This window comes from Triturus cristatus, chromosome 5_2 (assembly GCF_964204655.1).
Source record: "Triturus cristatus chromosome 5_2, aTriCri1.1, whole genome shotgun sequence".
Classification (NCBI taxonomy): domain Eukaryota; kingdom Metazoa; phylum Chordata; class Amphibia; order Caudata; family Salamandridae; genus Triturus; species Triturus cristatus.
In genome coordinates, this window is record NC_140588.1 from 296,561,000 (window position 1) to 296,705,178 (window position 144,179).

The window sequence follows — 144,179 nt, forward strand, 5'->3', positions numbered from 1 at the left end:
TACGTGCTTTTTATTCACACCCCACTCTGCTCACACTTACAGGGGGGACGTAACAGGCAACATTTGCGTGAACTGTCCACTAAACTCCATACACCAGAGGTGTATGTCGCCATGGATATGGGTGTGTTCTGCATACTGTGGACTGTCCAGCACATCTCCGCCACTCTTGGCATTGTGTGCTTTCCCAGTCATACTTCTCCTGCCTCCTTCACACATGCCTGGTTGCCACCTCTCCCGACATTGGGCTAGTGCGTGGCTGAGGTGCCATGCCGTTGATGGCTAATGTTCACGGCTTGCCTAGGTTACCACTGTGAGTTGTTCTGTCGTGTCTGGTGGGTGGGCATGTTGTTTGGCATGTTGGTTTTGATTTTGTGACGTGTGCATTGCCAGAGTTGTGAGTTGCATGGTTGTGGAGTTGAGGTGAGTGGGGTGTTGATTTGGGTCTTGCCAAGGGGATGTGCATTTCCTTTGGTGCCATCCTGGGGACGCTGGTTGCTGATGGACTGTCGGAGGATGGAGGAATCGTGCACAGTGGCTGGGTATTTGGAGGCGAGATTGGTGGAGGTTCCACGGTGTTCGGTTGTTGCCTGCTCATTAATGTGAGACCGTGTGCTTTCTGTTGCGGTGATTGTGTGCTGTGTTGGCAGGGGGCACAGGTGTGGCATGTGTGCTGTGGATTGCCCCCGACACGTGCGTGCATCCAGCTATGGCGTATGGTCTTTGCTTGGTGTCCAGCGGATCCTGCGCATTGTATTGGACGTATAGGGACTGGGGTGACAGGTTGATGGTGTTGTCCAGGTCAGGTGTGAGGGACTTGGATGTGGCTGGCTGTGTGACGCCTCCGACAGTGGCGGGTGTTGGTTGGGGGGTACCAGGGGCCAACAAGTGCAGCACAGCCAGCAGCTTTGTGTGGGGTGGGATGCTGGTTGTCCGCTGTGTTGGTGCCGTCGGCCTGTTGGGCGTTGTTGGTCAGGATGTGTAGGATGGTTGTCCTTTTGAGCCTGTAGTGGGCAATGACATTTGTCAGGTGTTGGGTATGTGTGGCTGGTGCGTTTCCTGGGGGTCCGCTGTCTTTGTCTGCGCTGCCTCTGTGGTGGTCCGGGGGGTTCCGGGTGGGTGTTGGGACCCTGGGGTGGTGGCGGTGGGTGTTGTGGCCTTCTTTGGTGTCCGGCGGACATGACAGGTGGCTCCATGGCATCTGTTGCCCTTCCGATGTGGCTGTGGGCTGGTCTCCCTTTTGTGGTGCAGGCTGTGGTCCGACTTTGCACCAGGTCAGAGCAGGTGTTATTTTCATGCTGCTAGCGCGCCTTATTGCCTGTTTTGTGTTCTTATCGCAGTTCTGGCTGGTCGTTGTGAATGTTGTGGAGTGGTGTTTAAGGGTGGGCGTAGTTCGCGAAGTAGCACTTCGCGAAGCTACGCAAAGTGAAGTTCGCACTATGCGAGCTACGCGTAGCACTTCGCGAACTGCGTAGTAACATGTTCGCACTGTGCAAGATGTTGTTTTCAATGATTGCACAGTGCGGACACGCAACCGGCACTGTGCAATCATTGAAAATGTCATCTTGCACAGTGCGAGCTGTAGTTTTCTGCTGCTCGAGTAGATTTTTACTCGAGCGGCAGCTTTCTCAACGCGAACTGGTAGTTTCTCATCGCGAGCGGTCGGAGCATACGCGACCCCTCGCAATGAGAAATCTGACCTCCTCGCGTTGGGAATCTCGCCGGGAGGTTTATTTTCCATGCTCGCGATCGCGAACAAGGAAAAAGTCTCGCCGGGATGTCATTTTGCTTGCTCGCGGTCGCCAACTTGACGTTGAGGACCGCGAGCAAGCAAAAAATGACCGCAGCACTACGCAACACTACGCTACGCGTGTTCGCACTGTGCTACGTGCAGTTCACGTAGTGCGAAGTAGCGCGAACTTCGCAAACTACGCGAGCGTAGCGTAGTGCTTCGCCCAGGCCTAGTGGTGTTATCGCGGCTTTGGGCACGGGAACGCCTACTCTGCATCTCATTAGCGATAGTTGAGGGGGTCTTCTGTGGCGATGTTTTTTGTGGCTGCTATCGCGGGTAAACTGGTGCTGTGGGCTGTTCTCCCCAGCTTGTGAATGGGGCGATCGATTTATCGCTACTGCGATAAAGTGCCGTTAACTCGACGATAGCTCATTGTGAATATCCCCCTATATTTACTATTTCAACTGCAATAAGTGCAACAGTAGTGAAAGTGTTGGATAGCAGAGCGGTAAAAATTATTATTCCCACTCCAAACAGTGCAACAGTAGGGAAAGTGTTGGATAGTAGAAGAATTACATTTACTATTCCAACTCCAGTGATTGCAACAGTAGGGAGAGTATTGGATAGCGTAGGGGTAAAAAGTACTTTTCCCACTCCAGTTAGTGCAACACTAGGGAAAGCATTGGATAGCGGAGGGGTAAACATTACTATTCCCATTCCAGTTAGTGCAACAGTAGGGAAAGTGCATTCCCATTCCAGTTAGTGCAACAGTGGGGAAAGTGCTGGATAGCGGAGGGGTAAAAATTACTATTCCCACTCCACTGAGTGTAACAGTAGGGAAAGTGCTGGATAGTGGAGGGGTAAAAATTAGTATTCCCACTCCAGTGAGTGCAATAGAAGTGAAAGTATTGGATAGTGGAGGGGAAACAATTACTATTCCCACACTAGTGAGTGCAACAGTAGGGAAAGTGCTGGATAGCGGAAGGGTAAAAATTACTATTCCCACTCCAGTGAGTAGAACAGTAGGGAAAGTATTGGATAGCGGGGGGGTAAAAATTACTAATCCCACTTCAATGAGTGCAACAGTAGTGAAATTTTTGGCTAGCGGAGGGGTAAACATTACTATTCCTACTCCAGTGAGTGCAACAGTAGGGTAAGTATTGGATAGCAGAAATACAAAAATTACTAATAACATTTAAACAATTGAAAAAAATAATCTTTAAAATAAATAAACAATATTTTAAAAATATACAATTAGATATATAAAATATATTAAAAGAACACATTATATTGTTAATTACATATAACAACAACCTACAAATATGATATAAAAAAGAATAAATACATTTATAAACAATATTTATTTAAAATGAACAATTATTCGCAAACAAATACATTATTTAAAACATAAATGTATTTATTTTATTTCCCACCACATAACACCACACCAATAAAAAAATACATCAACATTTTTCTTTAAATGTATTCCCATAATTAACATAATTAATAATTAATTGAAAATATATGATTAATAAAAAATATAATAAACATTCATTGAGTACACATACTTTAACACTATAATATCCACAATACACACCTAAAATTATTTACACAAATACGATTATTAATTACTAATTAATTAATTTAAATTAATTAACAACTAATTAATAAGTCATCAATAAAAAATAAATTACTTCCCACCCTTCACACCATTTACACCTATAAACACCACAAAACACCTAAAATTCATTAAACAATGACCCTAATTAATTACTTATTAAATAATTTAAATTAATTAACTAATTATTAAACAAGTATTAATAAATTGATTTACACATTTAACACTATAACATCACAATTAAACAAATATTTATTACTAAAAATGATTCAATACTTTTGATATAATTAAATTACTTCCCACCCTATTCCCCTATAAACCCACAACCCGCTACGGAACTAAAAACGCAAAGATCAAATAAAAAATGAATAACTAATATAAAAAAATCAATCACATTTATATAATTAAATTACTTCCCACCCAATTCCCTTATAAACCACAACCCGCTACAGAACTAAAAACGCAAAATTAAATACATTTTTTTTTAATTACTACTAAAATTTTAACACATAAATATAAAAATACAAACAATTTTTATACAAAAAAACAAACATCACACAAATTTAAAATATATACTAAAATACATAACATTAATAAAAATCGATACTTTTAACAACTATACTATTACAAATATATTAAACACTTCGATATTTTTTAAATCGATATTACTTTCCTAAAATCGCAAGTTTATGCTACTTTATGTTGCCCAGAGGGACCATATTTTCCTACGTTTCTGTGGGAAGCCACGTGCCTGATATACCGGGATTTCTGCCCCCATGCATCCGTCCATAGCCGCCCTCCACCCACCCATTGTTGGCGTGGAAGGCCCCTTCCATGTTTGGACAATGTCCTGTTTGGAAAGTTTGAGGCTCAAAAACAGTAAGTACTGTTTGTAGCGGTTCCCGCCTATCCCCTCTGTACTATGGAGCAAGACAAGCTTAGGACCGAACGGGAGACTCCAGGACAAGACCCGACCCAGGCATGACAAAATTTTATGGCAAATTGGCTGCAATGCCCCACAGCTCCAAACCACATGAAAGAAGGTTCCCTCCGCCTCACCGCATCTGAGGCACGTAGGGGACTAAATGACTCCTCCAGAGGCGGGAGTGGGTGAAGTATGCTCGATGGAGATATTTAAAATGGATAAGGTGATATCATGTGGTAATAGTCGCTCCACAGGGACTAGTGAGGGTAAATCTGCTGAATCTTATGTGCCCCAAGATCACCCATTAGTAAGTGACCCTCAAGGGGGTGAAATTCCAGTAGGCCACTCAGCGAGTGAATTAGTGGGAGTCAGGGCTTTTCTCAGCTGCAAATATTTATAAAACTGTGTCCAGTGCAACTGAAATTCTTTTTACAGTTGCTGAAATGATTTGAGGTTGGATCCCTGCATAATGTCACCCAAGGTAGAGATTCTGAGGAGGTCCCATGTATGGAAGCCTGGAAGTTCAGTTACGGATCGCAGGTACATGGCCTGCCACCGAGGGGTCATCCGTTTCAGGCACCCATCCCAGCCCATTTTCTTAACGGTATAGTACCAGAGCTAAATGAGAGATTTGCTGGCGGGGGAAAAAGTTTAGGTTTAAGTGGCTGTAGAGGAGATTCAGGAAGCAGATACCTTCCATCCCCAGACGCTTCACTGCATTCACTGGATCTGCGTGTAAGCTGTACCACCACTCAATGATGTTCAACAGGTGGGTTGCTGCATAGTAAGCATATATATCGGCTGCTGCAATCCCGCCACAGTACGTCAACTGCGTGCAAGTTCACAGCGCTACTTGGAAGCTGGTCAGGCCTGGGTGAATTAAGTCGTGAATACATGTGCGGAGACGATCTGCAAGGACCTTGCCCAAGAGTTTGGGTTCAAAGTTGAGACGGGAGATAGGGCGGTAAGAAGAGGCTTCTTCTGGAGGGTGGCCAGGTTTGAAGAACATGGCGATCTCGGCGTGGCGCCAATCAGAAGGTAAGATGAGTTGCTCCAAAGCCTCGTGAAGTGCTTTCAACAAGTATGGGCCGAGCTGTGCCATGTGTGGCCGTAGAAGTTACTGAGGAAGCTGTTGGGGCCAGGCGCCCGGCCGGGGTGTATATTAGGTAACGTGGTACCGAGGTCTTCTACGTTTATGGGGGCATCTAGCTGGTCCCGTATGTTGTCTGGGAGCCTTTTGAGAAGTATGTCTGTTAAGAATTCCCCTATCAAAGCACTCGATATGAGTTCTTTCTGCTCATATAGGGAGGCACAGTAGGCCGCAAACGCTTGAACCACAGCATCCGGGGTAGTACAGAGGACTCCGTCTGCATTATGAAGCGGCAGAACAGATGTGGGGGACATCGCAGCCTGGCACAGCCGATGGAGCATTTTACTTGATTTGTCGCCCCATTGGTAGATCCTGGGATGGGTCGCTAGACAGATCTTGTGCACCTTGTTAGTGAGATGTTGGTGGATTTGTTGTTGTATTTGGAAAAGATTTCGCGGCGGTATTGGATCAGTGGACATAGCTGTTTTGGCTTTGAGGGACCTCTGACGGTTTTCAAATTCTACTATTTGGGCGAAACATTTACGCTTTTCGCCTGCATGAAAGCTGATGTCTACGCTGCAGATTGTGGGCTTGAGAGCTTCCCAGAAGATGACACTGGAGGTGGCAGAGGCCACATTGGATGTAAGGTAGTCTGAAATGGCCTGTCGAAGGACGTCATGGTGGTTCTAATCATATAGGTGCAAAGGTGACATACGCCACCTGAAGGGGGGTTTTTGTGGTCCTATGTGCAGCCTGAGTAAGACTGGGAAGTGGTGCGACAGACCCCTGGCAGGATAAGACATGTGAGACCCTATGTACGTATCTACGTGGTAAAAAGAAATAGTCTATTCTGGATGGAGAGCCATGCATGGCTGAGAGGAACGTAAAACTCAACTCAGAGGTGTGATAAGCCTGCCATGCATCCAACCACCCCAGTGTGGTGGCCAGCTGATGGAGTTTGGATCCCCCGACAGGGGGTCGGTACACAATAGTGACGGGTACTTTACATGGTGAATGTGTAATCATAAGAAGCATTTACGTCCCCCCCTTTGGGACATGCATTCATTGGCAGAATCACATGACTCTGGGGAGAACTCCCGGACGGTCTGACACTACTGGGCGGGGACTGGAATGACGTCATGTCACCCTTGGATTGTCGGCAAGAGTCCAACCAGAGTTTAGACAAGGTGAAAGGAACCCGGCGATGCACTAGCATAGCCGTGAGCACAGGAGCCACACGCTAATCCCGAGATGTTTACTGTGTCGTACCCAAATCGGGTAAGACATGGGGTTTTGTTGCCTAATAGATGGGTCTCTTGCAAGTGAAGGATATCAGCCTCACAGCGTTTGGCTTGCTGAAGAACGGCGCCTCTTTTTATTTTATTAAGCATCCCTCTGACGTTCCATGTTACAATGATCAGACCCCCAAGCTGGGAATTATGTGCATGTGAGGACATCTGTCATCTAGGGAGGCTGCCAACTCGAGTGCGCTCGAGAAACTGTGGTAAGTTCCCTGTGCCTGTGTAGGAACTGAAATAATTCTAACCCAGCAAGTCCGAACTTTCCCCCCGCCCTTCTCCCACCCCAATACCTTCACCAACAAGGAGTATCTGACGCGGAGGAGTGATGCCCAGGACCCCAACAGGGAGTCCTAGTTTACCTCCGCCAATAGTACTTCCCACAAAACTTAAACATAATTGTTCAGGGGCATAGTAGTTCTTGTAATTGGCCCCCCAAGCGGTGTTTGGTCTCCAAGTGGTCCTGCATCTTTGAGGAGATCTCTCACACCGGCCGAGGCCATGGGCTGAAGAGAAGGGGACGATCGGTATATATTCATGACTCATTGCCCTGAGTCTGGCAGTGCCAGTTGGACCTGGGCCTGTGCCTCCTTTTGGAATTACCCCTCTTCTGTCGATTCCTCTGTGATCCCTGTTAGGAGTCGGATTCCAGCAGTGGCGGAGTGTGTGGTTTTAGATGTACTGTCTCCGCAGCCCAGGTAAAGAAAGCTTCCGGCGTGCCAAAGAAGTGTGATTTAGAGTTATATGTGACTCTGATTCGGGCTGGGTACAGCAACATATACTGCACATTAAGTTCTCTTAGTCTGCGTTTTGTGGCTGTAACTGACAGGCGCTGTAGCTGCATAAGGCAGGTGTAGTCCGGGAAGATCATTATGGGCTGTGAATCGAAGAGCAGTTTAATCCTGTGGTTTCTTGCATACTGAAGGATGGTATCTCGGTCAGCATAGTTCAACAGCCTGGCGATCACTGGTCTTGGGCGTTCCCTGGGGTAGTGGGGGGCTTCCTTGTCAATGCCCTGTCGGCTCTCTCCACTACGAAACAGGAGGATAAGGAGTCCGCCGGCAGGAGGGCTCTCAACCACTGCGTGAGAAACCGATCCATGGTGGAACCATCGCACCCTTCCGGAAAGCTGATGAAGAGCAGGTTATTGCGTTTAGAGCGTCCCCTGGCATCTTCAACACGGGACTCCAACTCTTGCGCAACGACGGTAAGCTTGTTCACCTTTCTTTGTAGAGATGCCACTGTATCCTCCACTGTCGAGAGGTGGTTCCCCGCCTCTGTGATGCGATCCACCGCCTTCCCGAGATCCTGGGCCAAAAGGAGACCTCTGAACCTACAGAGCCAATCTTTGCATCGAGGGTGTCATGGGCCTGAGTGATCGTGGCCAGCAAGGCTGCACTGTTGGGAACAGGGCCCCTAGTGTCTGCACCGCTCGCACCACTAGAGGCCATAGCAAACTGTTCCAGAGTACTTTGCTTAGGGCCGGAACCCGCCGGTTTATCTTTAGACATGTTGAAGAAAGTGGACGAGGAGGGGTGGGTGATGGCGAGGATGGCGAGGAGCCCCCCAAGTGGAGTCCACCTTGTTCTTGAGTGTATTTCTTTACTTGATGATTTTAGCAGGTGTCTCTGCTTGACGCCCACCACCCAAGCGTCATGATAGGAACACCCGGTAACAGCACTGCAGGCTGGGCCTCACGGAATCTGGCCCCCTCCAGCCACAAGCTGCACCAAGCCTAGCTTGGCTGCTTCTGCAGCCCAAGGAAGCCAGCCAAGTAGACCCGCTAACAGGATCAGACTCACCGGACCCCCAGTCCGTAGGTCAAATTGATTTAACCCAGTCTCATGGGCCTCAGGGCCACCGCCCCTCCAAGATGTATCAAAGCAAATTGGACAGGGTCTACTGCCTCCAGGTATGGGTGAACCACTCCATCCACCACTAGGCAGCTCGCCATAAGCGTCGTGGGGGATCCCCAATAGACCCAGCTCCTCTGACGGGGATAACACCAGCAGTTCCGCACAGTGGGCTCACCCACTATAGTAAGTGAGATCAGAGGACATCAGATCGGCACCACTGTAGGTCCTCTACATGGAGCTCCATCCTCTCAGCTTGGGCCCCAGGGACATCCTCTCATCGCTGCAGTATCATCCACCAGGCGGCACGGTCACAGTCAAATGGGCCCTCAACACGGCCCCCGCAGCACTGTTGCGGACTACCCAGTCCTCATGGCCACCCCTTAGCAGGAAAATGAGCTCAGGCCGGCCCTATGCCATCCAGCCGACATGTCCACGGCCATGAGTAGGCCCTCTCCTCAGGCCCTAAGGCCCCGCCAGTCACACAGATAGGACAGGGCAGGAAGCCACGGCACGAACAGCACCGCCACGTGCTCCTCGCTCCCGGAATTACTGGACTCCCCCGGGGCGGCACACGGCCCGGCACAGCACACCCTCGGCTCCAGGCCCCAGCCGCAGCCAAACCCCCACAGATCCGTCCGGGGACTGCCCCAGGCACCTCATGTGCTGCCCCACCGTCCAGGTCCTCCAAGGCGAGCAGGTCGGCCGCGCTGGGACCCGTGGGCCGACTGTAGGAGAGTAGGGTCTGCAATCCTATGATCACCCAGTTTTTTTGCTTTTGCTTCATTGGTTTATGACTTTCCCCGGCTGTGGGCCTGCCAATCAGACCCACAGCCTAGCTGTTCTCTCTCGAAATTAAACACATGTACATTAGGTGCATCCACCAATTGGAACTGGGCCGCCTTGTCAGTCCCTGTCTCAGCATACCACAGGTATCCAGGGCATCGGTGTACCCAGGGCCTACCAGGGGCTGCAGCATGTATTATGCCACCCCAGGAATGGCCGCCCAAATCTGACACAACTGGCTGCACGACAGCTGGGGCAACGTGGTGTAATCACCCGTTGCTGTAGGTGTAGTATTCCTACACCTAACCCTAAAATGGACACATGGATTCCTATCAGTCACTCCTATGGCAGGCCTTATCAATCCTGAAGGCAGAGTGCAGGGAACCATGTGGGACGGTGCTCTGGCGCGAGCTGAGCCCGTCGACGGCTTGCGGAACCAAGTCCTAATAGCCGTTCCATGGTGACGCGGGCCAACTACTTTTAAATGCATTATAATCCTCGCGGTTATTTGCTAACTTTGGCATTGCATCACCTACACATGTTGAGTAAGGTGTCATACGAATTGGAATACGAACCCCTCGCCAGTTCTGGCGACGGGTTTAGCATTCCCCCCTTTTAGAGGGGCACGACATGGAAGTAACCTTGAACCCCGGTTAAAGTTGACTCAAGCCTCAGCATCACAAAATGGATGCTGCCACCAGACACAAGTCTGACCTCCTGCTGCTGGGAGACCTTCCAGCGAGGGGAGCTTGGACAAAGGGTTTCCTGTCGAGGGCGGTGTTAGCACCATCCCAGACAGGGTTTGTGTATCCCAGGTAGGCAGGGCTGAAAGGAAGGTGATTGCCAGTGGCACCCCGGTGCTCACTGTGCATAGCCCGGCTCAAACCAGTTTCGGGGGCACACCAGCCCCTGAGCTGGGGCGAAGCCGGACAAAGGATAGGGGTGTAACCACCCCCCTCCTGGCTCCACCCATAGGTAGAACCTAGTCACGGGCCAGCCCCTTTTCTTAGAATAAAGGTAGGAGCGAGTCCCCTTCCCAAATTGGATAATCAGATAATCGGATAATTCTGAATCTTGAACTACTTTCCACGAAAGGAACTCTCGACTATTTCTGAAGACTCTCCCTTGTGGCTAAGGAGTAGCCACCCTGCACCAGCAGGCACCACCTAAGCGCTTGCGGTTTGCTGTAAGTCTCTCCTGCGGATCAAGACTGCCCAGCTCGACGAGACCCGAGTTCCCTGCCATCTCTGACCTTTTACCTACCTCATCAGCCCAGCTGAGAGTCGTAGGTGCGACGAGACCTGCGGGACCGGCTATCTTCAGAACCTGCACGACGCTTATCTAGCACGCCCACCGAGGGACCCTCGAGTGAGTGCACCTAGGGTTTGAGAAGCCCTAACCCTGAGCAGCTCCAGCATCGAAGTCTGCCTCCCCAGCATCCACGAGATCTGCGTGGGGGCCCTTCCGCTCCTTGCTGTTCACCGCGTTGTCCGACCACTTGCCGACCGGCTTGTGGCCCTCTTCACGACGCACCAAGATTTTCATCACCGGTCTGGTTGCTCCAGACTGGCTCTTGCTCTCCTTCAACAGAGGAGTACCACGGACCCTCCTGGTCCACTCCAGACGCCATCGTGACTCCCCCGCTTGGGTTGCCACTGCCAAGATCCGCTGCCCCATTCCTGGGCCCAGCATCATCGACAGCAGACACCTTCGTGGGACAGCTCGCCCTCCATCCTGGTCGCCGCCGCGCCTCCTGGTCCGAGGAACAGCCGAGTCCGACGTCATCCACTCACCTGGTCGAGGTGACTTCAGCCGGTACCCTCCTGGTACCCACACGATCACTGGCTAGCGGTTGAGAACTGAGTCCCCTCTGCTTTCAGGTTTCCTTCATCACCGATCCAGGCTTGGATCTTGCTGAACATCGTCACTGGTCGCCTGCCAGCAACTTCTTCTTTCAGGCTCCTGAGACTACAACGAGGACTCCCGACATCTTGCCGAACTTCACGCAGCCGCAGCCTCTGGGCTAGGTAACCCGAGCATTTCGGTGCTCCATCGCAGGTTCGCTCTACAAGTGTCCAGCTCCTTTTTCGTTTAAGTCCCACTGATCGGATCACTCCGGAATCAGTACCTCCAGACTCTAACCATTCGCATTTCACTGTTAGTGTAGATGGTTTCTCGTGCCCCTCGGGCGTTTGTGTAAATTGTGCAACTGAAGTATTCTCCTAAGAGTTTTGTAGTGTGCTTAGCTCCCTGACTCATAAAGAGCCAGGGTAGTCTTGTTATAAATAAATATCCTTTTATTTTCATAACAACTTGTGTGGTGTCCTTTCACTTGGTGTTCAAGGGGTATATGTGATGGTAAACAGCTGGCTTAACACGCCCTCTAGAGTTTAGCCTAAGACTGCTCGTATCCACGCTACTAGGATAGCTGGTCTATAAGGTTGACTTACAACCAATCATCAATAAGGGTCGTTTGGAATGATACACAGTGATCACTATAATAGTGAGCACTACATATCAGGCCAACTTCTCACACCGACCGCCAGGGGCGTCGCTGCATAAGACACCTGAGGGCCCCTGCCAGGCCCACTGGCCCCCAAGCACCCGCGACCCGGCCCCGGATCCAGCCCCAGCTGCACTGGCATGCCGCGGCACCCACCTTACCTCAGCAGTGGGATCTGCGGGGCGGCTCTCAGTCTTTCTTTGGAGCCGCGCACCCCTCACTGGGCACCCGCAGCAGGGTGACACCTCCTCCAGTGTTGGCCCGGGCATTGGGCCAGGACGTCCTCGTCATCAGTTATGGCTGCGTGCAGCCTCCAGTCTGACGCCACATCGAAATCGAGGGCACCACTTGGCGCCGAGTGCTGGCGCGATAAATGTGGCCCACTTGGGAGAGGACACTTGACTCATCTTAGTAGATTGTAAACTTGGGTGGTTGGAGCTTTGTTAGGCTGCGTCCACCATGATAATAATAAAATAATAAAAGTATTTTATTAAGCGCACAGCTACCGCAACAGGGTGTCCCGGCGCTGTAGCAGACACAGAACAGCAGAAGTGAAAGCACGACTAGTCGATTCGGCTAAATAGCCAGGTTTTAAGAGATTTGCGGAACTCAAGATCTGACTGAATCAGGCGTAGGTGAAAAGGTACATTATTCCAGCATTGAGTGGTGCCCACCTCAAAGGATTTGCCTCCCATTCTAACTTTTAAGAACCGAGGGGTGACAAGAAGGTGTTTGTTATTCGACCTTAAGTATCTGGCTTGATGAGACGGGCGGAGTCTCCTCCTTAAGTAGAGTGACCCTTTGCCTTTACCTGCCCGGAAAGCTATGATGGATGTCCAAGCCACGCTCCTTGGGTTCCATTTTGTGACTATTTGTTGTGTGCAGGCTGTTACACCCAGTGAGCATGTTCATTCCTATCTTAGGTGTAAATTTCTGTTGCATGTTAATCTATCAATGTATTGTGTTCACAATTGCTAATACTGCTTTCTCTGTTCTCCTCTCACTTTTTGTCACCTGTTTCTGGCAGGAGAGGAATAGCCAACATGGTGGTGGGAAATCCAAAAGACTGGCTAAAAAAGGTCGACTAGCTTTTCAATCAAATGTCCAAAGCCAAAAACATCTATCCACAAAGTACACCACCATATACAATATTTAGCACTTAGTCACTCTCCCTACTCCGGAATGGTACCATTCTGGCTGTCCATGGTTGGAGAGCTCTGAGCAATATTTATAAATGGAGTTCCATTGCTCTAGCAGCACACAATGTGGTGTAAGAGTAACACAAATGCAAAATGCGATTTATGAAGCGACACAAGGCCACCTTGCGTGGACCTGAGTGCCTTCATAAATCTGGAAAAACGCAATGCTGAGCAAATCGCTGCATTGGATTCCTCTGCCCTGGAAAGACTTTCCATGGGCGATGCATGGGTGTTCCCACTCAACTCCTATAGTTTTTGATGCATTGCCTTATTTACCAAAAATACACCATCCCAGGGGTGGAATGACAAGGAGAAATATCTTTATTTCTCCTCGTTACTGCCTCTTTCTATGTGTGCTGCATTTTACAGCACATATAGAAAAAGCAATATGCCTCTCAGGATTGTGCTGCATGCAACACAGGCACCTTTGAACCATGGTGCAAGGGTGTCTGCATTGGCGCTAGGCAGCCAAAATTGTGCCACATCAGGGACAAAGGCAGGAATGTGCCATATTCTTTTAAATACAGTGCATTCCTGCCGTTTCTCTGTAATGCAGCACAGAAAGGTGATTTGCTGCGCTGCATTGCCTTACTTTACCATAAATATGACCCTAGGTTCCTGGTCATCCTCTTCTTGATCTAAGGAGCAGTCACCAGCAACATATCCTCCTGTATGTACATGTCAATAGGGTGACCCGGCCTAGGCACTGAAGGGGATCATGCACAGGGACAAAGGTGATAGAGTGGGAGAGACTACCTACCTCAACAGGTGGAGAAGAAAGAAAGGGATTGGAAATAACATAGAAGCAGTTAAGAGGAGGCGGCTGTTGGTCAATCTTTGCATCCTGCAAGGCAGTAAAGCCTTTCTCAACGATCTGCAGGATGCCGTCTGTACCGTCCTACCCCAGCCAGGGACCTTTTTAATGATCACGCCACACACAAGATTGGTATTACACATCTTTATTGATTGGCATGTAATCGTGAACTGAACATTCTACATCATGAATTCTATGACCTACAACCATGCACTTACATCACTGTTCTACAGAGTCCGTCAGGAACCAAAAGGGTCTCGTCATCTCTAACTCACAAGACACTACGGGGCATATTTACAAGGAGGCGATAATAAATTATCGCCGCTTTAGCGGCCGTTTTCGGCCAAAAAGCGGCGAAAATTTTATCGCCTAATTAGCAAGGTCAAGCTTACGCGTGAAACCTTGCTTTAGCGTGGGGATTCCTAACGCCCAGCTTTGCATCTCTAATGAGATGCAAAGTGGGCGTTCCTGACCTGACATGATAGGAAAAATGTCGCTAAGCGACATTTCTCCTATCATCAAGCCCCACGCTATGAAGCATAGCGGCAGGAAAAGTAGCGATAACCCCTGTTATCGCTTCTTTCCTGACGCCTGCTTCAGGACTGACTTAGCCATGATATCCTATGGAAGGTGGATATCATGGCTAAGTTTGTGAGTCCCTATCAACAAGCTAACGTGAGATTATCACTGGGTTTCCAGCGATAATCTCACGTTAGGCAGTTAGCGTGAGGATTTTTATCGCTTTTGAGACAAGCGTTGCTAATAGCACGCTATCTCAGCGATAAAAATACACGCTAGCCGGCGATGATTATCCTAGCGCTAAGTGCACTTAGCGATAATTATCGCCGGTTGTTGTTGATATGCCCCCACATCTCTCCCTGTTAAATAAAACGTATTAATAATACATACATTACAACTCTTCAATAAGTCGTTTTGGTGCTCAAATCAATTGGCCAGATCTGGTCATGTGAGGCTGAGGAGATATCAGCGAAGGGTCCATGACTGGCATAGGTGACAGAGACTTAAGTACAGTCATTGGGCTGTGTGAACTCTCAGGTGGATAAGTCTCACTTCTGACATCTGGAGTTGGTCAAGGCAGGTGCTTGAAATGTGAACAATCTCGCATAATGGACTTCCAGGACGATGTGCAATCACCATGTGCCCTGCACTGGTCATAACCCTCAGTGGGTCAGCATCAAAAGGAGCATCAGACTTGTGCTTCTGTTTTCGCCTTGTGATTACTTGGTCCCTCTGTTGAATACAGTGTTCCGCACACAGCAGGGTCTGTCCGCACAGGTCTTCATGGGACGTTTGTGAGAACAGCCAGTATTGCAAAGCTTATTAATGTCAGTAGATCTCTCATTGGTCCATTGTAGCACCTTGGTGCCAATGGCTCTCCCAAACACTATGATGGTAGGGATTTCACCTGTGGTAAAATGCTGAGTTGACCTGTAGGCACGAAGTGTAGACTGAAGAACTGATTTGAGTTCAAGCTTTTCCAACGTAGCACGATGAACAGTCTTCATGAGAGTACTCATAAATCTCTTGAACACACCATTTACCTGTGGCCAGAGAGGTGTGCTTTTGTGATGCTTGATATTTAAATGAGTGAAAAAGTCTTTAAATTCCTGACTATTGAAAGGTGGGTCATTGTCAGATTCCAAAATCGAAGGAACACCCCAAGCTGCAAAACTACTTTCCAGTCTTTCAATGGCTCTGTCATGAGTTGTTGACGACATATCTTCTAGCAGAGGAAATGGGGATATTCATCAACAATTACTAGTAGATGATGTCTATTGTCAAGGGGTCCTAAGAAATCAATTGCAATCTTCTACCATGCATGCTTTGGGAGATCAGACATGTTTAACAGATGTGGGGTCGTCTTAGATGACTAACAGTTGCGCAATTGACATGCCTTTAACTCTTTTTCAACTCTTTCATCAAGACTGGAGAACCACACTCGGCCCCGTAAAGCTTGATTCGTAGCAACAATCCCAAGGTGTCCCTCATGGGCCAGTTCAATAACTTGTTTTCTCAGACTCTTGGACGAATTTTGGTCCTCGTAAGATGATGCCTCCTGGAGTAATTGAAAGTTCCTCTTGCATATTTTTGAGTTTTTGGTATTCAAGGTCATCATGAAGAGGTCGAGTATGTGTTTGCCACAATTGGTGTGTAATAATTTCTCTGAGTGTTAGCAAAAACACTCATGCAGCAATGACTTGTTCTACCAATCTGACATTAGGGGTCCTGGATTTCACAATGAAATTAACATAGAAATCAGCCGTTTTAGAAGTAGTGCCATGACACTGTATTGGCACATGTGAGAAGTAGTCAGCAGGGTTTTGATCTTTTCCTGGACGATGCAATATCTTATAATTATACTCATGCAATTAAAACCCCCACCTCTAAATGCGAGGGGGCATCTTGGCTTTAGGATTGTCGATAATGGTGAGAATGTAAAATGTTTTCCATAAAGGAACACATAAAAATGTTCACAAGCCCACACTACAGCTAGGCTTTCTGTTTAAGCTGGGAATCAGCACATCATGTTGTTGACAAGCTTCGGCTGGCTTAAGCCACAATGTGTCTCAGGGCATTGGGATGTCCAGAGTGCTAGGCAAAGATGACACCCAACCCCACTGGGCTCATATCAACAACAACCTCCATCTGCAGTTTCAAATCAGAGAAGGGCATTTCAGAGGCATTCTCAATTGCATGCTTATTTTTTTTTAAACTTTGTTTATATATATATATATATATATATATATATTATCTACTGGCGGTCGCCAGTAGATAGTTATAGTTAGGACCGTGTTTCCATAGGAAATCTGAAAATTCTTTTTTGAATAACTTTGGCGCCGGTTGACGAATCTTCGCGAAATTTTCAAAACTAATGGGGCGCACCACTCAGCTCCTACCCTGAAAGTCTAGGGGTGATTCGTCAAGCGGGGGCCGAGAAAAAAGGGGGGACCCAAAACACGTTTTCCCCATGCATTTTTCCGTAGGACCTTTAGTCGAAGGTACAGCCCGAACGGCTGAACAGAATTACTTGAAATTTGGCAGAGAAGTAGTCCTCAGGTCAGGCATGTGCCTTTTGCATATATGGTGTCAATCTGTTCAGTAGTTCCTGAGAAAATTGCATTTGAAAGCACATACATATCTATAGCAGCGCACTGTGCGCGCACAGTGCACGCACGGTGCGCGCACCCTAACGTGCGCGAGCGTAATTCTGATTGGTGGATACATGTCAGTCAACGTTCGAATCGGTCGAAATCAGGAAGTGTCGGCCGCCATTTTGTTTGTTATCAGTGCGAGAGTGGAAAAGGAAGGTGGCGAACGTGAAAAGGGAGCAGGGTAGAGAGTTCCTGACCCCCTAGCCTTTGTCAGGGGGTCCCTGAAGGACCCCGAAGGCAGAAAAAAAATGTAATTTTTTTTTTTTTTTAATTCGCGGGGGTGCGCGCACCGTGCGCGCACGGTGAAAAACCATACAAAAAAAAAACCTTGCAAATTCACTTAAAAAACCATAGGTTTCACACATGTTATAGTTAGGTGGATATTTCACTCGTAAAAAACCAATGAAATTCCCCCGTTATAGTTACTTCAGATAGCTATAACTCGCGCGACCGCCACTCTATCACAAGGATGATGTCATCAGTGATGTCAAGAGTGATGCCACTGACCATGTCATGAGTGATGTACTATGTGACGTCATGAGCACAGGATTGCGGGCGTGCGAGTTATAGTTATCTGAAGTAACTATAACGGGGGAATTTCATTGGTTTTATAGTGAATGTATATATATATATTACCTACTGGCGGTCGCCAGTAGGTAGTTATAGTTAGGACCCTGTTTCCATAGGAAATCCGCAACATTCTATTTGGAATAACTTTTGCGCCGGTCGACGAATCCTCGCGAAATTTTCAAAATAGGTGGGGCGCTCCGCTCCGCTCCTACCCTGAAAGTCTCGGGGTGATTCGTCAAGCGGGGGCTGAGAAAAAAGGGGGGTCCCAAAACGCGTTTTTCCCATGCATTTTTCCATAGGACCTTTAGACACAGCTACAGCCCGAACGGCTGAACAGAGTTACTTGAAATTTGGCAGAGAGGTAGTCCTCAGGTCAAGGAAGTGCCTTTTGTAGGTGTGGTGTAAATCTGTTCAGTAGTTCCTGAGAAAATAGCATTTAAATCAATATATATATCTGTGGCAGCTTACGGTGCGCTTACCGTAAGCTTACCGTACGCGTACGGTGACGTGCGCGAGCGCGATTCTGATTGGCTGTTAGATCTTAGTAAACATTCGAATCGGTCGAAACCAGGAAGCGGCGGCCGCCATTTCGTGTGTTTCACTCAGAAAAAAAAAGGGTGAAAACTTGAAAAGGGGGCAAGGAAGAGAGTTACAGACCCCCTAACATTTGAAAGGGGGTCAAAGAAGGACAGAAAAGTACAAAAAAAACATTAATTAATTTTTAAAAAAAATCGCGGGGAACGCGTACGGTAAGCTTACGGTGAGCTTACCGTACGCGTACGGTAGAAAAAAAAAATAAAAAAAGAAATAAAATTCAGATTTAAGTGTTTAGATATTAGGGGGCTCTAAAAAGAGCCGTTGTGTTTATGAAGTGATTTGATTTTTTAGTGGTACCTACAAGTAAGTACCGATGCAGAGTCTAAGGTTCAAGAGGAAGACTCTGTTCCCTTCATCAGTGAAGTGTACACCATCTCCTCTATAAATGTCTTGCATGTCGTAACGCAAGTTGTTGTGGTAAATGGAACCCATACCCTAGTCTCGGAGGAAAGCAGAAACAGATTTGTTGACGTGCTTTCTTGCTTTGTCAATCTGCGGGCAAAAATGATTGGACCAGTTCCATTTTTGCCTTTGGCATATGTTAGAGTATACAAAGGCAGTTTTAGGGAAAAGTGAAAACAGTTGTGCAAAGGTCTCCTTCATAAGCATTTCCAGACCTACCCCAGTCAAAGTGCCTAGGTCATTGCCACCACAGTGCACTATTATGAGGTCAGGGTGTTGGATTTGCATGAAGGATTTCACCAATGGCATCAATTGGTGCCACTTTAACCCTCTTTGACCAATCCATTTAATGTCTACATTTGGCAAAGCAAGGTCTCTCACCATACCTGTTTTCTCTGCATACTTTTCACTCCAGAAGACATACCCTACAATCCACACTGTGAACATCTTCCAAGGAGAACTGGATGCACTCAGGAGGTGTCTTTCAGTAGAATGGGAAAAAAAATGAAAGACAGTTTGGAAATGGAGGCATACATATTTTTTTAAAACAAAAAGAACTCATTGGCTGTTTCATACCATTCTACACTAAAAACTAGGCTGTATGTGTCAATATATAGAAGCATGTTTTGTATTGGTACAGAAAAATGTGTTACCAAAGAACAGTACTATGGATTTGCTGTTAGGTTTGAAAAGTCAAGCACTCCTGCTCTTTGGAAATGAAACATTGTGTGGTGAACTTCTGACCTAACTCTACACAGCAGTGTTTCAAGAGCTGTTGCTATGGTAGCAGGCAGAAGTCAAGTTGGGGGAAGGGTACAAGGCTGAAGTCAAGTTGGGGGAAGGGTACTTTTGGAAAAGGGTTGGTTTTCAACCAATAAAAATGTGTGATTACATTTGAAAAAAAGGGGGAAGCACTGAGATTTGAAATTAACATGTATATGTGTGGAAAACGAGAGGGAAACATTGCCATTATCTGGTTCTGCTGAGAGGAGAGAGGTGTACAGAACAGAGATCCTGGCTCTGATAATCTGCTCTTTGAGTGCCACATTTCTTTCACAACTAACTAATTTTAAAGGTGAGTTATGAGTTTGAGAGGGGATGTATATGGTAAAATAAGAAATGAATAATAGAATTGGAATTCCTTTTGTTGAAGTTGTGTTTATCGTTTTGTGTTTTGGGAGAAATTTAAATGTGAGGAACATGTAAAATAATATGGACTATGTTTTCACCATAAAATAAGGTGTATTGTTATAAATGAGGAATACTTTTAGGGTTTGAGGTTCCAGTCAGTAATGCAAATACATTCAGCATCACTAAGGCTGGTTGCCCTTGCTGGAGTGTAGTCAGTCACCCAGGTTACACATGTTGCTGGTCTGAAAAAGCGGTTTGGACATGTGCTTTTTTAAGAATCTGAAAAGTGGATTAAAAATGTGTCAGATTGTAAAAGTACTTATCACTTGCAAAAAAAAAGAGTAGTAAGTGTGCTTTCAAATTGGCGAAGAAATTTCGTTTTCTGACTAATATGAAACCATGACTCTGTGTGCAAAGAGGAATTATAGACAGAGATTTATTGCGTATTACTCTGGTAATTTTACATTTGCATTAGATGGAAAGGGGGAGCTATTTTTTCTGCAGAAGCAGACTCTTAGCACACACCCAGCTGCTTATCCTGTGGAATCATACACAGTATTCACAAGCGAGTGGGGTTTGAGGTTCCAGTCAGTAATGCGAATACATTCAGCATCACTAAGGCTGGTTGCCTTTGCTGGAGTGTAGTCAGTCACCCAGGTTACACATGTTTCTGGTCTGAAAAAGCTGTTTGGACATGTGCTTTTTTAAGAATCTGAAAAGTGGATTAAAAATGTGTCAGATTGTAAAAGTACTTATCACTTGCAAAAAAAAAGAGTAGTAAGTGTGCTTTCAAATTGGCAAAGAAATTTCGTTTTCTGACTAATATGAAACCATGACTCTGTGTGCAAAGAGGAATTATAGACAGAGATTTATTGCGTATTACTCTGGGAATTTTATATTTGCATTAGATGGAAAGGGGGAGCTATTTTTTCTGCAGAAGCAGACTCTTAGCACACACCCAGCTGCTTATCCTGTGGAATCATGCACAGTATTCACAACCGAGTGGGGTTTGAGGTTCCAGTCAGTAATGCGAATACATTCAGCATAATTAAGGCTGGTTGCCCTTGCTGGAGTGTAGTCAGTCACACAGGTTACACATGTTTCTGGTCTGAAAAAGCTGTTTGGACATGTGCTTTTTTAAGAATCTGAAAAGTGGATTCAAAATGTGACAGACTGTAAAAGTAGTTATCACTTGCAAAAAAAAAAGAGTAGTAAGTGTGCTTTCAAATTGGCAAAGAAATTTCGTTTTCTGACTAATATGAAACCATGACTCTGTGTGCAAAGAGGAATTACAGACAGAGATTTATTGCATATTGCTCTGGTAATTTTACATTTGCATTAGTTGGAAAGGGGGAGCTATTTTTTCTGCAGAAGCAGACTCTTAGCACACACCCAGCTGTTTATCCTGTGGAATCATGCACAGTATTCACAACCGAGTGGGGTTTGAGGTTGCAGTCAGTAATGCAAATACATTCAGCATCATTAAGGCTGGTTGCCCTTGCTGGAGTGTAGTCAGTCACACAGGTTACACATGTTTCTGGTCTGAAAAAGCTGTTTGGACATGTGCTTTTTTAAGAATCTGAAAAGTGGATTCAAAATGTGACAGACTGTAAAAGTACTTATCACTTGCCAAAAAAAAGAGTAGTAAGTGTGCTTTCAAATTGGCAAAGAAATTTCGTTTTCTGCCTAATTTCAAACCATGACTCTGTGTGCAAAGAGGAATTACAGACAGAGATTTATTGCGTATTGCTCTGGTAATTTTACAGTTGCATTAGTAGGAAAGGGGGAGCTATTTTTTTCTGCAGAAGCAGACTCTTAGCAAACACCCAGCTGTTTATCCTGTGGAATCATGCACAGTATTCACAACCGAGTGGCGTTTGAGGTTGCAGTCAGTAATGCAAATACATTCAGCATCATTAAGGCTGGTTGCCCTTGCTGGAGTGTAGTCAGTCACACAGGTTACACATGTTTCTGGTCTGAAAAAGCTGTTTGGACATGTGCTTTTTTAAGAATCTGAAAAGTGGATTCAAAATGTGACAGACTGTAAAAGTACTTATCACTTGCCAAAAAAAAGAGTAGTAAGTGTGCTTTCAAATTGGCAAAGAAATTTCGTTTTCTGCCTAATTTCAAATCATGACTCTGTGTGCAAAGAGGAATTACAGACAGAGATTTATTGCGTATTGCTCTGGTAATTTTACATTTGCATTAGATGGAAAGGGGGAGCTATTTTTTTCTGCAGAAGCAGACTCTTAGAAAACACCCAGTTGCTTATCCTGTGGAATCATGCACAGTATTCACAACTGAGTGGGGTTTGAGGTTGCAGTCAGTAATGCAAATACATTCAGCATCACTAAGGCTGGTTGCCCTTGCTGGAGTGTAGTCAGTCACCCAGGTTACACATGTTTCTGGTCTGAAAAAGCTGTTTGGACATGTGCTTTTTTAAGAATCTGAAAAGTGGATTCAAAATGTGACAGACTGTAAAAGTACTTATCACTTGCCAAAAAAAAGAGTAGTAAGTGTGCTTTCAAATTGGCAAAGAAATTTCGTTTTCTGCCTAATTTCAAACCATGACTCTGTGTGCAAAGAGGAATTACAGACAGAGATTTATTGCGTATTGCTCTGGTAATTTTACAGTTGCATTAGTAGGAAAGGGGGAGCTATTTTTTTCTGCAGAAGCAGACTCTTAGCAAACACCCAGCTGTTTATCCTGTGGAATCATGCACAGTATTCACAACTGAGTGGGGTTTGAGGTTGCAGTCAGTAATGCAAATACATTCAGCATCACTAAGGCTGGTAGCCCTTGCTGGAGTGTAGTCAGTCACCCAGGTTACACATGTTGCTGGTCTGAAAAAGCTGTTTGGACATGTGCTTTTTTAAGAATCTGAAAAGTGGATTCAAAATGTGACAGACTGTAAAAGTACTTATCACTTGCCAAAAAAATGAGTAGTAAGTGTGCTTTCAAATTGGCAAAGAAATTTCGTTTTCTGCCTAATTTCAAATCATTACTCTGTGTGCAAAGAGGAATTACAGACAGAGATTTATTGCGTATTGCTCTGGTAATTTTACATTTGCATTAAATGGAAAGGGGGAGCTATTTTTTTCTGCAGAAGCAGACCCTTAGCACACACCCAGCTGCTTATCCTGTGGAATCATGCACAGTATTCACAACTGAGTGGGGTTTGAGGTTGCAGTCAGTAATGCAAATACATTCAGCATCACTAAGGCTGGTTGCCCTTGCTGGAGTGTAGTCAGTCACCCAGGTTACACATGTTTCTGGTCTGAAAAAGCTGTTTGGACATGTGCTTTTTTAAGAATCTGAAAAGTGGATTCAAAATGTGACAGACTGTAAAAGTACTTATCACTTGCCAAAAAAATGAGTAGTAAGTGTGCTTTCAAATTGGCAAAGAAATTTCGTTTTCTGCCTAATTTCAAATCATTACTCTGTGTGCAAAGAGGAATTACAGACAGAGATTTATTGCGTATTGCTCTGGTAATTTTACATTTGCATTAAATGGAAAGGGGGAGCTATTTTTTTCTGCAGAAGCAGACCCTTAGCACACACCCAGCTGCTTATCCTGTGGAATCATGCACAGTATTCACAACTGAGTGGGGTTTGAGGTTGCAGTCAGTAATGCAAATACATTCAGCATCACTAAGGCTGGTTGCCCTTGCTGGAGTGTAGTCAGTCACCCAGGTTACACATGTTTCTGGTCTGAAAAAGCTGTTTGGACATGTGCTTTTTTAAGAATCTGAAAAGTGGATTCAAAATGTGACAGACTGTAAAAGTACTTATCACTTGCCAAAAAAAAGAGTAGTAAGTGTGCTTTCAAATTGGCAAAGAAATTTCGTTTTCTGCCTAATTTCAAACCATGACTCTGTGTGCAAAGACGAATTACAGACAGAGATTTATTGCGTATTGCTCTGGTAATTTTACAGTTGCATTAGTAGGAAAGGGGGAGCTATTTTTTCTGCAGAAGCAGACTCTTAGCACACACCCAGCTGCTTATCCTTTGGAATCATGCACAGTATTCACAACCGAGTGGGGTTTGAGGTTGCAGTCAGTAATGCAAATACATTCAGCATCATTAAGGCTGGTTGCCCTTGCTGGAGTGTAGTCAGTCACACAGGTTACACATGTTTCTGGTCTGAAAAAGCTGTTTGGACATGTGCTTTTTTAAGAATCTGAAAAGTGGATTCAAAATGTGACAGACTGTAAAAGTACTTATCACTTGCCAAAAAAAAGAGTAGTAAGTGTGCTTTCAAATTGGCAAAGAAATTTCGTTTTCTGCCTAATTTCAAACCATGACTCTGTGTGCAAAGACGAATTACAGACAGAGATTTATTGCGTATTGCTCTGGTAATTTTACAGTTGCATTAGTAGGAAAGGGGGAGCTATTTTTTTCTGCAGAAGCAGACTCTTAGCAAACACCCAGCTGTTTATCCTGTGGAATCATGCACAGTATTCACAACCGAGTGGGGTTTGAGGTTGCAGTCAGTAATGCAAATACATTCAGCATCATTAAGGCTGGTTGCCCTTGCTGGAGTGTAGTCAGTCACACAGGTTACACATGTTTCTGGTCTGAAAAAGCTGTTTGGACATGTGCTTTTTTAAGAATCTGAAAAGTGGATTCAAAATGTGACAGACTGTAAAAGTACTTATCACTTGCCAAAAAAAAGAGTAGTAAGTGTGCTTTCAAATTGGCAAAGAAATTTCGTTTTCTGCCTAATTTCAAATCATGACTCTGTGTGCAAAGAGGAATTACAGACAGAGATTTATTGCGTATTGCTCTGGTAATTTTACATTTGCATTAGATGGAAAGGGGGAGCTATTTTTTTCTGCAGAAGCAGACTCTTAGCAAACACCCAGTTGCTTATTCTGTGGAATCATGCACAGTATTCACAACTGAGTGGGGTTTGAGGTTGCAGTCAGTAATGCAAATACATTCAGCATCACTAAGGCTGGTTGCCCTTGCTGGAGTGTAGTCAGTCACCCAGGTTACACATGTTTCTGGTCTGAAAAAGCTGTTTGGACATGTGCTTTTTTAAGAATCTGAAAAGTGGATTCAAAATGTGACAGACTGTAAAAGTACTTATCACTTGCCAAAAAAAAGAGTAGTAAGTGTGCTTTCAAATTGGCAAAGAAATTTCGTTTTCTGCCTAATTTCAAATCATGACTCTGTGTGCAAAGAGGAATTACAGACAGAGATTTATTGCGTATTGCTCTGGTAATTTTACATTTGCATTAGATGGAAAGGGGGAGCTATTTTTTTCTGCAGAAGCAGACTCTTAGCACACACCCAGCTGCTTATCCTGTGGAATCATGCACAGTATTCACAACTGAGTGGGGTTTGAGGTTGCAGTCAGTAATGCAAATACATTCAGCATCACTAAGGCTGGTAGCCCTTGCTGGAGTGTAGTCAGTCACCCAGGTTACACATGTTGCTGGTCTGAAAAAGCTGTTTGGACATGTGCTTTTTTAAGAATCTGAAAAGTGGATTCAAAATGTGACAGACTGTAAAAGTACTTATCACTTGCCAAAAAAATGAGTAGTAAGTGTGCTTTCAAATTGGCAAAGAAATTTCGTTTTCTGCCTAATTTCAAATCATTACTCTGTGTGCAAAGAGGAATTACAGACAGAGATTTATTGCGTATTGCTCTGGTAATTTTACATTTGCATTAAATGGAAAGGGGGAGCTATTTTTTTCTGCAGAAGCAGACCCTTAGCACACACCCAGCTGCTTATCCTGTGGAATCATGCACAGTATTCACAACTGAGTGGGGTTTGAGGTTGCAGTCAGTAATGCAAATACATTCAGCATCACTAAGGCTGGTTGCCCTTGCTGGAGTGTAGTCAGTCACCCAGGTTACACATGTTTCTGGTCTGAAAAAGCTGTTTGGACATGTGCTTTTTTAAGAATCTGAAAAGTGGATTCAAAATGTGACAGACTGTAAAAGTACTTATCACTTGCCAAAAAAAAGAGTAGTAAGTGTGCTTTCAAATTGGCAAAGAAATTTCGTTTTCTGCCTAATTTCAAACCATGACTCTGTGTGCAAAGACGAATTACAGACAGAGATTTATTGCGTATTGCTCTGGTAATTTTACAGTTGCATTAGTAGGAAAGGGGGAGCTATTTTTTCTGCAGAAGCAGACTCTTAGCACACACCCAGCTGCTTATCCTTTGGAATCATGCACAGTATTCACAACCGAGTGGGGTTTGAGGTTGCAGTCAGTAATGCAAATACATTCAGCATCATTAAGGCTGGTTGCCCTTGCTGGAGTGTAGTCAGTCACACAGGTTACACATGTTTCTGGTCTGAAAAAGCTGTTTGGACATGTGCTTTTTTAAGAATCTGAAAAGTGGATTCAAAATGTGACAGACTGTAAAAGTACTTATCACTTGCCAAAAAAAAGAGTAGTAAGTGTGCTTTCAAATTGGCAAAGAAATTTCGTTTTCTGCCTAATTTCAAACCATGACTCTGTGTGCAAAGACGAATTACAGACAGAGATTTATTGCGTATTGCTCTGGTAATTTTACAGTTGCATTAGTAGGAAAGGGGGAGCTATTTTTTTCTGCAGAAGCAGACTCTTAGCAAACACCCAGCTGTTTATCCTGTGGAATCATGCACAGTATTCACAACCGAGTGGGGTTTGAGGTTGCAGTCAGTAATGCAAATACATTCAGCATCATTAAGGCTGGTTGCCCTTGCTGGAGTGTAGTCAGTCACACAGGTTACACATGTTTCTGGTCTGAAAAAGCTGTTTGGACATGTGCTTTTTTAAGAATCTGAAAAGTGGATTCAAAATGTGACAGACTGTAAAAGTACTTATCACTTGCCAAAAAAAAGAGTAGTAAGTGTGCTTTCAAATTGGCAAAGAAATTTTGTTTTCTGCCTAATTTCAAATCATGACTCTGTGTGCAAAGAGGAATTACAGACAGAGATTTATTGCGTATTGCTCTGGTAATTTTACATTTGCATTAGATGGAAAGGGGGAGCTATTTTTTTCTGCAGAAGCAGACTCTTAGCAAACACCCAGTTGCTTATCCTGTGGAATCATGCACAGTATTCACAACTGAGTGGGGTTTGAGGTTGCAGTCAGTAATGCAAATACATTCAGCATCACTAAGGCTGGTTGCCCTTGCTGGAGTGTAGTCAGTCACCCAGGTTACACATGTTTCTGGTCTGAAAAAGCTGTTTGGACATGTGCTTTTTTAAGAATCTGAAAAGTGGATTCAAAATGTGACAGACTGTAAAAGTACTTATCACTTGCCAAAAAAAGAGTAGTAAGTGTGCTTTCAAATTGGCAAAGAAATTTCGTTTTCTGCCTAATTTCAAATCATGACTCTGTGTGCAAAGAGGAATTACAGACAGAGATTTATTGCGTATTGCTCTGGTAATTTTACATTTGCATTAGATGGAAAGGGGGAGCTATTTTTTTCTGCAGAAGCAGACTCTTAGCACACACCCAGCTGCTTATCCTGTGGAATCATGCACAGTATTCACAACTGAGTGGGGTTTGAGGTTGCAGTCAGTAATGCAAATACATTCAGCATCACTAAGGCTGGTAGCCCTTGCTGGAGTGTAGTCAGTCACCCAGGTTACACATGTTGCTGGTCTGAAAAAGCTGTTTGGACATGTGCTTTTTTAAGAATCTGAAAAGTGGATTCAAAATGTGACAGACTGTAAAAGTACTTATCACTTGCCAAAAAAATGAGTAGTAAGTGTGCTTTCAAATTGGCAAAGAAATTTCGTTTTCTGCCTAATTTCAAATCATTACTCTGTGTGCAAAGAGGAATTACAGACAGAGATTTATTGCGTATTGCTCTGGTAATTTTACATTTGCATTAAATGGAAAGGGGGAGCTATTTTTTTCTGCAGAAGCAGACCCTTAGCACACACCCAGCTGCTTATCCTGTGGAATCATGCACAGTATTCACAACTGAGTGGGGTTTGAGGTTGCAGTCAGTAATGCAAATACATTCAGCATCACTAAGGCTGGTTGCCCTTGCTGGAGTGTAGTCAGTCACCCAGGTTACACATGTTTCTGGTCTGAAAAAGCTGTTTGGACATGTGCTTTTTTAAGAATCTGAAAAGTGGATTCAAAATGTGACAGACTGTAAAAGTACTTATCACTTGCCAAAAAAAAGAGTAGTAAGTGTGCTTTCAAATTGGCAAAGAAATTTCGTTTTCTGCCTAATTTCAAACCATGACTCTGTGTGCAAAGACGAATTACAGACAGAGATTTATTGCGTATTGCTCTGGTAATTTTACAGTTGCATTAGTAGGAAAGGGGGAGCTATTTTTTCTGCAGAAGCAGACTCTTAGCACACACCCAGCTGCTTATCCTTTGGAATCATGCACAGTATTCACAACCGAGTGGGGTTTGAGGTTGCAGTCAGTAATGCAAATACATTCAGCATCATTAAGGCTGGTTGCCCTTGCTGGAGTGTAGTCAGTCACACAGGTTACACATGTTTCTGGTCTGAAAAAGCTGTTTGGACATGTGCTTTTTTAAGAATCTGAAAAGTGGATTCAAAATGTGACAGACTGTAAAAGTACTTATCACTTGCCAAAAAAAAGAGTAGTAAGTGTGCTTTCAAATTGGCAAAGAAATTTCGTTTTCTGCCTAATTTCAAACCATGACTCTGTGTGCAAAGACGAATTACAGACAGAGATTTATTGCGTATTGCTCTGGTAATTTTACAGTTGCATTAGTAGGAAAGGGGGAGCTATTTTTTTCTGCAGAAGCAGACTCTTAGCAAACACCCAGCTGTTTATCCTGTGGAATCATGCACAGTATTCACAACCGAGTGGGGTTTGAGGTTGCAGTCAGTAATGCAAATACATTCAGCATCATTAAGGCTGGTTGCCCTTGCTGGAGTGTAGTCAGTCACACAGGTTACACATGTTTCTGGTCTGAAAAAGCTGTTTGGACATGTGCTTTTTTAAGAATCTGAAAAGTGGATTCAAAATGTGACAGACTGTAAAAGTACTTATCACTTGCCAAAAAAAAGAGTAGTAAGTGTGCTTTCAAATTGGCAAAGAAATTTCGTTTTCTGCCTAATTTCAAATCATGACTCTGTGTGCAAAGAGGAATTACAGACAGAGATTTATTGCGTATTGCTCTGGTAATTTTACATTTGCATTAGATGGAAAGGGGGAGCTATTTTTTTCTGCAGAAGCAGACTCTTAGCAAACACCCAGTTGCTTATCCTGTGGAATCATGCACAGTATTCACAACTGAGTGGGGTTTGAGGTTGCAGTCAGTAATGCAAATACATTCAGCATCACTAAGGCTGGTTGCCCTTGCTGGAGTGTAGTCAGTCACCCAGGTTACACATGTTTCTGGTCTGAAAAAGCTGTTTGGACATGTGCTTTTTTAAGAATCTGAAAAGTGGATTCAAAATGTGACAGACTGTAAAAGTACTTATCACTTGCCAAAAAAAAGAGTAGTAAGTGTGCTTTCAAATTGGCAAAGAAATTTCGTTTTCTGCCTAATTTCAAATCATGACTCTGTGTGCAAAGAGGAATTACAGACAGAGGTTTATTGCGTATTGCTCTGGTAATTTTACATTTGCATTAGATGGAAAGGGGGAGCTATTTTTTTCTGCAGAAGCAGACTCTTAGCACACACCCAGCTGCTTATCCTGTGGAATCATGCACAGTATTCACAACTGAGTGGGGTTTGAGGTTGCAGTCAGTAATGCAAATACATTCAGCATCACTAAGGCTGGTAGCCCTTGCTGGAGTGTAGTCAGTCACCCAGGTTACACATGTTGCTGGTCTGAAAAAGCTGTTTGGACATGTGCTTTTTTAAGAATCTGAAAAGTGGATTCAAAATGTGACAGACTGTAAAAGTACTTATCACTTGCCAAAAAAATGAGTAGTAAGTGTGCTTTCAAATTGGCAAAGAAATTTCGTTTTCTGCCTAATTTCAAATCATTACCCTGTGTGCAAAGAGGAATTACAGACAGAGATTTATTGCGTATTGCTCTGGTAATTTTACATTTGCATTAAATGGAAAGGGGGAGCTATTTTTTTCTGCAGAAGCAGACCCTTAGCACACACCCAGCTGCTTATCCTGTGGAATCATGCACAGTATTCACAACTGAGTGGGGTTTGAGGTTGCAGTCAGTAATGCAAATACATTCAGCATCACTAAGGCTGGTTGCCCTTGCTGGAGTGTAGTCAGTCACCCAGGTTACACATGTTTCTGGTCTGAAAAAGCTGTTTGGACATGTGCTTTTTTAAGAATCTGAAAAGTGGATTCAAAATGTGACAGACTGTAAAAGTACTTATCACTTGCCAAAAAAAAGAGTAGTAAGTGTGCTTTCAAATTGGCAAAGAAATTTCGTTTTCTGCCTAATTTCAAATCATGACTCTGTGTGCAAAGAGGAATTACAGACAGAGATTTATTGCGTATTGCTCTGGTAATTTTACATTTGCATTAGATGGAAAGGGGGAGCTATTTGTTTCTGCAGAAGCAGACCCTTAGCACACACCCAGCTGCTTATCCTGTGGAATCATGCACAGTATTCACAACTGAGTGGGGTTTGAGGTTGCAGTCAGTAATGCAAATACATTCAGCATCACTAAGGCTGGTAGCCCTTGCTGGAGTGTAGTCAGTCACCCAGGTTACACATGTTGCTGGTCTGAAAAAGCTGTTTGGACATGTGCTTTTTTAAGAATCTGAAAAGTGGATTCAAAATGTGACAGACTGTAAAAGTACTTATCACTTGCCAAAAAAAGAGTAGTAAGTGTGCTTTCAAATTGGCAAAGAAATTTCGTTTTCTGCCTAATTTCAAACCATGACTCTGTGTGCAAAGACGAATTACAGACAGAGATTTATTGCGTATTGCTCTGGTAATTTTACAGTTGCATTAGTAGGAAAGGGGGAGCTATTTTTTCTGCAGAAGCAGACTCTTAGCACACACCCAGCTGCTTATCCTTTGGAATCATGCACAGTATTCACAACCGAGTGGGGTTTGAGGTTGCAGTCAGTAATGCAAATACATTCAGCATCATTAAGGCTGGTTGCCCTTGCTGGAGTGTAGTCAGTCACACAGGTTACACATGTTTCTGGTCTGAAAAAGCTGTTTGGACATGTGCTTTTTTAAGAATCTGAAAAGTGGATTCAAAATGTGACAGACTGTAAAAGTACTTATCACTTGCCAAAAAAAAGAGTAGTAAGTGTGCTTTCAAATTGGCAAAGAAATTTCGTTTTCTGCCTAATTTCAAACCATGACTCTGTGTGCAAAGAGGAATTACAGACAGAGATTTATTGCGTATTGCTCTGGTAATTTTACAGTTGCATTAGTAGGAAAGGGGGAGCTATTTTTTTCTGCAGAAGCAGACTCTTAGCAAACACCCAGCTGTTTATCCTGTGGAATCATGCACAGTATTCACAACCGAGTGGGGTTTGAGGTTGCAGTCAGTAATGCAAATACATTCAGCATCATTAAGGCTGGTTGCCCTTGCTGGAGTGTAGTCAGTCACACAGGTTACACATGTTTCTGGTCTGAAAAAGCTGTTTGGACATGTGCTTTTTTAAGAATCTGAAAAGTGGATTCAAAATGTGACAGACTGTAAAAGTACTTATCACTTGCCAAAAAAAAGATTAGTAAGTGTGCTTTCAAATTGGCAAAGAAATTTCGTTTTCTGCCTAATTTCAAATCATGACTCTGTGTGCAAAGAGGAATTACAGACAGAGATTTATTGCGTATTGCTCTGGTAATTTTACATTTGCATTAGATGGAAAGGGGGAGCTATTTTTTTCTGCAGAAGCAGACTCTTAGCAAACACCCAGTTGCTTATCCTGTGGAATCATGCACAGTATTCACAACTGAGTGGGGTTTGAGGTTGCAGTCAGTAATGCAAATACATTCAGCATCACTAAGGCTGGTTGCCCTTGCTGGAGTGTAGTCAGTCACCCAGGTTACACATGTTTCTGGTCTGAAAAAGCTGTTTGGACATGTGCTTTTTTAAGAATCTGAAAAGTGGATTCAAAATGTGACAGACTGTAAAAGTACTTATCACTTGCCAAAAAAAAGAGTAGTAAGTGTGCTTTCAAATTGGCAAAGAAATTTCGTTTTCTGCCTAATTTCAAATCATGACTCTGTGTGCAAAGAGGAATTACAGACAGAGATTTATTGCGTATTGCTCTGGTAATTTTACATTTGCATTAGATGGAAAGGGGGAGCTATTTTTTTCTGCAGAAGCAGACTCTTAGCACACACCCAGCTGCTTATCCTGTGGAATCATGCACAGTATTCACAACTGAGTGGGGTTTGAGGTTGCAGTCAGTAATGCAAATACATTCAGCATCACTAAGGCTGGTAGCCCTTGCTGGAGTGTAGTCAGTCACCCAGGTTACACATGTTGCTGGTCTGAAAAAGCTGTTTGGACATGTGCTTTTTTAAGAATCTGAAAAGTGGATTCAAAATGTGACAGACTGTAAAAGTACTTATCACTTGCCAAAAAAATGAGTAGTAAGTGTGCTTTCAAATTGGCAAAGAAATTTCGTTTTCTGCCTAATTTCAAATCATTACTCTGTGTGCAAAGAGGAATTACAGACAGAGATTTATTGCGTATTGCTCTGGTAATTTTACATTTGCATTAAATGGAAAGGGGGAGCTATTTTTTTCTGCAGAAGCAGACCCTTAGCACACACCCAGCTGCTTATCCTGTGGAATCATGCACAGTATTCACAACTGAGTGGGGTTTGAGGTTGCAGTCAGTAATGCAAATACATTCAGCATCACTAAGGCTGGTTGCCCTTGCTGGAGTGTAGTCAGTCACCCAGGTTACACATGTTTCTGGTCTGAAAAAGCTGTTTGGACATGTGCTTTTTTAAGAATCTGAAAAGTGGATTCAAAATGTGACAGACTGTAAAAGTACTTATCACTTGCCAAAAAAAAGAGTAGTAAGTGTGCTTTCAAATTGGCAAAGAAATTTCGTTTTCTGCCTAATTTCAAACCATGACTCTGTGTGCAAAGACGAATTACAGACAGAGATTTATTGCGTATTGCTCTGGTAATTTTACAGTTGCATTAGTATGAAAGGGGGAGCTATTTTTTCTGCAGAAGCAGACTCTTAGCACACACCCAGCTGCTTATCCTTTGGAATCATGCACAGTATTCACAACCGAGTGGGGTTTGAGGTTGCAGTCAGTAATGCAAATACATTCAGCATCATTAAGGCTGGTTGCCCTTGCTGGAGTGTAGTCAGTCACACAGGTTACACATGTTTCTGGTCTGAAAAAGCTGTTTGGACATGTGCTTTTTTAAGAATCTGAAAAGTGGATTCAAAATGTGACAGACTGTAAAAGTACTTATCACTTGCCAAAAAAAAGAGTAGTAAGTGTGCTTTCAAATTGGCAAAGAAATTTCGTTTTCTGCCTAATTTCAAACCATGACTCTGTGTGCAAAGACGAATTACAGACAGAGATTTATTGCGTATTGCTCTGGTAATTTTACAGTTGCATTAGTAGGAAAGGGGGAGCTATTTTTTTCTGCAGAAGCAGACTCTTAGCAAACACCCAGTTGCTTATCCTGTGGAATCATGCACAGTATTCACAACTGAGTGGGGTTTGAGGTTGCAGTCAGTAATGCAAATACATTCAGCATCACTAAGGCTGGTTGCCCTTGCTGGAGTGTAGTCAGTCACCCAGGTTACACATGTTTCTGGTCTGAAAAAGCTGTTTGGACATGTGCTTTTTTAAGAATCTGAAAAGTGGATTCAAAATGTGACAGACTGTAAAAGTACTTATCACTTGCCAAAAAAAAGAGTAGTAAGTGTGCTTTCAAATTGGCAAAGAAATTTCGTTTTCTGCCTAATTTCAAATCATGACTCTGTGTGCAAAGAGGAATTACAGACAGAGATTTATTGCGTATTGCTCTGGTAATTTTACATTTGCATTAGATGGAAAGGGGGAGCTATTTTTTTCTGCAGAAGCAGACTCTTAGCACACACCCAGCTGCTTATCCTGTGGAATCATGCACAGTATTCACAACTGAGTGGGGTTTGAGGTTGCAGTCAGTAATGCAAATACATTCAGCATCACTAAGGCTGGTAGCCCTTGCTGGAGTGTAGTCAGTCACCCAGGTTACACATGTTGCTGGTCTGAAAAAGCTGTTTGGACATGTGCTTTTTTAAGAATCTGAAAAGTGGATTCAAAATGTGACAGACTGTAAAAGTACTTATCACTTGCCAAAAAAATGAGTAGTAAGTGTGCTTTCAAATTGGCAAAGAAATTTCGTTTTCTGCCTAATTTCAAATCATTACTCTGTGTGCAAAGAGGAATTACAGACAGAGATTTATTGCGTATTGCTCTGGTAATTTTACATTTGCATTAAATGGAAAGGGGGAGCTATTTTTTTCTGCAGAAGCAGACCCTTAGCACACACCCAGCTGCTTATCCTGTGGAATCATGCACAGTATTCACAACTGAGTGGGGTTTGAGGTTGCAGTCAGTAATGCAAATACATTCAGCATCACTAAGGCTGGTTGCCCTTGCTGGAGTGTAGTCAGTCACCCAGGTTACACATGTTTCTGGTCTGAAAAAGCTGTTTGGACATGTGCTTTTTTAAGAATCTGAAAAGTGGATTCAAAATGTGACAGACTGTAAAAGTACTTATCACTTGCCAAAAAAAAGAGTAGTAAGTGTGCTTTCAAATTGGCAAAGAAATTTCGTTTTCTGCCTAATTTCAAACCATGACTCTGTGTGCAAAGAGGAATTACAGACAGAGATTTATTGCGTATTGCTCTGGTAATTTTACAGTTGCATTAGTAGGAAAGGGGGAGCTATTTTTTTCTGCAGAAGCAGACTCTTAGCAAACACCCAGCTGTTTATCCTGTGGAATCATGCACAGTATTCACAACTGAGTGGGGTTTGAGGTTGCAGTCAGTAATGCAAATACATTCAGCATCACTAAGGCTGGTAGCCCTTGCTGGAGTGTAGTCAGTCACCCAGGTTACACATGTTGCTGGTCTGAAAAAGCTGTTTGGACATGTGCTTTTTTAAGAATCTGAAAAGTGGATTCAAAATGTGACAGACTGTAAAAGTACTTATCACTTGCCAAAAAAATGAGTAGTAAGTGTGCTTTCAAATTGGCAAAGAAATTTCGTTTTCTGCCTAATTTCAAATCATTACTCTGTGTGCAAAGAGGAATTACAGACAGAGATTTATTGCGTATTGCTCTGGTAATTTTACATTTGCATTAAATGGAAAGGGGGAGCTATTTTTTTCTGCAGAAGCAGACCCTTAGCACACACCCAGCTGCTTATCCTGTGGAATCATGCACAGTATTCACAACTGAGTGGGGTTTGAGGTTGGAGTCAGTAATGCAAATACATTCAGCATCACTAAGGCTGGTTGCCCTTGCTGGAGTGTAGTCAGTCACCCAGGTTACACATGTTTCTGGTCTGAAAAAGCTGTTTGGACATGTGCTTTTTTAAGAATCTGAAAAGTGGATTCAAAATGTGACAGACTGTAAAAGTACTTATCACTTGCCAAAAAAAAGAGTAGTAAGTGTGCTTTCAAATTGGCAAAGAAATTTCGTTTTCTGCCTAATTTCAAATCATGACTCTGTGTGCAAAGAGGAATTACAGACAGAGATTTATTGCGTATTGCTCTGGTAATTTTACATTTGCATTAGATGGAAAGGGGGAGCTATTTGTTTCTGCAGAAGCAGACTCTTAGCACACACCCAGCTGCTTATCCTGTGGAATCATGCACAGTATTCACAACTGAGTGGGATTTGAGGTTGCAGTCAGTAATGCAAATACATTCAGCATCACTAAGGCTGGTAGCCCTTGCTGGAGTGTAGTCAGTCACCCAGGTTACCCATGTTGCTGGTCTGAAAAAGCTGTTTGGACATGTGCTTTTTTAAGAATCTGAAAAGTGGATTCAAAATGTGACAGACTGTAAAAGTACTTATCACTTGCCAAAAAAATGAGTAGTAAGTGTGCTTTCAAATTGGCAAAGAAATTTCGTTTTCTGCCTAATTTCAAATCATTACTCTGTGTGCAAAGAGGAATTACAGACAGAGATTTATTGCGTATTGCTCTGGTAATTTTACATTTGCATTAAATGGAAAGGGGGAGCTATTTTTTTCTGCAGAAGCAGACCCTTAGCACACACCCAGCTGCTTATCCTGTGGAATCATGCACAGTATTCACAACTGAGTGGGGTTTGAGGTTGCAGTCAGTAATGCAAATACATTCAGCATCACTAAGGCTGGTAGCCCTTGCTGGAGTGTAGTCAGTCACCCAGGTTACACATGTTGCTGGTCTGAAAAAGCTGTTTGGACATGTGCTTTTTTAAGAATCTGAAAAGTGGATTCAAAATGTGACAGACTGTAAAAGTACTTATCACTTGCCAAAAAAAAGAGTAGTAAGTGTGCTTTCAAATTGGCAAAGAAATTTCGTTTTCTGCCTAATTTCAAACCATGACTCTGTGTGCAAAGACGAATTACAGACAGAGATTTATTGCGTATTGCTCTGGTAATTTTACAGTTGCATTAGTAGGAAAGGGGGAGCTATTTTTTCTGCAGAAGCAGACTCTTAGCACACACCCAGCTGCTTATCCTTTGGAATCATGCACAGTATTCACAACCGAGTGGGGTTTGAGGTTGCAGTCAGTAATGCAAATACATTCAGCATCATTAAGGCTGGTTGCCCTTGCTGGAGTGTAGTCAGTCACACAGGTTACACATGTTTCTGGTCTGAAAAAGCTGTTTGGACATGTGCTTTTTTAAGAATCTGAAAAGTGGATTCAAAATGTGACAGACTGTAAAAGTACTTATCACTTGCCAAAAAAAAAGAGTAGTAAGTGTGCTTTCAAATTGGCAAAGAAATTTCGTTTTCTGCCTAATTTCAAACCATGACTCTGTGTGCAAAGAGGAATTACAGACAGAGATTTATTGCGTATTGCTCTGGTAATTTTACAGTTGCATTAGTAGGAAAGGGGGAGCTATTTTTTTCTGCAGAAGCAAACTCTTAGCAAACACCCAGCTGTTTATCCTGTGGAATCATGCACAGTATTCACAACCGAGTGGGGTTTGAGGTTGCAGTCAGTAATGCAAATACATTCAGCATCATTAAGGCTGGTTGCCCTTGCTGGAGTGTAGTCAGTCACACAGGTTACACATGTTTCTGGTGTGAAAAAGCTGTTTGGACATGTGCTTTTTTAAGAATCTGAAAAGTGGATTCAAAATGTGACAGACTGTAAAAGTACTTATCACTTGCCAAAAAAAAGAGTAGTAAGTGTGCTTTCAAATTGGCAAAGAAATTTCGTTTTCTGCCTAATTTCAAATCATGACTCTGTGTGCAAAGAGGAATTACAGACAGAGATTTATTGCGTATTGCTCTGGTAATTTTACATTTGCATTAGATGGAAAGGGGGAGCTATTTTTTTCTGCAGAAGCAGACTCTTAGCAAACACCCAGTTGCTTATCCTGTGGAATCATGCACAGTATTCACAACTGAGTGGGGTTTGAGGTTGCAGTCAGTAATGCAAATACATTCAGCATCACTAAGGCTGGTTGCCCTTGCTGGAGTGTAGTCAGTCACCCAGGTTACACATGTTTCTGGTCTGAAAAAGCTGTTTGGACATGTGCTTTTTTAAGAATCTGAAAAGTGGATTCAAAATGTGACAGACTGTAAAAGTACTTATCACTTGCCAAAAAAAAGAGTAGTAAGTGTGCTTTCAAATTGGCAAAGAAATTTCGTTTTCTGCCTAATTTCAAATCATGACTCTGTGTGCAAAGAGGAATTACAGACAGAGATTTATTGCGTATTGCTCTGGTAATTTTACATTTGCATTAGATGGAAAGGGGGAGCTATTTTTTTCTGCAGAAGCAGACTCTTAGCACACACCCAGCTGCTTATCCTGTGGAATCATGCACAGTATTCACAACTGAGTGGGGTTTGAGGTTGCAGTCAGTAATGCAAATACATTCAGCATCACTAAGGCTGGTAGCCCTTGCTGGAGTGTAGTCAGTCACCCAGGTTACACATGTTGCTGGTCTGAAAAAGCTGTTTGGACATGTGCTTTTTTAAGAATCTGAAAAGTGGATTCAAAATGTGACAGACTGTAAAAGTACTTATCACTTGCCAAAAAAATGAGTAGTAAGTGTGCTTTCAAATTGGCAAAGAAATTTCGTTTTCTGCCTAATTTCAAATCATTACTCTGTGTGCAAAGAGGAATTACAGACAGAGATTTATTGCGTATTGCTCTGGTAATTTTACATTTGCATTAAATGGAAAGGGGGAGCTATTTTTTTCTGCAGAAGCAGACCCTTAGCACACACCCAGCTGCTTATCCTGTGGAATCATGCACAGTATTCACAACTGAGTGGGGTTTGAGGTTGCAGTCAGTAATGCAAATACATTCAGCATCACTAAGGCTGGTTGCCCTTGCTGGAGTGTAGTCAGTCACCCAGGTTACACATGTTTCTGGTCTGAAAAAGCTGTTTGGACATGTGCTTTTTTAAGAATCTGAAAAGTGGATTCAAAATGTGACAGACTGTAAAAGTACTTATCACTTGCCAAAAAAAAGAGTAGTAAGTGTGCTTTCAAATTGGCAAAGAAATTTCGTTTTCTGCCTAATTTCAAACCATGACTCTGTGTGCAAAGACGAATTACAGACAGAGATTTATTGCGTATTGCTCTGGTAATTTTACAGTTGCATTAGTATGAAAGGGGGAGCTATTTTTTCTGCAGAAGCAGACTCTTAGCACACACCCAGCTGCTTATCCTTTGGAATCATGCACAGTATTCACAACCGAGTGGGGTTTGAGGTTGCAGTCAGTAATGCAAATACATTCAGCATCATTAAGGCTGGTTGCCCTTGCTGGAGTGTAGTCAGTCACACAGGTTACACATGTTTCTGGTCTGAAAAAGCTGTTTGGACATGTGCTTTTTTAAGAATCTGAAAAGTGGATTCAAAATGTGACAGACTGTAAAAGTACTTATCACTTGCCAAAAAAAAGAGTAGTAAGTGTGCTTTCAAATTGGCAAAGAAATTTCGTTTTCTGCCTAATTTCAAACCATGACTCTGTGTGCAAAGACGAATTACAGACAGAGATTTATTGCGTATTGCTCTGGTAATTTTACAGTTGCATTAGTAGGAAAGGGGGAGCTATTTTTTTCTGCAGAAGCAGACTCTTAGCAAACACCCAGCTGTTTATCCTGTGGAATCATGCACAGTATTCACAACCGAGTGGGGTTTGAGGTTGCAGTCAGTAATGCAAATACATTCAGCATCATTAAGGCTGGTTGCCCTTGCTGGAGTGTAGTCAGTCACACAGGTTACACATGTTTCTGGTCTGAAAAAGCTGTTTGGACATGTGCTTTTTTAAGAATCTGAAAAGTGGATTCAAAATGTGACAGACTGTAAAAGTACTTATCACTTGCCAAAAAAAAGAGTAGTAAGTGTGCTTTCAAATTGGCAAAGAAATTTCGTTTTCTGCCTAATTTCAAATCATGACTCTGTGTGCAAAGAGGAATTACAGACAGAGATTTATTGCGTATTGCTCTGGTAATTTTACATTTGCATTAGATGGAAAGGGGGAGCTATTTTTTTCTGCAGAAGCAGACTCTTAGCAAACACCCAGTTGCTTATCCTGTGGAATCATGCACAGTATTCACAACTGAGTGGGGTTTGAGGTTGCAGTCAGTAATGCAAATACATTCAGCATCACTAAGGCTGGTTGCCCTTGCTGGAGTGTAGTCAGTCACCCAGGTTACACATGTTTCTGGTCTGAAAAAGCTGTTTGGACATGTGCTTTTTTAAGAATCTGAAAAGTGGATTCAAAATGTGACAGACTGTAAAAGTACTTATCACTTGCCAAAAAAAAGAGTAGTAAGTGTGCTTTCAAATTGGCAAAGAAATTTCGTTTTCTGCCTAATTTCAAATCATGACTCTGTGTGCAAAGAGGAATTACAGACAGAGATTTATTGCGTATTGCTCTGGTAATTTTACATTTGCATTAGATGGAAAGGGGGAGCTATTTGTTTCTGCAGAAGCAGACTCTTAGCACACACCCAGCTGCTTATCCTGTGGAATCATGCACAGTATTCACAACTGAGTGGGATTTGAGGTTGCAGTCAGTAATGCAAATACATTCAGCATCACTAAGGCTGGTAGCCCTTGCTGGAGTGTAGTCAGTCACCCAGGTTACCCATGTTGCTGGTCTGAAAAAGCTGTTTGGACATGTGCTTTTTTAAGAATCTGAAAAGTGGATTCAAAATGTGACAGACTGTAAAAGTACTTATCACTTGCCAAAAAAATGAGTAGTAAGTGTGCTTTCAAATTGGCAAAGAAATTTCGTTTTCTGCCTAATTTCAAATCATTACTCTGTGTGCAAAGAGGAATTACAGACAGAGATTTATTGCGTATTGCTCTGGTAATTTTACATTTGCATTAAATGGAAAGGGGGAGCTATTTTTTTCTGCAGAAGCAGACCCTTAGCACACACCCAGCTGCTTATCCTGTGGAATCATGCACAGTATTCACAACTGAGTGGGGTTTGAGGTTGCAGTCAGTAATGCAAATACATTCAGCATCACTAAGGCTGGTAGCCCTTGCTGGAGTGTAGTCAGTCACCCAGGTTACACATGTTGCTGGTCTGAAAAAGCTGTTTGGACATGTGCTTTTTTAAGAATCTGAAAAGTGGATTCAAAATGTGACAGACTGTAAAAGTACTTATCACTTGCCAAAAAAAAGAGTAGTAAGTGTGCTTTCAAATTGGCAAAGAAATTTCGTTTTCTGCCTAATTTCAAACCATGACTCTGTGTGCAAAGACGAATTACAGACAGAGATTTATTGCGTATTGCTCTGGTAATTTTACAGTTGCATTAGTAGGAAAGGGGGAGCTATTTTTTCTGCAGAAGCAGACTCTTAGCACACACCCAGCTGCTTATCCTTTGGAATCATGCACAGTATTCACAACCGAGTGGGGTTTGAGGTTGCAGTCAGTAATGCAAATACATTCAGCATCATTAAGGCTGGTTGCCCTTGCTGGAGTGTAGTCAGTCACACAGGTTACACATGTTTCTGGTCTGAAAAAGCTGTTTGGACATGTGCTTTTTTAAGAATCTGAAAAGTGGATTCAAAATGTGACAGACTGTAAAAGTACTTATCACTTGCCAAAAAAAAGAGTAGTAAGTGTGCTTTCAAATTGGCAAAGAAATTTCGTTTTCTGCCTAATTTCAAACCATGACTCTGTGTGCAAAGAGGAATTACAGACAGAGATTTATTGCGTATTGCTCTGGTAATTTTACAGTTGCATTAGTAGGAAAGGGGGAGCTATTTTTTTCTGCAGAAGCAAACTCTTAGCAAACACCCAGCTGTTTATCCTGTGGAATCATGCACAGTATTCACAACCGAGTGGGGTTTGAGGTTGCAGTCAGTAATGCAAATACATTCAGCATCATTAAGGCTGGTTGCCCTTGCTGGAGTGTAGTCAGTCACACAGGTTACACATGTTTCTGGTGTGAAAAAGCTGTTTGGACATGTGCTTTTTTAAGAATCTGAAAAGTGGATTCAAAATGTGACAGACTGTAAAAGTACTTATCACTTGCCAAAAAAAAGAGTAGTAAGTGTGCTTTCAAATTGGCAAAGAAATTTCGTTTTCTGCCTAATTTCAAATCATGACTCTGTGTGCAAAGAGGAATTACAGACAGAGATTTATTGCGTATTGCTCTGGTAATTTTACATTTGCATTAGATGGAAAGGGGGAGCTATTTTTTTCTGCAGAAGCAGACTCTTAGCAAACACCCAGTTGCTTATCCTGTGGAATCATGCACAGTATTCACAACTGAGTGGGGTTTGAGGTTGCAGTCAGTAATGCAAATACATTCAGCATCACTAAGGCTGGTTGCCCTTGCTGGAGTGTAGTCAGTCACCCAGGTTACACATGTTTCTGGTCTGAAAAAGCTGTTTGGACATGTGCTTTTTTAAGAATCTGAAAAGTGGATTCAAAATGTGACAGACTGTAAAAGTACTTATCACTTGCCAAAAAAAAGAGTAGTAAGTGTGCTTTCAAATTGGCAAAGAAATTTCGTTTTCTGCCTAATTTCAAATCATGACTCTGTGTGCAAAGAGGAATTACAGACAGAGATTTATTGCGTATTGCTCTGGTAATTTTACATTTGCATTAGATGGAAAGGGGGAGCTATTTTTTTCTGCAGAAGCAGACTCTTAGCACACACCCAGCTGCTTATCCTTTGGAATCATGCACAGTATTCACAACCGAGTGCGGTTTGAGGTTGCAGTCAGTAATGCAAATACATTCAGCATCATTAAGGCTGGTTGCCCTTGCTGGAGTGTAGTCAGTCACACAGGTTACACATGTTTCTGGTCTGAAAAAGCTGTTTGGACATGTGCTTTTTTAAGAATCTGAAAAGTGGATTCAAAATGTGACAGACTGTAAAAGTACTTATCACTTGCCAAAAAAAAGAGTAGTAAGTGTGCTTTCAAATTGGCAAAGAAATTTCGTTTTCTGCCTAATTTCAAATCATTACTCTGTGTGCAAAGAGGAATTACAGACAGAGATTTATTGCGTATTGCTCTGGTAATTTTACAGTTGCATTAGTAGGAAAGGGGGAGCTATTTTTTTCTGCAGAAGCAGACTCTTAGCAAACACCCAGCTGTTTATCCTGTGGAATCATGCACAGTATTCACAACCGAGTGGGGTTTGAGGTTGCAGTCAGTAATGCAAATACATTCAGCATCATTAAGGCTGGTTGCCCTTGCTGGAGTGTAGTCAGTCACACAGGTTACACATGTTTCTGGTCTGAAAAAGCTGTTTGGACATGTGCTTTTTTAAGAATCTGAAAAGTGGATTCAAAATGTGACAGACTGTAAAAGTACTTATCACTTGCCAAAAAAAAGAGTAGTAAGTGTGCTTTCAAATTGGCAAAGAAATTTCGTTTTCTGCCTAATTTCAAATCATGACTCTGTGTGCAAAGAGGAATTACAGACAGAGATTTATTGCGTATTGCTCTGGTAATTTTACATTTGCATTAGATGGAAAGGGGGAGCTATTTTTTTCTGCAGAAGCAGACTCTTAGCAAACACCCAGTTGCTTATCCTGTGGAATCATGCACAGTATTCACAACTGAGTGGGGTTTGAGGTTGCAGTCAGTAATGCAAATACATTCAGCATCACTAAGGCTGGTAGCCCTTGCTGGAGTGTAGTCAGTCACCCAGGTTACACATGTTGCTGGTCTGAAAAAGCTGTTTGGACATGTGCTTTTTTAAGAATCTGAAAAGTGGATTCAAAATGTGACAGACTGTAAAAGTACTTATCACTTGCCAAAAAAATGAGTAGTAAGTGTGCTTTCAAATTGGCAAAGAAATTTCGTTTTCTGCCTAATTTCAAATCATTACTCTGTGTGCAAAGAGGAATTACAGACAGAGATTTATTGCGTATTGCTCTGGTAATTTTACATTTGCATTAAATGGAAAGGGGGAGCTATTTTTTTCTGCAGAAGCAGACCCTTAGCACACACCCAGCTGCTTATCCTGTGGAATCATGCACAGTATTCACAACTGAGTGGGGTTTGAGGTTGCAGTCAGTAATGCAAATACATTCAGCATCACTAAGGCTGGTTGCCCTTGCTGGAGTGTAGTCAGTCACCCAGGTTACACATGTTTCTGGTCTGAAAAAGCTGTTTGGACATGTGCTTTTTTAAGAATCTGAAAAGTGGATTCAAAATGTGACAGACTGTAAAAGTACTTATCACTTGCCAAAAAAAAGAGTAGTAAGTGTGCTTTCAAATTGGCAAAGAAATTTCGTTTTCTGCCTAATTTCAAATCATGACTCTGTGTGCAAAGAGGAATTACAGACAGAGATTTATTGCGTATTGCTCTGGTAATTTTACATTTGCATTAGATGGAAAGGGGGAGCTATTTGTTTCTGCAGAAGCAGACTCTTAGCACACACCCAGCTGCTTATCCTGTGGAATCATGCACAGTATTCACAACTGAGTGGGATTTGAGGTTGCAGTCAGTAATGCAAATACATTCAGCATCACTAAGGCTGGTAGCCCTTGCTGGAGTGTAGTCAGTCACCCAGGTTACCCATGTTGCTGGTCTGAAAAAGCTGTTTGGACATGTGCTTTTTTAAGAATCTGAAAAGTGGATTCAAAATGTGACAGACTGTAAAAGTACTTATCACTTGCCAAAAAAATGAGTAGTAAGTGTGCTTTCAAATTGGCAAAGAAATTTCGTTTTCTGCCTAATTTCAAATCATTACTCTGTGTGCAAAGAGGAATTACAGACAGAGATTTATTGCGTATTGCTCTGGTAATTTTACATTTGCATTAAATGGAAAGGGGGAGCTATTTTTTTCTGCAGAAGCAGACCCTTAGCACACACCCAGCTGCTTATCCTGTGGAATCATGCACAGTATTCACAACTGAGTGGGGTTTGAGGTTGCAGTCAGTAATGCAAATACATTCAGCATCACTAAGGCTGGTAGCCCTTGCTGGAGTGTAGTCAGTCACCCAGGTTACACATGTTGCTGGTCTGAAAAAGCTGTTTGGACATGTGCTTTTTTAAGAATCTGAAAAGTGGATTCAAAATGTGACAGACTGTAAAAGTACTTATCACTTGCCAAAAAAAAGAGTAGTAAGTGTGCTTTCAAATTGGCAAAGAAATTTCGTTTTCTGCCTAATTTCAAATCATGACTCTGTGTGCAAAGAGGAATTACAGACAGAGATTTATTGCGTATTGCTCTGGTAATTTTACATTTGCATTAGATGTAAAGGGGGAGCTATTTTTTTCTGCAGAAGCAGACTCTTAGCACACACCCAGCTGCTTATCCTGTGGAATCATGCACAGTATTCACAACTGAGTGGGGTTTGAGGTTGCAGTCAGTAATGCAAATACATTCAGCATCACTAAGGCTGGTTGCCCTTGCTGGAGTGTAGTCAGTCACCAAGGTTACACATGTTGCTGGTCTGAAAAAGCTGTTTGGACATGTGCTTTTTTAAGAATCTGAAAAGTGGATTCAAAATGTGACAGACTGTAAAAGTACTTATCACTTGCCAAAAAAAGAGTAGAAAGTGTGCTCTCAAATTGGAAAAGAAATTTCGTTTCGTGCCTAATTTCAAACCATGACTCTGTGTGCAAAGAGGAATTGTTTTGAGATATTTAATTTGTGAAGGTGTTATTGTGATTTTCACTTGTAGGAAAGGGGTACATAGTATTTTAAGATTTGAAAAGATCATAAAAAATGTAGTAATATATTTAAATAAAATAAAGGAATTTTTTTTCAGTTTTTTTCAGGTATTGCTGAAGAGCAGTGAACAAAATTTAAGATGCCTACAAAATCCAGACTAAGGAAAAACCACACAAAAAACTATATTTGAAGACAACTGGAGGACCTAAGATAGTTGGAGATGCTCATGTTGGGAAAAAGAGAAAGTCTTCTGGTAAGCAGACAAAAGATTTTTTAAAGAACATCTTCAAAAAAAGGAAAAATGTACAAAATGTCTGTACTAGAAAGAATGTTTTAAATAGTAAACAACAGGAAAAAATTGAGCATTTAGTTAATGCAAATATACCTTCGGAAACAAAAAAGATTAACTTAAAAAGAAAAACAGCATTTAAAGAGATACGTAGAAAAATGTTTCAGAGAAGAGTTATGTCCAATTTGATAAAGGATGTGAAGAAATATAAGCAAAAGGCAAAATTTTATAAGAGAAAAAAAGAAATTGAAGCCATTGCAGCAAAGGCATTAGAATTAAAAAGGAAACTATTCATTTTAATTTTGAATAGGATGCGTACATTAGATAAAATGGTTAATGTACTGAAATCACAAAGCAAAAGGAAAAGAGTAGTGAAAAGAACAAACTTTTGTAAAGTGTTTTTAGGAGAATGGATGCATAGTTCAAGTAGTGAACCTTTTTTTAATGAAGAGAGTTATTTTCAAAGTAATAGTTTGCTGCATGCAGTTGACACCAGAGGTCGTGCTTATGAAGTGAAAAATGGTTGTATGATGGAGAAGGAGAAAATGGTTCCAAGAGATGAGGTACAAGTGATGGCGGATGAGGCTATGGGGAGACGTCCTAAAGCCCCAGTGTACACTTGGAATTGTAGTAGTATTTGCACTGTGCGTCAGGAATCTATTGATAAATTTCATGAGTTTCTAAGAGAATATAGTAAAAAGAGTGTAAAACAGAAGATTAAGGTGCTTCAAGGACTAGATCCATGCAGAGTGAGAGAGAATACTGGTTTGCAGGGTCATTCTCTGGCTTGTCTATCTAGAAAAGTGTGTAAAAGTGTATTTCATCATTTTAGGATGCTGGCTGTTCATCATACTGAAATGAGAAAGTTTGTGAGACGGTTGTATTTTGCTAAAAGTCCAGCAATAAAGTTAGATGAATTGAATAGGGCTCTGTTCCGTGGATCGGTATCAGATGTAGAGAAGGTTACTGATGAAATTCAGTTTTGTTACTTTGGTCCTGAAAAAGACAGTGCAGAAAAGGAGACAGTAAATGAGGAAGAAGTGGAAGAGAATGTAGAATCCTCTGTAAGTAAGACATTTAATGATCACATAACAAAATTTGCAATAATCTCTAATGAAAGACCAAATATTACTTGTATTTGTTGCCGCAGAACTCATTATAGAAAACAAACCAGGAATGTTGATCTCTACAGAAAAAGTGAAAATGAAGATAATTATAAGTGGAAGGATTTTGCCACATATATATTTCTTGAAAATTGTTTTGAATTGGGTGAAGATCAGCGTATTTGTAAATACTGTTACAACAAGTTAGAGGAAAATAGAATGCCGACCAGAGCTGTACATAATAATTTAGAATTGGATGTTATTCCTGCCGAACTTTCTGAATTAAATACATATGAGTCTATACTTATTCAATGTGTTCATCCGTTCCAGACCATAGTACGTATGGAGCCCAAAACTGGTAAATTACCTCCTTCAGATTTACTGAGAGGTTTAAAAGGTAGAGTGGTGTATTTGCCCTTGGATTTGAAAAAAAATATGGAAACTATTGATGCAGATACTTTGGAAACTGAACCATTAGTTATTCTGGTTAATGGTGTACCGACAAAGAATAAGAAGATTTGGCAGGAGCTGGTAGATGTACGGAAAGTACAAAGAGCAAATTTGTATTTGAAAAGAAATAACAAATGGTATGAATCAATTTATATAGAAGAAGAAGAAGAAGATTTACAAGAAGACACAGAAACACCAACTGGACAAATTGAAAAAGTGGACAAGTCAAAGGAAGAAGAAATTTATGAACATTTTAGCATACATCCTCTTCATTCAAAAGAAGTTATGGGAGACAATATTGATCTGTTTCAGATGAAGAAAGCAAAAGGAACTCCCGTGAGTGTATGGGAGGAGAGCTTGGAAGCTCGATGTTTTCCCCAGCTGTTTCCTACAGGAAAAGGAGGACGATACGATGAACGTCCAGAACAGATTCCAGCTTCTGAGTATTGAACTACAAGACTATATGCAGAAGATCCCAGATTTCGACAAAGTATTCCTTATTTGTTCCATCTTTTATTTGAAAGCGACTTGTCTGCATTATCATATGCAGTAAATCACATTTTACAAAGTGGAGTACATTTACAAAATGTGTCTGCTAAGGATTTTATGGAGAAAGTGCAGCACCGAGATGATCATTTGGAAACACAACTGATCAATCTGATGGCTTGTCAGCGTGGGACAAATGAATATTGGTACCGACGCCATGGTGAATTAAAATGCATGTTACGGAATTTAGGAACACCAACATGGTTCCTTACTCTAAGCTGTGCTGAGTACGCTTGGGATGATTTACTGGATTTTCTACGAGAGGCAAATTCAAACATTAAAAACATCGAATACAAGACAGCAGGAGAACTGTGCTCATTGAATCCGGTTAATGTTTGCAGATATTTCAATCATAGATTTGAGGCTATGATGTCCTTCATCTGCAATAAAAAAAATCCACCTCTTGGAGAAGTAGAGGATTTCTTTTGGAGAAAAGAGTACCAGGCAAGAGGTGCTCCTCATATTCATATGCTGTTGTGGATCAAGGATGCCCCAAAGTTTGGAACAGATACTGATGAAGCAGTGTTATCTTTCATTGAAGAATATGCAACATGTGCTATACCAAAAAGCACAGAAGAGAAAAAGTTAAAGGAGCAAGGTTTACGTTTTCAAAGTCATCGGTGTGGAAAATACTGTCGACGGAAATACAAGAGCAAAGATAAATACTACACTAAATGTCGATTTGGATTTCCTAGACCTGTTCTTTCAAATGGAAGAGTAAACAGTTTTATGTCATCTGTGAGACATACTATTACAAGAAAATCACCAAAGAATACCTACAACCTTAAAAGAAAAGAAGAATCAAAAAATATAAATGACTACAACCCAGTCATTTTATCCATGTGGAATGCTAACATGGATATACAGTATGTAGCTGACAATTCCATTGCTGTTGCTCGATATGTAACGTCTTACATTACTAAATCAGAAAAAACTGAATTGAAAGAAATGTGGGAAGAGATTTCTCACGAGAAGACTGTCAGTAAGAAGCTGTACAGTTTCAGTTTAAAGATGTTATCGCATCGAGAAATTGGATCCTACGAATGTTCAGATAGGTTATCTTATGCAAGTCTCTACTCGAAATCAAGAAGAGTAATTTGGGCAAGTTTAGGTCTTGCAGCAATGAGAAATCGGGTACTGAAATCTGTTGGAGAAATTGAATATTTGGCCGAGAATGACCCAGAAAGTACAGATATTTTGAAATCAAACATGTTGGACACATATTATCCCAAGAGAAGTCATCATCTAGAGAACATGTGTCTCTATGAAGTGCTGCAGATCTACATTTATTCACGGAAAGCCACAGAAGACATCAACAATGGAAAATATAAAGTCATTGGTGAGGAAGGATGTTTGGTGAAGCAAACAAAAGGAAGTTTGATAAATCACAGGAAGCTGAGTTGCGACACTACTGACAAAAAGGAATTTTACTACTTGGCTCTTTTACAGCTGTTTAAACCATGGCGTACAGAGGATGAACTACTGGGAGAATTTCAAAGCTATGAAGATTCATTTAATGCTTGCAATGACACCATACAATGCAGTACATTCACAAATTATGTGCAAATGTTAAATGAAGAAATTGAACAGGAAACTACAATTGCAGCTGAAGTAGCTAGAGACAGTTCTCAAGACAGCCAAAGTTCTGGAACACTCAGTCAAGATCCCCTAGGACAACCAATCGTTGAAAATGAAGCTGCAATAGCCATGAATGAAGTGGAAACGGCTATGAATCAAGCTCAAGAAGAATTTATAGACTTACAAAATTTGGAAAGACAACTGAATGAAGAGCAGCAACAAATTTATGAAGAGATCAGAAACAAAATTGATCACGGATTACTACATGAAAAAAAAGAGTGCTCATGCACATCATTTCATCCAATCAGGATGTATGTAAGCGGACAAGCTGGAACTGGAAAAAGTTTCTTAATAAAAGTCATCAGAAGCTACCTACAGCAAAAAACGGACTCAACTTTGTCTTGTGTGGTTACTGCTCCAACTGGGTTAGCAGCATATAACATAAAAGGAATCACCTTACATCGTTTGCTAATGTTACCAGTGGAGCATGAGAACAAAATACAATACCACAAGCTAACTGGAGAAGCATGCTTGGAAGTTTCAAGAGTGTTGAAGAAGATGCAAGTTCTCATTATTGATGAGGTAAGCATGGTATCAAACTTAATGCTTGCCTTTGTGCATTTAAGAATGCAGCAAATTCTAAGGACAGACTATGACGTGTTATTTGGTGGAAAACATGTCATAGTTTTTGGGGATCTTCTACAGCTTACTCCAGTTAAAGGACAACCAGTGTTTAATACTGTGACACATGAAGACACAAAGAAGTCATTGGGAAGCATTGGTAATGCAAATATTTGGTCCTTCTTTGAGTACAAGGAACTTACTACTAATATGAGGCAAGCAAACGATGAAGAATATGGAAGTATTCTGAAAGATATCAGAATTGGACTACTCACTGAAGCTGGCACAAAAGCATTACAGAGTCGGTTGCTACATAATTTATTTCCAAAGGAAGAAATAGTTGCAGAGAAGATATACAAGAACATTGCAGAAAAGAAAAGTGTCATCTGCTTAATGCCAACTCTATGTGAATGCTCAATATTCAATGAGGAGCTTTTGAAATTGGAAAAGGAAGATATCAGAAAATTGGAAGCAGTGGACAAAATTCAGGATGGAAGAATTACTATCACATTAACAGGCAAACTGAAAAATAAATTGGATTCACTAGAGAAGAACATTTCCAAAACTGCTGGATTAGAAAAAAATCTATATGTTTGCATGAATTGTAGAGTATTTTTAAGGAGAAATTTGGATGTTGAAAAAGGTTTAGTTAATGGAGCTATGGGAAGAGTTGTGGGTTTTATTAATTATCAGAAAAAAGATGGAATTGAATGTTTAAAAATAAAATTTGATCAGATAGAAGAAGTTATAGACATTTGTCGTTGTACAGTTCGTTTCATGCTTGTGAAAGACTTATATGTACAAAGGAAACAGTTTCCGTTTTCTCTAGCATATGCTGTAACTATTCACAAATCTCAAGGATTAACTGTAGATTGTGCATTTGTAAACATTGGTTCAACTGTGTTCAAAGAAGGTATGGCTTATGTAGCTTTGTCACGAGTGAAAACATTATCTGGTTTATTCATGATAGACTTTGATGATTCAAAAGTTAGTGCTGATACAAACTGTGTAAAGGAGTATAATAGATTAAGAAGAACCTATGCTCCTCATTTAGGTCAGTATCCTGTGTTAGAGAAACGTGTAGTTTCTCGTAAAAGGAGAATTGAGAATATCTGTAATGAGGATGTAGAGAGGAGGAAAAAAAAGAGGAGTGATGTAATTGCAAGCAAAAAGAAAAAGGAAAATGAAAAAGAGGTTGTAGGATGTCATTTTGAAAATAGCTCTGGTGTCAACTGCTACGCTAATGTAGTGCTGAATGTTGCATTTTATCTGGAAAGTTTGCAAGAGCAGATAATAGTAAATCAGACAAAAAGATTCTGTTCTGAGTTGAGTCTCCTTTTTCAAAAGCTGAGTAATGATAAAACTCAAATAGAAAGTGCAACTGAAATTAGAAAACTTTTAGATGTATGTTCAGGACGAACACAGTTTTCTCAAAATGTACAGCAAGACGCACAGGAATTCTTGATGTATTTTCTTCAGGTACTGGAAGAAGAAGGGGTGCCAATTGAAAATATGTTTGGTGTCTCTTATAAATGGGAACATAGTTGTGAAAACTGTTACAATACATGTGGCTCTAATGTTGATTCTGAAAGGTTTATTTATTTAACATTGCCAGACAGTAAAACAGTCACTTTTGCTAAATTAGTTAAAGATGCAAATCATAGCATGGAATGCGGTGAGTGTAAATCTGACATGTTTTCAACGTTAATTTTAAAGGAATATGGACAGTATGTAATTTTAATGATGCAACGATGTAAAGCTGATGGTTCAAAATTGGATACTTTAATAAAGACGTTTATAGGACAGCAATTATCAATTTCAGGAAAAACTTTTGTAACAGTTGCAATAATTTTCCATGAAGGACCTACTGTTACTTCTGGACATTACACAGTTTATCTTAAATGTGAAAAAGGCTGGACACTGTGTAATGATTCCCAATTGATTTTCAAGCAACGTTTGCCTTTTGATTTAGCAAATTCCTATCTAATCTTCCTGAAACCAAAATTTTTGAGAGACTTGGCAAGATCTGTACAAAACAATTTTACCATTTTATTGGATTACCATTGGAATTTTCATCAAAAAAGATTTTTAAAATTACTATTTGGCCATAAGGAAAGGTAACCAATTGTATTGTGGACTTATTTAATTATTAATTAATCTTTCGGAAACCAAAACGTTAGAGAGAATCGGTAACATCTGTACAATTTAAATTTTGGAATTTAATTGGATTACCATTGGAAATTTAATCAAAAAAGAATTTTAAAATTAATATTTGGCCTAAAGGGAATGTAACCAGATGTATTGTGGAGTTATTTGAGATATATTATTTTTGAGATTATGCTTTTGTAACAAAATTGTCAGACGGTATTTTAAAGAAATAGTTATTGTTATTAGATGATATTTTTTTAGAATATTATGCATTTCTATAATGTTATGTTTAAGTAAAAAGAGATTCTGGGCTTTTTTAAAACAATCTTTGAGATTGTTATTTTTTTTTTGCCCGCTGTTAAGTGATGAATGCAATTGCTTTCACGATTTATAGTGAAATGCAATATATTCTGAAAACAGCAAAAAAAAGGCAAACATTTTTTTTAGGAAAATATGTAAATACGTGTACTGTGTAATATAATGATTTTTAAAATATTAATATTTTTTTCTTTTTTTTCAGATTGTGAAAGAAAATTTTCGAAAAAAACCAACCATTTTTTCAAGTAATTTCAATTAAATTTTAATTAAAAATTAAATTGTTGGGTGGGTCAGGTAAGTCAGAAATTAGATGGTCCCTTTCTTCCACTTCTCCTCAAACAGATTTTTAGTATTTAGTTAATAATTCTTCAAGGATCTTGAGATGTGGTAATTGATTTTTAATGTTTTAAAAAAATAAAAAAAAATTACGCTTACCGTACGCGTACGGTAAAAAAAAAAAAGTTGAGAGGTAAGGTTGGCTCTTAAAAGAGCCGTTGTGTTCATGCAGGGACAAAGGAAAGGAAGAATGGGAACATTAGCTGGTAGGACAAATGTGCTGGTCTATTTTGTTGTTAATAAGGGGAAGACTGGTCTCCCTATGAACAATTAGACCATGGCAAAATGAACACCGCATAGTAACCCTCGCAAACCGATGGTTCGTTTCCACAGGATCAGAAAAAGGTGAATCTGCCCCCACAGATGAAGGGCTCTGCTGAGCTTCCGAAGAAGGACTCGGCTGAGCTGCTGTGGATGTGCTTGCTCGACTTACTGAAGGGTTGCCTCTAGTATGTCGTGCATGTGTCCTAGGATGCACATCCTCAAGGTGTCTCAACATAGTGTGATTCCCGAAGGAATTCTTCTTGTTGGGATTTCCTCTCGAAAGTACACGCTGGCACAGCTTACAAGTCACCAAAGCAGCATTGACTTTTTTCTCACCCTCTGGAAAACTAAAATACTCCCATATAAAAGAGGTCTTCTGTTTCCTCTTTCTCTGACTGATGGTGGTGCTGCTAGCCTCACTCTCAGCAGAAGAGTGCTGGTCTGCCATCGTATCACAAAGACAAGTCAGCTCCTTCTCCTAAGGGATCACAAGCAGAAATGAGGGGAATGGGTGTGGTGTAGGAGAGTTCTAGAAATGCTTTGTTTCATGATCACATGACCCACCGTGCGCGTACGTTACGCTTACGTTACGCTTACGGAGCGCTTACGATGCGCTTACGGTAAAAGTACGCATGCGCGTAAAAAAGACACGCGCTCACGCGCATGCGCATAAGAGGCACTCCCCAACACTTCCGCGTAACGTACGCGTGTAGCGTACACGCTTACGCGCCCATACGCAGTACGCACGGCTACGCAAATTGCGTAACTATACGCAAAAAGAGTAGAAAAATTACGTACATTACGGAAACCATACGCTTACCGTAAGCTTACCGTACGCGCACTTAAAAAAAAAATAATAAATAAAAAAAAAGGAAAAAAAGAATTTCTATGTTATACTAATATATCTTAACTGTTTGGTAAAAAAAAAAAAAAAAAAAAATTAATATATTGCAGATTTTTATTTTTAAAAAAACAGTGTTTTTAGAGAATAAAAAGTTTTAAAAAAAACAAAACTTTCTTTTTTATTAAAAAAAAAACATATTTAATATAAGAATTAATATTAAAAAGAATCATACAAAAACAATGAAAAAACCATGTATATCACACACATTATAGTTAGGAATTAGAATTTAAAAAACCTTGCAAATTCACTGAAAAAACCATAGGTTTCACACACGTTATAGTTAGGAATTACCATTTAAAAAACCTTGCAAATTCACTGAAAAAGCCATAGGTTTCACACACGTTATAGTTAGGATTTAGCATTTTAAAAACCTTGCAAATTCAGTGAAAAAACCATAGGTTTCACACACGTTATAGTTAGCGGACATTTCACTCATAAAAAACCATTGAAATTCCCCCGTTATAGTTAGTTAAGCTAACTATAACTCGCGCACCCGCAATCCACTGCTGATGACGTAACATATTACATCACTCATGACATGGTCAGTGACATCACTCATGACATCACTGATGACATCTCAAATGACATCACTGATGACATCATCCTTGTGACAGAGTGGTAGACCTCCTCTCACCCTAATATAACCTTTGATACACACATTCAAAAATAGAAACTAACATTTTCAAAACAATGGACATACCAATACCAGTTACAATAACCTATTCAGTAATTCTTAGATCCACATACACATCCACTCATTCAACAACAGTCCTGTACAGTCACTCATACATGTACTCACTCATCATATGTACTCATACACCTATACATCCTGTTACACATTGCCACTCATCCATAGAGTTACTCACACACATAGTCACTCATGCTAATAAAGAATCAAACATCCATTTACTTGCATATTCAGTTATACACACACCTCAACACGTACTTCTACAGAAATTTAAACATACTTACTCTTTTAAATAATCACTAATAAAAACACATACTTATTCATACAGGAACTATTTCAATCTCTCACTCTCACATATACTCACTTTTATACAACAATAGTCAAATATACTTCTTTAAAACATTAAGTAACTCATAAAGACACTATTGAGACAGTCATTCACTCACTAACACACCCATACACACACTCATCAAACCATACAGTCATGCACACATGCTGTCTTAAAAACATACAACCAGACAGACAATCATTCATGCACCTATGCACTACGTTAAACCCCCCACCAAACCATGCAGACACTCAGACTGATACTCAAAAAACAACCTAAAATCCAATATAAACACCCATATAGCTACTCACCAACCCATGCAGACACTTATACACAAAGTGAGAGACTGATACAGAAAATTACATATTTAAACATTACTCATTAAGCCATGTATTCACTAAGATACACTTAATCAGTCAGTTACACAATCAATTTTTCAAAAACAAATCATCCTTTTAGACACTTATATACCCATTTATTCTTCCATCGACCTTGAGATATACATATATAAAACATATTTAATTTTCAGAAAAACACACATTCACTGGATGATGTCATCAGTGATGTCATTTGAGATGTCATCAGTGATGTCATGAGTGATGTCACTGACCATGTCATGAGTGATGTAATATGTTACATCATCAGCAGTGGATTGCGGGTGCGCGAGTTATAGTTAGCTTAACTAACTATAACGGGGGAATTTCAATGGTTTTTTATGAGTGAAATGTCCGCTAACTATAACGTGTGTGAAACCTATGGTTTTTTCACTGAATATATATATATATATATATATATATATATATATATATATATATATATACTGAACAGTAATTGGCCTTACCGAGGAAGGATCTCAGCATAGTTACATACTGTAGGGGAAAAATGGATGGCAAGGCTTGTACATGGTCAAAGAACTTGAGTTTGTTTGATAAAATTCACATTTTTTCGCATTTAAAGTGACACCAACATCAGCAAGTATAGACCAAACTTGTGTCAGAGCTTTATCATGTTCCTTTCGTGTGGCCCCAAAAACTAGTATGTCATCATTATAATTGTAATTGAAAGTATTTGTGACTGGCTGTATTATGCAACGAATGACATCCTGAAACAGTTTGTCAGCTGATGACACTCCAAAATGTAGCCTTTTATATTGAAACAAACCAACATGAGTTGAAAAGGTTGTAATGTACCTGCAATTCTCTTTGAGTTCGAGCTGCTGATACCCTTTGTTCAAACCAAGGAGGGAAAAGACTTTAGCTCCATTCAGCTGTGTAATCATGTTGGCAATGTGCGGACCTGGATGTCGTTCTTTTTCAATTGCCTTGTTTGCTTGGCGCATATCAATGCAGATGTGCACGGCTTCTGCACTGTCCTTTTTCCGCACTACCACTAAGGGTGATACCCACAGTGTCGGAATATTTCAATGATTTAATGCTTTAATAAGATATCAAGTTCTTTCTCAACAGCCTCTTGTAAATGGAATGCAATTTGCAGATGTAGTTGAGCAACAAGACGGATGTCCTCATTTATGTGAAGTTCCTCTTTCATGGTCTTAAGTCTTCCTAATCCATAAAACAAAGACGGAAATTGATTCACTATCTCATTATAGGCATTGACATTGTAGTTCATAAAATCTTCCCCATGACAGCAGCAGTACTATGGCTGAGTAAACAAGTCGATGAAGTGCCTTGCAAGACAGGAATTGGCGCTTGCACTTTCATCAAAGCTGCCCACATATAAACTTTGGTTATTTGAGGGAGTTAAACAGGGCACTGGAGACAGTTCACTGTACTTCTCCACCGGCATGTTTATCGATGCTCAACTGTCTATAATAAAAGGTATCTGTAGGAAAGTAGGATCTGCTTTTATGGTTGCTCCCACTTTTTGCTTGATGTAATGCTGTTTCTGACTAGTCTGACTGGGATCGTGCTATTCAGGACCCCAGTCTCTGTGCTTTCTCCCCTAAATTGGTTTGGTAGGTACTTAGGCACATCCCAGATTGGACACTGGTGCAACTTTATCAGTCCCTGGTATATGGTACTAAGGTACCCAGGGCATAGGTACACCAAGGGTCCCCCATGGGCTGAAGCATGTATGCCACCCATGGGAGACCACTCGATTTGTAACTACAGGCCTGCCATTGCAGCCTGTGTAAGCTGATGCTAGCACCACTTACGAAAGATATAGGTTTTCCTATATTTATGGTCACTGCACTTAAAACCTATAAGTCACCCCTATAGCAGGCCGAAAAATCCTGAAGGCAGGTTGCTTTGTTCTAAGTGTGAGGGTGCCCCTGCATTAGCAGGACACAGACCTACAGACCATGGAGTCCATTCTCCTAGGTTCTAAGTGAAACAGGCATAGGACATATAGAGGGGCACAGCGTCATTAAGCTGGCTGTAACGAACTCTGTTGTGTTTGGTATCAAACATGTTGCAATCATACCCCCACAGGGGAGCTATGATTCCATGCACCGTAAAGCTCCTGTGGGAGGCTCTTGGTGCTCTCCGTACCAGTCTCCCAGACCCAGACAGCAAGCCAGGATTGCTGCCAGCCAGAGACACGTTTCTGCCCTACTGCTTCTGAGACAAGCTCGGGCAGGGGAAGGCAGAACAATAGGTTTCCTGTCACAGAGAGGTGTGACCCCCTCCCAGACACGATTTAGTGTATTGGGGCAGGGTGGGAGCACTTGCCAGTGCCACATAGTCTGTGTGCAGGGCACAATTGGTGCCCTCCATGCATAGTCCAGTTCAACCAAGTTCCTTCTCTGGCACGAAACTGGACAAAGGACAGGGGAGTATCTTCCCCCTTGTCCAGCCCCTCCGTTGGGAGGGACCCCTGAATCGTCCCAACCCTTTCCTTAGGGTATTTAAGGGCTTACCTGTGGGTGGGTCCCTAGATTCGTTGTGGGACAAGACTCATTTCAGACACCACTTCTTCTTTGACCGTCTGGGAACTCTGGACTTCGCTGGACTTCGCTCTGGGCAGCAAGGCTGCAACCGGGAAGACTCCTGCTGCTCCTGATCTCCTCGCCCTGCTCGTCTGCTGCAACGTCCATGCCTGTGCACCATACAGGAACCTTCCAAGGCCTGTGGGCAACGAAGACACCTGAAGGAATCTCCCTTGAAGTGAAGGAGTCACTTTCCTGCATCTGCAGGCACTGCAACTAAGCTGAACGGTCTTCTGATCCTGAGCTGCCATGGATTCTGAAAAGCTAAGCAGCACAGGTGGGGGTTCTTCAAATCCCTCGAGGCCTGACCTGTCCTCTCACCAAGTTTGAGGCCAGTATCCCTCATCGGAGCCACAGGAACTGAACCCCTGTGCGCCGCATCGACTTGCAGTTGCAAAGGCTTATTGGCTTCCTTCCACCAAGATCTTCAGGCTCCTAATAGCCCCAACTTCAAGCATCTCATGTGACCAAGATCTTCATCCTCACCGCAACGCTTGCAACGTGGGCCTGTGTTGTAATCTGATGATGTCATGGAATTCTGCCCAAGTCATGGAATGTAGTGATGCATGGCATGTCATGAATCATACATTCCAGAGCTGGGCGTCCTGCTGTACAGTTGGTGCTGTGCTGTTGTCTTGAATAAACTATCTCTGCCAAACCAGTGTCTGGAAGATGCATATTTAACACTGACGACGAGTATCTTTTTGCCTGATTGGGGACAGGCACCTTCAGCACCGACTCCCCTGTTTGCCGACTCTACCCTACCCTGAGGTCTGCGCTCACAACCAACTTCAAGGACTGCACATTGGACTTCTAGTCTGACTTCACTTTTAAAAGGGAATCATAAGCCTGCTACACTGGTGAAATCCGACGAAAACCGTGAGTTTACCCTTTAAGGCTTTAACTTAACGAGCGCGAGGCTGCTGCGAGACATGCACGAGCCTTACCTTCTCAACGGTCACGCCGCGTGCTTCCATTGAAGCGTTTCTTCTCGCGCTGTCTCAGTCGCGCGCACCCTACATGCTGAAACACACGCCTCACTCCAACGTCTACGTAATCGCGTTGTGACTACGCGGCGTGCCACCATTTTGCTAGTATTTCTGAACTGTGACCCATTTCACCTCGTCAAGCCGAAATAGCGTTTTTCTGCACACAGAGCTACAAAGAAGTCCTCCTGTTTCTTTCCTTTCTGATCACGGTGAGAGTTGGCAATGTGGCAGTGACAATATGTGCTACGATTATCTCAAGTACAGGAGTAACATTGTTTTGTATTGGAATCGCTTACGAAATGACTTACAGGGAAGGGAACATAAAACCACCTTTGAATTTAAACAGTTTGCACTTCAAGTGGTTTCTCTTTTTGATGTTTTCAATTCACTAGGTAACCTCACAGTAGCTTACTTTTTGCACAAGTCGGTTTGTTGCCTGTGCACATTAGAAGTGAAACTTTTTTTTTCTAAAGTCACCAGTACTTCATATTGAATCACAACCATGGCTTCTATGACAAGCATGTCCCAGCCCCCTGCCTTCCTGTCAGAAAAGGGCGATCCGATTCTTCCGAAGAGATGGAGGAATCGTTTCGATTCCTACATAGTAGCAATTGGAGGAGAAAAGTTTTCAGCCTTCAGAAAACAAGCTATTCTCCTGCACAATTTAGGCATAGAGGGGAGGAACATTTACGATAGCATGGACCTGATTCCAGTTGGCAATGGTGATGGAGAGCCAGATGATGTTTACGAGATGTCAATGACTATGTTGGAGAGATATTTTGGTCTCCGCATCAATGTGGTCCTAGAACGACACAGATTCTTTACCAGGGTTCAAGGTCCAGTTGAGCGGGTGGGAAGTTATGTTGCCTCCCTGAAGACCTTGGCACTTACTTGCGAATTTGGAGAACTGTCTGACTCCCTAGTTAGAGATAAGTTGGTGAGGTGCACCAACAGTAACCGTGTTCAGGAAAAACTATTATCTAAGAACCCGTCCTTGTCTGAGGCTGTTGCCATTGTGGAAGATATGGAGAATACTTCTACATGGGTGAAGGAGATAAGAAAGAACCGAGAGGATAAGAATGATGGACAACGAGACATTCATGTTTTATTAGATTCTGATTGCTTGGAATCTTTTGGCAGTGTGGCCAAGGTTTCATCTAGTGACAAGAATAAAGCTACGGAGAAGGAGACACGCATGCGTAGTTCTGCCAAGGAATTTCCGGCGAGAACTGAGCGAGAGGCTCGTTTTCCCAATGCTGATGGCAACACTAATTACAGAGTTGTATGGGAATTTCCTAAACCGAAGTGTTTTAGGTGTGGAAGTTTCTCACACTTTTCCAACTATCCCAATTGTTATGCCAGGGGGTCAGTGTGCAACAAATGTGGTATCAAGGGGCACTATGCTCGGGTTTGCAAGTGTTCTGGGAAGGCTCGCAACCCAGAGAAGAGTTCTGAAATAGTGCACACTGTTATTTTAAATGTCAAAGAAGGTGAGAGTAAGATTGATGCAGGGAAGATAACAATGCCGGAGTGCAGCATCGGGGTGGACGGTCATGATTTCGTGGTGTTGACTGACTCAGGTTCGCCTTTCACCACGATTGGCAACAAACAATGAGATGAGTGTGTGGGATTGAACAGTATGACACTCTTGCCTCCCGACATTAATCCTGTCAGTTATGGTGGTGTGAGGATTAATTTCCTTGGGTATGTTGAAGCCAAAATCCATTTCAAAAGCCGACATATGGTTGGCAAGGTCTACATGGCTGAGAGGGGTGATAACTTACTGGGATGGAGGCACCAGCGTGATTTGGGTATCATACTTAATCCGAGTGCAAGAGACCCAAGGGATCAGATCATGTTAGTAGACTGTGAGAATCAGGGTAGTACATATTTTGATAAATTTCCTGAAGTCTTCACAGGTTGCCTCAAAGGTTTTGGACACCGCATTGTTCTCAAGGAGAGCACGGTACCCTGTGTGCATAAGGTGAGAAGAGTGCCCAACATGATGATGGGGCCCTTGAAAGCTGAGCTCGATAGGTTATTGGATTTGGGAGTCATTGAGGAAATAGAGGCTTCAGAATGGCTGGCCCCCATTGCTTTGGCCCCTAAGGATGGTGGTGCCAGCATCAGAATGTGTGTGGACTTGAGAGGGCTAAACAAATGGATTTAGGTGGATCGCCAACCTCTACCTAATATTTCGGAGTCCATTAACATGCTCAAGGGAGCCCAAATTTTCAGTGTGTTAGATCTGTCATCAGCTTACCACCAGATTGTTCTACACAAAGATTCCAGGCATCTCACATCTTTTGTCACACCTCTGAGGGCCTACCGTTTCCTGAGAATGCCCTTCGGCTTGGCGTCAACCGCGGCATGCTTCCAAGAGTCATAAATATGGTCCTAGGAGGGATTCCTGACATCCTGTTCTTCCAGGACGATATTCTAGTTTATGGAAAGAATGAAACAGAACATTGTGCGACTCTGATATGTGTGTTGGAGAAATTGAAGGAGAGGGGGCTCACTGTGAAAAGACAGAAGTGTCGCATTGGGTTGAGGTCTGTTACGTATCTAGGACACGTCATCTCGGGGGAAGGGATTCAACCCAAAATGGAACTTACAGAGAGTGTCGTGAAGGCTCCCACACCCAAAGACAAGGAACAAGTGAGATTGTTCTTGGGTCTCACTGAGTTCTATTCTAAGTTTGTGCAGGGGTTTGCGAGTGTGACTGAGCCCATCAGGGTTTTGCTTAAGAAAGGTGTACATTTCGAATGGCCTGATGAGTGCCAAAAAGCTTTTGACAGCATCAAGTGTGAAATTGGAAAGATGCCCACCTTGGGACATTTTGATGTCAACCACAAAACCATCCTGGCCACCAACGCCAGCCTCAAAGGGTTGGGGGCTGTGCTCTCCCAAGTTGTGGATGGTGAAGAAATAATGGTTGCCTTTGCTTCCAGGGCACTTAGGGATGCGGAAGCCAATTACTCCTGAAAGAGAGGCCTTGAGTGTGTTTTGGGCTGTCTGTGCAACACTTTAAATTTTATCCTTGGGGAGTCTCATTTCTGTTCAGGACTGATCATTGCCCCTTAGTGCAAGTTTTCTCGTGCCGCCACGGTGAGCACATCACACCTAGGCTCAAGCGCTGGAGTGAAGGTCTCCACGAATTTGATTTTCGTGTGCAATACATACCTGGTCAAAGCAACAAGTCTGCTGATTGCCTCTCCCTGCTGCCAATTGAGTGTAATCAGAATGAAGCTGAAATTGAGAGTGTTAGTTGGGTTGCAGAACCGGCGCTGTCCAGTGGAGAATGGTTGGACAGCGTGAGGAAGGACAAGGTGCTTTCTTCCCTCAAGATGTGAACAACTCATGGGTGGCCTAACTACAAGACTTTGGATCAGGAAATGAAATCATATTGGTCTGTGAGAGATGATTTGTCGTTCTATTGTAATAATCTCATGAGAGGGAACAGAATAATTCCTCAAATTGATTTCAGGGACAAGATGATTAACCTTGCCCATGAGGGTCATTTGGGAAGAAGCCTCACAAAAGCTTGTGTGAGGGAGAGATACTGGTGGCCTGGCATGGACCGCATGACGGAAGATGTTGTGAAGGATTGTGTGTCCTGTGCCTCCAATGACAAGTCTCACGTCTCCAACCATACGCCCCTATCTCCTGTTGATTTCCCAGAAGCTGTGTGGACAAAATTGGGTCTGGACATTATTGGTCCTTTTGAACTCTTGCCCTCCTATGAAAGGTTTGTCCTTCTATTCGTGGATTATACCTCCAAGTGGGTGGTAACAAAATGTGTGTCTGTTGCCAACACTAAAACTGTCATTGACTTTCTCAGGGACGTATTTGTGTCTGAAGGAGTGCCCGAATTCTTAGTCACGGACAATGGGGTACAATTTGTGTACCAAGAAATGTGTAGGTGGAGAAGTGTGGCTCACTGGTTAGAGCAGGCAGACCCTGAAGCAGAGGTCAGACCCGGGACCAGGGTTCAATTCCCGACGCGGCAGGGTCTTGAGCTCAAATGTCCATGGACTCGATAATTCTCGCTTCGGTGCCTGACCTAATCATGGGTTCACACTCTGCAACTCTGGGCATTAAGCTTGCTTAATCTCCACAACGGCCCCCCGCGGCGGGATGCCTGGCTTTCACCTTGGGGATGCCCTGTAGGGGCTATCTCACAGGGAAAAGCCAGGACGGGTTCCCAAGGCAAGCGCGGAGATACCCCTTCGGGGGTCGATTCAGGCGCTATATAAGAAACATAATAATAATAATAATAATAGGTTCCTTAAAGATCTTGACATAGTCCACCAGAAGACGGCCATATATACACCACAGGTCAACGGTTTGAGCAAAAGAATGAATAGAGTGGTCAGAACTTGTGCACAACATGCTCTTGAGTTAAGGTTGTCTCTCAGCAGTGTCTTAAGAGATACATGGTGGGCTCAGTGCACTGCTCCCAATGTAATCACGCAGAGGTCTCCTTTTGAAGCGTTGAGAGGAAGGAAGGCTTCTTCCAAACTAAACCCGTCTTGTTTGCCTGCATGTAGTAATGTGGTTATTTCTGCTGAGGCGAGGGGCTCCAGAATTGCTGATTATCAGCAAAAATACTAATTGAGTTATGACTCTAGGATGCATGTGAGAAGTAAAAAATCGTGTCTTGGTGTTCAAGTTCTGGTGAAAAATCCAAGACACACCTGTAAAGGGTATTCAAGCTTCATGGGTCCGTGTACCATCGTTGCCATCAGGAAAAATGCAGTGAAGGTTGACACTGGTTGCATGTGGAGCATGTCCAGGCTTGTCAGATATATACTGGTAAACCTCAAAATGCTCATGCTCTCTTCTTTCCTGATGGTTGCGACCCCTTGGGTAAAAATACTTGCGACACAGAAATTAGTAGTTTTACTGGCAGGTGCAGAAACCTGCCTACAAAACTGAAGGATTATGTCTTATACTAAATGCAATGTTTTTCTTCCTGCAGGATTTTACAACTGTTATCCTGTTTTTCTTTTTCTTGCTAACCTTACATGTTCTCTTTATCCTATGTTCATTTTTAGCCAGTTTGTTTTTCCCCTTTATTGTGAGGGGGATGTGTTGTAATCTGATGATGTCATGGAATTCTGCCCATGACATGGAATGTACTGATGCATGGCATGTCATGAATCATACATTCCAGAGCAGGGCATCCTGCTGTACAGTTGGTGCTGTTGTCTTGAATAAACTATCTCTGCCAAACCAGTGTCTGGAAGATACATATTTAACACCCTGCTTCTTTGGTGAGCTGCTTGAGGTCCTCTCATGACTCCAGTGCCTCCAGGCAAGTGGGTCCTCTTGAGGGTCATCTTCATATTCTTTGGGCTCCCCTGATTGCTCAGTGCCTGCCCTGACTCCCCTCCTCCAGGTGAGTCACCTGAACCTTGCTGGTCCCGACATTGCACCTTCTTCTCTTTCCACATTGTTTGCATTTGCCAAGGCTTGTTGATGCTCCCGACGGACACCGACCCCTCAACTCTCGACATCCCACATGGGGCAGCTCATGAATGGCTCCTGGTCCTCACAGCTGCAGTTCCAAGTTCACCATCAACTCTCCTGCAGCACCCGACATTAGTGGGCATTCGTCTTCTGTGCCTCCTGGTCACTTCCAAGTGGCATAGACTCTGTTACTTCTCAACTTCAATCCACCTTTGGGTTTCACTGGACACTTTCTCCTTCTCCAGCAGCAGCATCTTCCTGAAGTCCTTCATTGGGTTTAACAGGGATTTCCGACGCCACTTCACACCTATGCACCCAGCTCCCCTGGGGCAAGTATCCTGGTTCCTAAGTTATCCACGGGTGAGGTGGCTCTCCAACCTTCTGTCTTCCACTGGATTTCTTTAGGGCCCACTGGACTAAGCCTGAAGGCTGCTCTCCACATCTACCACTTAGAGAGCTTTCTAACGTTGTCTAAGACCACTAAAATCACCATAAGGGTTGTCTGGATTGGTGCAGGGTGCCCACTTACATAAGTGTACACCATATACCAAGCCAGCTTCTCACAGTATCTAACACCCTTTCACTTTCAGTGTGATCTTGGGACAGTGTCCAAATGAATTTCGCAATTTTACTTGTCGGCTTGGTGTTGACCGGCATTCATCCTTGCAAGAAACTAAACCTATATGTGCAAGTCATCTGGCAGTCAACATTGACATTGCACACCCATCTTCCTTACTGTTGCTCGACAATGACAATCTTTTAGATGAAGAATTTTACGACAATCGACATCTTCAGTGTCTACTTGCCTTAACTGATTTTGTTCCTTGGCCTTGTGGGCGTGTGTAGAATGTCATGTTTGGAACTTTCTGGCATCTATTTTGTTTTCTTGACGTGACACACTTGTTCTTGCCTTCATTTTGTTTTCTTGACATGCATATCTGTCCAATGGCGGGACATCTACCCTCGTGAAAAGGAAAATCCACATCGACAACTCAACTTCTTTTTCTTTGAAGACATTACTTCATGGCTTCGGTCTTTTGTTTCCACTTACTCTTTATACTCAGCACTGATTCATTTTGGCCCATTCTGGCCTCCATGTTAGCTGCCTGTCTGTCAGCATTCTCCTCCACTCCGGCAGCCATGAGTACTCGCTTCAAGCTGAGTGTCTCTTTCAGCATTCTTCGCCTGAAGGAATCGGTGAGTCAAACATCTATTACTCTGAGACGCTTAGCCTCTTTGTCGTCAAGCTCATTAAACTTGCAATGCTTTATGAGCAAATCAATTCTTTCTACAAACTCATCCATCGTTTCACCAGCTCTCTGCCTTTCTTGACTGAAAACGTACCTTTCATAGTCGACATTCGGCATTGGATTGAACTTGGTGTTTAACCCTTCTTTGATTTGATGGTATTTTCTTTATCACTTCTTTTACTCCGTCACCCACCAAATCCTTCAACTATTTAATTAACTTTTTGTCATTTACTTTTTTCAGTGCATCAATGAAATTATCAAACATCTTGATCCAAGCAGTCCATCTGTCACCAATACTTTGCCTTTTGGCAGTGTCGAAGGGAAGCGGTAGTTTTAGAAATGCAGCAGCATTATAACCTGTGGAACTTTCTGCTACCGAAAGCGGAGCTTGCTCTGGTGACATCTGCTGCCCACTTGTACCGGCACCCTCGTTGGGCACTAGCCGCATGCTGACATTTTGGGTCATCACACCTGCTTTCCGGCTGTAAGGGGGCTCTCTTCTTTCTTTGACGGTGAGTAGCAGATTTGTTTCTTGCATGGGCTCTTCACTCTTCTCCCCTCTTTGCATTGTGTTGTGTTTCTACTGCCTTTAGCGCTTCCTTGCGAGCGCCTGCTTTTCTTCACAGCATTTTCTTGCATCTGGCTGCACTTTCCATACCTGTTTGTCACTACCTTTAGAGTCTCTTGACGTTAGAAATGTCTCTGCTTTCACCGCTTTTTCGCACTCGGCTAGCCCAGCCTCTAGCATTTCTCTGTACCTGGTTGTCGCTGCCTTTAGCGTTATCATACTGTATGAATGAGGATTCAGCGTACCTCTTGTCTCGACTTTATCATCAAATTTCTAGCCGATGACAAATCCACTTTCTGTAAGGCCTTCACTTTCTTCGCATGCATGGCACTGGCCGGAGTGGCGCTTAAACTCCACATAAGCCATACGAATTTCACTTCGTCTGAGGCACACGTTGCACCCAATAGTAATTTGCTGGACCACTGCAAACTCTCTACGAGAGCACTCTTGGTTGTTCAGGTCACAGGATTTATGTAATGGTCCTACCCCAGCCCGGGTACTTTTAAATAATCACTTCTCACACAGACCTCGGTATTACACATCTTTATTGATTAGCATGTAACCATAAACTGAACTTTCTACATCTTAAATCCTATGACCCACGCACTTACGTCACTTTTTAGGAACCAAAAGGGTCCCGTCATCTCTAACTCACAAGACACTACACTATCCTACCAAACCATCAACTGTGTCAACAAATCTTATACTGACTCTGTGGAAATGAGAGGCCAAGCTAGGGCAGGGAGGATATGAGAGGGCTCAGAAAAGTCTAGGGCAAAATGTAACCCCAGCAATGATGGTTACCTACAGGCAAAGGAGGTTCTCTCCCCCACTACCAGAAATTTGCTTCTGCTAGTGGATAAAGCATCACACTCTGGCTGATCTTTACCAGGTGCTGTAAATGAGGGATGTTTTTAACCCCTTGCATGTGTTGGACGGCCCCCATCCGTCCGATGTCACGGTGGGTGTGTGCGTCGGACAGCCAGGAGCCGTCTGATCTGCACACGTGGAATTTTCCCGCACCGCGGGGAAATTCCGGTCGCACCCAAGGGTTTAATGCTCACTCAGCTTCTTTGCAGCTAGATTTGGCACATACCAGATTCTGATTTCACCAACAAACGTTATGCAGTTGATGTTTGGATGTTTCTGTTTTACCTGGTGCAGTTGAAGCAGGTTCTCCTATGATCCTAATGCCTCTTTTATACTATAATTGTTCTATTTTTATAGGGAGTATTTTAATGCACAGATAACTGATTCAGATATAGCCATAGGCTCAGACTATCCTAATGCCAGCATGGAGGCATATATAATGGTCTGAGAAAAGGCTAACAAAGAGAATGGATGATCTATATGAACCATCCCAGGCATGAAAGAGTCTTTATAGTGAGATTAAGTGTACCTGGGCAAATATTAAATCTAAAGCTAATACTATAATGTAAATGATATTCGGTTGTTCAGGCAGAACATTTTCAAATTTAGTAACTGCCAGCTTTACTTTTGGGGTAGTCCAACTAAGGTGCTGATTCTGATCCTGTAAAACCCGGGTACGAATGTTCGTACGGAGCGTATTCTCCGTACGACTCATACCCGGTAAATCCACCTTACAAACCAGCAAGTATGATTCGTACAGAAATACCATTTCCGTACGAATCGTAAAAAACACCATACAGCTAAAAAATACCTACTATTCTGATCCTGGACAGCGCATACGCGACGTCCGCACGGAGTCAGGCAGCGTTTTACGGACCAGCAAGTACGATTCGTACCTACACCACTCCGCACGGCTATTTTTTTACGGGTGCCAAAAAGTGCCGGAAAAGCTAATTGCACTGCGATGCATGACGAAAAGGGGGCCCGGTACGCGACGTACACGCCATCAACCACATCGTACGTGTCATCATGTACGGTGCGTACCCCGACATTGCATATGTACGGTGCGTACATACGCACTGTTGGGGTACGCACCGTACATAGGCCAACAGTGCGTATGTACGGTGCGTATGTCTGCACCGTACCCCCCCACCCACTTATGCCCGCACCGTACCACCCCACCTGCGTATGTCTGCACCGTACCCCCACCCGCGTATGTCCGCACTGTACCCCCCCACCCGCGTATGTCCGCACCGTACCCCGGGCGTACCCCAATCCTCGCATATGTACGGACCGTACATACGGTGGGGGGGTACGGTGCGGACATACGCGGGTGGGGGGAGGCTGGGGGTCCGTACGACTCGTACCCCGGGCACAAGTGTACCTGCACATATCTTTAGCAGGTCTATCATTGAGTACATTTGAGTGCATATGAAATTTAACAAATGAAGTTTTGCATTGGGGTTGTGCCAAAAATGTAACGCAACCCCAACCCAAAATCTGCTCTTCAATTTATACATTTAGGGGCCTATTGAGGACTCAGTTTGGGTTGCTCCTCCACCATGCAACGTGGTGCAAGAGTGACGCAAACCTTAAGTGGGATTTTGAAGCCACGCAAAGCCACTTTGCGTGGGTCTGAGTGACTTAAAAAATCTAGAGTAACCTAACGCACTGCAAATCATTGAGTTATGTTACTTTGACCTGGGAAGGCGTTCCATGGGTATTGTGCAGGTGTTTTTTTAATGTGTAACTATTTCTTATATTTGTTTAAAATAACGTACATTAATTATGTAGTAATCACAATGCAGGGCACAGGTCCAAAAACAAGAAGTAGGAGGACTAACCAAGATAGACAGTATGCAAGTGACATCATGGTGCATGACATCGCAGTGCTTGACATCACAGCGCATGACATTAGAGGAAGTGACATCACAGTCCATGACCTGACAGGAAGTGACACCACAAAAAGTGACATCGGATCTTAACACCTCACACGTGTTTAGCAGGTCTATCATTAAGTACATTTGAGTGCATTATGAAATTTAACAAATTACATTTTGCGTTGGGTTGTGCCAAAAAAGTGACCCCAACCAAAAATCTAGGCCTCAATTTATACATCTAGGGACCTATTTAGGACCCAGTATGGGTCGCTGTTGCACCATGCAATGTGGTGCAAGAGCGATGCAAACCTTAAGTAGGATTTTTTAAGCCACGCAAAGCCACTTTGCTCCGGTCTGAGTCACTTCAAAACTCTAGAGTAACCTAATGCATCGTAAATCACTGCGTTGTGTTACTCTGACCTGGGAAGGCGTTCCATTGGCATTTTGTGGATATTCCCATGCAACTTCCATGGATTTTGATGCATCCCCAGATTTGCAAATTGTAAACCTGGGGATGCGGCAAAATCTTACACCTTCCCAGGGGAGGCACATCTTTTTATGCATGCTGCATTCTGCAGTACACATAGAAAGAGGAATATGCCAGCCCAGGATTGTTTTTGTGCAGGAAGGTGTCCCTTCCTGCACAAAAACAATCCTGCATGCAACGCAGGAACCCTTGCACCATGGTGCAAGGGTGCCTGGGTTGGTGCTAGCCAGCACCTGGGAAAGGGCATGAATGCGCCATTTTCTATTAAATACAGCACATTCCTGCTCTTTCCCTGTCACGCAGTGCAATGCAGCAAGGTGACTTGCTGTGCTGCTTTGCAACACAAACCTCATAAATGAGCACCTCACTTTTATGACCTCTGCCACAAAATAGTTGGCAACATGGAGAAAGGTGGCAGTAAATCTGTTCTGCTAGTAGGTTGCAAGGTCTGCATTTTAAAATATCCTATGGGGTTAAGTTACATGCTGCAGTGATCTTTGTGTGCCCAGTAAATCTCAGGGAATAATAATAATGGAAAGATAATTCTGGAGGTTAATGCATTTGCTGAAGAGATCTGAGATTTGTCTAGTCCCAATTTTGAATTAAAGTAGCATAGAGTGGTAATGTGTCTCCTGTAAAGCACATCATGTAACATGCAGATGGAAGATTTTTATTTTATGTTGATAGGTAAGTGGGTTGCTGTTTTTAACACAGATCCTTTTGTTACTTGCATTTCATGAATTGTAACCCTTCTAATATAGCACAGTGAGCTGTGAAGGACATGTGACTCCTGCACCTTGTAACTTGCACTGTCTTATATAATACATCCTGTACATTGATTTACACACATATGATTTATTGCCAATTTATAATGTCAAGATGGGATATAAAGCACTCTGACACCATGCATTGGGATGAGTTGTGAAATAAAATAAATAAAACAAAACAGTGGTATTTAAATTGTTATTTGTGCAAATACTGGGACAGACCAACACATCTGACATTCTTACAGTGCATGCATATCTCTTATATACAGGGCCTGAAATAAATGAAAAGCATGCCTCTCTTAAGTACCTGTGAAGTGATAAGCTATGTGCCTTTGTTTCCCCTTCATTGAATTTGCATCTAGGTGTGAGGCTCCAGATATCTCCCAGCCAGAATCCAACAAAGGAGGCCTAATGGCTTCTTAACTTCGGGCTTTGTTTTGTGCCAAAATTGAATTTTAAATACCAAAGCCTCCCCTCGCTGCCTGCACATTATTGATTGGAAGGACAGCAGACAACGTGCATGCACTACCAAATCATTTCCGTATCTGAAAATTACACCAGGACGAGTTCTGCATATTTTAGTGGAGTCGAACTTCTTGGCAGGGTGGACGACATCCACCCTGTGAAAAAAGTGAGTGGATGTCGTCTACCCGTGTGTACACACGACTTGTGCCCTGCCACAATGTAATTATCATTGAAATAGAGGGTTTTGCAATGTACTTGGAACAATTGTTACTCAATGTAGTGCTCTCAATGTTTTGGGGGAGCACCAGGGGCAGGACACCATGAGAGACAGAAAGGCCCAGGCAATCCTTTATTATACGGTCATGAACTAGGAGAGCACTCTTTCCCAGTGAACATGTTTCAATAAGAATGACACTGTGTTTTTTGTTTTCTTTAGGTTTATATAGTGCGAACTAGACACGAGACATCGGGTATCAGAGCGCTTTACATGAGCACCAGTTTCGTTGCAGATGGACACATTCATTTGTGTTAGCCACTGGGAGATTAAGTGATTTGCCCAGAATCACAGGAGGTTGAGCATCATTGCCGAGACTCAAACCCAGTTCCCCAGCTTCGAGGTCGACCACTCTAACCGTAAGGCTCCATCCTCTCCCATTTTCAATATCCAAATTTAATGAGAGTGTTAATCTTAGCACAGGTTACAATAGAATTTATAGAAATATTAAGGGATTACATTTTGTCGAAAACCACCATCCATGGCAGTATTCACACAGTTCCCTCACTTAAGGTAATCAGTCTTTTCCACCCACAGAACAAACTTTGCATGCAAGAAATTAAATAGGTATGCTTTTGTATGCTACATGAGTGCTCACACAGCAGAATTGAGAAGCCAGAATAGATGGGCGTACGAGAAGGTACCCATTCCTTGCATTTTGTGGGGACTAAAATAAACAAAAGATATCAGAAAATATTGCAGATGGCAGGTAATTCCTTGGCAGCGGGGGAGGGGAGGTGCCTCACTAGAAAAAAGCAAGAAAGCTCAAAGAAATAAAGCAAATCAAATAAATAAAACAAAAAACGAAATAAAAGAAGAAATTGCCTTGCTAAAAATCTTTGTCTAAAGCAATCAGCTACCATAAATCAAGGAAAGAAGGAAAATAAGCATTGGTAAATCCAATAGGTCTTTCCTATGCAAGAGCTATTGGCCTTGCCAATGTGTTTAGCCATGTTATACATCGGCGTGGATACTGTTCAGCATGGCTAAAAGTTACCAGCATAAAAGAGTGAGGGGTGAAGAAGAGCCGAGTAGAGTGGAGTTACATAGAGTGTTGTGGAGTGGAGTGGCGCAGAGTGTTGTGAAGTTTCATGGAATAAAGTGGATGGAGTAGAGTGTTGTAGAGTGGAAGGGCTTAGAGTGGAGTAGAGTGTCATAGATGTGAGTGTCGTGCAGTGGAGTAGAGTGGCATGGAGTCTGGTAGAGGGGAGTGGCATCCAGTGTCTTACAGTGGAGTGGCATAGAGCAGAGTGGAGTAGCATAGAGTGGAGTAAAGTAATGTGTAAAGTAACGTGAAGTGGCATACAGTAGAGTGGCATCGAGCGCAGTAGATTGTCATAGAGTGGAATGGAATGGAATTGAGTGGAGTAGAGTGTTTTAGAGTGCTGTAAAGTGGTGTGGCATACAGTGGCATAGAGTGGAGTTGTGAAGTGGAGTAGAGTGGCATGGAGTGGCATATTGTGGAATAGAGTGTAGTAAAGTGGAGTGGCATTGAGTGGAGGAGCGTAGAGTGGCATTAAGTGTTGTAGAGTGCCAAAGAGTGAGGAGTGGAGTGATGTAGAGTGGAATGCGTATAGTGAAGTGGCCTAGAGTAAAGTGTCGTAGAACATGGTGGCATAGGGTGGCGTGGATGGGCGTAGAGTGGGGGCATAGAGTGGAGTAGAGTGTCATAAATGTGAGTGTCGTACAGTGGAGTTGAGCGGCATGGAGTCTGGTAGACAGGAGTGGCATGCAGCGTCTTACAGTGGAGTGGCATATAGCAGAGTGGAGTGGCATAGAGTGGAGTAGAGTAATGTGTAAAGTAAAGTGAGGTGGCGTAGAGTAGAGTGGCATCGAGCGGAGTAGATTGTCATAGAGTGGATTATAATGGCATTGAGTGGAGTAGAGTGGAGTGGTGTAGAGTGGTGTAGTGGAGTGGAGTAGAGTAGCATGGAGTGGCATATAGTGGAGTAGAGTGTTATAAAGTGGAGTGGCGTTGACTGGAGGGCGTAGAGTGGCATACAGTGTTGTAGAGTGCCATAGAGTGAGGAGTGGGGTGATGTAGAGTGGAATGGCAAAGGGTACAGTGAAGTGGCCTAGAGTAAAGTGTCATAGAGCTTAGTGGCATAGGGTGGAGTGGAGTGGAGTGGCGTGGAGTGGGGGCACAGAGTGGAGGGGCATAGAGTGGTGAGACATAGACTGGAGTCGAGTTTAATGTTGTTGAGTGCCAGAGTGGAGTATCATGGAGTGGAGTGTCGCATAGTGGAGTGTCGTAGAGTCGAGTAGGGTGGCCTCTAGTGAATTGTCATAGAGTGCAGTGGCATAGATTGTTTCAGAGTAGAATATAGAGGCATAGAGTGGAGTGGTGGTGAGTAGACTCACGCAGAGTGCATTGTCGTAGAGTGCAGTGATGTAGAGTGCAGTGACATAGAGTACAGAGACGTACAGTGGAGTGGCGCAGTGTAGATTGTAGTGGAGTAGAGTGCAGTCGCATTAGTGTGGAGTGGCTTAGAGAGGAGTGATGAAGAGTGGAGTGGAGTAGCATAGAATGCAGTGGCATAGAGAAGATTTGTTCAGAATAAAGTGAAATGATGTGGAGTGATGTAGGGTAGAGTGGAGTGGTGCAGGGTAGAGTTGAGTTGTGCAGGTTAGAGTGCAGTGGTGTAGAGTGTAGTCGCATAGAGTAGAATTGCATTGGGTGCAGTGGTGTACAGTGAAGTGGTGCAGAGTAGATTAAAGTGGTGTAGAGTCGATTGGCATGTAGTGCAGTGGTGTAGAGTGTAGTGGTGAAGTGTGTATTGGTGTAGCATGCAGTAGAGTGGTGTAGAGTAGAGTGATGCAGAGTAGAGTTCAGTGGCATAGAGTGAAGTGGTGCAGACTAGAGTGGCAGCGAGTTCAGTGGCAGAGAGTGCAGTGTTGCAGAGTAAAGTGTTGTAGAGAACAGAGGTGTAGAATAGATTTGCATAGAATGCAGTGGTATAGAGTAGCATGGCATAGAGTAGAGTGTTGTAGAGAGCAGTAGTGTAGAGTACAGTGGTGAAGGGTAGAATAGAGTGCAGTGATGTAGATTGCAATGGTGTAAAGTACAGTGGTGTAGAGTGCTGTGGAATAGAGTAAAGCATGTCAGAGTAGCATATAGTGGTGCAGAGTAGATTTGCATAGAGTGCCATGGAGTAGAGTGCTTTAGTTTTGAGTATATTGAGTGCATTGGCAATAAAGTGCATTGGCATAGAGTGCAGTGGTGTAGAGTGGTGCAGAGTAGAGTTGCGTAGCGTGGAGTGGCGCAACCTAGATTGCAGTGGTGTAGCGCAGAGTGGAGTGGCGAAGAGTGCAGTGGTGCAGAGTAGATTATTTCAGAGTGGAGTGAAGTGTTGTAGAGTGGTGTAGAGTGGAGTGGTGCAGGGTAAGGTGCAGTGCCATATAGTAGAGTTGCGTAGAATAGAGTACAGTGGCATAGAGTTGAGTGGTATAGAGGGCAGTGTCGCAGAGTGCATTGGCACAGAGTAGATTAGTGTGGTCTAGAGTGCAGTGGTGTAGAGTGGAGTGATGCCGAGTAGAGTGGTGTTGAATGTAATAATTTAAAGTAAATTGGCATAGAGTGCAGTAGAGCGGCTTATAGTAGAGTGGTTTACAGTACAGTGTAATGGCATAGAGTGCAATGGTGCAGAGTATAGTGACACAGGGGCCGATTCACAGAACTAATCTGATAAAAAATCCTAAACTTACTACTTTTGGTATTCACAGACGACATTTAGTAGTAGTAAAGTTAGGATTTTGTCTTAAATTCGGATTTTGTCTTAAATTAAACTTAAGTTTGTCTTAAGTTTTTGTCTTTAGACAAAATCCTAACATAAAACAAAATCCTAATTTAAGATAAAATCCTAATTTAAGACAAAATCCTAACTTTACTACTACTAAATGCCTTCTGTGAATACCAAAAGTAGTAGGTTTAGGATTTTGTCTCAGATTAGTTCCTGTGAATCGGCCCCATAAAGTTCATTGGCGGAGAGTGTAGTGTTGCAGAGTCGAGTGTCGTAGAGTGCAGTTGTGTAGAATAGACTGGCATAGAGTGAAGTGGTGTAGAGTAGAGTGGCGTAAAGAGCAGTAGGTTAGAGTACAGTGATGCAGAGTAGAATAGAGGGGCATAGAGTGTAGATTGCAATAGTCTAGAGTGGAGTGGCATAGTGTGCAGTGGTGTAGAGTAGATTACAGCAGAGTAGAGTATAATGGAATAGAGTGCACTTGGGCAGAGTGGAATGGCATAGAGTGCAGTGGAGTAGAGTGCATTGGTTTTGAGTAAATTTCCGTAGTGTATGTTGTCATGGAGTTCATTGACGTAGAGTGCAGTGGCATAGAGTGAGGCAGAGTAGAGTGGTGTAGAGTGGAGTGGCACAGCATAGATTGCAGCGGTGTAGAGTTCAATGGCACAGAGTGCAGGGGGTTAAGACTAGATTGTTTCAGATTGGGGGAAGGGGCATAGAGTGGAGTGGTGCAGGGTAGAGTGCAGTGGCGTAGAGTAGAGTGGCATAGAGTAGAGTGCAGTGGCATAGATTAGACTGCAGTGGCATAGATTCAAGTGCAGTGGCATAGATTATAGTGGTGTAGAGTGCAGTTGTGTAGAGTGCGATGGTATAGATTGGAGTGATGCATAGTAGAGTGATATAGAGTGAAATGGTGTAGAGTGCATTGGCATAGAATGTAGTAGAGTGGTACTGTGTAGAGGGATACAGATTAGAGTGTAGTGGCATAGAGTGCAGTGGTGCAGAGTAGAGTGGAATAGAGTTCAGTGGCAGAGAGTGCAATATTGCAAGTAGAGTAAAGTAGATTGCAGTGAGGTAGAGCAGAGTGGGGCAGAGTAGAGTAGAGTGTCATAGGGTGAAGTGGCGCATCTTAGATTGCAGTGGGGTAGAGTGTAGTGGCATAGACTAGAGTGGTGTAGAGTGGCATGGAGCAGCATGGATTGCAGTGGCTTAGAGTACAGTGGCATAGAGTGGAGTGGCGCAGAGTGGAGTAGGGTGGCATAGAGTACAGTGGCATAGAGTAGATTGTCTTACAGTAGTGTGAAGTGGCGTAGATCAGAGTGGGGCAGGAAAAAGTAGAGTGGTGCAGGATAAAGTGCAGTGGTGCATAGTAGATTGGCATAGAGTGCAGTGGCATAGAGTAGAGTGTCATAGAGTGTAGTGCCATAGGATGCAGTGGTGCAGAGTAGATTAGAGTGATTTAGAGTGGATTGGCCTAGAGAGCAGTGGTCTATCTGGGTTTTCCCTGCTCCTGCGTTTCTCTTCGGGCTAAGTGTAACCCCACCTGTGACCTATCAATCGGTAGACTTGGGTTTGGGTTGCAGGGCCTGTCTGACCACGGATTTATGATCCGGGTTGACCGGGAGGTGATTCAAGTTTGTTGTTAGGTGTACATTTAACATTGCGGTCATTGATATCGCATTTACAGATATTCTCATTATTATGCATTCATTTGTCATGGCATACATCAACATCATATATACTGGTATTGACATTGTTATGTGTACATATATTATGGCGTACATTGACATCGCATTCACTGATATTAACATTGCCATTATCTCTCCAACTATCTCATGAATAGACAAGCATATGGTGGTGACAAATGGAATTCCATCGCAATCTCTAGAGGTGGGCAAGTCAATGACAGCTCGAGCCAGAGGCCTGGCTCTGGCTCAGCTTGAGGCCCTCTTACACTTTCGAGCCTAAAACAATGAGCTTTCACGTGGTATTGGCCTGTCTGCCTCCCACGCTCTAACCTGATTCACAAATAATTAAAAACATAGCAGTGACATTTAATGTAGAATGGAGACAGAAAGAAATACTGATCTAGTGGCTGAATTTCACAATGTGACACCAGAAAATATGGGATCACTCCTGGGTTCTCCGCATGACCAAATTGTGTGATCCTATACAAATATTTTATTTCACGTGGCCTCGTTTATCTTTATTAAAATACATGAGAGCACCTTCAAGTATGTGAGTCCTTGATTTACAAGAACATAATGTTGCTCCGTGCATATAAGAATCTAGTGTTAGATGTATGAAGCAAATTAATACCGATTTGTAAGTTGCAATTTACGAATCGGTATTTGGTACGTATGATGTGATCGACTGGTCATTAACGATTCGGTATGAGTCGCATTAGCAATTTAAGGAATCTCAAATAGGGATTTGGTGAATAGAGAAACAAGTCGCATATACTGAATTTTTACGTGGCAGTGAGTGATGGCATAACAAACAGGGAGTAGAGTAGCAGAAGGTTATAAGAACACTGGAGAATATTGAGGCAGGTGATTGCCATTTCAATCCAATTGGGATCAGCACCAATCTCAGCCATCCACCCTTGGAAAGCAAGGAAATGTCTCTGCAGACTCCTGAGAAGAAGGCACTTGGAAGGAGAAAGAGAAAATTAAAATTCTCAGAGAAGAGTTGGAAATACTCACTGAAAAGTGTGTATCCCATCATGATGCCTTGTTTGGAAAAACATCTCTCTCTCTGTCAGAGTCACAGAAGAAAAACTGTGGCTTAACATCCATGAGTGCATTAACTCTGTGGGGTAACATAGAGATCAATAGAAGAGATCCGTGAAAGGCGGCACGATCTCTGATTCAGGACCAAAGAGAAGTTGGCATCCCGCAGAAATGAGTCCCGTGCACCAGAAGAAGAAACTCCAACTCAGCCTCCAACTCAGCCCCCATGAACTGCCCTCGAGGAAATGATTGAGTCCACCCTTGAGCCAGAAACTGTGTCTGGCCTGAGCAATATTGTTACTTTAGAGGCTACTGCTACTTCAAAAGGTAAGAGTCATCCATACACTTACATTGTTACAATAACATGATTGCCACAATGTGTGAGGCAACATTGTACCCTTGTCAGGCTGGGAAATGTTTACCTATGATATAATACATTAAAAACACCATTAGAACTGTTAGGCCTACCCTAGTAGTGCATAATGGGATGTGTAGTGCTCCATTATGAACACCTAAAGCAGAAAGCAAACTTTTCGTACTTTAAATGATGTAAACAAAGGTATATATAACAGCATTTATTTACAAATATTTTTCACATTGCATTTCTAAACCCATATCCCAGCACAAACTGAGCATGAGTCTGACGTAGAGGGTCAGGAAGATTCACAGATGTGCATAGGAGAAAGGAATGAGTCCAATATGCCACTTTCAACACCCCAGAGGCAAGGTTGCAGTCCTGAACAAAGCAGTCACACACTGCCTATTGATGACGTGGATGATGCAGTGAGTCCAAATGTCACAGAATAACCTGCAGTGAGGAGCATTCAGCTATCTGCACAGGAGTAATCATGTCTGACTTTGTAGTGCTGTCAGGCAACCTAATCCTAGATCAGGGTCCGCACAAGATATGGGCGATACCACACAGGTGTTTGGAAGTCTTGAAGCTCTCTGTTGAAGGTAGAGCACCTACAACATAGGCAAATGAGAATAATGAGCAAACAAATATCTGGACTAGAGCGAAGCATCACAAGTGGCTTCCAACATCCAGAGCCAACCATTGAAGAATCCCACAAGTCTCTGGAGGCAAAAGTGGACTCTGTGACAGAGGCTATGAACAATTTATGTGACCAGATGCAACAGGGCAAAGCAATGCAAAGACATACTCAAAATAATTTATTCTCATGTATGGATATGTTGAGTCGGTCAATAAATCGCCTTGCACAGGCTACTTCAACACTCGCTCGTAGTACTGTTGGGCTGCAGGTTGAAATGGGTCAGTATAGTGGTGATGTGGCACAGGGCCTTGTGCAAGTAACCACTGCAGTAGATAGTTTACAGACCACTCAAATTGCACAAGTTGCAGCAGTTGAGCCTGCCGAAAGTGAAGAGCTATCCAGTATTAGCAGTGTCTCTGTGAATGAGGCAATGAGTGTGCATCACAGTAGATCACAAGGTGGTATTGTTGGTACTGAAGGCTCCACTACACCAGTGCAGCAAAGTTCAGTACGTAGTAGACGCAAACAGTAACAAGTTTTACATTTGCACTACATATTGTTGTGTCTTATTTTACTGTTTCAGTAATGTGTACTGATGTTTTTCTTTCATTTTAACTTTCGGAGGAGTAAAAAGGATGTTACGACTCCCTTTGCGACCTGAAAGATAAAGGTTACATTGTTTTACACAGCACTTTCTTGTGTTTAGCTTTGTGCAAAATGTAACAAACATCATTATTCACATACCTTAAAATTAAGGGTTTGTAATGGCCGCACGTCTGACTCTTCCTTCTGCTGCCAATGAACCATCCTGCATTGCTTGTGCTGGTGGCTTTTGCGGTTCATCCTCATCATATTCTGAATCAGAAATGATTTCTGGCAATCCTTTCCACATTGCTACATTATGAAGAACTGTAAATGTAGTAATGATCTTGCAACTTGTCTTTGGGGAATATTGTAGGCCACTCCCACATTTATGGAAGCAGAGAAATCGACTTTTTAGTAATCAAAATGTCCTCTCAATGACAGACAGTGTTCTCTTGTGTGCTGCACTGTAGCGTACCTTACTTTGGTAGGAAGGATGGAGATATGGTGTTAAAATCCATGATCTCAAGGGCATATGCACTGTCACTTACAAAACATTTTGGAAATGTGGTTACCACAGTTCCAATTTAGACATTTAGGACGTTTTTGCCATATTCACATGCTATATTTATCAAGTAGATAGCAGGGCCGTAGCAGGCACCAGGCGTTTTCCCTGTGGGCTGCCAGGCTGGGGGCTGGTTTTGGGCCCCTGGTGGGCCTTTTTCTTTACCGGGGGCTGGCAATATCGTCCCCCTGTAACAAAATCGGCCAAAACTGGCCCTAGCAAACAGCTCAGCCTCACCCTCAGGGGGGGCAGGCCAAGCAGTTTGCCAGGGCCGGTTTCTGTTCCCCATCCGGCCCTGGTAGAAGATGTGAGTATATGCTGCTATGCATGAACATGAATGAGTCATGTGTACTGCCAAGGTACTTTGCAACAAGATCTGTTAGATATATTTTGTATCACACACCACTTGGATATAGAGTGTGTGAGTGTTTTTCCTGTTTCCTAATATGTACTCATTGTAAGATGGAGGGCATATGGGGACCGGGGTGCTAGGAATACATCCTATTACATGAGGAAATTGGCTAACTGCAACTCCTGTCAGGGAAAGTCATATGGTTATGTATTTTCTGTCCCGTAGCATCCAGGAAACCCTTAAAAAACCTAAAAAGGGTATTCTGTGATACCCCATCTGCAGCAGCAATGACACCTTGGTAACTTCCAGAGGCTAAAAGATAGAGTGAGCATCGTACCTGCACTCGGGTGGGTATGGCATCGCTTCTGACAGTGTTTTCCTCAAGCTGAGGCATCATGTCTGCAATTAGATCTAAAATAACTACACTACTCAGCTTGTATTTATCATATATTTCCTCCTCTCTCCGTTGGAAAATTGTAACCTTTGTTCTGAATATCTATTCCTGTCTCCTCCTACTTCTCTGAAGGGCATTGAGAAGCTGCATCCGCCTGGCAATCACGAACAACGCTGCCACTGTGGAACACTTGGATGCATTTTCGGCCTTTTTATATAAGTTGCACCTAGTTACCACCTGATCAGAGTTGGTGGTAATTTGCGCATAAAAAATCCACATTTTGCACTAGTTGGTATTTGGGAATGGTTGATACAAACAATTTGCGAATCGGTAAAAATGACTTATAAACACTGGCTGCTAAAATACCGATTCAGTAACTTGTCAGTTCGGTTAAATAGCGCAATTTGGGCCATATGTAGGTAAATTACATTTACCGATTCTTAAATACCGAATTTTACCGATTCGGTATTTATGAATCGGTAAATGTAATGTAGGTAAATAATTTTTTAGCTTTTTTTGTGCCAGAGATAGGGGAAGCACAGGGGTGCGCCGTATTCTTGTGAATACAGCACATCCCTGAATCTTAGAAATGTCAGAGCGTGGCGCTGCTAAATTTGGCGCAGCCCTGCGCTCTGACATTTTCTTGTGAATATGCCCCCCAATTTGTAGGGATCGAATTTCACTGCACTCACTATACTGGCATGGCAGTTGCAATCGCTTTTCGATTTTGATGTCCACACTCTGAAATTCTGTTGCTCTTGCCCTGTGCAAAGTGTCCTGCAATGGTGGATTCCGGAAACATCTAAATCCTGTCTGTTTTGCTAGTAGGCCTTTTTCCAGCCAACCAACCTCTAAATCAGTCATAGAGATCCTGTGCGCTCTACAAGAAAGCGTTTAATTTTTTGAAAGTGCCTTTGACACAATTTCAAGCACAAAGGAGACTAGCCTGGCTGTCCATATTTACCTCCCCTAGTGATCAGTTTTGTCCCCTACAGAATCCTGAATTTTTACAGAATTACTCAGTCGTCTGGGCCACTTTGACTCTGATTCACAAAGGTAACACATTTGAGTACGTTTACTACTTTTGGTATTCACAAACTGCACTTCAGCAGTAAGTTACACTTTTGTAGTAACTTACACTTTTGTACTAAGTCCAGTACTACACGTGACCAACCACCGATACTGCAACACCCTATCAAAGGAAATAATGGAGATCGGGGCTTAAAATAAAACTCCATAGGAAATAATGCTAAATTACATTATTTAAAATAGTTAAAAATATAAATAAATGATTTCAATAGCAAAGTGTTCCATAGCAGTCTATGGGGGGGGGGGTGGTCTTCCTTCTTGTTCACTGCAACATCAGCATGCAGAGACGCATATAGCTGCTAGCTCAGCAACCTGCAAGATACGCCCTTGAATTCTGTATGTCTGAAATGTGTTTTAATTGCTAATGCACTGGGTCAGTGACATTTAACAATGTCAACAAGTCTATCACATTTACCTTAATTAGGTCCATAGAGAAAAGCACTCTGTTTTGGCTTCTGAAAAACAGACTACTTCTTTATGCATGTTTGGTAAATATTAAATTGCAATCTTATGCTGGCGATCAATAAATGCCTTGCAGGAAGACTGCTTGTGCATTGTTTTATCTTAACTGATAGGGTGTCCGGACTGAAGAATTCTTAAAATATGATTGATTGAAGGCAGCAAACTATGTGGTTTTAGTGGAGGAGGTTGTCAATTGTGTATGTCTCACAAGGGCTCTGCAGCATCAAGCTCGGAATTTTTCTAGGTCGCATGATTAATATCACTTGCTGCGGAATGGTTTATTTATGTGCTGGCTCTCCAAATATCAAGGCAGGTTCAGGACTGGGGCATGGAAGAGAAGCAGGGACGGACTGGCCGTAGCAAGCACCAGGTGTTTCCCTGGGAGGCTGGCAGGGTGGGGTCCAGTTCTGCAGCGGTGGGGGCCGGTTCTGTTACTGGGGGCCGGTTTTGCAGTGGTGCTTTAATATCAGTCCACAGTAACAAGCAGCAGTGTCTCACACTTGCCTCCCCCCGCCCTCCCCCCCCCCTCACCCCCCACCAGGGGCTGGTCCGTCAAACCTGCCAGGGCTGCTTTGGGTTCCCAGTATGGCCCTGAAGAGAAGCCAAATCGATTCTTTGTTTGAGGTTTCTGAAGAATCAATGCAGGTGGTGTCACTGTCACATGGCACACAATGAATGGAAATCAGCCATAAAAAGTAGGCCTGGGCGAAAATTTCGTTCCGTTCGCGGAAATTGCGATAATTTGACATTTTCGCTTTCCGCGGAGAGCGCGAAAATGTCAAAATTTCCGCATTCCGCAGCTTGCCGATAATTTGTTTCTTGCTCGCGCTATAAAATAATACATTCTCGCGCGCGCGCGATCGCCTTACCTGAATCCCTGCGTTCGCCGACAAGTTTTCTTGATGCGGTCGCGTTCTCCATGAGATGTTGTATTGTTTTTAGCCATTTGCGCTGTCTCGCGACAGTTCGCGCCCGCAGTGACGTCATTCGTCGCGCGATCACGTCTTTCTTCTCGCGATCATGCACCGCGAGACAACTGAAAACAAGATGGCCGCGCCCGCGAGCAACCACATGGGTAAGTTGGCGAGCCGCAACCATGCAGAAAATCTCGCGAACATGCGGGAAAAAAACTTCCGCATCTTCGCAATATTTCCGCGTGTTTGCGATAATTTTTAACATTTTCGCGATAATTTGCGAAAGTGGATTTCGCAAATTCCGCCCACCCCTAATAAAAAGGCAGTGCTGCAAGCCTTTCTGTGTTCCTGTGGTTTGCCCCATTACATTGATTATATTTCGTTGTTCAGTGTGCCACTGAGGTTTTTACATTTTCATAATGATACCCTCCATTTAAGAAAATATTTGGCCCAAGGCATGCAAGTTTAACAAGCAGTGGCAAAGGCAATAGGTCCGGCTTTTATGTGATAACACATGAAAAAAGACATACACAAATGCTTTTTACATGCATTACATTCACAAATGCTGTCTATCACATTAAAGCCTGCCCTATCGACTACGCCAATGCTTGGGAAAAGAGCGTACATTATTAAATTCTGTATAGAATACATATAAGAGATAAAGAATTGAATATGACAGCAATGGGATTATTGAGTGTACTTTGGAAATGTAAAATAGTCCATCATAAATTGAAATGGAACCACTTCCTGGAAGGAGTAATAATAGGTGAGAGAGTAATGCTTTTTTGGGTGGTGCCCATGTCTACCCCAAATATATTTTAAAGAACTGGCAACAATAGGTCTTGCAGACAGCTGTGCGATAATGCCACATTGAGCAAGGGGACATAAAAAAGGTGGGTGTTTTTCTGGTCCGCACCTTTGAACTATTTTTTTTTTAAAGTAACAGTTAAATACACTTACCATTGGGCTTTTATGAAACAAAAAAGTTTTCTCAAACTCCTCAACTACGCAAAGAGTAGGATACTACAGGCAGCAGAAGTGCAAGCTTCCACTGCACTCGCACACACAGACACAACGGGCCCGATTCACAGAACTAACAAGACAAAATCCTAAACTTACTACTTTTGGTATTCACAGAAGGCATTTAGTAGTAGTAAAGTTAGGATTTTGTCTTAAGTTTGACTTAAGACAAACTTAAGACAGACTTAAGACACACTTAAGACAGACTTAAGACAAACTAAAGACAAACTTAAGACAGATTTAAGACAGACTTAAGACAGACTTAAGTTAGGATTTTGTCTTAAGTTTGTCTTAAGTCTGTCTTAAGTCTGTCTTAAGTCTGTCTTAAATTTGTCTTAAGCCTGTCTTAAGTTTGTCTTAAGTTTGTCTTAAGTCTGTCTTAAGTCTGTCTTAAGTTTGTCTTTAGTCAAACTTAAGACAAAATCCTAACTTTACTATTACTAAATGCCTTCTGTGAATACCAAAAGTAGTACGTTTAGGATTTTGTCTTCAGTTAGTTCTGTGAATCGGCCCCAACCAGAGTAGGTACATCATGTCAGAGTAGCTTTCACATTGGCATGCCACCATGGGTTTCTTTTCTCACTGAACCAGGAAAAACAATGACCATATGGATAAGGGGCTTAGAGGTGGGCATTTTCAGGGGAGTTGATATAGCTTCTACCCCGTTTGAGGAAGGAAGAGGGATGTATGTGCAGGGATCCTTACATGTGAGACAGCAAAGCCACTAGAGCCAGTGGATCAAAAGAGTTCACCAATCGCCAAGAGATGTGGTGCGCCGCTTCCCCCCTCGGTGACGGAGTGGGAAAGGAATTTGGACTGGTGCCAGAGGGCGGGAGAAACAGTTTATAGAAACAGAGGTCACTCAAAAAATGGGAGAAAGTTTGGATACCATGGCGTGTATACAGGGGGTCACTGGAGAGTCATGAATAGACCGCAGGGGCTCGAAATATCGATGAAGGGATGGTCCACTAGATATCCGTCTTTACCGATTGTGAATTGTTGTTCCCTCCTTCCACTCCCATATTTTCCCACAGAATGTAAGTTAAATTCAACTATGCATGCTATGATGGATATTATTGTATTGTCTCTTGAGCTTGTCTAATAAAAAAGAGTTAAAAAAAAAAAAGAGTTCACCAAGAATGATGAGGGCCTGGACCAGGTTGTGGATTGAGGTGGGTGCCCTCTGACTGAAGCCTGCTTTCTGGTGCTGGGGGGCCCGAAGCAGAGTGAAAGCAGTGATGTGTCTAGGTGAAATGCATGTGACAGAGCAGTGGAGAGTTAGTAGAGGTCATGCTGAAGGCAGCGAGGTGGCACCATGACTGTATTTCCTAAGATATGTCTACACTGATCAATTCAGGAGAGAAAATGGAGAGGGGTAGAGAATCCAGCAGAAGGAAAACCGTAGCCCTATTACACACTAGAAGCCAAATCAAGGCAGGCAAAAATATTCAAACTTGCCCACAATGCAAGAGGCCATGACTAGATTGGGATATGAAGGCTTTCATGGCTGCGTCTTGGCAACCCATCCAGCTCTAACAGCAGCTCTTTAGACTGTTCCCTGCTAGGGCAATGCATGAGTGAAAGAATGTCCAGTCCAGACTATGACCATACGCAGGATGTGAAGGGGTGCCAGCCTCTTCCCTGCACACATCTACCGTTGGCGATAGGCGGATCACAGCAGTGGCAATATAAAGCCGCTACCATTGTCCCTATGGACCATGGTGATATGACTGCATGTTGCTGAGAGGCCGAAGATGAGAGTGAGGAAACAACATAATCGTAGAGGAAGGACAGTGAAAACATGCCTTATTCATAGACTCAAAGAAGATCACATGATATATCCTCATGCATTGACAAAAATAACTAATGATGGAACCCCTCCTCCAGCTTCTTCATTGTCACCTCAATGTGCTTATACCATTGGAAATTAGGTCATAAAATATAACCTTGGAAAAGCACCATTGCTGCTCCAGGTAGTGTGAACTACATGCGGCAGGGCTTTATTCAGCCAAGTTCCTGTTTTCAGTTCAGTGGAGTCAATAACATAAAAAAAGGACAATAACAGGAGAAGTGCTTCAGCTCCTATATTGTAGCACACAAATGTCGCATATCCCCAAACAATGAAGCACCGATTTGGTTAAAATAGGATCAGAGCCCCGTCAGTACATATTCTGCATTGAGCCACGATGTATTTAGCCAGTGATTTCTTAGTACAATTAGGACAAGGAAAGCTGAGGCTTCAGAGTGTTGCAGTGTGGCCCTGCAGCTAATACTACAAAAAGTAAGAGTTTTCCAGCAGCAGAACATGTGTGCAAGGAAGGTGGCTGTCGAGTCCATTTGAGCAAATTAAAATGTGAGAATGAGAAAGAGTAAGTAAACATAAAGCAACACATTTTTGGGATAAAGAGGAAGGTAGTGCATTTGGAAATGTGCAAGATATGCAAATTGGAAAAGTAACTAAATGAGTCACATTTGGTGGAAAAAATTATTGTATGAGTAATGGCAGACTCTGGACTGTGGTACACTATTATTCCTGAAAGCATGTTCAATGGGCAATTTCAGTGGTAAAATGGTACATTTGCGTAGACCAAATATAGAAGCAAATGCATTGGAAGGCTGAGATCTAACATTTTTCATTTTTTTGTATACTTCGGAGTTTTGATACAGTCAAAGAACAGGTGGTTGTCAAAAGAGGCTGGACAGTGGAACCCTAGAGACCTCAGCACCTAACTTGCTATCCCTAATGTGTATATGTATACTTTGGAACTACTCAAAAGCGTGTGTGCACACTGACAAACACCCACTGTCACAGTCTAATTCCAATACAGGAATATAACAATTTTAACACAACAGCACAGGTGCACCACACAACAATTTAGACAGAGAATTGTGGGACCGGCCTCGTGGCGTGGACCCCCCTGACCATTAGTCCCCCCAACCCGACTCATGCAACCCCCCCTGATCCCTGGTCAGAGACCCCCGGCCACCATGTCCCGATGTTCCGATGGCCGACCCAGGGCCCCAGCGAAACCTAGACCTTAGACGCGCCATGCCCAGGCCAAGGGAGAGGGAACCCCCCAAGCAAGACAGGGAGGAGTAGTCTCTGTCGCACCTCTGATCTCCTCTCAATGGAGGGTTTCGATCGCCCTCCGGGCCCCCAGGGAGCTGGCTCCCCACATGCTGGGTGTCTGGAGTCCCTCCCGGCCCTACTTCAAAGGAACAAAGAGCCGAGCGACAGGAAATCCCAACACACCGCCCCCCGACGCCAAGACCCCTCTCTGTGAGGACGCTGGACTTCAAAGGGAAGAAGGCGTATAACAGTGGGTGCTGAGGGGACTGGGCCAAAGAAGACCTGGAACTACGAGAGCCCTGCGGACCTGGTCGCGGCTCGACGAAACCTGAAGGAAAAGACGCTACCCGATCCCTGGAAATCACCTGAGCCCTGCTGACAACGTTGCGGCTCCCGAGAACACTAAGAACACTGGAGCCCTGCTGAGAGACTCGCGGCTTCCCCCGACCCTAAGACCATCGAAGCCTGCTGAGAGACTCGCGGCTCCCACCAACTCAAGCCCGGCTGAGCCTGCCGAGTGAATCGCGGCTCCCCGAAGATCACCCGATCGACAGTTCCTTCCCGCCAGAGCCCTGCGGACGTGGTCGTGGCTCGAGAGCACACTGGTCCGGCTGGACCCGAGACTGCACCGTGTCCCCCGGCTCGAGGATTGAGAGCTGTGCGAAGGATACTCGGCATTGACTCTGAACCAAGAACTGTCCCGCTACCCCAACCCCCCTGTGCAAGAATTACCAAGCTTATTGTACCGACCAGAGACTACCTTGCGGATCATAAAGGTCCAACGAATCTTTGATAAAGGTCTCCGTCTACTGAAACCTACTGTGTGGTGTCTCTTTGTCAAGTAGTGCAAGCTCAGCGCGTGCGAGCCTAAGTACGAGACCCCCCCTTCCTGAGGGGGCCTCATCGCCGGTGCTCGGCCTGGTTCTGGGAGAGGCGGGTCACGGGGTGGTCAGGAACGTGGTCTGTAACCCCCCGGGGATCGCCCTTCCAACAAGAATTGTATAATATCCATGTCAACGAATAATCGTTTGGTCGCAATATTGCATACTCTCATGTACGATCTTTAACCCTGGTGTAGCCTACAAAGTTATGAACAACAAGTAGTCTTAATCTTTGCACAGAATCATCCTAGTATGTGTATGCCCTAGTGAACGCTATTTATTTTTGCTACAACCACCCGTTCTTTGACTGTATCAAAACTCCGAAGTATAAAAAAGATGAAAAATGTATATATATATATTGCATGCTCACAAGTTTGCCCTTCGACAAGAAGCACTCAGCAGCCAGTTGCAATTTTCAAGCTTTTATTGGTAAAATGTCCTCCTGTGTGTCGATATTCAAAGCAGCTTGTTGGTCCTCGATGCCTGATGCGTTTCGGAGTTATGAAACTCCTTCTTCAGAGGCTTTGACAAATCAAGTCTGTGCCTGTGTCCGACCCACTCTTTATATTTAGATTGCCACGCCCCTGGATCGGTCTGCTCAAATGAGTGCTGTGCAAAGAATTGTGGATTTGGTAGTTCCGGAACAGTTCTTTCATGGATGATGGCACTGTTAGCACTGCTGATAAGATTGTAAGCCCCTGGATGGGCCTCGACACACGGAGTAGGTTATTAATCCAGTATGGCCTCCCACATAGAGGATTCAGCAAATTCAAAATCCCTGGCCCCCAGGGATGAAAGGGTGGTGCACTGTCGGCGGCGGTGCCATCGCCAGATATCGCATGCTCACAAGTTTGTCCTTCGGCAAGAAGCACTCAGCAGCCAGTTGCAATTTCAAGCTTTTTATTGGTAAAACGTCCTCCTGTGTGTCGATATTCAAAGTAGCTTATTGGTCCTCGATGCCTGACGCGTTTCCAAGTTATGAAACTACTTCTTCAGAGGCTTGGACAAATCAAGTCTGAGCCTGTTCTGGTCCGACCCACTCTTTATATTTAGATTGCCACGCTCCTGGATGGGTCTGCTCAAATGAGTGCTGTGCAAAGAATTGTGGATTTGGTAGTTCCAGAACAGTTCTTTCATCGATGATGGCACTGTTAGCACTGTTGATAAGATTGTAAGCCCCTGGATGGGCCTCGACACACGGAGTAGGTTATTAGTCCAGTATGGCCTCCCACATAGAGGACTCGGAAAATTCAAATCCCCGTGGCCCCAAGGGATGAAGGGGTGGTGCACTCTCGGCGGCGGAGCCACCGCCAGATATCGCATGCTCACAAGTTTTCCCTTCGGCAAGAAGCACTCAGCAGCCAGTTGCAATTTCAAGCTTTTTATTGGTAAAACGTCCTCCTGTGTGTCGATATTCAAAGCAGCTTGTTGGTCCTCGATGTCTGAGGCGTTTCCGAGTTATGAAACTCCTTCTTCAGAGGCTTGGACAAATCAAGTCTGTGCCTGTTCGGGTGTTGTAGATATATATATATTTTTTGCAAATCGCTACAAAGGACTCGCAAACTGCTATGTAGGTAGGTTTCGCATTTGAAATAGCGATTCCTACGCATTCCTTATTTGCGACTCGTGAATTGCGAGTAACAAATAAGTAATGAATTCCCATTCATTTCTATGGGCCAAGAGGCCGATAGGAATGATTGGGAAATGCACGCGCAATTTGCGAGTACCCAATAGGTACTAGCAAATTGTGCACGCAATTTCAAGGGTGCAAGAATTCCAAAAGACCACCCTGTCGCACCCCTAAAATGTGCATGTGTGCACATGTGGCATACATACATGCCCTAAGAGCATGTATGTGTGCCGCATGGCACTTTGAAAAAAGCAAAAAAGTGCTTTTTTCGAGGAAATCACAAATTACTACCAACTTGAAGTTGGTGGTAAATTGCGATTCCTTACAGCAATTTGCGAAGTCTATTAGAATAGCATTTAGGGAATCGCAAATAGCGATTCTCTAAATGCATGTGCAAAATAGGGAGTTGCAAATTTTGCGATTCCTTATTTTGCGAGTAGGTTTATGCTTACCTACATTGCACACAGCGACTTTCAGCGTTTGCAATCGCAATTTAGCATGATACATCTGGCCCATTATCTCTATTTTTTCGACCAACTAAGCATCGTTGGGGGGGGTTAATTCTGCACCTGGCAAATACCCCACTTTTGGTACTTGTCGTGTGTGGTATTACCTTCCTAAATATTGAGGCCCTCGGAGAAGGGCCCTGAGCTTTAAAAGCTGCATTCAGAGTCTTGTCTGGATGCCTCTTCTCTTTTATCTTGCACACAAGGACACACTTGAACAGAAAGTAGCTCACCTCCTATTACAGTACTGGGCACCAACTCTTTACTCCCTTTGTTTACGCCTTCCTGTGCCCTCTGCCTACCGACTGCCACCTGAGATCATTGTCAGGCAAGAGAGAGCTCCAGAGAGGACAGCTCGAAAAGGGGCCATTTATCACAGTTGTGGGACGAAGAATTACACAAGACACTTGTACTCACAAAAGAGAATGAATCCGGTAGCAATTGTGTGTGTGAATGGCTTCCAAGCGGAGAGGCAGCGCGCCTGCCAAGTGTTTTTGGGCGCGTACCAAAAATCATGCTTTGTGTTCATGTCAAAAGCATTCAAGCTGAAAAAAAACGTTGTCCCTTTAATTTATGATGGGAATAATCTAATTGAATAAAGAAACTAAAGTTTTCCATGTGTGAACACTAACTCCCTGTGTAACAATTTGGATTCCTGCGCAATGTACTTCTCTCCACGCAGCAGCGCTCCTCTGGCGGTAGAACATATTTACTCTCTGGAATCCAAAGTCTCTTGCTCGCCTTGCGGTCTGTTCCTAATTATTCTTTTTTTTATGCAGAATAGTTACTTGTCCAGTCTTTAGGGCTGTGCCTTCTTCTTGAACACAAGTCTGGTACTCCAGGGTTTGTACCAACTGGACACGGATTTCGAGCTACCCACATGGCTTCTAAAAACTATTACAAAGAGGGAAGTTTTAACCTCATGCTCTAAAATTGATCAAGGGTAAGGCAGGAAAAGCGTTACAGCGCTGCACGTAAAAATACAAAAAAAACAAGAGTAACCCAAATAAAACTTAACAGAACAAGTGGCACAAAAAAAAACATTGACATTAACAATCGATGAGTGAAGGGGGAGGTAGGCTGTGGAAATACTGAATAGGGGCAAAGGGGAGCTTTCTCCTGTAAAGAGGTAGACACAATTAATGTAGGTAAAAAACAATTCAATCGTAAAAAGATATGAGGTCAAGGTACATTTTACCGTTTTTTAAGCATTTTAATGCTTTGTGCTTTTTGTCACGAAAGTCAATGTTTTGTTCTTTCTAGTGTTATGTTATGTTATTGGTATTTGTGCTTTTTTGTTTAACCACAAAAGAGCTGCTCCTAAAGTGATAACCACTATAAGGTTTGAGTTATATTGTGAGTGGGGACATCTCACAAAAAGTAACGGACTGGTCTCACACACCACCTGGTGTCATGCTTCATCATTGACCAATCCTCGCCCTCTAAAACCTTGGTTTGATAGAGGGCGGGCATACACCTGACGACAGGGATGCGCTTCTAAACTAAGTGGGGGCCCGTGTATGAGTGAGTGAGATTAAATATCATTATAGTTATCCTCATTGTGTTTTTTATTGTGAAAGGTAACTATATGATGTTTAAAAGCAGGTGATGGTATGTGGGGGAATTAGTGTCCCCTAACCGTTGTGTTTAGAGGTCGACATGTTTCTGCCGTCTTGGCCCAGGAGGGTCCAGGGCATTCATCAGGACCTAAATATGTAAATGGGGGCTCCGTTCTTACCAAAAGTGGCAAGAGTGTACCACTGTGTGGGCGTGATCACTGTCAAACTCCACAATTGGATGGCTCCTAGATTCAAGCCTGTAAAAGTAAATGTAGGGAGAGAAAAAAATATATAACAACAGACCGTAGTAGTGGCAAGTAACTGAACTCAATACATGCACTGATCCAGTTTCTGTGTGAGTGACTACTCATGTGACATGTGCCACTCAATTTGTGTACATGATGGGGATGCAAAGGTGAGAGCATGTGTCTCACTGTTCTTACCCTAAAAACCAAAGCTACTGGCCCCATGGGAAGAGGGGAGGGGAAACCCTGTTTGTCAGAACCTGTGGAAAAAACATATAGATCACAGCTGGCATGAGAATTATGGTTTTTCAAGTACAAACACACAGAACATTCATCCTCAATTGTTCTAATTGCCCCAAAGTACTTGCATTCAATCCGATCTCATTCACACCCTTACTGCCTCAAGGAAAGTTTCCTGCGTGGATCTTAGGCGACTGCTCCCGTTCCTCCCCGGTGTAGGACTGGGTGGAGAGCCGTTGTGCTTTCATAGTCTGCTCACTTAAGCAAATTGGTTTTAAGTGGTGCTAAGTGAAATCAGGTGCGTGGTTTCCTGTGTCCCTGGAGAGGAAGCCTGATTCATCCATGGCCGCACTGTGCACATGCTCAGTGTGAATAAACCCGGAGCACTACTTCCTGTGTCCTGAAGCGCGAGTGCCTTCAAAATGATGGAGTTACGCACTTGCTCAGATTAGAGAAGTGAAGCGCGTGACGGAAATCACTGAGGAAAATTGCGCGGTGGTCCGTGCCCTACGCGACAGTGCCTATTTTTAAATTGGCAAAAGTACACGCATGCTCTTGTGTGCTATTGGTGCGTGACTGCCAAGGCACCCGATGTGGAAACGGGTGGGCGGCCAATTACTGTGATGCAAGGTGAAATTCTACCTAGATTTTTTAGCTGCCCAGAGGGGCGAGATTTTGCAGAAGGGGCAGAAGTACACGTCTGCTCTGTGTGTGACTGGTGCGTGACTGCGAAGCACCCAGTGTGTGAACGGGTGAGTGGCTGATTGCCCAGAACAAAGGGGGGATATTCTACCCAGAGTCTAGAACTGCCCAGATGGGCGATGTTGTGCATGTACTAGCGGGCAGTTTTCGGTTGGACTTGCTCTGATGCACTTGTGCAAACAGGTATTCCAAAGGAAGATCATAATAAGGGTGATAAGGGTAAGGATGTCAAATGTTGGGTATTAGCGCTGAGTGTCTGCGCTATCACTTCTATTCATGCGTTAAGCCAGGGTGAGAGACGGTTCCAGCTGGGGGAGGATGACTTTGGAGGGCTTGTGGCCTATTAGCCTCACGACTTTGGCTTAGTTTAAAAGCCAGCTAAGTGTGATAATTCCAGGTAGACTCAGCCCATTTTAAGTAAACTCATTTAAGACAGGGCCCTGCATGTACCGATGGTTTCACAGTGTCGTGTGATGGTATACCAGGTACACTCCATCTATGTGTTAGTGTGAATTAATCTACTGGTGGTTGTTAGAGGTTTCAACGCCCCATTTGGAGCCATGGTATTTCATTGTTGAGCCCTTTGTCCCAGGTTCGTAAACGGAACACCCAGCGTTGTTCTCTTACATGTAGGGCTTTAGTAAGGTCAAACTTTTGTTTTTTCATTACTTCCAGAATGATCCATTTCAGGTCTGTGTCTTTATGGTTTTTTCCAGTGAAATGACGAGTCAGTTTGGTGTTGGTCTTTTTACACCGAATCGTGCTCCGATGTTCATTGATACGCACTTTGATTTTCCTGGTGGTCATGCCAACGTATTTGAGGTCGCATGGGCAGTTCAAGAGGTATACGACGTTCTCCGTGTTGCAATTACTGAATTCTCGCAGTTGCCAAGGGATCCCCGTTCCTATGTCTACCTCCTTGGTATTAGAAGTGAGTGCGCAGGATGTACAGTTCCCACAGGAGAAGTGGCCGACGGGCCGTGGTTGGCTCCACAGGGTTTGTTGTTCCTCTTCTCCGGTCAATGGTCTCTTTGCGTGTACTAGTTCGTCGCGCAGACTCCTGTTCCTTCTAAAGGCAAATAAAGGTGGCTGCCACTGTTTTCCAGCGCTATTGAGGATGTGCCAGTTTTTTCTCACAATTTTTTGTACTTTGTTTGAGATCGGAGTGTATGTCGTAATGCAAACTGGTCTTTTGGTGTCTCCTTTTGTTACATCCTCTAGTAGTGACTCTCTTGGATTGTTCCTGGCACGTTTCCTTGCTCGTCTCACCATTTTTCTCGGGTAGTGGCGTTCTAGAAGTTTATTTTCCAGTTGTTCAGCCTGCTCCTCAAAGGTTGTTGTATTCGAGCAGTTCCTTCGGATTCGGAGGAACTGACCTACCGGGAGGTTTTGTCTCAGGGCCCTAGGATGGTAGCTCTCATAGAGAAGTAAACTGTTTTTATCTGTGGTTTTGTTATGAACCTTTGTTGTGAATCCTTCTTGGGTTATGATAATGTCTAGATCCAGAAAAATTGCGTGGTTCAAATCAATCGTGTGTGTGAATCTGAGATGGGTGTCCCTGGAATTGACCCATTGGACAAATTCTGTTGACTCTTCCTTGGTTCCGTGCCATACAATCAGCACATCATCAATAAAGCGTTTCCACACCTTAAGGTGTTTCAGGAATGGATTATTAGGATTGTAAATGTGGTCTTCCTCAAATTGTTGGACATAGAGACATGCCATGCTTGGGGCAAAAGTGCTGCCCATCGAAGTAGCGGTAATCTGGTGGTAGATGGTGTTTTCGAATTCGAAAAAATTCTCAGTTAGTGCTAATTCAGCACATTCCATCACAAAATGTTGGGGAGTGATGAAATTCCACTCCATGTTTAGGATAATTTGTTCCACCACTTCAAAGGTTCATCTCTGTGGTATGCTTGTGTATAAGGCCTCTATGTCCATTGTTATGAGAAGGTTCTCTGTAGGATCTATTTCCAGATCTCGGAGAAGGCAAAGGACATCCTTGGTGTCCCTAAGGTAGGAATGTGATTTTTTCATAATCGGTCTGAGGAACCAATCGCAAAACTGCGAAAGAGGTTCCAGAACTGATCCAATCCCGGATACGATTGGTCTTCCGGGTGGGGGGTCTGGTTCTTGTGGATCTTAGGGAGCGTGTAGCATCTAGGCATCCTAGGTTCCTCATTAATAAGGAAACCCGCCTCCTGTCTAGTAATCCAATCATTGGTGAGGGCCTCCTCTACCATATTTTTGATTCTCGTCATGAGGGATGTGGTTGGATCAATTCTGTGTATGGCGTAACTAACTGTGCCTGAGAGGAGTCTTTTACACTCTTCTTGGTACATCTCCTGGTCCATAATCACAATTGCTCCCCCTTTGTCCGCGGGTTTTATCATGAGATCATGGTTGTTCATCAAATTTTGTAATGCTGTGTGCTCATTTTTCGTAAGGTTTTGGAAACCCTTGGTACTCTGGAAGTTGATCCCCTTGATTTCGTTGAGTACTGCTTCTTCAAAAGCTAGTGCTTGACATGAGGTGTTCTGGGCTGGTGGTTGGAATTTTGACTTCTTTCTAAGTACTGTTGTAGTTTTTTCTTCTTCAGTCTTGTCTTAATTATCACCAAAGTAATCGTGTAGCTTAAGTTTTCTGAAGAACTGTGCAAGTTCTGTGTGGAGTACAAAGGCATCATTCTTTGGTGTAGGGACGAAACCCAGTCCTTTTGATAGGACTGTTTCCTCATCAGTAGTCAGAACATGCTTGCTGAGGTTAACAATGTTGGTTATTCCCTGCTTGTTGAGGGCATGTTCGCCCTCCCTTTGCTCCTGGTCATCACCGTGGTGGGTGGTTGGTCCTCTCACTGCACCCTTGTGTTCCTTCTTTTTTGTCGGCCTCTGCATCTGCCGCCGCCCCGCCCCGGTATAAAAAAGGCTGGGGACCTTGTGGGAAGCCAAATCCTGGTGGAAAGTAAGGTTGTTGCCAAAAACCAAAGGGGGGTGGTGGTTGTGGTGCCATTGTTTTGCAGTAGCCCTGCTGTCTATTCTGCTGTTGTCCTGAGCTTTCATCACTGCTAGTGTCACTCCTTTCATCCCCAGAGCTGAAAGTCCAATTCAATGGAGTAGGTCTGAATCTTTGTTTTCTGCCTGTTTGCTGTTGTGCAGGTTTGTCATAGTGTTTGTCCGTTATGTATGGATACACTGTTTCTCTACTAAACTTCTGCACATCTTTTCTCAGTTTTGTTAACCTCGATTGTGTGAGGTAGTCTTTGTGCTCGGAGTGGTCATTGTTAATTTCTTCAAGTTTCTTCTTGAAGACTGATAACTGTACCATTGTTTTTAATCTGCATTCACTTTGTTGAATTTCAACAAGGAGGGCATCAGCCAGCTGCCTGGCGGAGTTGATGATTAAAATGAGCCAATCCTTGGTACACTTCCAGGCCATGCATGACCAATTAGTACGGAACTCTTTGTTGTTAAGAAACAATCTTGGTTCGTTGGTGACTATGAGTCTTCTCGGGCGGTGTTTTTTCTGAGGTACTCTGTCATAAATGCCCCATGTAGGGCCGTGTGTATCTGATCTTTCTTCTTTGTTGATAGTGCTTCCCATTCGTCAGAGTTTTTAACTGTTTGAGCTACCACAGTTTCAGCCAGCAAAGATGGTGCACTGAGGATCTCAGCTAAGATCTCATCCCCAAATGAAAGTTCCGTATCCATGGTTACAGTAGAGTGAGGTGAGATAGGGTAAGTTGATGTGCGAACTGGATCAAATTGTGATCCGTTCCTTTTTATCTGTGGGGAAAGGACTGGGGATTAACTGTATCCGTCAGTTCCTATTAGTCTGATCCTTGGGTAATCAGTTCTTTTTCCTATTGTTAGGAATGTTTTTACCCGTGTTTATGTTCCCACAGCCATCATGTGTCTTTGATTGGTATTTGTGCACCACACGCCTGGATTGCTGTGGCCTTCAAAGGCAATTATGTGGGACTGATATGCACCATATGCACTGATATGCACAATTATCAATGACTACCAAGTCACACAGAGTATCCTACATGAGACAGAGATAGATTTGCAGGGAGATATTACATTTATTTGCTGTTGCCAACCAGTATGGTCTCCAAGTCATCTGCCTCAGGTTATTTCTACCTAGACACCCAGTTTAAACTTTATATCGTACTGGAAATAATAAAACACTGTTATTCAGTTTTTTTTGCTCTTGTTTTTTTTTCCACTCAAAGATGCCATCTTTTTGGATCCCACATAAACCTCAACCAGATACTCATCTACACTTCACTGGCTCCAGCCCATGGGATCGCTAGCGTAGAATGATAGCTCTGAATGGAGGGCGCCCCTGGGGTGAGATCGTGAGACATAAGATTTCTCGTTACCAATGGGTATAAGTAACTTTTTGGATTGTGTTGAACCTTAGGGCTAGTACTTCTACCTTTCTACCTTTTGTGTAGCATAATACATTTTCCAAATTTTACATCACATTTCTATGGACTGATGTGTTCCTACTTTGACTAATAAATGATGGCTTTTACTATATATTGATTGGTGTTGTCTTTTCCAAGGTGCAGCTGCACACCTGTGGTGTGTAGTCATTCCTGTCATATGTCAGGGTGGGGAACCCTGTCCAAACTCCCTTGGATCCACAGGAAAGGTTATTCCCAATTCCATGACTTAAGTTGCTTAGTCATCAGCTAGAGAATACTGCCGGAGGAGGACGGTGGGACGGGAACACCTGTTTACCACTTAGAGCAGAGATTTGCTGTATAATTCTTTGCTGATGATGATTAGGCAAGGCATAGGAGAGTAGTAGAATTAAGAGGAATACAATCCCCTGTGGAGTCTGTCCTCTCTTAACTTTGTCAAGTGTTTCCCCTTCACAATGTCTATAAACAACAAATAATAACACAACTATTCCTACCACAGGTGGGCTTATCTTTAAGGAGAGTCTGGTTACTATCCCTCTTCAGCTCCTGTACGTGACCAGTGGATGTGTAAGTGGCCACACATTCTGCTGGCATCATTACAACATCACTTGTGTCGTAGACTACTTGTGTTATTTAGTAGCTTTCTGCAATGGGCTTCCACAAGACAAACCACCATGTCCACCTCCTTTCTCTCCCTCATGCAAATCACAAAGTAGCTGTGGTACAAGGGGTATCTGCAGATTAACAGGTATTGTATCCACAGGGCCAGACATAGGCCATTACTCTATCCTCAACTTCTGACCATAAGCCCTACAGAGCGAGTTTTCAATCGGCATTTGCCGACATCGATTGAAAACTCGCTCCAGAATAGCTGACAGATTATCTCAACCCTTTGAACACAAAAAGACCGTCCTCGTCTAGGACACTGATTGAACATCATAAGAATCCTTGATTTATGACCTACTTACGCCCTGAGGAAGCCCCAGGCTGAAAAGCCAATCTTTGGGGAAAACACGTGTTGGCAGCTATGATATAAATCTCTTGCTCTTTGTTTGCACTACGTCTTTGAATGACTCTGAAGAGCAAAGAGTTGTGAATACGAAATACACTGGATTCAATAAAAGGACTAAAATAAATTATAAATATACCTACTTGCTCTGGCACATTCTTCAGTTTTACAATTAATGGGGAAGGGGTCTCCCATTGCCAAGGACAAGTACACATTTTAAAAAATATCCTCATTTACATGCAGGAAAGCACACAAAATCTGGATCCACTAACCCCTTCCCGTTTTTAGAACAAATTGTTTCAGATTGGTGTACACATCAACTTGATTCAGTATAAAAAATGACTTGTATATTGTAGCCAAGGCTTCAGAATTCAGGAGTGAAGCATTGAGGGTGTAATCCTCTGTACCCTTGGGTTTCTCTGTTTCTATTCAATTTGAAGTAAATCCAGCTAGCAGCCTCCATGGTGCTCTATCCCTGTGTGTGGTACGAGTGGAGGCTGAATTCCTATCCCTGATCAATATAGATATATTTGACCAAGAGGGATAACGTGCTATTTTATGGTATGTTGTATTTGTTTCCCATGTGTGTCCTGAGGGCTTCTTCATTGAGTGTGACCCAGCCTGGGGGCAAAAAACAGCATTTGAGGCTGCAAGTTCTACAGATACCACTTAACAGATGTACCAAAAGAATTTGTTTCCAGTAATTCGATATCTGCAAGACCGCCTACTTTTGAGTTGTCTTACTCCTGGGTGACATTTTCTGCTTGAGCCAGTGCCCAGAATTGAGTGAAATTTCACGTGGCAAAATTCTTGAAATTTTGTGAAATTCACATAACGTGACATGTACATAGTTTGCAATTTTCACTGGTGTACACCCCCGCGGTGCAAATTTCACAGAAAGGAAACAGTGCAGGCCGCCATTCTCCTACAATGTCCACACACCTTTTCCAAATAAAAGTGCAGCTTTTCCATCCACTTTCACCTCCCACTCTCTCACACGTCCCATCCCCATTTAATTTCTTGCTACACACATCCTTGTGACTATACCACTTTCAAACCTCCTAAGGCAGTCCTCAGTATTACTACTTTCTTTATTTCTATTTCCTATTGCCTCTTTCTCTCTATATAAGACCTGAAAAGCTTTTCAAAACCTGGGTAAAAGCTACCATATCTCCCGCTTTACCCTTAGCTGAAACCTTATAAACTTATGCTAACCTAACCTGAAGTATAATCATTATTTCCTTATTGATTTCCACCTTCCCTGACCTCAGAAACAACGAAATTCACAAACACAACTTCCATATTTAGCCCTAACAGCTAAGTGCTTATAAATTGAGGGATGATGGTATATTCTGAGGGACAGTGGTAAATTGCCACGTCTGCCAGCTGCATTGCAGCTCTCATGGCCCACACAATGTCAGTTTTTGTAACTGTGGTGCGAGTGCCTGATCCGGCTGCCATCTTGCACTCCATTGTAGGAGGGAGCACCGTCTTCCCCCACAGCACTGGGAAGTAAGGTGTTCCCATAATCGTACTACCTGGTCAGTGGAGAAGTTGCTTTCTAAATACGCTCCTCAACCCATGTCAAACTCACAATTTTCCCCAAATGGAACCAGTAGCTACAAATGTCCCACATCTTGGCGTGCCACCCGCAGGTGTCAAGATGGCAAATAACTGGAGCGTATGTGGCTCTATTCCACCTTCACCAAGCTAATCTCAGAGAACCACAGCAAACACTGACAAGTGCACACCTCCTTCAGGACCAGGGCCGCCTTCAGCGCTAGTGGTGCCTGGTATGGCCGTCTTTGTTGGTGCCCTCCCAATTACCATCCTCTCAAATTCCTACAGTACCATCCTTCAATGGCATCCTCATCTCTCCAAAGCATCCCCTCACATTTATTTAATTATTTTAAAGTGCTCCACATAGCAACGTATAGTGTCAGAGTGCTTTACATCAGACACACACCGACAATGAATCATACAAGTATATAAAGCAATGAATAGAAAAAATGTCATAAGACAATGAGGGATTCAAGGGGCAGAAGTCACATATAGTGGTTGATAGGACTTCTGTCCCTTGAATCCCTCATTGTCGCGTGAAATTTTTCCCAGTTTTACTAGTAGACATATATGTTGAGACTGCTTGCTCTGGAGAAACACAAAGTTAATATTTAAAATGTAATAGTGTTTGGTGTTATCTGCACGGAAAAAAATATATTACAGGTCATGCTTTTCAACAAGAACTTTAACCCTCTATATTATAACCCTCTATACTATGTTATGATAAGTCAAGTATGCAACTAGACAACACTCGGATCTCTTCAGCAACTACAATTACCACCCCCGTTATCTTGACATTTTTAGGACCACCTGAAGATTATTCACCCACAAAGAACTCAACAGCAGGTGCCTTGCCTGGGCAAAGTGCCCAGATTATAATCCTGTTTTGCGCACAAACTGGAGTTTGTGATCAAAAACAGTATCACCGAACCCATCATGATTGGGGCCTGGTGAATGAAGTAATATAGTGTAGCAGTCTGGTGATTTCAAGACTCAGTCGACAATGATGAGGTTTCAAAGGTGTGACCTTATGGTATCTCTGGAGGTACATTAACACCATGGCTTCTTCTTGACTATACTTCTACTTACTATATGAGACATACTCTCAGGGCCTGATTTATAAAGGTAAATGTACACTTTTGTGTAAGTTTGCAATTGTTTGCTATTCATACAGGAATCTTTATGACTGTGGAGTCTCCGTACATGAAAAGATAGGACAGTCCTTTATTGTGTATCTTTACCTTTGCGAATCAGACCCACAGTATTTCAATTGACACAGAAACTAGAAGCAAGGATTGCTTTCCTGTTGACACCTCACTTGCTTGACATTTTACAAATTGCCAATTTGGCCTGCTGCCTTTGACGGCTTTAGGTAACCATGCCTGCTGTGACTCAATTTCAAAGCAATATTGGAAACAACTGGATCACGACAGCCCCACTAAGTTTGCTCAAATTGCCTAAAAATGCATTACTTCTTCAGGTCGCAACTGTATGGCCAATTTTAAGTGCACGTCTTTATGTGTGTTGCATGACGTAGGCTCCTATTTACACCATGTAACCTTAATTCCTCAATGTATATCTGTTATGTGCTGTCATAGTCATTTCACATTAAATCTACTGCTGATACATGCCATTCAGAGAACAATGATGTTTACACTCCTCAGTCAGGTGCAAAAGGGATCCAGAGGGCCAGATTTAAATTTTGGTGAATGGAGCAGTTAATTACGCCAGGGTGAGGCTACTCCACCCTCCAAATTTAGAAATGACCGCCAAGCTGGAGGTCATTTCTAAAGCATTGGCAGGAACTCTTGTCACAGCGGTTTCTGCCAGTGCTTATTTTAGTTTGACCACAACTCTGTCAACATGACAGAGCCTTCAGTCAAACGGAACCTTTTTATTTTCAAAAATAAATTCTCGAAATGTGATTTGTTCCCATGGTGAGGGAAGCACTGAGCAGTTTCCAGTGCCCCTTACTGCCAGGGTTTTCCTGGCAGTGACAGGCAGTGGCAACTGACCTGTATGACCACCTACCTAAATTGGGTGGGCGGACATAGGTCAACCTCCAATGACCCCTAATCTGTGACACTATCAGATGGGTGTAACCATGGTGGAGACGAAGTAGTCTAAGCCATGGTTACACCAAGTGTCTGCTTGAAAAATAGATCTGGTGTGAGGACCATTATCTTGCCGGTAAGGATACTGCGGCACCATTGCAATGGGGTATTCTTACCAACAAGATATAAATCTGGCCATAAATTCCTCTTTTGGTATTCAGAGTCTAAGTCTAGTCACTCCTGAAGCCGATAGGTTGCACCTTTATAATGCATGTGCCAACCTATTGGCTTTGCCAATGTTTATTTTTAAAAACCTTTTCACCAGGGAACTCTGAGTAGGATTTAAAAACAATAAGGAAGTGCCAATATTTAAACAATACATATTTACTTTCCCAAAACTTGGAACTGAAACAAAGGCTTCAGCCATTTGGTGCTTTGCAGAAGCTCAAGGAGCAGATTTATGGACTTTTAGAAGTGATGTCTCCTTTCTCGTCATGCTAAGTACACCTTCTGCCTCAAACCACTGCTGAGTGAGAAGAGAATCCCACCACTCTTCCAGTGCCATCAATACTGCCTTTGTGTGCCAAGGCCTCTGCCCTCATGCAACATGTGTCATCCAGGCGATAAAACAACACAAACCTGATAAAGCCTGCTTTGTAGTCAAGCCCAGGAAAAATATGGCTGTTTCTGTGCTTTTAGGGATGAGCATGGAGGGATACAAGACTACACGGCCAGCATGGGGCAGGTGTGAATGGGAAGTTGCAGATGAGAGAGATAGACGGAAAACCCATGCACTCCCCTGGAATGATCAAAGAAAAAGAAAAATAGTATTTCCCTGATGTGAGCTATAGAAGGATAGAAGTGTTCCAATCAAAAGGACAGTACATATGCTATGCTATAGGGAGGGAAAAACAGAAGAAGAGGGAAAGCCATCAAATAAGAAAAAAAGATAATGTGATTGACAAGAAAGCATGACAATAATAACTAATGACCTGACCCAAAGCTCACTCTGGTATTGTGCACAATAGGACTTTGACAACAGGCAGCAAACAGCTGTTTGTTGTCAAAATCTAAAAAGTGCTGGTGATAGGCCAAAATGGGCTGGGTAGTCCACAAAATTCAATGGTTTTGAGGATTCTCGAGGGTGGGTGTGGGTATATGTGGCAGACCTGTATGTATCTTGATTAAATACCTTAATAAGCCCTGTCCCTATTTCCCCCTGTTACATTTTGTCTGATATTTAGGAATGTGTTATGTAATGTGTGTTAATAAAGTATATAGTTTCAAATGTGTATTATCCATTGATTTCTAGAAAACAATGTGTGAAAAAACAGAATCGAACATTCTGTGAATACTCTTGTTTCATTATGAAGAATACATAAAATGATGGATGGAATGCTTCAATTCATCTCAGAATTCAAGTCTGTTGTGTTTTTTCTCCTCCAATGCCACCTCCGATTAAATCAGACTTGGTCCTGCTCTAATTGGAACAGTCGAGCATGAACTGCCCAGCCAGGCCTTCTCGGAACCAGCAGACAAGAAGAACCCAAAACCATTTTCACCCATTTGGCCTCTGCTTTTGCCTCTAGCATGCGTATTCCTCACAGCAAATATCATTTGTTCAACACCATGAGATAGAAATCATATTATCCCTTTTAGGGGTTTGTCCTTTGCATGCAAACAAATTCTGTATCAGTTAAAAGTACCCCGTATTCTTTGCGAATCCATTTCTTGCAGCAAAATAGGCCTTGGTGCACAATGCGTGCAATTAACAGCATGTGTGCTGAAAAATGAAACTATGTGCATTGTTTGTTTATATTTATGATAGCTTCCTTTTTAGGTCTCGTGCCTAACGATGCAGTGCGTAACACTGCTCGCGCAGTGAGAGTCCTTTTGTCCGGGGTTCCGAAACGGACCCTGGAATTGTACATGCTCGTGCGTGTATTTTTAGTTAAGTGGCGTGCTATTGGGTTTTGCCTGCGTGTTTTTTTTAAGATAGCACGCAATAGGCCAAAGGTGGGAGCACTGCTCCGCCCATGGCCTATTGGTGTCTATTACGCGCATTGCTGCCATATGGTTTCAATTATCATGCCCAGACACGGGCGCGATAATTGAAAACATATGGCTTGCTGTGGCGCGCGCATCACTCGCGGCTTTCTCTGTTTCCAAAAGCTACTGCTTTCATTTTCGCGATCGCTTTACTTGTTTTGTTAGCGTGCAGTATGTTGATGAATTTATGTTGTAAAACTGTTCACAATAACAACATGGATGATTTGTATAGAGCACTTATGCTTGTTTATGTGAGACGGTTAGCTCGTTTTCTTCTCCCACTGTTCTCCTTAGCACTGTACCTCCTCGCTCTGATTTTCTACGTGCTGCTCACTGCAGGGGCTGGTCCGGTGGTGAAGCTCCCAATGCTTGCGCCTCTGCATCCAAATGACGATCTGCTCTCCTGTCTCCTATCTCGCAACCCCGCTGCCAGTGCCGCTTTTGCCACGGAAGGGAATCCTCATGACCAAGCGTCAACCTCTGCGCACCTCCAGCGCAGCCCTCACCCAAGGCAGCTCAGCTCCTCCCGCCGTATCTGCCATGATCGCCTCACAGGATACCCGTCTCCCGAGAGAGCATTTCGGGACCCTCTGAGGCAGTTGTGAACGTTTTGGCGCTGTGTGGGGGCTCGGTTCAAATGTCAGCGTAGTTGGCACTCGGAGGCTCGCTCTGACGTTATGTTGAAAGTATGTGCATATTTTGGCCCGTCGGGCGCGGGTTGTGACCATATTAGTTATGATGAGCGCATAAGTAAGCATTATTGACTTTATTTTCCATAACACGAAAGACTTTGTTTTCTACTATTGAACTCTTTTCGTTTTCTGCATTTTTATATCTGTTCTTATTATGAATAAGCATGCAGTTAGTTGGACAGCATTATAAATAGCTACTTCATAGATCTCTTCCCTAGTGCAGGCTGCTCGAGTCCAGCAGAGTAGTTAGTGAAAAGAAAAAAACGGGTATTAGCTGATGTTCACCCACTGGCGTATGGCTTTCATAGTGCGCGAGCTCAAAGTGCAAAAGTATCACCTGAGCTCAGTTAATTAATGCCCTTTCGGGGAGGTGTGTGTGTGTGTGTGTGTGTGTGTGTGTGTGTGTGTGCGCGCGCATGCGTGTGTGTGTGTGTGTAGGACACCAGTTCCGGACTCTGAAGCCGAGGTGGGTGATCTTTGGTTTGTTATTTCATTTTGCTGCCCGTTTTTTATCCGTGTTTCCTATAGTATAAAATGTTGATTATTGCGCCAAACTTAAAGCTGCTATACTTTCCCAGTGACAAAGACGTGGATGTTGTAACTCGCACTTTTAATAACTTGCAACAAATACTTTTGTGCGAGTAATTGTTCTTTTAATGTGTTCTTACTGGCCGTTTTATAGAAATTGGTTTTATTAATTGTATAGCCTTTCAGCTACACCAATAAAGAAATAAAGAGTGGTGGGTTGGTAGCACTGTACTTTCCTTCAATTCTGGCCCTGAAGACCATAATATCACTTCTCTTTCTTAGTTTGAGTGAAAGCCATGTACACCAATACAGAGGAAAGGACCGGACCAACGGCAGGATTGTGTTGCTATCCACAAATAAGAGTCAGAGAAAAACTCTAAGGGCCTAATCAGGAGTTAAGGCCCTATTCATCACACTGTATAAATAACGATACCGGGTCAGATATTTTAGGGCCTATTACGAGTTTTCTGGGACTAACATGCAGGTTTGGGTGAATAACGCATCACGATCTGCATGGTACAATAAATAGCGTACACATTTCCCCTGTTAAATATCAGTGGGTTTCCTATGGTACTTTGTCAGTGCACCATGTGGGTTTATTTTACTTGGTTTTTGTTTACTATATTTTCTGGATGATGAAGGGTGTAGATCCTGCTTAGTATATCAGTAGGGTATCTTCCTCCAGTAATCGTATTTTTCTAGAAGCCCAGCCTCCTATCTTCTTTAATTTGCCCATGGTAAGCACCCACAGGCACAGAGAAGATTCACAAATTGTGCTTTTACTGTGAAGTTATAACAACTGCACACAGACGCTCACACACATAGGCTTACATACCTACCTACAAGACTTCAACATTGACACCCATGCATCTACTCTCCATATATGCAGGTCACACGGATTCGGAGGTATATTCCATGAGGAAATTAGAGAGATTGACAACTACCTCGAATTATGAAAACAGTATTAAAACAGTTGTTTGAGTGAGTGTTTGGCTTACACCACAATCGCTTGCATCTTCCATGCTGCCTCCAATTCCATCTTTGCACTCAAAAGCAACCTCTGTGTGGGTTTGCATTATGTAATCTAACACTGCAACATGACACACATATTACACAAAAACTTCTCTTATGCATCCACAAACCTAGAATCGATTTACCAGGCACCCATACAACACAACTATTTCCTTATGCACCCTTATGCATCCAACACAGTGCTGCAGTTTCGTCTGTAGTCTCAGTGGTAAATTAGTATTCTAAGTCCTCTAGGCAGTGCTGCAGCTGTGTCTCTAATCGTACATCCACTACACTCCAAACCAAAACACATAGGTAAAAGGCATTTTAATTTACAACGCTTATACCTCTGACTCTAAAAAATGCGAGACCTATTGCATTGCAAATGCTTGTTTAGGTGAAGCCTCGGCAGTGCATGCGCTGCTCTGCGAGGGATGCTGTAAAGTACACTGTGACTTTAAGCCCCTCATTTATTTTTCATTGGTTCTGGTTCATGCCTTTTATAAATGCATGCTTCTGTTTAGTCAGCATGTCTATTTACTCCCGCCTTTGTTCTTTTAGATCCACCCTGCAGACTGCCCCTGCAACATGTGGTGTTCCACTTTCTTTAATTAACATGCATATGTGCGCACTCCTTTTTTCTTTGGGTGATGGCTTGTTTTTTGCAGTTGTAGCACAACCTGACTGGAAGGTACTGGAGCACTTTGTGTAAGCACCAGTTCTCCAGTTCCAAAGTGGCAGCTCGCCGCTCTAACATTTTCCAACGAGGACATTTGTATTATAATCAGTGCGACTGGTCTTTGCACTAATATGAAGCGGTGTTTAATTTCACTTTGCTATTAGGCATGCACAGTTAGGAGCACTTTGGTGTCTACGCACACTAACGGGGACACCGCTATCCTGTTGTTTTTTTTTTGTGGTTGTAGTCGGAACCCGACCAGAAGGTATTGGAACGCTTTACGTAAGCACCAGTTTCAAAGTGGCAGCTCGCTACGCTAACATTTTCACAACTGGGACATTTGTATAATAATCAGTGCAACTTCTCTGTGCGCTAATATGAAGCGGTGTTTAATTTCACTTCGCAATTAGGCTTGCATGCACAGTTGGAAGTGCTTCTACTCTCACTAATGGAGGCACCACTTTCCTTTTGTTATATTTTTTGCAGTTGTAGTATGAACCCGACTGGACAATATTAGAGCCCTTTATGTAAGCACCAGTTCTCCAGTTCCAAAGTGGCAGCTCGTCTCTCTAACATTTTCTAACTAGGACATTTGTATTATAAGCAGAGCGAACGATCTGTGCACGAATATAAAATGTGTTTAATTTCACTTTGCAATTAGGCATGCGTGCACAGTTGGGAGTGCGACAGTGTCTCTGCTCACTAATGGAAGTACCGCTTTCCTGTTGTTATTTTTTTAGCAGTTGTAGCGTGAACCCGACCGCAAGGTATTGGAGCGCTTGACGTAAGCACCAGTTCTCCAGTTCCAAAATGGTAGCTTGTGGCGATAACATTTCCCAACTAGGACATTTGTATTATAATCAGCGTGACTGCTCTGTGCACTAATATGAAGCGGTGTTTAATTTCACTTTGCAATAAGGCGTGCACAGTGGGGAGAGCTTTGGTGTCTACGCACACTAACGGAGGTGCAGATTTCCTGTTAGTCATTTTGCAGTTGTAGCGCATACACAACCAGAAGGTATTGGAGCGCTTTACGTGAGCGCCAGTTCTCCAGTTCCAAAGTGGCAGCATGCCGTGCTAACATTTTCCAACGAGGACAGCTGATGGCATTAGGTTTGCTCCTCTGCTCACTTGCTGAGAACTATGACTTCAAAAAATGGCTCTTATCCTCTCATTCCTCTACATTCCCTGATTTGTTTGCCTATGAAATGGATACAAAAAAGAAAGAAACACTTTGGTTGCAAATGTTGTCTTTTTCTGACATTTTTCTATTTCAAAGTGCAGTCTCGGAACGAAGAGAAAAAAAAGGTTAAAAATATGAAAATTGGCCCGGTTGGCTTTATTCACAACCAAACACATTACCGCCTCTTTACAAAGTTTGCCAGTGAAGCGCTACTTTTCTTTTCTCTTCTTTCTTTTAACAACAGTGTTCACTTCTCCTGCTCTGCTGCTGCCACTACCCCCTCTCTCTTTCTTCCTCTTCCTCTTATTCCCTCTCTTTCTGTCTCTGTCTCGCTCCTCCTCACTTGCTGAAAACTATGACTTCAACAAATGGCTCCCACCCGCTCTTTCCTCTCCTTTCCTTTTTTTGTTCCCCAGTGAATTGGATCCAAAAAACAAAAAAACACTTTGGCCGTAAGTGTTCTCTTTGTTCAGCCCAGATATCTTCAATTGTATAATTATACTTCTTCTTACCAAGGGGAGGGTGGTTAGGCCTTATTGTCCTTTATCCACTGTCTATATAAGATGACATCTCCTAACTGTTTTAGGTTTATGCGTTTTGCTGCCGGTAGTGGCTTGTATACTGAATTATAGAGCACAATTGTTAAAATAAACATTTTAAACTATAGCAGTGTCTCTGTCAATTCTTATTGTGGACAAGTACGAGTGAGTGAGCAAAAGGGTACGTCTTGCTATCGCGATTCCTGAGAGAGTCGGGGGTGTTGTGTTCTGGGGTGTCTAATCATTTGTATCTTTGTGATTGTTTAGGAGAACGAGTGAGACACTATAGCTAGTTGGTCCTTTGATTGTGAGTACTGAGGAGGTAGGAAGGCTTAGCCACTATACAACGAGGTCCTGTATTCCTGCGCATAGCTCTGTGTATGTGCAGAATCCCTGCAACATCACATTTGCAGAGTGGTGGTGAAAGGGGGCTGGGTCTCCGACCAGCTCTCAGGAATTCAGCGGTGTAGGACTTACAGGAGGTACCAGGAGGGCTTGTTGGCCCCCAAGGTCCCTCTGCAGCCTAGGGGACTTTATACCCCAACTAGTAGTGTGACAGGAGGCACATTGGCAGAGTGGTGGAGAATAGGGGTGTGGCATCTGACAACGTCTCTGCAAACCTGCTGTGTGGAACTTACTGGAGATAACAGGAGGGGTAGTGGTCCCCCAAGGACGTCCTTGGGGCCAACTACCCCTCCTATTAACTTCAGTAAGTCCCACACAGCGGGACTGCTGAAATCTGATATCAGGGCATGCCCCCTTTCTCCACCAGTCTGCAAACATGCCTCCTGGCACACTACTTCTAGGGGGTGAAGTCCCCTTGGCTATTGAGGGTCCTTGGGGGTCAACTACCACTCCTGTTCCCTTCAGCAAGTCCCACACAGTGGGTTTGCTGAGAGGTGTTCGGTGGCCATGCCCCCTTTCTTAACAACTCTTCAAACGCGCCTCCTGGCGCACTACTAGTTGGGGTTGAAGTCCTCTTGGTTCTTAAGGGTCCTTGGGGACCAATTAGCCTTCCTGTTACATCCAGTGAGACCCACACAGCTGGATTGCTGAGAGGTGGTCAGAGGCCATGCCCCCTTTCTTCATCACTCTTCAAACACACCTCCTGGTTCACTGCTGGTTGTGGAAATAGTCCACTTTAGTCCTGAGGCCCTCAGGCCCTCAGGAGTAAAGTGGAATTAATTCCCCAACCAGAAGTGCGCAGGAGACGCATTTGCAGAGTGGTAGGAGAAGAGAGCATGGCCTTCCAATTCTCTCAGCAATCCCGCTGACTGGAGGTAACAAGAGGGCTTGTTGCCCCCCAAAGACCTCCAGCATTCAAAGGAATTTAATTCCCAAACTACCACTGCACCAGGAGGTGCGTTTGCAGAGTGGTGGTAAAGGGGGCGTGGCCTCTGGCGACTTGCAGGAGTTTTAAAAAAATATTTTTTTTAGGGTAGGGGGCTGTGTAGCCCCCCTTCTCTCTGCCAATTTCGTCCCCAGAGACCCCGTCCCCGGAATCAGTCTTTTTTTTAAATGGGTCAAGTGGCCTCTCTCCACAGGCCGATTACGGCCCTGGGGATCCCATTCCCTGGGCCTTTTCCTTTTTTTAAAAAAAATAAAGGAAGGAGAGCTGTGTGGCCCTCATCCCTGGACAAGTTTTAGCCCCCGGTGACCCCATCCCCTGGGGACTGCCCTTTACTATTATTTTTTTTAAAGCGAGGGTGGCGCGTGGCTCCCCCTCCCCAGGCCTATTTCATCCCTCGGGACCCCATCCCCCAGGGCAGGCCTTCACCTTTTTTTAAAAAAAATGGGGAGGGGCCAGCGCAGCCCACATCCCCGGGCCCATATAGCTCTGGGGACCCCACCCCCGGGACATGGCCTCCTGTTGGGGACCGTAGGTGGAGCCTCAAGGTCCCAGCGGTCCCTGCCGGCTCCCCACCTCCTGCAGGAGCCGGCATTGCTTTTGGACAGAGGGTGCTGCAAACATGCAACTCCCTCTGTCCAAAATTAATTCTGCTCCACTCCATGGAAACAAGAGCATTTTTCATACTCTCGATTCCATGAGGCAGAGCAGAGTTTGCATCATCTGTATAGCCGCGCGGATGTGGTGGTCCCTGTGGGCGGGGTCCACAACGGACCCCCTTCATTACTTAATTTATGCCCTGGGAAGATGGAGCCCCCCCATGCATTGTTTTAAATTTAGCCTCCGGGACGTGGCGTTCCCCGGGGCTGCCCCCACATATTTTCATTTGCTATAGCCCTGGGGAGGTGGCGGTCTTATGGAAACTAGGTCCTAACTATAACTACCTACTGGTGACCGCCAGTAGGTAATATAAGTGTATGTATAGAGAGAGAGTGAGAGAGAGCGAGAAAGAGAGAGAGTGAGAGAATACAAGAGAAAGCAAGAGAGAGAGGATACTTAACTAGTAAAGGTGTACTATGCTCCTATATTGCCATCAAGGGGATCTTGTGACATCAAAACTAAAGGGCAGAGTGTTTTTAATCCCTTCGATGCTCATGACGGAGCGGTTCCGTCTTGAGCATCGGTTGGGCTGTGCTTACAGAAGGGGATGGCAGCGGAAGAGTTTCCGCTGCCACCCCTGAGCCCCCCCACGCTTCCCCATGACGTCAGCGCGCACAGAACGCACCGACGTCATCAGGAAGCGTTGGACGCGGTGGAATTCATTTCTTCCAGCGCGTCCAACGGAGAAGGTAAGTTTTTCGCTCCGGTGTGGCGGGGGGGGGGAATTGGGATGCCTTGAGGCATCGGGGGAGAGGAAAGAGTATTTCCTCTCCCCTGATGTCTCAATGCTGGGCATTCCTGCTCCACGATCGCGCACAGCGTCGCGATAGTGGAGCAGGGATGCCCCACTAGACACCAGGGATGTCTTTTTTGTGTTTAGGAAGCGACCCCTTGGGCAAGGGTCGCTTCCTCCGGCCCCATATTAATGTTCAGACTTTTCTGCCCCCCTGGGGGCAGATCGGTCATTTTTGTTGCCGTTTCTGCTCCCAAGGGGGGGGCAGAAAAGCCCACTAGACACTAGGGATGTATTTTTTAGTGTTAGGAAGCGACCCCTTGGGCAAGGGTCGCTTCCTGGGGCGAAAAATTAAATTCAGACTTTTCTGCCCCCCCTGGGGGCAGATCGGTCGCATAAGTCGCCGTTTCTGCTCCCAGGGGGGGCAGAAAAGCCCACTAGACACCAGGGATGTCTTTTCTAGTTTTAGGAAGCGACCCCTTGGGCAAGGGTCGCTTCCTGGGGCCAACAATTTTATTAAGACTTTTCTGCCCCCCCTAGGGGCAGATCGGTCGCATCAGTCGCCGTTTCTGCTCCCAGGGGGGGGCAGAAAAGCCAACTAGACACCAGGGATGTCTTTTCTAGTTTTAGGAAGCGACCCCTTGGGCAAGGGTCGCTTCCTGGGGGCTAAAAATATACTTAAGACTTTTCTGCCCCCCTGGGGGCAGATCGCTTGATTATGTAGCCGTTTCTGCTCCCGGGTGGGGGGGCAGAAAAGCCCACTAGACACCAGGGATGTTATTTTTTGAGTAAAGGAAGTGACCCCTTGGGCAACGGTTGCTTCCTGGGGGCCCAATTATTTATCAAGACTTTTCTGCCCCCCCTGGGGGCAGATCGGTCTTGTGTGTAGCCGTTTCTGGTCCCAGGGGGGGCAGAAAAGCCCACTAGACACCAGGGAATTAGTTTAAATAAAAATGGAAGTGACCCCTTGGGCAAGGGTTGCTTCCAGCGGGCAATTTTTTATAATATGTCTTTGGACCCCCCGCCCCTGGACAGATTAGCCTGTTTTTTTTTCCTGCTGTTTTCTGCCCCACCTGGCACACAACCCGATTGACCATTTGGGTAGTTACATAGCATATTATAATGTTTATTGTTATATTTTTTGTGATTTGCAATTGTCATGTTTTTTTTTTTACTTTTTTGTTCTAGGTGAAGGCTTTTGCTCTTTCCAGTTAGCGGTTTCGTTACTGGTGGTTCTGCTGTTTGTGTAGTTTGGTAAGAGACTTTTTTTTTTACAATGTAAATGTGTTTGATTTCTCTGGATGAATTTTTTTTTGCAAATGGTGTAATAATAGCAGTATGTTTGGTTTTTGAGTGTCAAAAACTGTTTGCATTGGTGCTCGATGTGTATTTTATTGTCTTGTGAGTAATTTTTTTTTTTTCTTCTTTCTAGTTGGATATCGTTGGTTTATGCTGTGTCACTGCAGAGTAGATTCTGGTGAGTGCAGCTGTCTCTTGTAATTGAATTGTATAGTTTTTGAGTACATTGATCTTTGTGATAAAGGTACACATTTCTTTACTAACTTGGTTTGCACATTGTTGGTTGTTGTTGACTTGTTTGTGCAGTCTTCTAACTCGGTAAGTATAATGGCTAGCCGCAGGATTACTGCTCAGCAGGTTGTTGGTTTGCTGTTTGAGTCTTCCTCTGACCATGGTTCAGAGACTGACTCTGCATCAGAGGGAGAGGAGGCAGGGGACGATTCTGGCAGTGAGTTTTCTCTCATTATGGAGTCATCGGATGATGAAGATACTTTTAGTGCGGATGAAGTGCCTGTGTTAGAGGAGGAGACTGATGTGCCGATAGTGCGGCAAGAGGCATCTGGTCTGCAGCCTGGGGCTGCAAGGCTTCCCGTTGGTGTAGTGTGGCAAGAGGATCTGGGCTACAGCCTGCGGCTGCAAGGCTTCCCGTTGGTGTAGTGCGGCAAGAGGCATCTGGGCTGCAGGCTGGGACTGCAAGGCTTCCCTTTGAAAGTGATGACCTCTGGGTTGCCCCAGGCATGGTGCAGCCAGCATTGCCAGACTTTACTGGTGTTCCAGGGTGTAGAGTGAATACTGAAATATTTTTGCCGATACATTTTTTTCAGTTGTTTATGGACGATGTGTTTTTGGCAGAGATTGTTGAGCAGACTAATTTGTATGCCGAACAGTTTTTGAGGGACAACAGTGCCAGTCTTAAGCCACACTCTAGAGCTACCTGGTGAACTCCCACAAATCTTGAAGAGATGAAGAAGTTCTTGGGTTTCACTTTTTTGATGGGCTTGCTAAGGAAGCCATCAATGTTTTCATATTGGTCTACTAGTCCCTTGATGGCAACTGCTATTTTTCCGGCAGTCATGAGTCGTGACAGGTATTTGCTTCTGCTTCGGATGATGCATTTTGTTGATAATGGTTTAGCGTTGCCACGAGATCACCCTGAGTGTGACCGTCTTTTTAAGATTAGGCCTGTCCTTGATCACTTTGTTGATCGATTTTCTGAGATTTATGCTCCTGGGAAAGAAATTGCAGTGGATGAGTCTTTGGTGTTGTTCAAGGGCCGCTTGGTTTTTAGGCAATACATTCCTAGTAAGAGGGCACGCTATGGAATAAAGCTGTGTATGCTGTGTGGCAGTAGGACTGGATATGTCTCTAATTTCAGGGTGTACACCGGTAAGGAATCCAGGATTAACCTCCCTGGTTGTCTGTCCACTTTTGGAGTGACTGAGAAAATTGTTTGGGAACTTGGTAGAGGATTTTTTAACAAAGGCCACCATTTATATGTAGATAACTTCTACACTGGTGTGCGGTTGTTCAGGGAATTGGCCAAAGTGGACACTCTTGCTTGTGGCACAATCCGCTCTAACCGTAAAGGTTTCCCAAAAGAACTTGTTTGTCAAAAGCTTGTGCGGAGACAGTGCAGTGTGTTGCGTTGCGAGGAGCTTCTTGCTGTGAAGTTTTCAGACAGGAGAGATGTCTACATGCTGACTGCCATCCATGATGAAAGCACTGCACCTGTAACTGTTTGGGGTCAGGTCGCTGAAGCGCGCAAACCTGTGTGCATTTTAGACTATAATAGGCACATGGGTGGTGTTGACAGAGTAGTTCAGAGGTTGGAACCTTACGCTGCTCTTTGTAAGGCTTACATTTGGTACAAGAAGTTGGCTATCCATCTTTTCCACTTGGCAATGTTTAATGCTTTTGTTGTGTTCCAGGATTCTTGCCCTGAGTCAAAGATGACTTTTGCTAAGTTTCAGGAGTCTGTAATAGGCAGCCTTGTTGTAGTGGAACAGGCAAGTGTTCCTAGAGTAGGAGTGGTGGAGGATGTTGCTAGATTGAGAGATCGCCACTTTCCTGATCACATTCCTCCCACACCTTCAAAAGATTTTCCCAGTAGGAGATGTAGAGTCTGTTGGCGAAGAGGTACGCGGAAGGAGATTCGTATGTACTGCCCCGACTGTCCTTCTAAACCTGGGCTGTGTGTCCCTGCTTGTTTTAGAGCGTACCACACGCAAAATAATTTTTGGGAGCATTCATGAGTGGTAAAGTAAACTGCCTGGTCTGTATTCTTTGGAAAATTTGATTCTGTTGCAAGGTTGGCGTTAGTGCAATGTATTTAGTTGCTGATTTTGTGTTTGTAGATTTGTATCTATTTGCGATTTGTTTATGTTTTTATTTTTTTCTGAAAAAATCCTAAATGTGATGGCGGTGTGTGTAGGCTGGCGCTTGGCTGTTGGTGTGTGTGGACTGGCACTTGGTTGGTGGTGTGCGTGGAATGGTGCTTGGCTGGCGGTGTGCGTGGACGGGCACTTGGCTGGCGGTGTGCGTGGACTGGCGGTGTGCGTGGACTGGCGGTGTGCGTGGACTGGTGCTTGGCTGGTGGTGTGCGTGGACTGGAGCTTGGCTGGCGGTGTGCGTGGAATGGTGCTTGGCTGGCGGTGTGCGTGGACTGGTACTTGGCTGGCGGTGTGCGTGGACTGGTGGTGTGTGCGGACTGGTGCTTGGCTGGTGGTGTCCGTGGACTGGAGCTTGGCTGGCGGTGTGCGTGGATTGGCGATTGGCTGCCGGTGTGCCTGGACTGGCGATTGGCTGGCGGTGTGCCTAGACTGGCGCTTGGCTAGCGGTGTGCGTGGACTGGTGTTTGGTTAGCGGTGTGCGTGGACTGGCACTCTGCTAGCGGTGTGTGTGGACTGGCGCTCGGCTGGCTGTGTGTGAGTAGTGACTTTCTGCTGGTCACTACACACACTGCTAGCTGAGTGCCACTCCACGCAATCCATCAGCCTGTGTAGTTGCTGTGTCAGGATTGTGGGCGTGTGAAAGTGATGGGCCCTTGAATGGCGCTGTGTGCTGGTGTGAGTTTTATTATGTGATGGGCCCGCGGCTGGCGGTGTGAATGGTTTTGTATGTCTCGCACGTATGAAAGGTGTATGAATGGCCTGTAAAGAGGTTGGTGCCTTGTCGTGGCTTTACAGCTCACGAGCTGTGAGTCTATGGTTCAGTTTCTCGCCCTTTCAATTATTAACAGTGCATTTCATTTTTGTGAAATCACTTGCTAATACAATTGTATCTACTGAACCATCACTCACCCTCGTGCCAAATCTAACCAGTATGTGTGTGTGCTTGAGGATTAGATGGCTGTGCAGTAATATTTGTTTTTCTGAAGCAGGGTGTACCTTGTCCCTTTTTGTGAATTTTGTAATGTGTTGCTTTTGTGCCTGGTGGTGTGAATGGTCTTGTTTGTATCACGTATGAAAGGTGTGTGGATGGCCTGTAAAGTGGTTGGTGCCTTGACGTGGCGTTACAGCTCACGAGCTGCGAGTCATTGGTTTGGTTTTTTGTGCATTTAATTATTGACAGTGCATTTCATTTTTGTGAAATCTCTTGTTAATAAAATTTAATACACTGAACCATGACTTGCCCTCGTGCCAAATCCAACCAGTATGTGTGTGTGTTTGAGGAATAGATGGTTGTGCAGGAATCTTTGTCTTTAGTTTCTCTGCCAAGGTGTACTTTCCATGTAAGAATAACCCACCAACTGTAGATATTGTCGAAAACCCATGGGAGTTCATGGTGATGTCTCTCTTGTGAATTCAAAAAGTTTTTTTATCCCCAATGTCCTGCAAACCTCAAAATGTCTGCCACATTTTCATTGCAATATTGTTCCAAACTTCTCACGCTGTAGGAACAAAGCAATAGTTATGTCTAAACAATCTGGTTTTGCAAGGGGGGTCACTTGGGTTTTTGGCCCGGTGCTCGGCGGCCATCTAGGGAAACCTACCAAACCCATACATTTATGAAAACTAGACACCTGGCGGCTTCCAGGGAGGTATGGCTTGCGTGGATCCCCCAACGTTTCCTTACCCAGAATCCCCTGCAAACCTCAATTTTAGCTGAAAAAATCACTTTTTTCACACATTTTGGTGTGGGAAAGTTGTGGCATCACCGGGCTCACACAAATTTTCCACCCTCCAGCGTTCCCCCAGGTCTCCCGGTAAAAATGGTGCCTCACTTGTGTGGGAGGCCCAAGTACCCGCGGCAGGCAAGGGCCCAAAACGTAGTGAGGCGACATCAAAATGGCCTATCGCAAAACCACCTAGTTTTGCAAGGGGGGTCACTTGGGTTTTTGGCCCGGTGCTCAGCGGCCATCTATGGAAACCTACCAAACCCATACATTTCTGAAAACTAGACACCCCCGCGGCTTCCAGGGAGGTATGGCTTGTGTGGATCCCCCAACGTTTCCTTACCCAGAATCCCCTGCAAACCTCAAATTTAGCTGAAAAAATCACTTTTTTCACACATTTTGGTGTGGGAAAGTTGTGGTATCACCGGGCTCACACAAATTTTCCACCACCCAGCATTCCCCCAGGTCTCCTGGTAAAAATGGTGCCTCACTTGTGTGGGAGGCCCAAGTACCCGCGGCAGGCAAGGGCCCAAAACGTAGTGAGGCGATATAAAAATTGCCTATCGCAAAACCACCTAGTTTTGCAAGGGGGGTCACTTGGGTTTTTTGCCCGGTGCTCGGCGGCCATCTAGGGAAACCTACCAAACCCATACATTTCTGAAAACTAGACACCCGGCGGCTTCCAGGGAGGTATGGCTTGCATGGATCGCCCAACGTTTCCTTACCCAGAATCCCCTGCAAACCTCAATTTTAGCTGAAAAAATCACTTTTTTCACACATTTTGGGATAGGATAGTTGTGGCATCACCGGGCTCACACAAATTTACCACCACCCAGCGTTGCTCCAGGTCTCCCGGTAAAAATGGTGCCTCACTTGTGTGGGAGGCCCAAGTACCCGCGGCAGGCAAGGGCCCAAAACGTAGTGAGGCAACATCAAAATGGCCTATCGCAAAACCACCTGGTTTTGGAAGGGGGGTCACTTGAGTTTTTGGCCCGGTGCTCGGCGGCCATCTAGGGAAACCTACCAAACCCATACATTTCTGAAAACTAGACACCCGGCAGCTTCTAGGGAGGTATGCTTGTGTGGATCCCCAACGTTTCCTTACCCAGAATCCCCTGCAAGCCTCAATTTTAGCTGAAAAAATCACTTTTTTCACACATTTTGGCGTGGGAAAGTTGTGGCATCACCGGGCTCACACAAATTTACCACCACCCAGTGTTCCCCCAGGTCTCCCGGTAAAAATGGTGCCTCACTTGTGTGGGAGGTCCAAGTACCCACGGCAGGCAAGGGCCCAAAACGTAGTGAGGCGACATCAAAATGGCCTATCGCAAAACCACCTGGTTTTGCAAGGGGGGTCACTTGAGTTTTTGGCCCGGTGCTCGGCGGCCATCTAGGGAAACCAACCAAACCCATACATTTCTGAAAACTAGACACCCGGCGGCTTCCAGGGAGGTATGGCTTGCGTGGATCCCCCAACGTTTCCTTACCCAGAATCCCCTGCAAACCTCAAACTTAGCTGAAAAAATCACTTTTTTCACACATTTTGGTGTGGGAAAGTTGTGCATCACCGAGCTCACACAAATTTTCCACCACCCAGAATTCCCAAGGTCTCCCTGTAAAAATGGTGCCTCACTTGTGTGGGAGGCCCAAGTACCCGCGACAGGCAAGGGCCCAAAACGTAGTGAGGCGACATAAAAATGGCCTATCGCAAAACCACCTAGTTTTGCAAGGGGGGTCACTTGGGTTTTTTGCCCGGTGCTCGGCGGCCATCTAGAGAAACCTACCAAACCCATACATTTCTGAAAACTAGACACCCGGCGGCTTCCAGGGAGGTATGGCTTGCATGGATCCCCCAACGTTTCCTTACCCAGAATCTCCTGCAAACCTCAATTTTAGCTGAAAAAATCACTTTTTTCACACATTTTGGGATGGGATAGTTGTGGCATCACTGGGCTCACACAAATTTAGCACCACCCAGCGTTGCCCCAGGTCTCCCGGTAAAAATGGTGCCTCACTTGTGTGGGAGGCCCAAGTACCCGCGGCAGGCAAGGGCCCAAACCGTAGTGAGGCGACATCAAAATGGCCTATCGCAAAACCACCTGGTTTTGCAAGGGGGGTCACTTGAGGTTTTGGCCCGGTGCTCGGCGGCCATCTAGGGAAACCTACCAAACCCATACATTTCTGAAAACTAGACACCCGGCGTCTTCCAGTGAGGTATGGCTTGCGTGGATCCCCCGACGTTTCCTTACCCAGAATCCCCTGCAAACCTCAATTTTAGCTGGAAAAATCACTTTTTTCACACATTTTGGTGTGGGAAAGTTGTGGCATCACCGGGCTCACACAAATTTACCACCACCCAGCGTTCCCCCAGGTCTCCCGGTAAAAATGGTGCCTCACTTGTGTGGGAGGACCAAGTACCCGCAGCAGGCAAGGGCCCAAACATTTTTTGGATAGGCAATGTTGATTTCGCCTCACAACGTTTTGAGCCCTTGCCTGCCGCGGGTACTTGGGCCTTCCACACAAGTGAGGCACCATTTTTACCGGGAGACCTGGGGGAACGCTGGGTGGTGGAAAACTTGTGTGAGCCCGGTGATGCCACAACTTTCCCAATTCAAAATGTGTGAAAAAAGTGATTTTTCAGCTACAATTGAGGTTTGCAGGGGATTCTGGGTAAGGAAACGTTGGGGGATCCATGCAAGCCATACCTCCCTGGAAGCCGCCGGGTGTCTAGTTTTCAGAAATGGATGGGTTTGGTAGGTTTCCCTAGATGGCCGCTGAGCACCGGGCCAAAAACCCAAGTGACCCCCCTTGCAAAACCAGGTGGTTTTGCGATAGGCCATTTTGATGTCGCCTCACTATGTTTTGGGCCCTTGCCTGCCGCGGGTACTTGGGCCATCCACACAAGTGAGGCACCATTTTTACCGGGAGACCTGGGGGAACGCTGGATGGTGGTAAATTTGTGTGAGCCCGGTGATGCCACAACTTTCCCACCCCAAAATGTGTGAATAAAGTGATTTTTTAAGCTAAAATTGAGGTTTGCAGGGGATTCTGGGTAAGGAAACGTTGGGGGATCCATGCAAGCCATACCTCCCTGGAAGCCGCCGGGTGTCTAGGTTTCAGAAATGTATGGGTTTGGTAGGTTTCCCTAGATGGCCACCGAGCACCGGGCCAAAAACTCAAGTGACCCCCCTTGCAAAACCAGGTGGTTTTGCGATAGGCCATTTTGATGTCGCCTCACTACGTTTTGGGCCCTTGCCTGCCGCGGGTACTTGGGCCTCCCACACAAGTGAGGCACCATTTTTACCGGGAGACCTGGGGGAACGCTGGGTGGTGGTAAATTTGTTTGAGCCCGGTGATGCCACAACTTTCCCACCCCAAAATGTGTGAAAAAAGTGATTTTTTCAGCTAAAATTGAGGTTTGCAGGGGATTCTGGGTAAGGAAACGTTGGGGGATCCACGTAAGCCATACCTCCCTAGAAGCTGCCAGGTGTCTAGTTTTCAGAAATGTATGGGTTTGATAGGTTTCCTTAGATGGCCGCCGAGCACCGGGCCAAAAACTCAAGTGACCCCCTTGCAAAACCAGGTGGTTTTGCGATAGGCCATTTTGATGACACCTCATTACGTTTTGGGCCCTTGCCTGCCGCGGGTACTTGGGCCTCCCACACAAGTGAGGCACCATTTTTGCCGGGAGACCTGGGGGAACGCTGGGTGGTGGTAAATTTGTGTGAGCTCGGTGATGCCACACCCCAAAATGTGTGAACAAAGTGATTTTTTCAGCTAAAATTGAGGTTCGCAGGGGATTCTGGGTAAGGAAACGTTGGGGTATCCACGCAAGCCATACCTCCCTGGAAGCCCCCGGGTGTCTAGTTTTCAGAAATGTATGGGTTTGGTAGGTTTCCCTAGGTGCCGGCACAGCTAGGGTTCAAAAACTACAGCTAGTCACTTTGCCAAAAAAGGGTCATTTTTCACTGCAAAATTGAGGTGTGACCACGTTGCGTTTTGCGCCGTTTCCTGTCCCGGGCACAAGGCCGACCCGCACAAGTGAGGTACCATTTTTCTCGTAGGACTTTGGGGAACGCGGGGTGGGTGGAAATTTGTGGATCCACGCAGATTCCAGAACTTTCCATCACAGAAATGTGGGGAAAATGTGTTTTTTTTGTCAATTTTTTAGGTTTGCATGGGATTCTGGGTAACAGACCATGGTGGGAGGCACTCAAGTCACCCCATCCTGTATTCCCCCGGGTGTCTAGTATTCAAAAATATATAGGTTTGCTAGGTTTCCCTAGGTGCCGGCAGGGCTAGGGTTAAAAAACTACAGCTAGTCACTTTGCCAAAAAAGGGTCATTTTTCACTGCAAATTTGAGGTGTGACCACGTTGGTTTTTGCGCCGTTTCCTGTCGTGGGCACTAGGCCGACCCCAACAAGTGAGGTACCATTTTTCTCGTAGGTCTTTGGGGAACGTGGGGTGAGTGGAAATTTATGGATCCACGCAGATTCCAGAACTTTCCACCACAGAAATGTTGGGAAAAAGTGTTTTTTTTGTCAATTTTTAGGTTTGCAAGGGATTCTGGGTAACAGATCATGGTGGGAGGCAGTCAAGTCACCCCATCCTGGATTCCCCTGGGTGTCTAGTTTTCAAAAATGTATAGATTTGCTAGGTTTCCCTAGGTGCTGGCAGAGCTAGGGTTCAAAAACTACAGCTAGACTCTTCACAAAAAATGTGTAAATTTTCAGTGTGAAAATGTGGTGTGTTCACCTTAGGTTTTGTGCCACTTCCTGTCGTGGGCACTATGCCTACCCACACAAGTGAGGTGCCATTTTTATCGGGAGACTTAGGGTAGCTCATATTTGTAAAGCAACTGTTATTACCTATTGATTTTTGATGCATTTTTCCCTTCCAAATGAAAGACATTGTGTAAAAAAAAAGTCATTTTGAAAAATGACCAATAATTGTCATGCAAGTATGAGTATTCCCAATTTCGAAAATGTGCAAAACTCTGTAATTTGTTCCCATTTCAGAAATACATAGGTGTCTTTCATACCAATTTTTCCATGTATACATTTTCACACAATAATTGCTATATACCCGAAACAAAAAAAAAAACATTACAAAATGCTGCTCAGTTCTTTACTCTGGGTTCGTTGGGCTCTTGGTGAACCTACAAGTCATATATATCCCCACAACCAGGAAGGTCCAGCGGATGTAACGGTACATTGCTTTCAAAGAGATGTCATAATTAGAAGAAGTTACAGGTGAAAACGTTGACACAAAAGGCTGCTTTTTCCAACAAATTTTTAATTTTTCCTATATTTAACTGTTAGTTTCTATAAAGAAACCTTGATGGATCTACACAAATGACCCCTTGCTGAATTCAAAATTCTGTCTACTTTTGAAAAATGTATAGCTTTCCAGAATCCATTATTGCTTTTCTACCCATTTCTACCATTATCTGGAAGGAGGTTGAAAGCACAAAAAATAGCAAAAATAGGGTATGTCCAAGAAAAATGTCAAAACTGTGTAAAAAATGTTGGATTTCTGACAAAAATCTGTCATTCCCTAAAAGGTGGAGAAATGGTGATTTCTAGCCCCACAAACCCTTCTTTGATATCATTTGCAGAGAAAAACCCAGACGCTTTCATTTGCAGCCACTTTTCCCCATTTTTCACAGAAAAAACAACATTTTGCTGTATTTTGACTAATTTCTGGGAACCCTCTAGGAGAATCCACAAACCCTGGGCACCTTTAGAATCCGCATGATGTTGGAAGAAAAGGACGCAAATTTGGCGTGGATACCTAATGTGGTCAAAAAGTTACAGGGGCCTAAGCGCGCACTACCCTAAATAGCCCAAAAAAGGCTTAGCACAGGAGGGGAAAAGGCCTAGCAGCGAAGGGGTTAATTGTCACCAGAATACCTAGATAGCAATTTCGGTTCATATAGCAAGTCATCCATTAAGTATTCATATTCATTTTTGGGTAGTTAGCCTGAAAAGGATATTTTCTACCAAGTGCAGCTAACAGTAGTACTACTTTGGGTTTACAATGTTTAGGTTTACGTTTCATAAATACATTCTTACCAAAGCAATGGACAATGGTGAGGGCCAGCAGATTTCTGTGATTCTATGGCTGTAGCAAACATCGACCACATAATTTTCGATTTACCACATTTGTCACATACTTTGCAGGCTTCACAAACAAGTTGTTTCTAACTGTGTTGAGTGGAAAAAAAGGTAAAGCTATGCGGGGTGTTTTGGGGACTGTCATATGATAATGCACCACGTTCATATCACAGAATAAGGAAACATTTGCCACATTTTATTTTTCTGTAAAATATTGGTATTTATAGCACTGCATTTTATGTAATCAAAGTACCTAAACATGTAACATGCCTCAACAATGGTAATAGCATATACGGTTAATGACATGCTGTTTATTCATGTGCACAAGTTAGAAGAATAGTTATGTAAGCAGACCTACAACAAAGAGAGGGAGAGAATGGAGCCCCAAAGACAATGAGAGAGAGAAAAATAAAGACAGGGAGAGAAAAAAAGAGTGAGTAAGGTATAGAAAATAAGATGGAAAAAGCTGAAGAGGGAAAAAGAGAGAGAAATGTAGAAAGAGAATGAGCGGAAAGGAAAAGCGTGGGGGTGTTTGGAAGAAAAGAAGATGGAGTAGGGAGAAAAGGGGAGAGAATAGTTTGCAAAATGCACTTATTTTAGGTGTGGCAAAGTGATTCCAAACTATGCCCGTGGATGGATGATTTCCATGGAGAATCATCCATGTTCACAGACGGGGATGCCTTTCAAGCCGTAGATTAATTGCCAGAGGGCCCTGGAATGCGGGTATTTGGCCGAGGCCTGGAGGCGCACACCGGTCGCCCACCCAGAAGGGGTGTCGGGGCAGGCATTCTCTTGTCCTCCCCACAGAAAGAGCTAATAACATACGGCAACTGCCAAGCAGGCCAGCCCTCTCCCACAATAGCCCTTGCTTTCTTCTGTATTTTCCTTGAAGTGGATCTCAGGGATTCGGTTTTTTTTTTTTCGATGTTTGCTTGCCATGTGAAATCTTCGAATTGAAATCTTTTTCTTTCTTGGTAACCATCCAGAAGCTGTAATTCGTGTGATTTGAGTGGTAATCAGTCTGTTTTCAAAACATTTCATATTGCCGCTGATTAGCTTGGGGTTTTTTCTTATTACTGCAGGATGGTTTTTACAATTTGCATAACGAGTTCCTATCCATTAAACACATTCAGGGAGATGGCGAAGCCGCCTTATTGCTGTCTGGCAACGAGTAGACATAAAGGAGATGTTGCACTTTCTTGTACGTAATAATGTAAACTTTTCAATATTTTCCTCAAGAAAGCATCACATGCATGTAGAATAATAGTATGCCCAGAACAGTAATCAAAGAGGCAGAAGTGCGCGTGGCACTCCTACACCAAGAGAACCGAAGACTGAAAATGTAGCTTTTGCAGAAGACATTAAAGCAGAACTACTCTTAGCACCACTAGGCCACCAAAATAACAAGCATTTGCAATGCAATAGGTCTCGCAATTGCGAGATTTTTAGCTATTGGCATTTTAAATGTAAATGCCTTTTAGTTATGTGTATAAAAACCTGCAATAATAAAAGGCATTGTCATTTACGATACCAATAGGTCAAAGTTTCTAAAATGTGAGCCATATTGCAATGCAAATACTTGTTGTTTACCAGCGCCCCATGCTGCGCTTTCACGTTCATAGAGGCCGCGGCCCTTTCTTTAGACTAGCTGTGTCTAATAAAAGGTCCGCGGCCGTAGTTAAAGTGAAAGCACAGTACGGGTGCTTTTACCAAAAAAGCATGTGTTTATCAAGTTGGCAAACAAATGCTTTTTTTTGTAAAAGCACCCTGTGAAAGAACGCATGGCATGCTGAATGCGCTGAATGTTGCAGGAAAGCATGTAGCGCCTGCAGTAGCAGAAACACATTAAAGAAAATAGTGCTTACAGACTAAATAAGACGTACCGTGTACCAACCGAAGTAAAAGGACCAGTCCTCATGGGAGGGTACAAATTAAGACAAGGCAGTACTAAGGAGGGACTAACAAGCTTATTAACGAATAAGAAGCCAGCATTTATGAAGAACAATGACACTAGCCAATGACAAATATGGGCGGAGAGTGGGTGGGCTTCAAGTCCATACTCCAATACAGCATGCCTGGCAGAGCTGCGCATGCGCTGGCCAGGCTCAACCTAAAAACAAATGTGTCCTTGTGTAATATAACTGGTGCTCATGTAAAGCGTGCCTTCTGGTTATGTTTGTGCTCTATAAAACTGCAAAAAAAATAAAAATGGAAAGCTACAAGCTATTCAATCAGGATGAAAGTAAAGCACTATGCTTCTGGGGAAGGGACAAACACAAGAGGAAGGAAAGCCAGCAAATGAGAGTCTCAAGAGTCAAATGAGCTGACTGAAAACTTGCTTTGCGAATCAACATGCAGGTCTCCCCTGTACTTGGCATGATCATCATCCCTCATCTTAATCCTGGTGCCCACGGCGGAGAGAGGCCACACGGACCAACTTAAGGCCAGGACGTCATGGATCCGTGACATGAAGGCGCTCATCAGAAAGTAAGCTTGTGCTGCCTTACCACTCGCAGCTGCAGGTGCCCCAGGGCATTTCCAGCACCATGTTGTGAGAGTGGCTGTTTGTTTAACCCCTTGCGTGCGCACGACGTCTCCCGGCCGTCGTGCATTACGGTTGGCGTGTGCACACGACGGGCGGGAGACGTCGCATTCCTGAACTCCGTTTATTTCTCCCGCAGAAATAAACCCGCACGCAAGGGGTTAAACGAGCAGGCATGAGACCCAGCTCATCACATTTCTAAATCCGTAGCTCCAGTGCATGCTTGAGGCGGGAGGTCTTTAATGTAGGTAAAGCAGGGGTGCCCATTGTATGTCCATGATCATCAGATTCACGTCAGATTTTCAGGAAGCCACGTAATAAACTTTCAAGTTATAAAAGTGTAATTTTTTTTCTTATCTAGTGCTGGCTTTGACCAATACCGGTTTTAAGGCACTTTGGGCTACGTCTATAAGGGTCATCCCCACTGGAGTGATGCGGGCTTCTAAAACAGATTCCAGATTGGTAAAGGGATATATGCGTGGTAAAGATCACACCCCAGCCCCTCCTCCGCCCTGAGCTCTAAAACCTGATACCCCAATCCTGCAATCCAGCCCATGCCAGCACTAAAAACTACCCTGACTCCCCACTGTGAGTCCTAAAACCCAGCCCCCTGCCCAAAAGACTATCTTGACCCCAGCCCTGAGCCCTAAAATTAACCCCCAGCCCTGAAATCTGCCCCTCCTCCCCACCCTGAGCCCTTAACCAACCCTCAGCCTTAAAAACTACCCTGCTCCTCCGCCCTGAGCCGTAAAACCGGCCCCAGCCCTAAATACTACCCCCCAACCCGGCCCTAGCCCCACTTGCCAAGCTGCATCCCGGTTCTTCCTCTCTCGATCCTTCCTGGCCCTTTTAAGTTCAGAACAGTATGACCACAAGCTAGTAGACATTTGGCTTAAATGAGCTTGAGATGTATTGTCTACGCCAAGTGTCCAATTCACAAGGATTTCGTGCAAACTTATTTTTGCAGGATTTCTGGCTTGCTCCTGAATTTTAGGTGTAAGATAACTCCTTGTTTTCACCCGGAATTCAGGAGTAGGCCAGGAGTACTACTCGAGCAAGTCACATCTACTCATACCGAAATATTTGCAAATCATGCCCATAATGTCTGACGTAACCACAATGCAATAATCTCAGACTTCAGTTAAAAGTCACTCAAGTGGTTCAGTGCCCACATCTCTTTCAATGCACAATGAGCCCTGTATGTTGCAAGCATTTCATTTGCATTGTTCACCAGTTGGAAAGTTTAAAGCATGATGAGCGTCTGATCTCAAGTGTCTTTTAGGTCTTTGCCGCTAATAGGATTTTTTTAAATTTTAGCATAGTTTGGACCCTTCGTAACCTCCATCTTGTCCCTCCTGAAGCCAAGTCACAAACATTTCCTGAGGGTACAAGCCATTACTTGTCCCTTTCCCGGTACCTCATGTGAGCTGAAGTAAAAACTGAATTTTTAATTCAACATTATGTTGAATTCCAACCTCGTGGAACTCAGGGTCATAATGTACAAAATAAATTATATAATTTAAAGTCAAGTTGTTTACATGGCGTTTGTCATTAAAACACGTCACAACTCTAAATTCTATTAAATGTTCAAACGTTAGCAAACAGAAGAGATCTGTTTCAGTCTTTTAAAGTTTTGTAATGACAGATTAAAAGTATCTTTTTCAAACAGTGCACTAAAATGATTCTCACCATACCAAATATTTTGTATTTTTATTAGTAATATTGTATGGTACAAACCAGACCCTCCAGGACAACAGAGAGCTTTACAGGTACCGTGGCGGCCCCTCGTCTAAGGCGTAGGAGCGTTGCCCTACTGTTTTTCAGCAGTGTGAATAGAGGAAAAATAAAATGATATTAACTTGGTATCATCATTTTATTTTTTCCTGCTGTGGCAGCTTTGCTGGTGGGGCTGCTCTGCCCTCAGAGCAAGGGGAGGAGTGGTGGGCACTCCGTAAGTGCGCAGGAATGTTTGGGCGGCTGTCTTGGGCCGGGCAAACACTCAAGCACATTATGCATGTTCTCCATCCAGGCATTGAGAACATGTCCAAGCTCCCAGATCCAGCCTAAGCACCGAATCACAGCGCTCAGACCAAGCACAACGGTGCATTGCAGCATTGTGATTGGCTTAGGGGAGCCTGGGTGCTTCGTGGGTGAGACGACGGTGGAGAGACGAGGCGAGACACGGCGAGGAGGTAAGCTTATTAATTCTTTCTCTATTTATTTATTTTATTTTATTTAGTGCATTTTTATAAAGCACGGACATTACCCAAATGTGTCAGAGTGCTGTACAATAGAGCTAGTTACGTTACAAGAGAACAGTGGTACAGAATGTAACATTACACAGACTAAAAATGATGGGTACACAAACACAAAATCCAACACAGCACATAGGGGTGGGGAATGTACAGGAAAAAATACAAATTTACAACGAAGAGCGAACTTCCAAGAGGGGCCTGAGAATAAAGGGTACACAAACACAAAATCCAACACAGCACGCAGGGGTGAGGGATGCACAGGAAAAAATAAAAATTTACAATGAAGAGCGAATTTCCAAGAGGGGCCGGAGTATGAAAGTATTAGTTTTGAAAGTGTCTTTGGAAGAGAAGAGTTTTGAGTTCAGCTTTGAAGATCCGGGTAGAGGAGGTGGCACGGAGCAATGGGGGAAGTGAGTTCCATATTCTCACCGTATTGCCTGAGAAGGATTGCGCCATCGATCTTTCCCTTTTGAAGACGGGGGGCTCAAGCAGAAGCTTTTCCGCATTACGAGAGGGTCGAGAGCCTCCAGACAACTTCAATTTATTTGCCAGGTAACAAGGGGAGGACATGTGCAAGGCTTTGTGTGTGATGCAGGCAGTTTTGTAAATAGATCTTGCCTCAATCGGAAGCCATCGAAGAGAGGACGGGATAGGAGTGATGTGGTCGCTTCGTTTACACCCTGAAATGAAGCGAGCTGCTGAATGGAGGATGGATTTGAGAGGGGAGAGGTGGGATTTGGGTAGGCCCGTCAGAAGAGAATTGCAATAATCCAGTCTTGAGAGAACCAGCGATTGTACCAAGGTTTTTAAGTCATTCTCCCCTCTACCCCGCCCTCTGCCCTGCCCACTGGTAGAACAGGATAAGAATCTAATCAGTTGGAATGACAAGGCATTATTAGTCATAAAAAACAGCTATTTCAAGGAAACAATTAAGAAGGTAGATATTTTTTAAGTTTTTCAAGTTCCCACTGTCCAGCATTGCAAATGCATTGTCTCTTCGAGTAATTAGGTCAGGACATCACACAGCGAATTCAACCCTTAACAAAAATTGACAATGCTAATTGTGTTGGCTTTTATTTAGCCAAGATACACACAGGCGTGCGCAAACACACAAAGCAGGCAGTCTAGTCTTAAAAACAGAATAGCTACAGCATCAATGCAGGTTTTTTACATTTCAGTGCAGGCGGAGAACAGGTAGTAACACCAGTGCGAGCTTCCCTAAAAAGCATAAAACAAAAACTATAAGAGCAGCAAGAGTGACTGTTTCACTCAAACACACAAACCAAGTACAGTGAGTGTAGACGCCAGTGCTTAATTTGAGCCTGTGGTTGCAGGTGAGGACAACCAGCACTTGCTTTTGGGCACCGGCACTTATTTTCCTCATACGGCTTTGACGCAGAGCAAGATGGAGAACAATACAAAATGGGGAAAGGGGGAATAGATAAAGTTAAAAAACGTGACAAAGGGAGACATCCGGAATATGCAAAAGTGAGATAAAGAGGTCTACTGCTGGATCAAACAGTCATGCATTGGTTCTGGGCATGCCAACATTTCATAGTGCTGTACGCAGGCTTCTGAGCAAAACTTTGGGCCACTGCACTTCTATTACAAATTAAGTACTGTAGCAGCAGTGGCTACGTCCCTCACACACACTAGTACAGCTAAGTAGCTGCAGCACAAACTTCTTGTTCACAAACACACACATCAGGTACATTACAGAGATCCTCATTTCAAGCTTCTTTCAAAAAATATACTCTACAGGCAGCAGAAATGAATGTCTCCCTCAAACACAGCACATGTTTTAGAAGTACCCACCCTTACTTTGAGGAGCTTGAAGAGCATGCACCCTCCATGCAGCCACTTGTACCAGGTATCACAAAGAAAAAGGGCCACTTCACCGGTCCTAGCTTTGCTCCTAGTTATTTATTTATTTATTAAGGTGGACAATTACTCTCCAGGGAGTGCTACTGCTAAAAATGCAACAGGGGCTGCTAAGATATAACACCAAAAATGGTGAAGTTTTAAGCAGATTCCAAAAAGTGAGCAGGCTGTGTTGACTAAAAGTGGAAGACAGAACACAGGTCTAATATGTGGCTCATAAAATGAAGAAGAGGCATCCTTCTAGGCGAGATTTGCACATTTGTAGAACATGGAGAAGAGTTGAAGAGGATGAAGGGAGGTTTTCTACATAAGAGTAAGGAATGAGCTAAGCCAATGAGAAGTTTGGCCTTGGCGTTCTGCATGATCTGTAAGCTATTAATGTCATATGTAGGCAGCCTTCATTAGAGTTACAATTGTCGGGGCGTGGCTTGCGCGCCGGAGCGTCATGGAGGACCCGGTGTAAGCTCTGCATCAACGCAGGACTTCGTCACTGCAAAAGAACCTCGTTTGGCTGATATCCCGACCGCAGACCGTAGGCATTGCTGCATGAGGGTGCGGTGAGTCTCCGTACCACTTTTCGAGCATCTTGCTTCAATTCTGAGCCCATACGCCGCGGCGGTGATTTTACCACAACAAGACGCGGGTGTCCGCCATTTTATATCGCGGCACTCGCGTTTCTTCTTTTTCGGCCCGTTTTTCATAAAAAACCCTTGAGGAAACATGCTTCTGAGCTTCGCACATAAATAATATCCGCTCAGTCTGCAACAGAATCTATAATGCTCATCCTGGCTTCGGGATTGCCTCTTCTTTAGTGTGTCACACTTGATTACTTTACAACAATTATTTTCTCTGCAAGCTATGTAATATTTCAACAGTATTATGAAGCAAGTTTATATCTGAGCACTTCCTGCACAGTGATTGATGTGGCAGCCCACAACAGAAGGAGCCTGACCGCAGGGACATCACTACAGGGAACAACATTACTCAGTGCTCCCGCCATTTTGCATTACGGCGCTCGCATTCTCCTTTTTCTGCCTGTTTTCATGCACGACCGGGCTCAAATAATGTTTCATTTATTTCCCTCACCTGGAACAACGTTTGGGCATTGCATGTCTTATAAAAGTGCATTCATTGACCATATTTCAGTGTTTTTTATGGCAATGGGACAATTTTCTTTCTCCTCAGTAGACACCTGCTGGGATATTTGTTATGATATTCTTTGAGGTTCTTGTGTTAATATTGCTCAATATTTTTATTATAATGTGTGTCACATGTTGAGAACTATGATAATATAACTTTCTCATCACTACAAGAAATATTTTTTCTTTACTATATTTTTTAGATGAATTCACCCAGCTCTGTGCATAATAAGTCGATTCTTTTCAGTATTTCACAATGGCTAGTGATCTTCATATATGGCTAGATCTTCCTCCTCTGGTACCAAAACTGAAAAGGCAGAAAAATGACCCACCTTCTCCTATTCTCTCCTCACAAAATCCAATTCTTGACTCTATATTAGACGAGGTACGTGGCCTTCAACCTTTTATGTCCACTACCAATGAAAAGTTAAAGCAGATTGAGGAGAAATGGATTGTTCTGGAAGGAAAGGTTTTGGAACTTGAACAGCCGGTAAGCGACTTACATGATGTTTCTTGAAAGATTCCAACATTAGAACCAGCAATTCACAAGTTAAAAATACACACGGAGGATCTTGAAAATCACAATCGTAGAAATAATCTGCGCCTTTACGGACTTCCGGAGAATATTGAAGGTCCTGATATGGTTTCATTCCTACAGAAGCTCCTTCCTAAACTTTTAGATCTTCAGCCATCTTCATCTCCCCTCAATATACAGAGAGCGCATCATCTTGGTCGTCTCCAGCCTACTTCAAATAAACCATGTGGAATCATAATGCTTTTCCTGGAATTCACCGAGCTCATGCATGTCCTGAAGGCAGTAAGGCTTAAACGTCGTCTCATTTGGTCAGGCCATAATATCTTCAATTCTCAAGATGTTTCCAACACAACAAATGTTCGACATAAAGAATTTCTTGCTCTACGACCCCAGATGAGGCAGGTCAATATTCAATATGGAATTCTTCATCCGTGCCTTTGTAAAATTACCTATGAAGGCCGGTCACGTTCATTTGATGATCCTGACAAACTTAAACTTTTTCTTCAGAGTATTTCTTCCCGGTGCATGGATACTAGTATTTGACTGTTCTTATAGTACAGGATCGCTAATATGGTTTCAAAAGTTTACTTAGTTAAAATGTTCTGATTAGTCGTTGTTTTCTTCTTATTTATGAGGTTCTCATCTTATCTGTTTTTATCACCGTTGTCTGTGTCCTTCGACGTCACTATGCACCTCTTACTTCGATTACTCCTTTCTTTACAGATCTGGATTCTACTCCTTGATCTGTTTACTTTTTTCTTCCTTCTGTCTCTTCCCTCTTTTCTCTCTTTATTTCCTGTCTCTCCCTATCTTTACCTCTTCCTATTTGTTTCTTTTTTATTGTAAGTTTGTCTCTTATTGCACTGTTTTTTCTTCATCACATAATAATTGGTGTTTTTTTTTTCTTCTTTTTTTGATGTTGGTCCTGCAGTTTCGTGTTCCTGTTTCCACATGTTCCCTCTAATCCGACAGTATGATTAACGTCTCATTTATCTAAACTCAACGCCCAAGTTGTTTTTTTACATGAAACCCATTGCAATGATGCAGAATCCCTCAAACTTAAATGCCAATGGGTCAATCAAATTGTTTTTTCTTCTGCTACTGACCGTCATGGTGGGGGTGCTATATTGCTTCACAAATCTATTAATGCCCAAATATTATCATCAGAATGTGATTCTAATGGCTGTTGGGTACTGGTGGATGCTCTTATAAACAAAATGCAAATAACCTTTTTTAATATCCATGGACCTGTTAGACCAGACCCTGAATTTTGTCATTCTATAAAATTGAAGTTATCCTCGACTATATCCAATCCAAATATTGTGGTTGGTGGTGATTTTACTGGTTGGACCCCTTTTCTGACAGGAAATCTAAATGTAAATTTAAACCAGATAAGACCCACAAATCTTTTCAGTCTGCCATGTCATCTCGCCCTTTATTTGATGTTTGGAAAACATGTAATCCAAATGCTTCAGAGTTCACTTTTTTTCCCCTGTTCACCACACAATGTCCCAAATTGATTCTATTTTAGTTTCTAAATCATCACTCCCCTGTCTCCAAGCATCTGAAATTGGTTCTATTTTTATTTATGACCATGCTCCTGTTTCTACCTCTATTGATGTATCCCTCACTAAGTGCAAACAAGGTCGCTGGCAATTTAACAATCATCTTTTGTCAGATCGAACTTTTATATCAGAAGCGACCTCCTTCATTAATGAATTTTTTCTCCTTAACAATTCTTTAGATACCTCAATTCACAAAATTTGGGATGCCTTTAAAGCATCTTTTAGAGCCTTCACTATTGCTTACTACCAAGAGAAAAAGCTATTAAATACTCATTATAAAGAAACCCTGCTACAAATTAAAAATTTAGAACATAAATATTTTTCGTTCAAATCCTCTTCATCATTACAAGAGCTAATTAAAGCTAAATCTACCCTGAACTAAATTACCACTGTAGATGCCTGTAACATCCTTCTGAAGATTAAATCTAAATTTCATGGGGGCCAAAACAAAGCGGGAAAAATGTTAGCAAATTATTTAAAAATTAAATCAGAACGTAAGAATATCGGACCTATCCACTCGGAAACAACCAACAAACTCCTTACATCTGACTCTGATATTATTGACACATTTCAGTCTTATTACAATCTCTTATATACAGAAAATACTAATTCCTCTGAAAGAGATTTTATATCTTTCTTCCATGATATTCCCAAACCTAAAGCACTCCCCGATATCTTTTCACAATTGGAGGAAGATATTTCACTTCAAGAAATATCCAATGCCTTTAAAGCCCTGAAAAATCCAAAGCACCGGGTTCCGATGGCTTTTCAGTTTAATTATTTTTAGCCTTTTCCTCAATTTTTGCCCTTAAATTATTCGAACGTTTTAATTCATTCCTATATAGTACTAAAGCCTGTGGTTCCTTTTTAGAAGCCCTTATTATTGTTATTCCCAAACCTGATAAAGATTCTTCATTTTGCAAACATTTTCGTCCTATATCTCTAATCAACGACGATTGTAAAATTTTTGCAAAGATTTTGGCATCACATTTGGAGAAAGTTATTCCTCTTCTTATTAATCCATATCAGGCTGGTTTTGTCAAAGGGCGTTTGGCTTCTGACAATGCCAGAATGTTTTCAAATATTCTCACCCTTGGAGGAAAATATCCCTCTCCCTTAGCAGCCCTCTCTCTTGATGCTGAGAAAGCTTTTGATCGAATAAATTGGGACTTCATGATATACACTTTACAATGGTTTGGGTTTGGTCCAAAGTTTATTTCATATGTCAAACTATTGTATACTGCTCCAAAAGCATGTGTTTTGTTAACAGTCTATTCTCCCCCTATCTCCATCTGCAAAGAGGTACACGACAAGGATGCCCCCTTTCCCCATTACTTTTTCTTCTATGTTTAGAACCCTTCCTTGAACATATTAGAAACAACACCCTTATTACTGGTTTTACATTGAAATCCCATCAAATTAAACTTTCTGCATATGCAGATGATATCCTTATTTATATGTCCAATCCGGTTTTGTCACTTCCCCCATTTTTACAAGAGATTTCATCATTCTCTAAAGTCTCAGGTTGCAAACTAAATTTCTCCAAAAGCGAGATTTTACCTTTAAATTCACTATGTTATATTCATATGTTTGATTCGACTAACTTTACCTGGTGCCCTCAAAAAATTAAATATTTAGGAACATGGTTTTCCTCTAACATTCCAGATACCATATCCCACAAGTTTACATCCCTGAAACTTAAAATAAGTAAGTTGTTGGCCTCTTGGTCTCCTTTATTTTTGTCTTGGTGGGGCAGACTTGATACAATTAAAATGATGATTGTTCCTCAGGTATTATTTACACTTTCAATGTTACCATTCAAAATCCCCAATTATTATTTTACTCAGATTAACTCTATGTGTACCAGATTTGTATGGAATAATAAACGTGCACGGATTGCCTTATCTAAATTGATTCGCCCTAAAACTGAGGGTGGTGTTCGATTTCCTGATTTTAGAGTATATCATAATGCTTTTTTAATACGTCAATTTTATGCTATGTCTAAAGATTATCAAGATTTACCTAAACCTTCTTGGGTTACTGATGAATGTTTGCTGTTAAATGATTTCTCTTTTCAGGATGTTATAGTTATGACCAATTGTACTTTTATCTCTAAGTACCCAATTTTGAAATACTCTCAATACCTTTTACATACACTTTTTTTCAAAAACTTTAATAGCTATCAATCTTTTCTAGCCTCCTCACTATGGTTTAATAAATACATCAAATTTCGTCACAAATCATTTTACTACAAACACTGGAGAGAAAAGGGCATTTTCTATGTTAATCAATTGATAGTTAACAATCTGATTTTGCCCTTCCATCAATTGCTAGAGAAATTTAATCTCTGTTGGATTCATGTCTCCAACAATATAACATTTTAATTCCGGCTCTCCAGAATTGTTTACAAAACTTCATATTCAACCCATTTCCAGTTTCATTCACACCTGATACACCCCTATACCAAGTTTCTTCTGACACAATTCCAAGTGCTTCCTTTATATACAAAACCCTATCCGTTCTTACCAGCACACAAAATAAAACTAATATTGAATTAGCTTGGGAACAGGATCTATCTCAAACATTGACCGTTTCTCAATGGGAACGATTGTGGAAAAACTTTTCAAAACCTCCAAGGCCGCCAATATCACACAAGCCTTATATTTTATTTATAATAGAGTTGTTATTACTCCCCTTTTTCTTCATAAAATCAATCAATCTGTTTTGCCACTTTGTTGGTCATGTCTCGATGCTGAAGGATCCTTGCTACACTTACTTTACTATATTCCTAAGGTTCATGCTTTTCGGAAAACTGTCTAGTCAAAATGTCTTTCAATTTTTTCTTATGAAGTTCAATTTAATATTCACAATGTATTTTTAGGTACTCTATCTCCTGAATTTGACCAACTTGCTACTAAATCTATTTTATTTGATTTGTTTATTGCTGTTGCTTTCAAAGTTACATTAACATGCTGGAAAGACAATTCTATATTATCTTTTTTATTTTGGTGGAATTTATTATGTGATGAACATAGAATTGCTTCTGTATCCCATGCATCTATCCATATAAAGATTAAGTCTGATTTATTATGGCTTCCATTCACTACTTTTTTGTCATCACAATCATCTTTCCTATAGTATCTGCTTTCACTTCATATTTTTCTTTTTCTCCTTCTCTCTCTTTTTCTCTTTTCCATGTCTTTCTCTTTGCTATCCTTTCTTCTTTTATACTTTTCCCATCCTTTCTTTTTCTAAATAAAATTCAGTAATATGTTATACTCTCCCTTAAGTTATACCAGAACACAGTATTTTAGTACAAAGTTTTACAATTATTATGCTTTCATATATGAGTAGTAGTAGGAATTTTAATACAATTTTATACAAGCTGTTGTTTCCATATTTATCACTTACTTTCTTATTGACTGTATTGATGTACAATATATGTCCGTATTTCTCTTCTGAGTGCATTACTGTATTTATATTTCAGTGTTCTTTCTCTTAAATAAAAATAATTTAACAAAAAAAAAGAGTTACAATTATCCAGGTGGGAGCCAACAATGGTCTGGATAGCCATGAAATAGCATTAAGGAAGAAGGAAATATAGTAGTTGTTTCAACAATGATTCACCTGGAATTTTGTGTTGGAAAGAAGTAGCTCCTTTCCAAACAAGGCTGATACATCATCAATTTGCACACAAAAAAATAAGCGTCCAGTGTTACAACTATGAGTACACTCAAACTTGACATTTCTGCCATCACCTGGCTAACCTACTTTGTAGAGCCACTGCTGAATAATGGAGCTGTGGCTTGGGTGCAGATCATGTCTCTAACCCTCTCCAAATCCCACCTAGACCTGCTTTCTATTGGCTGTGCTGGCGCAGACATTGAGACTCTGAGGGCAATAAGAAGGTCTATTGGCAGCTATATATCTAGACATGAGTTACAGACAGTTTTAAAACATAGTGGAATACATTCATCCAACCATGGCCTTGAAAACTAGATGTTATAGCCTTTGCTCTTCTGATAACTAGGGGTGGGTGGAATGTTTCATTCCGCCGACGGAACTGGCAGAAATTTGGTCACTCCGTGTTACTCTTTCCAGCCAAAGTCCATCAATCGCCACGTGGTGGAATTTTTCTCCCGCGAGACTCCAGAAAATGTGAGCTGGCGAGTGAGATTTGACGTTCCCTTGCACTATCTTCTCATGCAGTTGTGGTGGTGGGCAATCGCTGGCGGTAGCGGGCAGAGAGCTGCTGCTCGAGTAGATTTTTCTAATCGAGCAGCAGCAAAATCAACCTGAAAGGCCACTTTCTCTTGCACAGTTCATGGTGCCGTTCATGCTGATTTGTCAGCGCTGCTTGTGCTACCATCACTAATTTGCAGCATTAGCAGTGCGGGCTGCATATTTCCACCCATTGGAAGGACTTTGTGGAATCTTGCCAAGTTTTAATGTTACTCCATGGAATTCCGAGGAGTGAAACTCCGTGAGCTCCACCCACCCCAACTGATAACAGGTCCTGGAAAGTGTAGGGAAATTATGCCATGTAATGCCAATTAGAAGTATGCAATGTCATCCTTATTTCAAACTATCAATACGCAGCTAACTGGAAACTGGTATAAAATGTTTATTGGTAACTATGAATAGTTTGCTAACTTGGGACTTGCAATAGTGGGTTAAGTGGATGCCTGGATTAAACTGCTAAGTATGAATTGACATTGGTGTACTTAATGGAAACTAGCAATGCATAATGGAGACTAAACTGAAAATAATTAGTTAACTGTATACTGGCAATAATGTTCTAAGTGGGAACTGCCCATGGAGTGCTGAATGGAGCATGATAATGATTTGCTCGGAACCAGCATACTGTGTAAAAGGAGAAAACTTGAAATGGTATTTTAATTGGAAACTGCATAAAAATATTCAAACTTATGCTAACTTGAGAATTTTGAATGGTTGCTAATGGATAACATCTGTGGGTCATTGCTCTGGGACAACCCTTCTTACCAATGGGTATCCAGTGGATCTTTTCTTCACCGCCTGAGAGGTGATGGGAGTTAGCATTTAAATCAATCAATTTCAAGTAACAGTGAAACACATTTGGCTACATAATAAGGACCAGGAACCAGTGACTATAGTTAAGAAGATGTATTCCAAATGAACAATCAGGTTAAGTTAAACAAATCTCAGTACCATGCTGTAAAGGGGCAGAATAACAACTGGAAATCCCAACCTCCTGAAGAAGTTTAGGTGTACCCATAGGCGGCAGACAAGAAGTTCAGTCACAGCAACACCAAAGATCAATAACAGAATTTGGTGCTCAGAGAAACGTTTCTGAGTCTCTCTTCTATACATGAGTATAGTCTAAGATCATCTAAGTTAAAGTGCAAACTAATAGGTTGGTTTTAGACCTAACACGATCCCAAAATCAGGGAAATGCATCTGTCGCACTCATTTCAGACTGGTGCCCACATCTGCTGTCACAGACATGAATAGCATTGGTAAGCAATTCCAAAATTATTTTACATTGGATCCGAAATTTACCAAAATAGAACTTTTCTTCTTTCATAAAACATTGCTTAAGGAAAGCGTTGATTAATCTACCCAGCGCTATCACCCTCCTGCTATCACCGGAGTTCGCCCACTGAGTGCTCTGCCCTGCTGTAACAAGGAATTTTAAAGTACAAAGTTTTTTTTTTTTACATAATTATTCCTGCATCAGCACCTGGATACCCTCACGGATAACAAGCAGCACTCTAGAAAACGACTGATTGATTGAGTACATTGCTAATTCTGTGACTGAAGCACAGCCAAGCCTTGCACTCAAATAAATCGCAATTTGACCCTTTACTTTCCTCAAATTATCTTCCAGCAGCTGGTTGTGCATAGCCAATAGGTCTCGCCTTTGGGACCTTATAAGTGTTTAGCTATGCAACAGTTGATGTTGTTGCACCAAGGATATTGTGCTGGCTAACTAAACACTTATAAAGTCCCAAAGGAGAGACCTATTGGCTATGCCAATGCTTGTTTCTAATTTGGATACATGTCAATGGTGTTCATTTAATGCAGTTAAGGCACACCGTATATATGAATCCTCTAATGCTACAGTGAATGCACTTAAATAATGATGTCAAGTGCAATACTTTACATTATTATTGTTACGGCACACAGAGAACAGGTTCTAAGTGAATGTTTATGTTGCGTATTCGTGGCGTGTAAGGGTAGGGCCAAAGATTACGCTGCTCCATCTGTTAACTGGGCACTGGCAAATGGGATGATTATTAGAAATTAGAAATCCGGTTCTCACTGGGAACTAAAGGGAAATCGGCTTTTAGGAAACTATTAATAATGTCCTGACTGGGAAATGGAAATAGGGTGCTACAAGGGAACTGGCAACAGTGTGCTAAATGAGAAGTTGCAATAATGGGCCATATGGGAACTAGCAAATCTGTGCTAACATGTAACTGGCAACATGCCATCTGGCATATTTGTGAACTGGAAATTATATGCTTACTAGGAACACAGCAAACAGACATTTCTATCACTGTCAATAATGGAATTTGGAAGTGTGCATTCCTCTGCAGCATGAAACTGCCAGTCTGCGCTACCAAGCATAGCATATACTGGAACCAAGCATTCATGGACATAAAAGAAAGATTAAGGAGGATTAAAGAGCAAAACGACAAAACAAAGGAGGTGAGCTGCTGAAGGCAGTGAAACTGGAAGGATCAGTAAACTGCAGCATCTACACATATACACATTGCCTAACCCCAAATTCACCATCTACGCCCTTCCCCACATATTCACTCAATCAGCCATCTACCCACCCACACGCTCAATCAGCTCGCTCATCACTTACTCACCGGCTCACCCACTCACTCCAAACTTTCCCATTCTGTCACCACTCATTCAATTAACCACTCATACTGTGTGAATGTATGTGTGTGCTTGGGTGTACATGCTTGCATGTTCCCGTGTCTATGTGTACATCTGACAGAGTATATGAGAAGCCTATATTGCTACAGAGTTCCACTCCTTTTTTTCCCCAGCGCCTTGAGACCCTCGCGGGTAAGTAGTGCGCTCTACAAATTCTATGATTGATTGATTATTAGCGCATAAATCAATAATAAAAACCCCCTGCTGGGGTATCTTTGTATAAATATATTGTACCCGATTTTGAACAGTGACAGGGCTGCCCTCTGTCTTACTCTCTATGTGTTCCTTGGCAGTGTTGTCACTCACACAATATGTCCCTTGCAGTGCAAGTAAAAAACTTGATGACTAAATGAGACTAGATAATCTATTTCTACTAATTATATTGGACGCCCCTTTTTCATTATCGACTATTATAGATAGTAATTTTGGAGATGGTATGGAACTTATTATTTAACACGTCTAAGGTAATACTTCACAAGCTTATCTGGCACAGAAAGCTAATAAAAGGGTAGATCAATCATTGGGATCATAAGAACTGTCATGAGACTTCGAGGTCTTTTTGTTTTTTTAGAAAATATCTCAAAACCTGGAAAGGGAATAGTTTAACTTTGCAAAATATGACAGAAATTCTGTCATATTTTAAAATATAAAATAATAATTTTAGAAGTGTGAAATTTAGACGCTAGTTTCATAGGGTTGAAAAGTTGATGTTATGCTATCATTTGCTAATTCTATTTGTAAAGCCAACATATTAATTGGGGGTAGTAAAGTATATTATGAAATCAAACCTCTTGCCAACCATCCACTTAATTAGCTATTTCAGGAATAAGTATGTTTCTTTTACCTTTCGGTTGGCAGTTTTAAGAAAACAAGCATTTTCAATGCAAAAAATCTTGCATTTGTGTTTGTTGGAGCTATTGGTGTTGTAAATGACAGTTTTTCGCCTTACCTGTAAACATGGGGGTACTTAAAGGTCCATACTGAAAAGGATGCGGCTAAAGTCCTGCAGAAGCAGATCCTCCTTGGACTGCTGCTTGCTACCACCTTTAGGTGCCATCATGATAGGGACAAGCTGAGGAGAGCTTTAGGGAGAGAAAGGTTGACCTGCTTGGGCTTCTGTTAGAAGCAGGCAACGTGAGCACTGGAGCAGAAGCGGAAATGGAAGTCAAAGCCTTAAACAGCACAGACACTAATAACCCCAGCTCCAGTTGGAGGACACATTCCCAGCTGAAAACATTGGATAATATTTTGTTCAGCCGAAAAAATATATAAAAGAAAGCGCGGCGTGCCGTGCTGCTTTAAAAAATATATATTGGACACTTAGATCAAGTTGTGCGAGTCGCAGCTGCTATTGTTAAAACTGAAGCGCAGCGTGCCACTCTGCTGACATAAAAACATACCATTTTGCATGGCTGACACAATACATAAACTAAAGCACAGCGTGCCACACTGTTTTTTAAAAAAAGCACATTGTGCAGCCCTGCTTATAATAAAATATATTATGTTGTGTGCAGTCACAAGATCAAGTTAGGCGAGCTGCACATAAGAAAAGAAAGGCGTGGCTTCTATTATTACAGATGAAGCTAAAAAAAATAAGGCGTTGGTTTAAAAAAAAGCTTTTGCAGGAGAGCGTGTTCTGCCTGCAACAGCAGGCAGGAGAATGTCATTTTAAAAAATGGTGCTCACAGACTTTAATTAAAACATCCAGAGTAATAACACATGTAACAGGGGGAGTCCACAACGGGCGAAAAGGAGGTACTAAGGAGGGACTACTAAGCCTACTAATAAATCAAAGCCACCATATACAAAGGACAGTAACAGGAGCCGATTGAAAAGATGGGTGGAAAATTAGCTGAACTTAAAGTCCAAATTTGACTACAGCATGTCTTAAAGAGACAGCACAAGCGCTGCCTAGGCAAGACCTAAAAACAGTTTGTGTTATATAGCAGAGAATGATCAGCCTATCAATGAACCTTTCTCTGTAGAACCTAGAACCTAAGATGTCCTGTTGGCTGAAGTGAAAACATTCCTGCTGGAGTAAAAGCAGAGTGGAGCTTGTAAAAATACTGTTGTGGCATGCATGGTATCTTGTAAATACCGTTGTGAACTGGAAGCTCAAGTAACAGTCTGAGACATGGGAAACATGACGTCTAAAAACTTAGCACAAGCCACAAATTGGCAGCTACCTTCTGCAGGCTTTTAAGGTAGTCAACATGGCAGAGTGGTATCCTAGATAACTGACATTTAACAGCATATTTGCATGATATTTAGTCTTATTTTCAGCTTACTTGATGTATGGAATACTCTTTTCTGATAAAACGTAAGAAGCATGGTTTGGGAGAGCATGGTGGCCATGGTGGCTGGGAGCAGGTCGCAGGTGCTCTCGTCGTTGGGATGCAAAGCTAAACATATAGACGCTGACCGACATTCAGTGCGGCGTGCCTGAATTTTTGCTGTAATCGGGAGTGTGGAGGTGGCCAAGTGCTCTTCCGGAACCTCTTGAGTAATTACAGCGAGCTCAATCGATACAGAGGAAGCCGAGGTTCAGCAGTGGCAGAGGGCAGCTCTGGGAGTGAGGAGGGGGCGGAGAACAGCAATGAGGATATCTCTCTTGGGGAAGGGTGGCAGTGGCAGCGGCAGCACACACATGCTGGCTTCTCAGCAGATCAGCGTGGAAAAGGAGGGTCAGCGTTTCCAGCGTGTCCTTGCATCTGGACTGAAATCTGTGTCAGGCACCGACACCGGGAATTGTGAAAGGGAGCCAGTAGTGGCAGAGGAGTGGAACCAAACCCACAGGGAGTGCCAGAGCTCCTCAAAGAGAAAGATAGGCTGATTCAGGGGCAATTTGAGGGATGAACTGAAAAAAGTGAACATGGAAGAAGGGATATGTACTCCTTGAGAAGCACAGTAAGAGAGCTGTATAAAGATCTGCACAAAGCTCCCACTAGGAATATTAAACATCATGGTGAACCCTTAAAATCCAAGGTAAATAGAGGGGGATGGAGGACGGATGGCAACACTTCTCAGCCTACTCTTAAATCAGATAACTCAAGCTTGAGCGTTAAAATGACCTCATGTGAGACTTCTAAAGGAGAACAGAATAAGGGTTCATGCCTAAACAGGCAACATACGAAAATAACTCCTTCTCCCAGGTCATTCTTTAAGATCTTACTAAAAGCAGCAATGCCCGGAGGGTCAGTGGCCAATTCAAGCAAAGCTAATGCAAGGGTGGTTAGAGAACCCGAATGCAAGATGTTAAGTGGTGAAATGCCATCTAAAAGAGGAAGGAGCTGAAGGACAGTCCTCCACATCGGTATACCTGGCAAGCGACAATGATAGTGGTGCAAACCCCCTTTCTAATATGTATTAGATCTTAGCAGAGATGGGTGGACAGATGTACAGACTGGCAGAACACCAGAAGAGGATTTATGGGCAAGCCCAACATCAAGTGAAGATTCTAGGATGCTAGAATGCCAACTGCCGGTGAATACCCTGGATATAGTTGAAGGGTCACCTCAGGTCCCTACAAATGTAATTTCAATTAACACAGTGTAGCATATCTTGCAGATTCTCTCAGACAACTTCTAAAGCAAACCACAAAGAGAGACAGGGAGCATTTGAATGATTTGCAAAAAAGTTAGATTCCTTTATGCTAAGGAGTCAGGCCATAGAGGGGTCCGTATCAGAGTTAAAAAACCAAATAGCATCCAATAGGGAAGAGATCAAGGGCTTGAAGGAAAGAGAGAGGGGATGCCAGGAGAATCTAGAGTCACTGGAGAACAATACTAGGAGAAATAACTTAAGAATCTTAATTGTTCCAGAAGGGATTGAGGGAGAAGATATTAAGGCCTTTATTTGAGTTCTATTTAAATCAGGTAGAGTGTGGGAAGACATGGAGGAAGAGTTGCTTAAGAATATACAAATAGTCCACCGAGATCCATTCAGAAAGCACCCCATTAAAAGCAAATCCTGAAGAATCTTAGTAAACTTCTTCACATACTTAATAAAAGAACAAATCATGACTAGAGCTTTGAAGCAGAAACCGCTGAAGGGTAGTGGATTTACATTTGAGATTAGATCAGATGTCTCACAAGCCACCCTGAAGCGGCAGTGGGAGCTGGGGAAAAGAATACAAGAGTTTATGTAATTAGGGGCTACAGCCCAATTGAAATTTTCTGCCACCCTCAGGATACCGTATAATAACAAAATTCACAATTTCAAGCACTGTGGGGAGGTGGACAACCTGATTGAGCACATAAGGAAGTCCAATCCATCATCTGGAAAAAGGCCTACACCTCAAGCCTCTTACCTTTTTCCAATATTCTTTTAGCATGTCGTCAAATAAGTGATCTGGGTAGAGAAGACGGAGAGTTCATCTCCGTTAATTTTTATTTTATTTTCTCACTTTTATTTTTGCATCCAAACAAGCACCCAAATGGCTGTTAAGGCCATGAGCAAGCATGGGATTGTTCTCTGGGGGAGGGGAAGTCGAGGGATAAAGAGTGGGGAGCACTGGGTGATGAGTAATAATGGTTAAAATATTTTTTTAGGTGTACTCAGGAACCCTGGTTAGCACCAAAAGATCGTAGAATTATTCCACCTAATGGCGTTAGAAGTAATAGATGGGTACTAGAATGGGGGGACTAGATCAAAATTGTAAAATTCCTCTCCTGGAAAGTAAACAGGCTCCTCAATATTTGACGTATTCAGCAGCCCAGATAATAGTGTTCCAGGAAACGCACTTGACTAAGACACAATGTTTGGAGTTGTTCAGTACACAAAAGTGGGTTCAGCAGGTGTGGAGGATATGGAACCCCTTAAGAACACTGTTTAGAGTTACTAGAATTTTCTTCTTTCGTTATTATGACAGGAGTTTTGAATGCAGTCATGAATATTAATCTGGACAATTCTGTTAATAGCAGGTCAAACTTGTCCCCCAAAATGCAACCATATATTAAATGCATGATGAGACTGATTGGATTGTGCAACATTTGGTGTTTAAGGGCTGGAATAGGTCAGGGATGCTGTTATTTCAATGAAAAATACAGGCACTCATCTAGAAATGACTACTTCCTCCTGGACCAGGCAATAAGGGAAAACATCCAGGGCATTAAACATATAGCTATACATTTGATTGACCATGCAGCAGTCATCCTGGAAATGAAATTGGATAATGGGCAAATTTCAAGAAGGTGGAGGCAGAAGAATTAAATGTTGGCTCAGC